This window comes from Calliphora vicina, chromosome 4 (assembly GCF_958450345.1).
Source record: "Calliphora vicina chromosome 4, idCalVici1.1, whole genome shotgun sequence".
NCBI classification, from domain to species: Eukaryota; Metazoa; Arthropoda; class Insecta; order Diptera; family Calliphoridae; genus Calliphora; species Calliphora vicina.
Window position 1 is genome coordinate 14,751,478 of NC_088783.1, and position 116,812 is coordinate 14,868,289.

The 116,812-nt window shown below is 32.1% G+C and overlaps 1 protein-coding gene across 1 annotated transcript; it reads left to right on the forward strand.

The window, feature by feature from the left end:
• The first annotated feature begins 8,932 nt into the window (after positions 1 to 8,932).
• Positions 8,933 to 112,470, forward strand: LOC135956844 (repetin-like). The gene is made up of 6 exons (XM_065507439.1): positions 8,933 to 8,993; positions 44,325 to 44,732; positions 44,829 to 45,116; positions 45,177 to 45,668; positions 45,729 to 45,926; positions 112,196 to 112,470. Exons 1-6 carry the CDS (start codon positions 8,933 to 8,935, stop codon positions 112,468 to 112,470), a joined length of 1,722 nt encoding a protein of 573 aa, XP_065363511.1.
• Positions 112,471 to 116,812: the final 4,342 nt, after the last annotated feature.

Here is a 116,812-nt window from a genome sequence, read left to right on the forward strand (position 1 = left end):
TACTTTTTAAAAGGCAGAGCGTTTTCATGATGGAATGTTATGGTTTCAAGACTTGCCGCATACTCCGATCGTGTTTCGGCCAATGCTCGCTTCGAACGGATCAGTTGCACTCGGTACAGGTAATGTTTTGGCCTGATTTCAGCAACTAATAATAGTTAAAACTCTTTTGTTATATTCTTTAGGCTGGTTTGGGCGTTCTTTGTCGTCCGTATCAAAATCACCACAAACCATCTCTCGCACGTTGAAACGGATGGAACAAATTCACCATAAGCTTCGGTGAGGAATCGGTGTGCTCCAGCGGCACTTTTTTCACATTTAAAATTTTACTGTATATCAACCTTAAGAAAGAACACTTTAGTTGCCGTTTTTATTAATTCATTTGATTTGTGTTGTAATTTCCACAAGTTGATTTTAAGATTACTTTCAGCAGGAGAGAAACTATAACAAAACTGAACAATTTGTCATTAAAATAAAAGGATTCGCTGTAGTTTCTGGGATGTATAAACAAGTATTATCCATAAATCCCACAACATTGATGGCTCTATAGAGAGAAAGAGGTACAAATTAAGCAGCTTAATCTTAGACTATTGATTTAATCGTGTTCTAAAAGTGTTAATCGATTTTCTTAACATAAACACATCTGTATATTTACACACACTTACACATAAACAAACACATACATACATGCAAAGATAACAAACAACTTACTGGAAAATATTTGGTCAATTCACAAGGTCTCCTATCATGTCATAATGTCGTAATATTTCACGACTCGGCGGCTCTGCTTAACCGGCTCAGCTTAGGTGTTCGGAGCAGGTCTCTGTTGGTTGTATACAATAATACAATAAACATAGCATACAGAGTATTATTATTTTAGGAACTTTTTTGCTTGAAAGGCAATAACAACATTTTCAAACCATTGTGACCATTTGACATGATAGGAGACCTTGTGAACTGACCAATTGTTTTGAGATAAATTAATACAATAAAGTAAAGGTGGGAAGTTAACAATAAGTTTCTGGTGGTAGAGGATGAGAATGAGGAGTAGAAGGTAAACGTATGTATAATACAAAGCTAACAATAGAAAAATATGGTTTAAAGCTATAAATAACATTACAACAACAATATTAGCAATACTAATAATAATAATAATAACAACAGAAACCAAAAGCACAACATCAATGAATTGTATAGATACGAAGGAGTAGTGGAATATTGGCCATAAGCTGGTCTGGTTCGATGGCTGACTAGCTTGACTTGTGTTGGCTGGTTCTTTGGTTCACAGGACAAATTACAAATAATAAAGTGTTTTCTTTTTTTTCCTTGTTCTTTTACTCCTCTTAACCTGAGCGTAATGACTAGAAAAACTAGTTACCAAATACAAACAAACAGCAACCAACTAGGAAACAACCTGAATACCAAACTAAATACATACATATGTACATTGCTGGTTGAGTGTTACATTGCTAGGAATGTGGAAAACTATTGTCGCACCAAAAAGGAGCATGAAAACCAAACACGGTAGCTAAATATACAACAATAAGAAGGAGTGAAAGAAAGAAAGAAACGATAAACATTTCACAGCAGGATATTGCTATGAAATGGTTAAAGTTTTACAACACAACACAGCACAACAATACAATACAGCGTGTAACAATACATTTCAACAATATGAAAAATAATAATAACAATAATACGAATAATAACAATACTGTAATAATAATAATGAAAGTAGCTAAAACCACTTTTTAGTCAAAGCCTACACTTTGTTAATGCCGCTGCTGGCCACCGTTTTCTTTTCTCTGGTCTTTTTCTATTGTTGTGTAATTAATGCTATCGAGTTCGAAAAAGTTTCAAATCGTCATAACAAAAAATAAAACTTTTCTCTAGGTTTTTTTTCATATTTTGTTAGTAGTTCACTATATTTGAAGGACTGTTAAACTAGATTCGTTAGTGCAGTGATGGAAATGAATTAAGTAAACAATAAAAATTAGCAAAGAGTAACATTTGATTTCCTGCAGAATCATCATAGATTAACACAACCGTTAAATGCTTCTTTAGCTTCTGAAATTTGGATAGCAAATTGTAAAGAAAATCTAAACAAGTTTTTTTTTAAATTTAAATCATTATTAATCTGCTCTCATAAGGGATAAAAACCATCCACGAGATCTTCGAAATCGAAAGCTTTTATATTGCACAGACTGGTACATTGCGGATTCATTGGCAGAAAGGGGAGCCTTACTGTTGGAAAATATGGTTAATAGATTGGTTTGTGCAACCGTTCTTGGGTCCAGGCGGGACTCTATGATTGAGCGCGATCTATATGTCGCTTGAGCACATAGTAGAGGTGCCAAATTTAACGTTTCAAATTTGAATGCCTCAGATAATGGATGGGGAAAATGTCTACAGAATATTCTGAAATGAGTGCTCCTTTTGTCAATAGTACTTTCCTGCTTTTCCTGTAGCGGTGAGTGCCTCAGCAAAACATTTTTACTCAATAAATAGGCGAGCTCAAATTGGTATTTGTATTTTTAACACAATCGCAAAGAAATTGAATCCGAAAAATAAAACCAAAACAAATGAAAATGACAGTTCATAAAGAAAGAGACAACTATAAAACTAGATTATTTTCTGTCTCGTGACACCTCTGGTCTAATTATTGCTGTCTTCTAACAACGACACTGATGAATGTTTCGGGTAATCAACTAAATAATGTGGTGAAGATCACAATTCATTGCCTGATCGGTGTGCATGCTTGGATATTAAATATCTCATATAATGTCCTCTGTAGGAATTGTCATCAACAAGGAAATTCTCTGTGAATTTATGCTGTTCGATCTGACGGATATTTCGAAGATAAAAGTCAGAAGAATGGATAACGTACAACGGGATATTTGGGAAATCAAATTCCTCAGATATCCAAGTATCTCAATGGGACGCATTGAAGATCAACGTGTATTACTCTTATTAGTTGGTTATCTGTTTACTGGAATTTTACACTTTTTCATAATTCCATCCCTTTCAATCGACATAAATATTGTTTGCGTTACAGAACTCAGTATTCGATATATCCAAAAATCTAAACAGTTGATTTTTGAGACCGATTTTGCTTATTTTCAATGTTTAAATTGTGCAACGTATTTCGATATATTTGTACAAGATATGGTTCCCTAAGGGGTTCGTAGAATTACTTTCATAAGCTCAAACGAACAACGTGAGTAACATCTCGAAATCAATGAAAATATTATCAAACAAATCACTGGTAGATGATGGCATTCTGCAGTGGGTATTTTAAAAAACAAGGTATCCATCATTTGATCGAATCAGGGTAACAAATATTTATATTTCCAAGAATGGCTTAAGAATGTGAAAGACTTCCTCCCAATAAGCCCATCATCTATCCTGTTGAAAACGATGTAAAGATACCTTGACCAAAACCAGAGTGATCCTAGCGAGTAATCAACATGCCTTCCTAAAGAGTCGATCATCGGAGACTACTACATTTGATGTTGTAAGCAGCACTGAGAGGCCATTGATCGCGCATTAACGGGATCTAGAGGATCCATGTCCTCACATATAAATCAGCAACTGGATCATGTTGTAATCGAGAGGTATCACTGCAAATTTTGTAAACAGCGATACGTCAAAACACTTTGGATGTCAACTCGATTCTTGCTGAATTGAAAAGTAAGGAAATTAATGCTGTTGCTTATGCAAACGATGTGGAATTGGAAGGAGAATTTGCCTTTACTGCAAATGTAAGATTTCTACCAGCATCCAAATGTTAGAGCTTCCAAATATTTAAAAAAATACAAATTTTGGGCCACATTACGACCAAAATCATCCTAAGCGAGGAAGCACATTTTCTCTTTGATGACTTCTTTAATCCTCAAAATAGCCGCATTTGGACTTTAGAAAATCCACATGTGATTGTCGAAAAATAATTGAATCCGAAACTGCAGGCCTGATTGGACTATATTTCTTTCAAAATTAAGCTGGTTAACCAGTGACAGTTCCTGGTCCTCTACATCGCGATAACAGAGTTATTTCTGCCTAAATTAGATGATATAAATGTGGTTTCAACAATACGGTGCTACATATTATACATCTCATGACACGATTCAATTATGGATACATTTCTCGTATCAGAATTTTCCCCTATATCGTGTGATTTAACACCAATGGATTTATTTTTATGGAGTTATTAGAAGTCAAAGCTATATGTCCATGAGCACACAGCCAAGCCACAATGAAGTCGATCATAGATGAGGAAAGTTATTTGAGACCTATTCATGGAAAGATATGAAGTATCACCACCTCTGGGTTACAAAACTTTGAATAGCTCGTAACTTGCCTTCTTGCTGCCGGGAATTCATATAGAATGAGAAGAAAAAGTTTTCATATTCGTATACTTTTTTCGATTAAGATGACTTAACTAAAGGTTAAAAGTTTCAGTTTAGCAAGGTGTCATTAATCTTATTAATTAAGTTAATGTTGCCACGAATGGATGATAATGGACAATTATCTATGGTAAATTGATTGAGTTGGGTGTCCGAATAAGCAGTTTTCGTCATTGGAAAGATCCCACTTTGTAAAAGATTCCTCAGTTCCTTGCGAAGATTAAATTCTTTTATCCAGCTTCTGAATACTTTGACTAACCGAGCCTATAACTAGGTTGCATTTCTGTAGTTGTTTCGCTCACAATACTGGGGAGTTTCTGATTTAGGTGTACGATCATATCGTATAAGATCGTATAGGTGTAAGATCAAAGTAAAGAATACGATTTGTTTAATTCTCATGTTTCTTAAAATTCAGGAACATTCAGTGGGAATAACTTTTATATATGTGGCCGTTCTTTAGTAGCAGTAGTTGTGAAATTCGTTGCTTACTTATACTCCCTAAGCTGTCTCCAATTCGTTTAACTCTCTAAGGTATTTCCCTCGTTCCCTATAACAATGTGCTAAATATATAAATATTTATTTTCATTGTTTGTTTTTGGGTGTCTTTGTTTATTTTAACTTTATTTTAACGTATTTTATTACAACGAAATATAAAAAAAGGGCCGTCACATAACAATAGAAAACAACCAAAATGAAAGGCGTTGAAATTTGTTTTATTTTATTGCTCGGTAACACGGTCAACTCAACTCAACTGCAAACAAAATAACACAATACAATTCAACACAACACAAACGATGGCCTAGTATTACAACCTATTATGATTATTAGTTTCAAATTAGTGGTTAAAAACCCTAATCTAACCAGAAAAATGGCACTTTTGTCCCCTACTAAATACTTAAATTTGTTATGGCAGGATGTTTGTATGTTTGTACATACAGTGTGTGTGTGTGATGTGGTGAGGTAACACAAGCAAAAAGGCGAAAAAAAATCTTCTTAAATGCCAAACAAAAAAAATGTGTTTCTAACAATAACAGAAGAATTAACGAAAACAATAGAGCAAAAGTTGTTGAAAGCCTTCTTTTTGTATGAATAACTAAATAGCTTTAGACACGAGTCAAGTTTGCAGTGTTTTTTTTTTGTGCTGCAGGCAGGGAAGTGTAAGCAGTGACATTAAGATGTCTTATAAAGTCACAGATTAAGTCTTTTGAAAAGGAAATTGTTAAGAAATAAAGTCTCTAGATAAATGGTGCTAAGAAACAAAGTGATAAACTTAAGGAAATAATAAAAAAATATATTTAAATATCAACTTCTATTGCTTGGTATACCTTCCCCTGATTAACTACCTAACATTACTACTCACGGTCAGTAGCCCTAAAACTCCTGTAATCATAAGGAGGTGTGTATGTTGAAATCTATTTCTACGCATTACTATTGATTGCATGTGATTAACTTTTAAACAACTCTACCACTACGACCAGGACCAAGACCAAGACGACTCATTGTTAACATTTAACATACCAAAACGTTAAGGGGCCAACACAAAACAAACAAATCAACCCACCATCAAACTGGCACACTCTTACTCCCAGGCCAAATTCCCCAGTAATTATACAATTTGATGTCTTCGACAAAGAATTTCTCAACTTAGTTACGATAATGTGAAACGTGGTAGTTTATTTAACGTACGACTGTGTTACACAAATTCATTCATTCTTCTCGCACTCATAAACCTAATTCGTAGTAAAACTAAAACAAATAAAGAACTGAAAACAACAAAAAAAGTGAAAGGAACAACTAAAAAAGCATTTTTAAATGCCTAATTTTCTATGTCATAAAAACAGCTTTAACTACAAGTCGAGGATACAGTGGTTAGTAGAGCTCCCAAAAACGTATACTTGTGTAATCATGATTTCTCCAATTTAAAAAAATAAAACAATTTGAACTATATGTTCCTGCATGCTTTTTTAGTGGTCTTGGAATTTTATGTCCCCAAATAAGAATGAATTCATGCTAGAATTCGGAACTATCCAAACTACATAGATAATCACGTATTAAGGAGTGGCAACCTTACTACATCAGACGATTGCCTCAAGAAAGCCAGCAAAATTGAAAACACAAATTGGCGGAATTTCTACGAATCTATTGAGAATACCAAGGACTCTATAAAACTTAATAAGGGACATTATAATTTCATCTATGTCAAGAGGATTGTTCGACGATTAGGCCTTCGGGAAGGTACGCACGTTAATCATAGATACTATTGTTTACTTGTGACCATAATCTTTATAGAAATTCCTACTTTTACTTCTATTATCTACTTCGCAGACTGCGCGGACATTTTTGACGGTGAATTTGTATACAGTGGGTCACATTTCAAAGTCAAAGTAATCCAAATATCCCAGGACAGAATTTCTTCTTCCATTGATAGTTTTTATCATTTAAATCATTAGAACCAGATGACATTCTGTCGCGGATGTGGCAGACATCCTTTGCTCCAACTACTCAACTACTATATTCCGTTTGATTGGAAATGGGTAAAATATATTTTTATTTCCATGAAAGAAAAGAACTCACAAGAATGCGAAAGACTTCCGACCAGTAAGCCCATTAAGCAAAAACTGAAGAATTTCACGCGAATCTCGAGCAATCAATATGAGAAACAAAAAAAAATCGACCAAAAATTCTACACAATGTTTTAGAACTGTTTAGAGGGGTCTTGTTTTAAATCAATCAATAGAAGGAGAAACTTAACACCAAAGTGCAGTAAAGACTCTGTATTTCCCTCGCTCCTAAATGAAACATGACTACATTACTCCTTGTAGACTTTGATTGGACATTCGAAGTTCTTATTCCTTCCAGGCGGGACACGGAATATGATAGGACCTGGTTTGTTCTATTGTGAACATGAATTAGGTCACAGAAAGTTCCTACATCGCAGGTATAGTATTAGCTGCAATACCGCAAATCTTCAGATATTATCTTCAGAAGAATGGCAATAGATGGTGCAAAATATAAACATTAAAAATTGGCAGAAAATTTGCTTGTAAACCACTTTTGAATAATTATGAATGGCATCATTCTCACTGGATGACTCTATAAAATTGAAGATTTCTACTGACCACAGTCCTCAATTAGTCACTGCTCTTAAAAATTTAGACATGGTATTTGGAGTTAGGTTTTATTTGCTTCTCTAATGAGATTTTTGAAACATCTTTTCAATAGCATACCTAATTTTTAACTCAGTTAAGAAAGTTTAGAAAATCTTCTTTATTGTATCTGAATAGGACCTGATACTCATTTCACTAACATCTAGTCTTCATTTAGATACTTCCGTACAGCTAGTTAACACCTGAACCTACAAACCAAGTCTTTGAGTATCCGAGGCAACTAACTCCCAATATTCTTGGAATTCTCATAAGCCTCTCTTCAAACCACTGTTTCCATGTGCGCGCTTACACTATGCGTATGCATGTCGCATATGAGATTACGAGTCTATGAGAAGCGGAAAGGTTGTTTATTAGTAGCGTATGTACGAATAAACGAATGAATATGTGAAAACATTTTTATTGTTTAACATTCTTGCGTTAAATGACGCGTGTGTCATCAACATAGAAATAAATTTAAAAAAAAGTGTAAAGTATTTTTATATTCTTAATATTCCAGCCATAATGACAGCAATCGTAGCAACGGTGGCAAATACAGCACCAGCAGCAATAACAGCAACAAACTCGAAAAGAATGGTATTAATAATGGCAACGGCAACAATTAGAGAGAGAACATTGGGAAACATTCATCCTTTCTAATGCATTCAGACGGGAGTTTATTTTTATTCTATTTTGTATAGACAAGTTTTTATTAGGAAATTGTTGAAGTTAGACTCACATATATACATATAAAACGCATTTGTACATGGAGTTTAAATACAAAGTGTTAAAAGGAATTAGTAGCCATTTTAAATTCCAACAATTGCTCCAAAATTATTGCTTATTTTTAGTGTATAGCTACAATGTAATTTTATTTGTATGAAAGTGTTTTCTTAATATCTAGTGAACAAAAAATCTTTAAAGAATTTAAAAAAATCTCACTATGACACACCCTTTAAATGGATATAAAAACAGTTACACACTTTTGCAACAAAAGCCAAATAAAAAAAACCAGGATAATGAAAGGGGTTTGTTATATAAAACAAATTATATAAACTAATGATGCCACTACCACTATTACAGAGAGCTACGCGGTATATGAGTTGGAATATTTGACGCTCTGAAACAACGAGGGTAGAGGAATTTACTGAAATGTTTAAGTGCGTATACTAAAGGAATTCTTCTATGACTGTACAAATAGATTTTAAAAGTTTGCAACAGTAATGAAAATTTGATTCATTAATCTCATTAGAGAATCAAATATAAGCAGTAATTTGACGTGTTGTATTGTTAGGTCAGCAAGTAGTCCCTGGTCCTTAAACTCTGTAGGGTGTATAGCAGGATGCACCCCTGAACCACTATTGATTGATAGACAAAATCCCAAACAATATGTTGGAAATAAATCCAATTTCTCAATTTAGTACGAAGAGTGAATTTGAAGTAAAAAATGGTGAGTAGTAGACTAAAATGAATTCTATATAGTTCCACAATGGCTTAAAATTATATGCATCGGATTTGGATCAATTACACTGCCCAACAGCTTTTTTGTAGAATAAACTTATAGTCCAGCTGTTCTGAATTTTTTTTTACAGTAGGTCAAAGTTTTAATTTTTTGATCGTAGGGATCATTATACTAACTGAATGAAATGTTGTAAGTTAATGTCTAACAGAATTCTTATTGTCAGAGTTATATTGTGCAATTTTATGGGGGTGATTTTCGTGGAAGATCTTAACCCTCTATCTCCTCTCGTTAGGGGTCAATTTGACCCTTTTTTCTAGAAAATCAAACAAATTCCTTTCAAAAAGGATATTTAAGGATTAAAATATTCTACGAACATTTTTGACGGAAAATTTCAGTTGGGGTCACCAAAGATAGCAAAGTTGTAAAGCTCTTTACACTTAATTAACGAAATTACACGCCACAAAATGTGAGACCCAATTTTTTAAAAAATCGCCAAAAATCTATTTATGATCCTAATGAACTGATATTTAAAATATAAATAGTCCCAGAGCACAAACATGCACAAACTTATTTTATAAATACTATCCAAGCTAAGTAGAAATACAACAAACCAGTTAATCGGTTTATATTAAATTTTTATTTAATGGAAATTTAACATTTTTGAATTCTTTATGCAATTGTTTTATATCTTTTAAGAAATGTTGTCAAATGCTACAATTTACTATAAAATAAATCAATATTTTTAAAAATGGTATCAAAGATTTTCATAAATATGTTTGAATGAGCTTTAGAAAATATATTTCATTAAAACCGGTTTGTCAAAAAACTAAAAAGTTAAAAAGGACCGAAACCGGTGGAGTTTACAAAGATGAAAAAACCGGTTGAAGGGTTTTCGGTTTCGGTTTTGAATTCTAATAACTTTGTTTTTTTTACAATACAGTGCCCTTCTCGAAACTGACCAGAAACTTTGACATGGCCATCATTCATAACAAATGTATCTCCACTGTAAGCAATGCAGTCGAAGGACATTAGTTATGTAGTAGTTAACCAACCCACAAGAGTGCCTCAAGGCATGCATTACAAAACACTAATTATCTAAAAAAGTAATTATATTTTTTTTTAAATTTAACAGCGACTTTAGTTACAGATTTGGTAACATTTCTCTCGAAGGTCGAAATGCATTCTGACTTTTAGTTTTTGTTCTGTCAGAACAATATTATAATTTTAGCACGTGAAATTTTGTCTGTGATTTTATTTTTTTTAATCAAAGTTTTACTAACTTTTAGTCGCCGGATCTATTCGAAATATTTTTTATTAGTTTTTCAATAAAATCGTATCATAATTATTGTTTTTTACACCTAAACCGGCAATAATGCCCTGACCTTCTGTCTATACTTGACAAATATTCATCATAACAATAAATGACATTTGTTGTCAAGACAAAATTGTCTAAGCAAAAGCACTAACAATTTTATCATAACGAAACAATAATACTAATAAATGGAGACTAGACCTGATAATTCTTTATCTAGACAACCATTTTGAAGTTTATCATTATAAAAATTTGTCAGGTATAGACAGGGGGTGAGGCAAATTAGTTTCTGAAGGCTTTTCTGAGTTTATTGGGTCATAATTACCCTAAAAAAATTATTCGACAACTTTTTTCTATAATTATAACAACAAATACAAATACATTCCCACAATATTTGGGCATAATTTCCTTTCTTTAATTTAAATTTTGACCTTATAATCAAAGAAAACTGTTCACAACGATCATACAGGTTCGTACAAGAAATGACGATGATATGTTATATAGAGACGTTAGGGAGATATTATTCAAACTTCACCTGGTATTGTCACCACAATCATCTTTATCTTCATAGAACCCTGTAGGTCCCAAAAAGCCTTCTCACAGCTAACAAAAAAAATTTTCCAATGCTATTCCATATCGTTTAAACTTACACAGAAATCGCACAAGTTAATGGCCAGTAGTTGTACGTCTCACTCAAAATTGTCACCAAAGTCTTCGGTGTTGCTCCCAAGTTTAAGTTTTTATTGAGACAGTCTGTAAATATCCACACGATCATACAGGTTTGAGCCATTTTAGAGGGCATTTACGTCAATGTCGTTCAAAATTGTTCACAAATGCAACCCTATTTCAGATCTTTATAATGTAAAATAATTCATAAATACGATTTTCAAATAGATATTGCTAGCATCTGCAAAATCAGAGAATAGGTTTTGAAATTAGACATAGAAGTTTATTTAGAAAGAAAAATTAAACTCATTTGGTGAGATCATATCTACAACATTTAGCGATCTCTTAGAAAGCCAGATTTGAAAATATCTAGGGCCTCTACTACTTTAAGATCGGGCAATAATTTACACATCTCTTTTCTCGATTCGGATTCTCACAGTTACGGAGTGAATATTTTTGCATCTGTGAATGTTAGATTATTGTTTAAAATAAAGAACTTACAGATCAGTAAAAGCTTTGCAGAGTTGATGTTCATTTAGCTCATTTTCGAATGTTAGCACTTCGCGAATTTAAAAAGGTTTTCTCTATGATTTTATTTGAATTTTAGAAAAAAATTCCATGTTTTTGAAGACGTGAATTGCTTGGACATCTCTCAACAGCCTTAAGAACAGTGAAATATAACGGCATCCCTCGAAGCATTTGAACTATAACAAAAAACTCAGATTTTGAATTTGACCAAAAGAAATTCTATATATATGGGGCATTTCATGTCAAGTGAACCAACTTTTGAAATCGATGTCATGCGATCGGGATGAAATTTGCACCAAGGTTAGTTCTATTGGATAGTAACTCAGACAAAAGATCGGTCGAGAACTCTCTGAGTTATAGGGGGTAAAATTTTGACATTTTGGTCAAACAGGGGTTTTTTCTTATCCATGTAACTTATTACCTATTGTTCTTAGCAAAATGTGTCCCAAATAGTTTAGATTGCTCTTTCTTCAATCTTTCGAAAAAAAATATTTAAAAAAAAATAAAAAATTTTTAATATTTTTTTTCCGAAATCAAAAACTTTTTTGACTTTTTTTTAAAATGGGCCCTTTTTTTCTTAAAATAAAGCTTAGATATTTTCCTTGAACACCTATTTGGTCGCTTAGTGGGATGCGAGTGGGATATCTATCAAAATAAATATTTTGTAACTCAAAACATACAATTTTTGACTTTTTTCAACAAGATCCCGATCGGAGAACATTGATTTCAAAAGTTGACATTAAATGCACCATATATATTCTTTATTAATTCTGACACTGGTGGTTAGGAGTGCTGACCTTTGACCAATTCAAATTCAAAGAGTATCCTTTAATTCGAAATTAACATTTCGATTTATAAGAACGCTAAGCAGTAGGATACATTTAAATTTCCTTAAAATTTCTTTCTGTCACTTTCAAAACGACTTGCGTACATAATGGATGAAAGCAAAAAATGTGAAAACAAGTACCAGCAGGAACATCATCAGTGGCAATAGGAATACGCAGCGAGCTATGTTGTAACATGGCAGATAATCATGTTGTAAATGTATAAATTTCTATGAGTTTGTCTGACTGTGTGAATGCGTGTGTCTATTACGTGTTTAGTGTATAAAAATTCCAGCACACACATTAGATGACATCTGTCTTGTGTAAATGTGAGTGTATGTTGGTTTTTTATGAGCTTGTATACATATACATATGTACTTTTTTCTAAAGCAATATGGCCCATCACTCCAACAAACGTCTCCTCTACCCTTTATAAGCCTCCTGGCCTGTTGTCTAAAATATTTCTCTATCACCTTGTTTTTCATTGACATTTTACAGTTGCTTATTAACAGCAATTGTTGCCTGAATTTCTATGCTATGTTTTATACTTTTAGTGTCACTTTTCTGTGTTTTTTAATGAGGCTGATGGAATTTTTCTCATTCCTTCGTTTTTGCTTTTTGTATTTGTTGTCCCTAATTTTTTTTCCATTTCATTCCATTCATTTTACATTTGATACCTTGTTGTGCTTTGTTTTTCGTTGTTTCTGCCCCCATTATCCCCTGGGTAACAAATTGACACGTTTGAAACATGTAATAAAAGTTGTCTTCTTTAATGGATTGTAAAAAAAATTTATGTAAAAAAAAACGCAAAAAAGCTCAAAGAAATATTGTGTAGTTGAGGAAATGAAATTACCTACAGGTTTCTTAATTTCGTTAATGACATTTAAGTGTCTTTAGTCAAGGACTACAACTCAAACTTGTTGGCAATTTTAAAGATATTTTTCTCTTTTTCCTTTTTTACTTTTTGGGGTTTCCTTTTTGTCATTGCAGCCAGTTCAACGTCAATAATCAATCAAATTGTCAATCATTAAATCAGTCGGCTATTAAAAAGTCATGACATTTGTATTATATTATAATTTTTGTTTCCTTTTGAAGAAAGTTTATCTGCTGCAGCAGAAAGGGTAAGGAGTGATGTCTTTTGGAATACAACTATGTAGACGTATTCTTGTTCTTATGGGGAATAAGGAGGACCATCGGTGGTCTTATAATAAGACGGTGGTCTTATACTAAGACGGTGGTCTTATACTAAGACGGTGGTCTTATACTAAGACGGTGGTCTTATACTAAGACGGTGGTCTTATACTAAGACGGTGGTCTTATACTAAGACGGTGGTCTTATACTAAGACGGTGGTCTTATACTAAGACGGTGGTCTTATACTAAGACGGTGGTCTTATACTAAGACGGTGGTCTTATACTAAGACGGTGGTCTTATACTAAGACGGTGGTCTTATACTAAGACGGTGGTCTTATACTAAGACGGTGGTCTTATACTAAGACGGTGGTCTTATACTAAGACGGTGGTCTTATACTAAGACGGTGGTCTTATACTAAGACGGTGGTCTTATACTAAGACGGTGGTCTTATACTAAGACGGTGGTCTTATACTAAGACGGTGGTCTTATACTAAGATGGTGGTCTAATACCAAGACGGTGGTCTTGTACTACGACGGTGGTCTTATACTAAGACGGTGGTCTTATACTAAGACGGTGGTCTTATACTAAGACTGTTGTAGTCTTATACTAAGACTGTTGTAGTCTTATACTAAGACTGTTGTAGTCTTATACTAAGACTGTTGTAGTCTTATACTAAGACTGTTGTAGTCTTATACTAAGACTGTTGTAGTCTTATACTAAGACTGTTGTAGTCTTATACTAAGACTGTTGTAGTATTATACTAAGACTGTTGTAGTCTTATACTAAGACTGTTGTAGTCTTATACTAAGACTATTGTAGTCTTATGCTAAGACTCTTGTAGTCTTATGCTAAGACTCTTGTAGTCTTATACTAAGACTCTTGTAGCCTTATACTAAGACTCTTGTAGTCTTATACTACTTTATAAAATAATTTTAAATTAAAACTCTTAAATTGAACACATTATGGAAAGCTTTGTCTTCAATTAATTACTTTAAATGTCTGCTCTGTTAATTTACAATCGTAATTGTAATTTAATGCTAAATATAAAAAAGGACCTTTTGCTTCAAACGTTTTTGATTTCCTCATTCAATCATCAATTTATTAATTCATCAAAAATAACTTAAATCGCTTTATATAATTTTGTAAACATTCTCCTTTTACTTTGAGGGTTGTCATTAAGTTGTGTATCCCTGGAGTTGGCCAAAAATAATGCACAAGTGTTCAGCTTTAAATAAAAGATATTTAGAATTATTAGGAAAGAAATTGAAAGCAATTAAAAATATAATTAAAGCTTTTTTGTTTAATATATTAGACTAGAAATCGAACCTTCAGTTCAGTTACATCCAAGTGGAACAAACGGATCATAATAATTTATGAGGATTCATTAACACCAGTAACTCAGTAGTGATATAGACTCCCAACAAATTCAGCGTCTTACAGTCTCATCCCTTGATGGTCCCTAAAGCCTAGAATTTGATAATTGCGAAATCATTAACATTCAAGCCCGTGGTCAATTCCAGGACGTAAACAGTTGGGTGTCTACAATGGATAAAGCGACATACAGGGAAATGATGTGGCGGAATAACTTGCGAGTCAATGTTCTGGACTGGACATATAGGTCAAAGAGAAGGGTGTAAAAAATCAGATATGTTACTTTTACAGGGTTATACATATCTGATCATGGTATACACTCCCCTACATAACCTACTTTATTCAATCAATTTGCAAATGTAAACCATTACACAGCTTATTTACGTCGACTACAAATACCAGAATTATTGATATTATTTTCAATTAAATTTCCTTAAATCAACATCATTGAATGACAGCTGTTTCCTAAAATAACTAACTCTCGCAGTTATTAATAAATACACAAAATTTTTGATGAATTGGCACGTTTTGAATCGGGTATCAGTAGCAGCAAAGTAATACAGTTTAAGTAAATTAAATAAATACAACATGAAAAGTTCATTTTTTTCTTTTCTTTTTTTAACTAGCGTGTAAGAGAAAACCTGCTCAAAACAAATGTGTAATAAATACTTAGAAACAACAATCGATATGATTATGTTTTCACAGCAGTTCTAGTAGCGTTTTAACTTGAAACGTTTCAAGCTAAATTAATCTCACCCCAGACTACAACAACACAAACATTAGGTCACCTTTGTGAACTCATACTAACAAAATTACGATACAATTTTATAATAAAAAATAAGACAACAATTACAAACAAAACAATTTTACCAAAAAAAATAAGAAAACTTGGTAATAAGGATAAGGGAGAGAACTGGAGGGGGGAAAAAAGCTAAATAAATACTTTGTAGTTACTTGTTTTTTATTAAAAATTAAAACAAAATTTTTGATAATAAATTGTTTTAACTTTAAAGTTGAGAATACACTCTCTCTCTCTATATTTATTTTTATTTATTTTTATAAACATATCCCAGCAGTTAAGCAAGTAGTCAATGTATTCCTTATAGACAGTAATTGTCATTAATGACTTATCACAAGGCTGACTCAATATATATTTTGGATCAGTTGACACGTATATGCTCTTTGTAGTGCAGAGAGAAGACAATTGGTTACTTATATAACCCAGGTAATCTAGCGTGATGACAATTATCACTTAAGTGCATCTAGATAATATAGAGTGTAGTCACTTTAATCGTTTTTTGAGTAATTCGTACAAACTGGTTTTATACAAATTGTGTTTATATAATTCTCATACTGTTTATTTTTATTTTAGCGTAAGTATACTGATATCACATGTAACATAGCGTGAAGTCAATAGTCACTTTAGTGTCTCTCAGTAATCTATAGTGAAATCACTTTAAACGTTTATTTTGTACAGCACTTTAGAAAGTAGGTATTTCAGCCACCAGAAGCAATCTATTGGAGAGTTGTCGGAGGAAAGTTGGTCTATCTGTGATATGTCATTTTAGATGAGAATTTTTGTGGACAATTATCACTCGTACATGTTAAAATAACTAGTTATGTAGTTTATCAAGTAACTAGTAAAGTAACTGACGCTATGTAACTATCGGACAGTCTCATTGTAATCAAAGAGGGTCAATTGATCCCCTGCTTAGGACATGCACATGTTAGCAAGTCATGTAGCTATTGAAGTAACTAGTTCTCATCCTAAATGATGGGTAAAATCACTAGTTCGGGACCGTCTCCTAGAACTGCTGGGTATATACATGTGTTTGTTTGCATGTGAGAATGTAGCTATTTGTATTGGTGTACGATGATAACAGGGCAGGTCAGGACAGACAGTTAGGCTGGCAGTTCAAACACGTAATAATATTTTTTTAACCAATAAAGTGAAAAATTTTATTTTTAAGGTACGTAACAATTTCCAATTTACAAACAAAGTTTAAACAGCCGCCTTGTTTATTGTTCTTGTTGATATCGTTGGTGTTGTTGCTGTTACTGCCGTTTCCATTATTTGTTTACATAAATACCCTACAGGCAGCAGGCGATGTCTTCCATACTCAAAGTTTCAATTTTATTTACATTATCAACAAATTGCTGTTAATATATTATGACATTTTGTAATTGCGACAAAAAATATTCGTTTGCTTTTTTTGGCATCCTCAACTGAACTTTCGTATTTTGTACCAGTATCAAATTTACTGGTACAAAATACAAAATAAAATAGTAGACTGCTAACATAATCGGTTGATACAACGAATAAGGTTAAGCTTCTCATCAGCTATGTTCCAATTGTCGCGTGATCATCTTGTTACTAGATCACTATTCCTAAGACTAGAAATCTTAATTCAGAAGAAGGATTCAGTAGGATTAAATCCATTAGTCAGTTTTTGACACACAAATAAGTATAAGCCAAGCACGACATTCAGTCTGTCGCGAAATGTTGTTTATTGGATTTTCTGCATGTTAAAGAGTGTGACAAAATTAATCGCCTCGCTATAATAAAATGTATTTTGCACTATTGTCATGGCTTTGTCACAAAGTTCTGTGATATATCAAAAATGCAAAAGGCCTATTAAAACTTGCGACTCTGAAAACTGGAAGTTGAAATCTGAAAAATCAAAAATGGGTAAAATAGCGAAGACAACCGAAACCCTTCTCCTTTCTTTGCTGACCTGTCAACTTCCAGCATGGAACAACAAAAATACAGGATTATCCGCCATAGCTACTCGGAGCTCACGGAGGTTGAACCTGCAGAGGCCTTGTTACTGAAATGCTAGAATATCCTGCTGTACTCAGTATTCTGCAATAAACAAGTGCTTCGGTAAAGATGTTTACTGCACGAAATATGCAGTTATCATCAATCAAGTTTAACAAAACTGTTTAATATTTGGACAAATAAATAAAACTCAACTTAGGCATCGAAAGTTGCAAATTTGTAGGGACTTTTGATAGCTTTTGTGAAAGAAACATTATTAACAACCTACAAAATGTTGAGTCAGTCAATGATCTACCACGCTGTTCCTGTTTGGTCGATTTCGTTTATTGATCGCCAGAGGAAAAGTATGTACTCAAAGATGTGTAAATGCAGCCTAGAGACCGACTACCTTCAAATAATCTCCAAATAATATCTTCATAAGGAAACAACGGTTCTACCCGTCAGGCAATTCAACGCATCAATATGGATAAAGAAACGTTGTTAGCAACCTACAAAATGTTGGATCAGTCAGTGGTCAACTACGCTGCTCGTTGAATAATCGCCAGGGAAGAAGATAGTCTGCCTTCAAATAATCTTCGAACACCATCTCCATTAAGAAACATAGGTTCTACTGGTCAGGAAACACAATACGCATCAGTTCCTTCTGGGATGTAATTGTAGGAAACATCCAGCATTATAGCTTTTATTTTGAAACAATATAATTTTATTCAAAGTATTGGCTATTGTTAGCTATGAACTGCACATCTTTTGAGGACAAGACAGAATCAAGTCACTATAGGACACTCTTTTCCAAAGTGAAGCGTATCCCAGAGAGAGCGTTCTGAAATGATCGAAACAAATCGTAGTCGGACGTGGAAAGGTCTGGACTATAAGGCGGGTGAGGCAAGACTTCCCAACCACATCATTATAAATAGTTTCTACACAGAGAAAACAGATTCGTGATAGCAACCGAATTTGTTGCCAATCGAATGATTCTGTCTTAGTGTCCGAATTTTACAGTTATGGCTACAATATTTTGGAAGGAGTAACAAAAGTTTGATTGCTTCAACTGAAATTCTTCTTTATCAACTGACTTTCTGTGGTGAGAACTGACAAGTTATATGTGTGCAACCGAATTATTCGATTGGCAACAAATTCGGTTGCTATCACGAATCTGTTTTCTTTGTGTATAGTTTTTAAGAGGTACTGCAATATGTGGGTGGGAGTGTTGTCATGATGGATTATTACGATTTCATGTTTGGCCGCATAATCTGTGCAGTTTTCGGCAAATACTCGATTCAAACGAATAAGTTGCTTTTGGTACAGGTTCCCTATGATGCTCTGATCAGATTACAGCAGCTCATAATAGATAGGGCCCTTTTGCTCCCAACAATTACAGTACATTACATTAGCGCCATGAATGTTTGGCTTTGGTGTCGATTCGGTTGGTTTTCCAGACGACTCGGATTATCCTAATGGATCCATTTTCCATCGGTGGAAAAATTATTTTCTTTTACAGCGTTCGGACATCATTTCGGACATGGCAAATCGTATTTCAAGGTCTCTCGGCTTCAGTTCGTATGAAATCCAATTCCCTGCTTTTGGATGAATCCCTCTGCTTGCAAACGTTTTCAAATTGCTACTTGAATAGCTTCCAAGCTCTTGTTGAGTTTTATAACCATCTTTATGAAGTAATGCTTCCAATTCTTATCTTCACATTTTTTTGGCAGGACTGGACGATCTTTGTTGCTTACAATATAATGTGCAATAACCTAGAGAGAATTAATGACAGATATGTAATCCTCATAATGACATATAAGTTATTAAAAACAAAACCCGCGTTCAAAATATATGCAATTTATTAAAAATCTCGATTTTGTAAGTCATACTCCCAATACTATTAAGACTGAAGAACATTCCTAAATGGTGAAACTGTTCGACTTAGTACTAGGAATTATATCAACGAAGGCGAAAACTGTGTCAATTTTAATTTTAATAGAAACAACTAGAGCAACTGGGAGCTCGAAATTAAGGCATTGTTGCTACATCATCCTCCTACTTAAGGATAACCCAATTGGGAAAATCGTTTGACTTCAGATGTATAATTATTTTCTGAATTTATACTGTTCTCTAAACTAAAGCAGGGTATAAACATTATCAAATTGATCCACCACATTTACAAAGTTGCTTCTTTATTATTAATTTTTGTAATATTTTGTAGGTTTTTACAGGCTGTTGAGGTTGCTTTCCTTTTAGTTTTAATATCTCTAACACGGTATAAAAAAAGTTTTTCGTATTTAATGATATTTTCTTTGCGTTATTATTTTTTGTTTTGTGCTAAAGAAGTAATATTCATGCCGGTGAAATTGTTATTGTCATACAATATTATTATTTTTATTATTTTAAACTTTTTCAGTTGAAACAAAAAACAAGCAGTCTGTAAAAAAAACAAAAAAAAAACATATCAGAAACAACTTTTATTATGACATGGAGAAGGTAGATGTTTTACCTGAGTTTCTTCTTCAAGAAAAATAAACAAAAAAAATTATTAATAAAATAAAAACACTCCCAGTAGAAACCAAAAATACAAAAAAAAAACAAGAATACTTTGCGCCCTGACAAAATGCAATAAAGTCTAGAATGTGAGCCATGAAAAGTTAAGGAAGTTGGTTTAATTTATTATTAATATTGAGTTTTTGTTATTTAATTTTGGTACTTTTCAAAGGAACCCAACAAATTTTGTAACTCCTAATACAAGAGCGAAAGAATTGCATTAATGGGAAATATTGCCTCAGAGTCACTGACTAGCTTATTCTTTATTTATTTATTTTTTTTTGTTACTGGTTTATTAGATAGATTTCATTTTACAACCTGGACAATTCCTGTTCTAAATAACAATATAAAAGAATTTATTTTATGGCCAACAGGTAAAATGACAAGACCTAAAGCAGAAAGTGGAAAATGTCGCCATAAATGTGTTTATTTTGTTACTGACACTCTGTTGCTTGTCCATTCATTCATCCATCCACTTACTCCCTGAATCACTAGTTCGATACATTCCTTTCATCCACCCATAATATTCGTATTTGTAAAGTAGATTCTGTCTCTGGCTTTTATTTTTTAATGACTCAATTGTTTTACTTTTAATTCAGAGACACTGTTTCCAAAGGCAATTAATTGTTGTTTAAACTGTGATTAAATATAAAATAAGTTTCGAAATAAAAGTACCACTGTATGTCTGTCATATAGAACTTTATATTCGTCCCTGATCGCCAGCATATCCGACTAAAGGAGGATGAGTCCAAGAACCTTCCAAATTGCTCAGAGAATTCGGCGAGAGAGACTATACCATAGCTCATTTTGGATTCATCAATGAATATCTAATTATCAAATCCATTCATTAAACTACTCTTCGTTCATTATATATTGGAGCAATTAAAATGCCTATTAAATATTATGTGGGGTGGAAGACTGAAGGGTAAAATACGCATGATTCTGACATTACAATATTTTATTTCTATTTGCAGCTAGTTTCAACCCATTGTAAAAACTATAGCAGGTATTGTCATACAATTCCGAAATTTGTTTAACAAAATTTTTAAAAATTTTAAAGTGGAGTTTTGAAACTGCAGTTAAAACGATTCAATTTGTTTGGTCATACGTGCGAATAGGTTATCGTTATTCTAAGAAGACAAAAACTCAGATAGAGCAACTTCGGGTATTATGGACTATGCGTCTAATGTGGACCAGTGTCTTTTTTCAGAAACTATTGAAGGTATGATAAAACTGATTTGTCGTACATTGTACAATTTGTTTGAAACAAAATTTGGTACAGTTACTTGGTAGAATTTAATGTTTGGTTGTTTTATATAGTTAAAGTGGACACGTAGTTTTGCATATATTTGGTAAGAATTTAAGCACATTTAGATTATTAGGTAAAAAAAATTGTTTACCACTGTAACCCAAGTTCGTGGATTAATTTTTTAATCATTCATGATTAGCTGGTTCATGAATTTTATGTATTAAATACTAGTCCACATTACCCTCATATAGTGGTCCACATTACCCTCCAATTTTTTTAATGCTGGTTTTTGGGTTCCTTACAAAATGTTCACATAAATTTTTTATCCTTTGACGGAAAAAATTTTCAACTGCGAAAACAATTAGAGAACACATTAGCCGAAATTACTCTATATTTTAAGTAAAAATAAGATTTTATTTCAATGTTTCTCAAAATATGTTTGAGAAATATTTGTTCCTACATTTCTGGGAAATTTTTAATAATTTTTACATTTTTCAACCAATTTTTGTCTTTTATATCTCATTAGAACGACAATTAAGTATACATTTCGATTCTTTTAATATAAATTGCAAAAATAATTATTTAATGGCAAAATTTTTACAAAAACAGATACGGGTTGCAATCATGATAGAAAGAAAAAATTTCATATTTAACTATAGTTTTATATATATATAAAATAGATGGTATACGTTCCAAAATTCCAAAAAAAAAATGGCTTATACTATTCATGTTAAACATTTATACCCAGTTACACGACCTGTTTCCAAAATGTAAAATTCAAAAAAATCTGATTTTGAACGTACATATTTCATAACGATTTGAAGTGAAAATTAAATGTATCCCATTTAGTTTATTTAACTAAAATAAATGAAAACATTTTACTAAAAAAAATTTTAAGCAAATTTGTCATCACTATTTTCGGACAAATATTTTTTAATGACTTTTTTATTAATTATATTTTAAAAGTAGCCATTAAGGTTTATTAAAGTCTGCTCTTATAATTTGATTTATAATAAGATTTATGGCAGAAAAATTTTAAAAAATATACAAAAAATTCTTACTTTTAAAAATTTGTGAAAAATATTTAAAAAGAAAATGGAACGTATTCTCTATTTAGTTTAATCAACTTAAAAAATTTTTCTATTTAATTACATATTTTAAAAAATTTTCAAATTCCTTTTTAAAGAATTTACTTATTAAGCTAGTAACCCTAAATGTTTACAAATTTTTATTTAAATTTTCATGTTAAATATTTTACTGTTTAATGCAAAAACATTTCAAATAGAGTATCCAAAACCAAAAACCGGTGGACTGGTTTTTTCATCTTTGTAAACTCCACCGATTTCGGTTTTCTTAAGTTTTCGGTTTTTTGACAAACCGGTTTTTGTTAGACGGTTAACCGGTTTTAATGAAATATATTTTCTAAAGCTCATTCAAACATATTTATGAAAAACCTTGATACCAGTTTTAAAAATATTGATTTATTTTATAGAAAATTAGAGCATTTGACAATAGTTCGTAAAAGATATAAAATAATTGCATAAAGATAGAGTCTTAAGAATTCAATAATGCCAAATTTCCGATTAGAGTTTTCATATTAAATAAAAATTTATTATAAACCGGTTTTTTTTGAAGACAAAAACCGAAACCGGTTCACTGGTTATTTTAAAACACACATTTTCGGTTAAACCGGAAACCGGTTTCTTAAATTTTCCGGTTCTTTGGACACTCTAATTTCAAATCAACCTGATATTAACATTAATCATACTACCAGTGCAACCAACATTTTAAAATAATATTCCCAATTTAATTATTGATAAATTCACTGCAATTTATTGTTGTGGAATAAGCTAGTTCCTATGAGCATTTCACTGGTTGCTTAGGACAGATCATCAAGAAATGTTGTCCCAAAAAGGTTTTAGAAAAGGTAAAGATATTATATAAATAAAACTATAGAGTGAATGAGAATTATTGACACTCAAGCTTTAATTAATAAAATATCAAAGCTGAAACAAAACACCAACAATAAACAAAACACAATTCTATATTTTTGTCATATTTGAAAATGATTTAAAATGAAAATGGAATATAATAGTATATTAAACTAAAATAAATAAAAATATGTTGTTAAAATTTTACAAAATTAAATTATTTTCAAACATATTTTTGTTTAAGAAATTTCTTATTAATCATCCTTTTAAAAGTATATTTATAATAGTATTTAATGTTTATTAAAATCAGATATTCAATTTTTAATAATAGCGAGTCTTGTTATTTAATATTAATCATACGACAGCTGTGTTTCAATAATATAAATTCAAAAAATGATTAATTTCTAACATGTTTGAAAATAACTTTAAGTGAAAATTATACCCATTCCATATTAATATTATTATTCTCTTAAAACAAAAACGATTTTTTTTTCAAAAATATTTTTAGACTATTTCTTATTAATAAAATTTTAAAAAAATGTACTTAAGTAGCCTTTAGTGTTTAATAAAGCCAGCTATTATACATTTCTTGACAACTATTAATTTTAAACTTTTTAAAATTCTTACTTTTTAACATGTTTACTATTTTCTTATTTACTATTTTTTATTAAAACAAAAATGTTTTTCAGAATTATCTGCACAATTTTTCTTATGATTTTCTTACCTCTTGTGTGAATTAATAATACATTTAAAACTTACCTGAAAATAAAACAAAAATTAAAACAGTTAACAATAGAAATAAGTTAACAAATAGCAAATAAATTTAAATGATTTGAAATAAAAGTCAATGAAAAAAATTTAGGAAAATGTTTAATTGTACATTGAAACTCTACAGGAAACAGTGTACCACTGCGTATACGTAATATTTGAACAGTAACAGTAACACTAACACCAATAAAACAATGAGCATAGATACAGCAACAACAACAACAGTAAATACCAATACAAATACAAAAAATTATGTGCCACAAAAGACATAAATTTCAATGAAATTTTTATCTGTGTTTCTATGTTTAAATGTGTGAGTGCTTAAGTAATACTACCAGGGCTGCAATGAAAACACGTAAGAGGTCCTACAATAAGTGTGTGTAAGTATATTCTAAGAATCCTGTAGACGTGGGCCATAGAGTATTTTGTTTTTTCGTTAAGTATTAAATTGTTGTTGCTGTTGCTGTTTTTTTATATGTATTTTTGTTTTGTGTAAATAAAAGTCAAATAAACACATTTAAGCTTGAATAGCCTGTACAAATAGCCAGTAACAGCAACAGCAACAACAATGACAGTTAAACACAACAACAACCAACACAGCACTAGCCAGTCAATACATCCATCTTGCCATCCACACAATCAAAATGCCAAAGAAGCAGCCAGTCGTCGTCTTCTACTTGGCCATTAAGTGTAAAAGCATTCATTTCTTATGTCCGTCGTTTTGTCTATCTCAAGCTTATGTTCACGTTTTGTTATTTTATCTGTTTGCTTTATAGAAAGCACAGACACATAGTCCGTCCCGACTTGACGAACTGCCGTTTATTAATACTTCATTCAGCAGCAACAACAAAAACACTTTCAATGTGATGTTTGTTTGTTTATTCGAAAGTCATTTTGTATTTTCAAATTACCGTACTTGAAATTGTTTTTATGACTTTATTTTTTATTTTTTTTTTGTTATTTAGACACTCACTCCAGCTCCTGCATGTCCTTCTTATGTTCTAACTCAAGCTCTTTTCACCTCAGTGGGGGCCGGAATAAATGAATGAATGAATGAAGGTACAAATGACAGACTGAGTACACTGGGCCAGTATATGTAGGTGGGCGCCAATGTGTTTGTGTGTGAGCAATAACTGTTACCGTATTTTCAGCAACACAATGAAATTAAAAGGAAAAAAAACAATTGCACTTGTTGTCAGGGTATTAAAACAGCAACAAATACCAGCCGTGTGGCACCAAAATAGGAAGGTTGTCTGTTAAAACATAATGTTTCTACACATCAATTTTTATACTCTTGACCATTTCATAAAATTTGTTTTTAATTTTTTAAAAAAATAAAAAAAAAATTAGTTTTATAATGAAACTTTTTAAACTTAAACTCAAATGTTTTCTAACAATTTTCTAAATATTTTCTCAAAAATTTTTTTTTTACAAAAATATTTTTTTAAAGACTTTTCTTATTAAACTTATTTGACTTAATAGAATTTTGTGAAGTATATTTTAAGATTATTAAAATGTTTACAAAAACCTGGTATTATAACATATGTACTTGATAACTATTGTAGTTAAATATTTATGGAAGAAATTCTATAAGAATATGATAACTAATATTAATCATACGACCTATGTACAGTGAATTAGAAACGATTTTTTTGTTTCTTGATAATTCGGTATCTCGGGAACTATTGGAGATATTAAAACGAACTAATGTAGACTAAATTGTTATTAAATCAATGGCATTAGAATTTTTAACATTTTTTTATTTTCAAATATCGAAATTCCTAAAACGGGAAAAATGTGTTCCAAAAACTGAGTTTTTTTTAGAAAAGTGCCTACTGTAACGTTATTTACCGTATGATAGTAAAATATAGGGTATTCAATTAATCGAGTTTCTGGTTTAATCGAGCAAATAATTAATCGGGGTTTAGATTTAATCGGTTAATTTTAAATTATTCGATTAACCGAATAATTTCTATTTAAATTTTAAACTGAAAATAAAACCACGAATTTTCTGTACTTATTTAAGTATTTTAATAATAAAAAAGGAACAAAAACATAAAAAATAAACAAAACAATTCAACCAAAAAGTTTAATAAGACTTTAGTTTTAATAAAAAACTCTCTCGCTGATTGTATGTGTTGGAGAAATCGAAAGTAAGGCATGGTAAAGAATATCCAATATCACAGTTTTTTTTTTTTTTTTTCTAAGCATATAAAACCACCATTATACCATTGGAGTGCTTTTTGGATTTTTTTAGATTTTAAATACTTTTAAAAATGTCGATAAGTTCTTGCAATCGTTTCAGTGATGTCTCCAGTTTCGTCTATTATCATGTTTTCATCCGATAAATACAAGTAAATTAAATATGTCAGTTTTTATACTCACTCAACATGTTTCTTGGATGTTCGAAAAAATATATAATTTTATTTTGATATTTGTATTTGAATTAAAACGGATAAATAAATACAAAAAAATATGATAAAGTGCAAAAAAAATTAATTTCGGTTAATCGATACAAATTAATCGATTTATTTGTTATTTGAATATCGGCAATTTTGAATTATTCAAACAGTTAACCGACAAAAATTAATCGGTTAACCGATTAACTTTAATTTTGAATACCCTAGTAAAAGACCTTTGCAAGTATTTGAGAAACATATAGTTACACAAATAAGGAGCTTTTCCGTGGATCGGCGCTTTGTCTTTTTATAATTTTTACTCAAACCATATTTTTTTTAAAAATTGGCCAAGTTCGGATAGGTCGGGGGGTGTTATGTCAGCTTAAGTGAGCCAAGTTTCCGGATCATAAAAAATAAGAAAATTTGTTTATACAAAAGAAAAAATATATCGGCTTTTTTGGGAAAAAACGTAAACTGCCCTTTTTACATGTTGCGTTTTTTTGTAGATCTTCCCAAAAACTATTTATATTTTAAATTTCAGCTCATTCGGATACTAAATGGAATTTTGGCGATTTTTTTTAAAAAATTGAGAAGCGATGTGACAACATTTGAGGGGTTACGCACAGGTCCCTATTAGCGCTAGGAAGCTGAGCAAACGTAATTGAACTCGAAAATACCTCAGCTCCAACCATGTGACATTTCGCAACAATATCTCTAATAGTTACCGAGATTCCGAATTATTTCCATAAAAACTTTTCTAAACCACTGTGCATGGTTAGCTATGACCTTTTCCCATTGTTGTGGCAGCATATGGTTTCCGCGCCCAAATAACTGCTTGTCTTTTGAAGCCAAGAACTAATCAAGCCAATGTCGGATACTCTGTTCCAAAGTGAAGTGAGTCAGGCAAAACTTCCCAACCACTTATTTCTAAATAGTTTTTAACAGGTATTGCTTAATGTGGCCTAGCGTTGTCATGATGGAATATTACTGTTAAAAGTGTGTTCGGAAAATGCTCGCTTCAAAGCAATCAGTTGTGTTCGGTACAGGTCCTATGTGATGGTCTGGTCAGATTTAAGCAGCTCATAATATTGTTACGTTTTAACCTTTTCAAAACGCTGGTTTATTTCCTTTAAATAAACCGGATCCTTTTGATTGCAAATAAAAGCCGTTTAGTAGTTTGAAAATGGTAACAACTCTTTATTTATTCAAATGTACAACAACAACAGAATTAAATAGTCACTCAATGTTTTTTTATACACGTTTGTAAATTCGCAAAAATACAGACACAATTTATAATGTACACGAATTTACTTGAAAAACACAACACACTTTAAGGCACTCAGTTGATGTTTATTCGAAAAGCGTCTCTTATAAACTGACTCACGACTGCAACCTATGCCACTATTTATAACACTGCCATCTGCACTCTAGATTGTTCTTTAACTGTCAAAATTCGAATATTCTAGATCTTACTAATACATACGCCATCTGTGGTGTACTTTCTACAATGTTCTTTAACTGAATATTCGAATTCGAATACAGCGTTGCCAACTTACGATCAAATCAACTGAAAGCTTTTATTTAATAATGCCCACAGATATGTTACAGTTTGCTATTACAGCACTGTTATTTGAAAGCATTATGCTACTTTATATAGGACCTTTTTGCTCCCACCAAATACAAATCATTTGGCTTTGGTGTCGATTCGGCTTGTTGGTCGGGCTTCGCATACGATTCGGGTTATCGTAATGGATCCACTTTTCATCGCAAGTAATTATTCGGTGCAAAAATGATTTTCATTTATAGCCTTTAAGTATCAATTCGGGCATGCAAAATCGTATTTCAATTCGTTGGTTCGTCTTTTCCAAGATTTTGGATAAATCCAGCTGCCCGCAAATGTTTTGAAATTGCTTGTACTTCCCAATGAGGTTACAAACTCTTGTTGAGTTTGAGAACAATCTTCATGGAGTAATGCATCCAATTCTTTCAGCAGAACTTTGAAACCAAAAAAAAAACACCATTTTTAAATCATACACCCATACGACCTGTTTCAAGAATATAAAGTTCTAAACTACTTTTACTATTTAACAACGATGTGAAGTGAAAATGAAATATATTTCCTATTTCTACTTTATTCTACTATATAACAAACAATTTACTAACATTTATCTAAAATATTTTAAGGAAACATAATTTTTTTTTACAAAAATCTCGATTAAAAAGAATTTTTATTAAACTCTGTTGTCTAAACCAAATATGTAAAAGTATATTTAAGTAACCTCATATGTTTATTAAACCCTGCTACTTCAATTTTCTTAATGGCTATTCCACATAATTATTAATGGCAGAAATTTTAAAATAATCCGATAATTAATATTAATCATACGTCATGTGTTTAAAAATTCTAAAATTTAAGAAAATACTTATTTCTGAACGTAGTTATTTAAAAATGATTTGGAGGAAAAATTTATAAAGACTGCATGGAGACTTAGCGGTCACTTGTAGCCACTTTAAACCTATCATCTAGTATTACAGGTTAATGTAATGAGTGTTTTGCATTTTATGGAAACAGATTTATATTCATGAATCATGTAGACGTTATTGGATTTTGTTTCTGCGATTTCCACTAAATTTAGTTTTCATAGGGAGTTAAATTTTCATTTTGCTAACAATTTATTACACAACCCTCTTACAACGTAGGATCAACAACACTGTGACAATATAAATAAAATTAAATTTGATTGAATAAAAACGAAGTAGGCTTATATTTGATGTTGTTGCTATTGCTGATGTAGCCGTATCATTTTAATAGCTAAATTTTCCCTATAAATTTCCAAAAACACAATAACAATAGCTACAACAACAACAATATGTATTAGCAACAAAAACATAAAGCCAGTTTAACAATCAATATTGTTGTTTCTTTTTTTTCGTTTTGTTTTTCTATATAGACAAATTTATTTATTGTTTAATTTTATTTATTCGCTCTCTTTTTTTGTTGGTTTTTGCCACTGAGTCTGGATGGCCAGCAGTGAGATACAAATTAAATTTTAAATAACGAAAATTTGCTTTAAATTTCATTTGAATGCACTTTATTGCGGTACATTTTGTCACAGCAATAAAATAAAATCCATATTGAAATGCCAACGGGCATATTTGCGATTTATGATTTTATATTTAAATATTATTCGACAATTTTATTATGGATGGTGCTAAATTTTGTGGGTATTTTTTGTTTTAAATGGTGCTGTTTGTTTTTTCGTAATTTTTATTTGTTTATTTTTAAATTTACAGAGTGTGAATTTAGATTAAAATGAGGATTTTTGGAAATTTATTTAAATGTTTAGATATAGAGATGATTTTAGTTAGAAAAAATTTGTGATTTCAAAGAAATGTTTGTTAATCTATTGAACCAATTACGCTGATTTTCAATATTAAAGTTGTTTGAAGTATGATAACTAGGTGGAATATGAAATTTTTAAAAAAATATATTTGTTTAGAATTTTTTTCTTAATTACTTTACTATATTTATACCCTACACCACCATAATGGGGAGGGTATATTGCGTCTTTGCAGCTGTTTGTAAATCCCAAAAATATTAGTCTAACCCACCCACATTAAAGTATACCGATCGAAAATCAGTTTAAAGTGCATAAATCGCTTAAAAATGTTGATATACACACAAAATTCAATATAGTTAACTTTAATATAGACATAAATCATACGACCTAATTTCATGGTGATCGGTCCATAATTGGTCACAGCTCCCATATAAGGCCTACTTCCGAAAATCACTCAAAAATATAAATTATTGAAATTTTAAAAAGAAAAATGTTGTTGATCTTTTACTTGGTATACTTTCTTTCTTGTTTGCCTTTCAATTTGTTGGGATTAGAAATTTTTAAACAGTGTATTTAAGTAGCCTTAAATGTTAACTACAGTCTGCTATTATATATTTCTATGTAGCTAATTTACTAAAATGTTTATGCCAAAAATCCTAAAACAACCTGTTAATTAATATCAATCATACGACCTGAGTTACCAATATATAAAATTCAAGAAAATTCTTGCTTCTTAACATTTCTCAAAATATTTTAAAATGGAAATGGAGGTTAATGGAAATCCTTATTTAGTTTAAGCCACTAATATAGAACTAAATTTTATTAAAATGTAAAATTATAGTATTTTCCCGAAATAAATTTTTTGGCAGAAGTATTTTTAAAAAACTTTTCTGACAAATCAAATTTCAAAAGTATGTTTCCAAAGCACTTAATGTTTAATAAAACCAGTAACTATATATTTCACTTGATACCAATTCTACTTGAGCAGTTTGGCAGAAATTCTAAAACAACCTGAGATTTAATATTAATCATGTGTTTCATGTGTTTCAAAAATATTAAATTAAAGAAACTTCATACTTCCTAACACATTTTAATCAATTAGTAATTTTACTAAAATTAATGGAATAATTTTACCCAAATTATTTAAAATATTTTCATAATACATATTAAATAATGTTAAAAAAAATATTTTTTTAAAAATATTTCTGATTAAACTTAGTACGATTAATAAAATTTTTAAAAATATAATTAAGTAGCCTTAAATGTTTACTAAAGCCAGCTATTAAAATTTTCCATATATCTGTTCTACTTAAAAATTTATGGCAGAAATTCTAAAACAGCTCGACAATTAATATTAATCATACGACCTGGGTTTCAAAAATATTATAATTAAGAAAATTCCTAATTTTTAACATATTTTAAAAAAAATTTGCTGTAAAAACTAAATATATTCCTTAAGAAGCATATTATTTAAAAATAAAAATCTAAATTTTTTCAACAAAAATCTTTCTATAAACATTTTTCTTACTAAACTCTGTTGTCTATATACGCATATATTTGAGTAGCCTAAAATATGTAATAAAGCCCATCATTATAATTATCTAGAAATATTTATGGTGGAAATTATAAAACATTTTGATAATTATTGAGTGTATGACTTAAAAATGCATGACTTACTATAGATGGAGTATCTTGTGAAAAACAAAAGTTTTAATAACTTATCTGTCATTAATTCCCATTTAGTTATTAAACATTATAGTGTAAACAACGACGAATTGTATGCCAACAAAGAATCATATACGGGAAGTTTTGCTTTATTTCTTTAGACAAAAGTTTAACTGAAGCACACCGATTTCTAACTGAAGCTTATGGTGAATGAGTTCCGTCCGTTTCAATGTGTGAGAGATGCTTTGTGTGGTTCAGAAGTGGTGGAAGACAAAGATCGCCCAGGCCAGGCAAAAAATTTTGAAGAGCAATTATTGGATGCTATACTCCATGAAGATTGTTGTCAAACTCAACAAGAGCTTGCAAAGTCATTGGGAGCTACTCAATCTGCAATTTTGCAAGCAGCAGGATTCACCCAAAAACACAGAAATTGAGTACCATACAATTTGGCACTTAGAGACCTTGAAAGACGATTTTGTATGGCAGAAATACTGCTTTGAAATCATTACTGGCGATAAAAAAAATGCATCCATTACGATAACCGGAAGCATAAGAGATCGTATGTGAAGCCCGACCAACCAGCCGATTAGACACCAAAGCCAAATATCCATGGCGCTAAGGTAATGCTCTGTACATGGTGGGACCTAAAGGATCCTATCTGTTACGAACTGCTTAAATGTGGACAGACCACCAGTTTTATTTTTAAATACTTTTCTTTTTAATCTCTGTCGTCTCAATACACATTTCAAACATTTCAAACATATATGTATTTGAGTAGACCATAATTTTTCAAAAGCCTACTATTACAATTAACTTGATAACTACACAGAAAAAACTATTTTTTAAACCGTTTCAATTCAAATATTTGTCCCATATTGAACTGGTTTCAATTATTTCATAATTAAATCAAGTATTCATTTGCTCAAAAACAAAATTTCTTGATATTTTCTATTGAATTTTGAGTTTTGAATTTGATTATTTTGACAATTGAATATACAATTTTCGTTATTGGATGAATTTCAAATACAAAAATTATTGAATAGATAATTTTCGTAGTTTTAGCTTTTGAGCAAATGAATACTTGATTTAATTATGAAATAATTGAAACCAGTTCAATATGGGATAAATGTTTGAATTGAAATATAATTTTTCTGTGTATTTTAGTTAAATATTTATGGTAGAAATTCTAAAACATTTTGATAATTAATATTAATCATATGACCTGTGTTTCAAAAAATATAAAATTCAATAAAATTCTTACTTTTTAACATTTTTCAAAATGATTTGACAAGGAATTTAAATGCATTCTCTATTTAGATTATTATAGGAAAATAAAAACAAAAATATGACTAAAATTTTAGCAAATTTTATTAAATGCATTTTCAAAAATTAAATATTTTTTAACATATTTAACACCACAACTATTTTACACCACAACTGCTCAGTAATACAATTTCTAAATATATACTTAAGTAGCCCCACATGTTTACTAAATCCTGTAATAAAAATTTGTTCGATAACTGTTCTTGTTAAAGATTTATGGCCAAAATGCTAAAACAACCAGTTAATTAATATTAATCATACGACCTGTGTTTCAAAATAATAAATTTGAACAAATTCTTATTCAAACATATTTATCTTTTAATATATTTGAAAGATATTTGAAGTTAAAATATCATGTATTCCCTATTTAGTACATATAAACTACTGTAATTGAATTGATGTAAAACTTAAATTTATTTCCTTTCAAATTTATTATAATTTACCTCAAATTATTTTCATAAAACTAAAGAGGCGTTATGTTTTCTTTTAATTTCTTACACTAAACGAAATATTTTTCCTTTACAATCCGTCATATTTAAATAAAAACAATCTTTGGATGATTTTATAATAAATAAAATTTAATATCGCACGTGACAGATTTTTCTCTTATCTTTCTTCTTCTTTTATTTGCAAATCCGTTATTCGGATGTAAGCGATCATACAAATACAAAGTTTTACAGTTTTTTTTAAAAAAACAAACATATTTATATAAATATAAATTAAACTGAATTAAATTAAATGTATCTTTTTTTATTGCAGTTCAGGAATTATTAACTCTCTATTTTTTGCAGCATTTAGTAGATTTAGTTCATCACGATAGCCTGTCCATTGTATTTATCGTTTCTCATTATGTGTCCCAAATACGAGATTTTCCTATTTTTGGCTGTCTTAGTTAATTGTCGTTCCAGGTTCATTCTTCTCAATACTTCATTATTTGGGACGCGGTCAGTCCATGGAATCTTCAATATACGCCTGTATATCCACATTTCAAATGCTTCTAATCTTTTCTCGTCCGTGGCTTTAATTGTCCATACTTCCACCGCATATAATAATACTGACCAAACATAGCATTTAATAAATCGTGACTTTGTTGCTAGACTGATATCATGGCTGCTAAGTACTTTTCTGTATTTATAAAAGGCATCTCTCGCCATTTCTATCCGACATCTTATTTCCTTGGATGAGTCCCATTGATCGTTTATTAAAACTCCCAGATATTTAAAGTTTTTCACTCGTTCGATTTCTGTGTTTCTCACTTTCAGTGTCGTAGTGATTTGTAAATTTTTCCTGCTGACAATCATATATTTTGTCTTCTTAATATTGATTTTAAGGCCATATGATTCACTTACACAGGTAAGTTTGTCCATCAGTTTCTGTAAGCCAGATATAGTACTTGCTAATAATGTTGTGTCGTCAGCATAGCGTATGTTGTTGATAAACATTCCATTTACCCTTATTCCAATTCTTTCCCCTTCAAGCGATTCTTGAAATATTTTTTCGGAATATATATTAAATAATAATGGCGACAATATACAACCCTGTCTTACTCCCTTTGAAATGGCAATTTCCTCAGTGAGTTCGCCATTGATTTCAATTCGCGCTGTCTGGTTCCAGTATAGATTTTTCTCTTATAATAAAACAATATATATTCTGTAAATATATGTATACAAAAACTAAAAGAATTAATAGAAAACATACATACATTCGGTTTCAATAAACAATTTGACAATAGCAAAAAATCTATCAGAATCAAATTCATTTCATACTACAAGCTAATTGGGAGCCTAGTTTTCGCCGGAATTTTAGCCTAAAACTACCTAAAATATTAAAAAATTAAACATAATCAGTTTAAACTATTATTTTTGTCTTTAAAATGTTGTAATATGATCTAAATACTATCACATAGTAACACTTTATTATTTTCTTCTATTCAAATCATCTTAAAAAAATGTTTCAAGGGTTTCTTCAGTCGTAGTAGCGATTCTCGTGGATTTGCCCATATGTATTAAATGCATATTTAAGTAAGTAGACTTATAATTAAGCCAATAAATGTCATTCCCAGGTCCATTTAGGAATAAAAACAAGTAAGAAGCCATATTCGACTGTGCCGAATCTTAAACAAATGTTAAATATTTTTAGATAAACAAAAATTTAAAAAAAAAAAAATTTATTATTGAAAATGAAATTTCAATAATAATTTCAAAATTTTTTTTTGTGAATTTATTAGTGAACAAATTTTATGACAAAAAATTTTTTTGGGTGAAAAAAAAATTCGGGTGATAAAATATTTTTCCCGATTTTGAACCATTGTAGGTCCGACTTAGTGTTTATAAAAACCCGACTTTTCAAAAAAACCAGTTTGTCGGTTAACCGAAAATTGGCCTTTTTTAAAAAACCGGTTTTTCGGTTAACCGACATCGGAAAAACGGTTAAACCGGTAAACCGTCATATATGTGTAGAAAACATAAAATGTCCAATAAAATATATACTGCTTTAAATTTTGTAATTTTTAGTAGTCAGGAATGGTTAATATTAAATAACTAAAAATATACAAAAGTGCTAATTCCATTTATTTTGTAAAAATTTCAAAATTATTATCTCAGTCTAATGGAATTGACTATAAATATGTTACTAACTATATAGTACTTGTTTTAATTATTGGTTTATTCATTAAATTTCAACCAAAACATGTAAATCAATTTTTTAATTAAATACATATCTACTTTCTGAAATGAAACAGAAAATGTTACAAGTCAAAAAAAGGACCTATAAGATGTAAACGCTGTGATTGTATGTCATTATAAAACAAGTAAGAGAGAATCTTATATACCCTTCACCAAATTATACTTAAAAATATTTTTTTTTAAATATTTTTGTTTAAACAAAATCAAAATTTTTTTTTATTGTTTTAAAATTTTTTTAAAAAAATTTTTTTTCCAAATTCTTTTTTAATTTTTTTTAAAAAAAGTTTTTTCAAATTTTTTTTTTTAATTTTCTTTAAATAATTTTTTGGGAAAAGAATTTATGACAAAAAAAACATTGTTGATGAAAAAAAAATTCGGGTTAAAAAATATTTTTTTCCGATTTTGACCCATTGTATGTCCAACTTACTATGGTCTTATATACGTCGTTGCAAAGGTCTTTGAAATATCTATCATTAGATATCCATATTGTCTATATTAATGACTTAGTAATCCAGATATAGGTCAAAAATCGAGGTTGTCCTAGTTTTTTCCTTATATCTCAGCCATTTGTGAACCGATTTTCTCGATTTTAAATAGCGACCGAGCCTGAAGAATTTCGGAGATATTGATGTATGAATCGTGTATGTAAGTTATGTGGGGGTTTCGGAAACCCCCATTTTTGTAATTGAAAACACATTTTTGTTATTTTTTGTGTTTCAATGACGAAAATTATCTATTCAATAATTTTTGTATTTGAAATTCAACCAATAACAAAAATTGTATATTCAATTGTCAAAATAATCAAATTCAAAACTCAAAATTCAATAGAAAATATCAAGAAATTTTGTTTTTGAGCAAATGAATAGATTTCGAAGAAAAACCGGTTTTTCGGTTAACCGGTATAAAGAGATCCACGATTACGGATTATTAACACTATAAAGCGACCAACAATTAAGGAGTATTTTCCAGTATAAATAAATCCTCGATAAAGGAGTATTTTAGAGTATAAAGAGACCGAAAACCCGGTTAACCGGTTTATAAACACTAGTCCGACTTACGTTGTTGCAAAGTTCTCTGAAATATCTATCCTTAGATATTTATATTGTCTATATTAATGACTTAGTAATCCAGATATAGATCAAAACTCGAGGTCATCCTGGTTTTTTCCTTATATCTCAGCCATTTGTGAACCGATTTTCTCGATTTTAAATAGCAATCGAACCGGCTCTATATACTGATATACGGATATACTGATGTATGAATAATGTTTGTTTATTATTCGGGGACTAAGGAAAGTTGATTTCAACATAAAGGCGACTCCGCTATATATATCGATCCAGAATATATATAATTTGTGGGGTTACAAATGAAAAATGTAGCAATCACAAACGGAATCACAAACTTATATATCTCCTTGCCACTCATGTTGAAGGGTATAAAAACTGTAAATTTAATGAAACTGCTTCGTCTCTTGCAGTTTTCCATTGTTTCGGTAAGACGTATTGAACCTAAGGACCTTATTTGCCTTCGGAGTTAATTATTTATTCTCCATGCCCAGTACCAAACCTAACCAATCACTGTCTCCTTTTCATCTCAATATTTTTACCATTATTTATATAAGATATTTTTGAGTTGTTTTTTTATTCAACAGCAAACCACACAGTTATTTCAAAAATGTTGCATGTAAAAAAAAAGTTTCAGCGAAAAATCCACAACAACAGCAGCACACTTACATACTCACGTCTCTTTCATTCCACAAATTCCCTGAAAAATTCTTTGTTAAACATGATTTCAGATATTCGTAATCCAATTAATTTATTTCACTTGAATACACAAAACTTTACGGATTTGTTTTCTTTTACATCAATAGCATGTAGTTTTGCGCAAAAAAAGCATTATTTTTATGTTCGTTGTTTTTTCGCTTTTTTTTTAATAAAATTTCGCAATACAAAATAATCTCTATTTAATTTTGGCATCAGTATGAGTAACAACTCCAGCAGGATATTTGCTTTGCACTATTTCTAAATTGAAAGGTGGAAGTGGCAAAGGTGGATATGGAGAAGAACAGTAACTGTGATTAAACATACAGTACGAATGACCCAGCAAAAATTTTTGTTTCTGTTTAATATATAAAAACGTTTTATATACCTACTATTTAGCTACTGCCTGGTTATATGCTTTAACAACTTCTTGGTAATTCGTTCAGTAATCCAAGTTCTGTGTCAAAACTAATTGTCAAAATGTAACGAATGATGTACTGAGTAAAACGATAAACTAACTTGTACACCTTCAAACCTCCAATAAGAAATCAGTTATTCCCGTATGAAGATCACTTCCCCAATAACTTCTTGGAAGTGATAAACGAATATAGAAATTTTAAACATCTCTTTCATACTTTCCTTCACGAAACTCGCAACAAATACTTATAGTTACAAAATTTTTTGCTGGACAGCATTTCACTGATTGCATCCTCGTCAAACTCTTGGCACGATTTGTTACAGAGTGTGGCTGTGTGTGAAAGAGAATAAATTCCAGTTTGAAAATTAAATTAAATACCAAAGGGCAGGTAAAAACATTGTGCACGTAAACTCAACATAGACAATACTTTTTTTTATATAAATACACGTTCCTATAGCTACCAGAACTCCCTCTCCCCCACAGATACTCAAAATAATAGTTTACTAGCAGTGCATTATAAATTTGTACAGTATGTAGTGGATTTAGTGAAATAAATTAAATCAAACTACATTTTTAACACCATTCAACAGAGTGGTTGGCTGCTAGATTGGTCTCTATATACAAGTGAGATGAATGTTGGATATTGGATGCTACAAAATAACTCATTGACCTTTTCAGTTGATGTGGTTCATGTTTCAGCGTTTATTTATTTTTTTTTTGTTTCTGTTGGTCATCTAAATGTATCTGTTTGAATACAAAATATTTATACGAAACACAAAAAAAAAAAAAAATGGCGACACATATTATGTATAGGATGAAAATGACTATAAAATAAAGTAAATTTAAAATTATTTAAAAAAATAAGTTTAAAGTTGAAAAAGTCGTTCTTTCTAGGAAATTATGTTATTGGTCCTACAAAACTTTAAACGTGGGTATTTCGGAAATCAGCAGTACATTACAGAATCCACCATAGCTTCTGATGATGCTTTAAATATCCCCATTAACCTTATTCAAAAATTATAAGTGTGGAATACATCCAAGGGACATTCCACACTCTCCCAACGCCTAGCCCATTCAACAGTATTTTCATTCTAGATAAGACTTTTCTTATCAGAACAAAGTTAATCATTGGTAATGATGTTCTTGCATCATCTTACTGTCATCTTCACAGCTCTTACGAAAACCAATTCATTCAACATTCCACCAATCAGAAACTGTTGCACACCATTATCCGTACCCAGACTAACCATATCATCCATCCAAGATCTGTATTTCGCCTTAGCAACATGTATATTATGCAATTGGCCCAAATTGTTTTTAATTATTACCCCAATTTTTATAACCACTATCAAAGAAGCTGGATCCTGGCAAGAACAAATATTTTAAATCATTTTGAATGGTACATATCTGTCATTTATTCTCACTTGCACACTGGGGCAGAATCAATTTTTTTTGGAAATAAATCTGTCATTTCTAAACGTCTGGTCCGATCGTATAAAATAAAATTTGACGTGGGCGTAGCCAAGCAGTATTCGAGTTTAAGTTATTAAAATGGCCCAACAAAAGCTCCAGGGGCAGCGCTATGGGGGCTCAATGTAGGGTACCTTCGACATGTAAAATTTTTAAACACGTGCCTTTTTTTGTTTCTCATCCGATTTCAAAGATTTTTATATTTTTGGAAAGCGAAAATGCCAAAGGAAATCCCGCAATTCCTAAAAATTGGAGCGAAAATCCCAAAAAATATATTTTTTACAATTTTGCCCATAGGGCTCACATTTCTTTCGGGGCTGGGAAAATACTTTGGGGATTGATAGGGAACATATCAAGGTTTCCATAGCTGCTTTCCGTTTTCTGATCACAGCTTTGGGATTTTAGAACATGTGGCCCTATGTTGAAATTTTGATGAAAAATAGGTAAATTTCCGAAGGGCGTACGTCGACATATTCGAAAAATATAATATATTTTTTATACCAAAATGTTCTCCGTAAATATACCTTACAGAAAAACATAAAACTAAAAAGTTTTTTTTTAATAAATAAGATTGTTGTCAAACTCAACAAGAGCTTGCCAAATCATTGGGAGCTACTCCAGTAGCAATTTCAAAATGTTTTCGAGCAGCAGCAGGGAAATTGGGTACCACACGAATTGATGACGAGAGTCCTTGAATGATGATTTTGCATGTCCGATATTATACTTCAATGCTATAAAAAGAAATCATTTTTGCGCCCAATAATTACCTGAGATAAAAATGAAAAATGGATTGAAGCATTGTCCGAAAAACGCCCAGAATATGTGGCCAGACATGAAACCGTAATATTCCATCATGACAACGCTCGATGTTGCAATACCGGTTAAGAAGTATTTAGGATGAAGTGGTTTGCCAATTTTACTTCACCCTCTTTATAGTCCAAACCGTACCCCGTCCGAATTTGTTTCGATCGAAACAGAACGGCCTCTCTGGGATATGCTTCACTTTGGAAGAAGGCTTGATTCGTTCTTGGTCTCAAATAAATAATACTTTGAATTAATTTATATTGTACAAATGCTTCAAAATAAAAGCTAACAATTTAAAAAATCCTGCATTTTTATGTTCAGATGTGGTGATTTTGACACGAAAGACAAAGATCTACCAGGCCAGCCAAAAAAGTTTGAAGACCAATAACTGGAGGGATTACTTCATGAAGATTATTGTAAAACTCAAAAACTTCATTCAAATGCAGAAAAATTTGGTGCATTTTGCATGTCCGAAATTAGCTTGAACGCTTTAAAAGGAAATCATTTTTGCACCTAATTATTACCTGCGATAAAAAATGGATTGAAGCGAGCGTTGCCCGAAAAACGCCCAGAATATGCGGACAGGCATGAAACCGTAATATTCCATCATAACAACGCTCGACCACATGTTGCAATACTGGTTAAAAAGTATTTAGAATGAAAATTTATAGTCCAGATCGTGCCTCGTCTGACTACTATTTATTTCGATCGGAGCAGAACGCTTTCTTTGGTATATACTTCACTTTGGAACAGAGTCGTTCTTGCCCTCAAAAGATAAGCAATTCATTTGGGCTCGAAATTCATATGTTGCCAGAAAGATGGGAAAACGTCATAACTAACAATGGACAATACCTTGAATAAATTTATATTGAACAAATGCTTCAAAATAAAAGATAACTATTTTAAAAAAATCCTCAGTTTTTAAGTCATACAGCCAATAGATAACTAGCGTAGTCGATATAGCCATTTCCGCATGTTTGTTAAAATCAACTTTCCGAACGAAGACCCCGAATAACTTACAAACATGATTGATACATCAACACATCGGGTACAGCCCTGGTTCAGTCAGTAGATTTAAGCACCTATTTTTCAAAAAAAATTTGTAATAAAAATTTTATCTTAAAGAATACTTTTGTGAGAGGTTTATAACAGTGATATATCATCGACATTTTTTATTCTTTTAAAAGGCCTATCGATGTCACAATGTATTGATTATAACGCGGCTTCGCTTTATTGCCGCGTCCGAAATGTCCAATTTTCATGGACATGGGTTATGTTGGCTTGAAGGGCCGCTGTGGTTTGTGGTTCCCACAGACCTATATATATATGAAAGGGTCTAACGGGATCAAATCCCACGATCTCGGCATCCAGTTCACATCACCTACACGTGAGATAACCATGCCCTCAAATCATTCTTGCAGAATGTCCAATGTGGCACGTAGTGCCGTCCTGTTGAAGCCACATGTCGTTTGACTCCCTCTCATTCAAATCAGGCTAAATATTTGAGACCTCGCGCTCGCCCTTGATGGTGATGGCCTGGCCAGTGACTTTTTGGGATGCTCCTGGATTTCATGTGTATTAGTATCATCTCAAATTCGACAATTTTGTTGCGTTTATCCAGACATGAGCCTCACCGTATTGATAAAATATTTTTATCATTTGCACGAGTTATTAAATTCTAATACGTTCATGGTGATTTGGCAAAACAAACTGAATAAATGACAGCTAATTCGACAGATGTAGCTTCAATAATATAGCCGCTATCAACTGCCAAAGTATGGAAGTCCCTATTGGAGGACCATTTAGACGTATGCATCCCTCAGTGTTTTGAGAAGAATCAATAACGGACTGATTACTCTAAAGTCATACAGTATTGTTTCCGATCATTTCCTTCCTTTCGAGATAAACACGACATTCCTATATCTCCAACTCTTAGAGGCATACAACATTTAATGCAATTATAGAAGATTATTACGTGCCATGTAAATTCAACTTGTAATCATACAACATCCTCATTATAATCGTTATTATAGCATATTTACAATATCCAATGCAGTACCTGAAATATTGAAGTGCTAATATGATAACACAAAAATCATAACCTAAAAATCATAAAGATATTAAATGACATATTGAAATTATAAATGTATCTACATTATATTCTATGGAAAAACGTAAATTTACCTAAATTTCATTTCAACGCCATTTATTTTGAGCGATTTTTCCAGATTACCTTAAATAGTTCCACATCAAAAACTCATAAAAGCCAAAATAATAGAATTTTAAAAAAATAAATATTCTCGTACAAAAGAATAGTTTATTTGTTCCCCCCAAAACTATATAAATCAACAACAATGAACAGAATAAAAAATATAATTTTATAAACATTTGCACACGTAAAATAGCTGTAGCAGCAACTAAGTATTACATTTAAATCGGGAGTTACAAAAACAGAGTGAAAAGTAAAACTAAAAAAAAATACAATGAAAGCAAACGAAATGGAGAAAAAATCATTTAGTCACTTATTTTGATGGTCAACTTCTGTTATTCCACCAAAAACCCCTGAAAAAAAATAAAGGCAAACAATAAAACCTGCTAAAAAAAATATTTTTATTTGTAAGTGTAAACGTGTGTATGTAAGTTAGTGAGTAAGCAACAATGGCAGTAACAGCATAAATTGCAGTAGTATGTTGATAGTAAGACACTGAGAGAAAATATTTAAAATTACTTTGAATTCTTTCAGGTGTTTTCAAATTTATACATCAACATTTAATACAAGAATTAAATTATACAACCTCCATTTAGGGATAATGTTAATAACGTTCTTTATAAATTATTATTTTTTTTATTTAGTCCCATTAAATTATTAAACTTTTCTTTAAGTGTAAACAAAATTTAACCAAAAAATAGGAAAAAAATTAACAAAAACTATAAACCAAATCCAACACTAAACTAACTTCCGTTATTCAACTGTATTTGGTTGCTTTTGCTGGTGTTTGTTGTTTGTTGTTGCTACCAGTTTTTGTTGCTATTTAAAGTTCAAAAACTGTATAAAATATACTGACTTACTCACTTCATTCATTTGCACTCTTTCACATACAAACACACGCACGTATTTAATCACATTCTCCTTGCAGATCATGGAACTAGCTCACCGTTCCACTATTCACCCATTTGTATCTAAAACCAGTCTTTGGACTGGTGAAATCGGTTAATAAGTTTCAACTTTTTAAGCTTCGCAAAACCATAATTATTTACAATATTGAATATTTTAACATATTCAATATTGTAATTATGTTTTTTTAAACCTTAAACATTGTTAGGGGTATATTGTGGGATTTTTAAAAAATGTTAGCTTTTATTTAGAAAGCTATGACCTTTTCACATCTTTCTGGCAACATATGGAGGCCAAGAACGAATCAAGACAATTTCAGATACTCTGTTCTGAAGAGATAACGTTCTGCATCGATCGAAACAAATAGTAATAGGGCGAGCAAGGTCTGGACTATAAGGCGAGTGAGGCAAAACTTCAAAAATTCGTTTTAACAGATATTGCAACATGTGACCGAGCGTTGTCATGGTGGTATTTTGCCATGACAACTTGTATGTCGCCAATAATCTTGTATATAAACTTGATGTAGCTAATGACTTTCTAAAGAAACTTTGATGGAAGCACTTAATTTCAGTTGAAAAAATTTTGACGGCAATGATTTTCTATGGAAACTTTTTTGTCGCCAATAATTTTATATAGAAATTTTATGTCGCTAATGACTTTTAGCAGATACTTACATATCTGTCGCTAATGATTTTCTATTGGATGTATGACTTAAAAAGGCGGGATTTTCAATAGATGGCGTATCTTTTGAACTTAGTTTTTGTTTTTAATATGTAACTTGTCGCGTCATATGCGGGAAGTTTTGTTTGTTTTACTTCTTTAATTTGTAAAAACTTATGCTGAAGCTCACCAAATGTGTTCCATCGGTTTCATCGTGCGAGAGATGTTTTGTTCGGTTCAGAAGTGGTGATTTTGAGAACTTTAAAGACGATTATATGTGTGAAAAAAATTATTTTTTGCACCGAATCACTATGACAAATGGATCCATTACGATAACCAGAAGCGTAAGCCCGGTCAACCAGCCGAATCGAAAAAAAAATCAAATATTCATGGTGCTAAGGTAAGTTTGACTCAAGGTCAAACTCAGGGTCAAACTCAAGTTCGAACTCAAGGTCAAACTCAGGGTCAAACTCAATGTCAAACTCAAGGTCAATCTCAAGGTCAAACTCAAGGTCAAACTCAAGGTCAAACTCAAGGTCAAACTCAAGGTCAAACTCAGGGTCAAACTCAAGGTCAAACTCAAGGTCAATCTCAAGGTCAAACTCAAGGTCATACTCAAGGTCAAACTCAGGGTCAAACTCAAGGTCAATTTCAAGGTCATACTCAAGGTCAAACTCAGGGTCAAACTCAAGTTCGAACTCAAGGTCAAACTCAGGGTCAAACTCAAGGTCAAACTCAAGGTCAATCTCAAGGTCAAACTCAAGGTCAAACTCAAGGTCAAACTCAAGGTCATACTCAAGGTCAAACTCAAGGTCAATCTCAAGGTCATACTCAAGGTCAAACTCAGGGTCAAACTCAAGTTCGAACTCAAGGTCAAACTCAGGGTCAAACTCAAGGTCAATCTCAAGGTCAAACTCAAGGTCAAACTCAAGGTCAAACTCAAGGTCATACTCAAGGTCAAACTCAAGGTCAAACTCAGGGTCAAATTCAGGGTTAAACTCAAGGTCATAGTCAAGGTCAAACTCAAGGTCGAACTCAAGGTCATACTCAAGGTCAAACTCAAGGACAAACTCAGGGTTAAACTCAAGGTCAAAGTCAAGGTCAAACTCAAGGTCAAACTCAAGATAATACTCAAGGTCAAACTCAGGGTCAAACTCAAGGTCAATCTCAAGGTCATAGTCAAGGTCATAGTCAAGGTCAAACTCAAGGTCATACTCAAGGTCAAACTCAAGGTCAATCTCAAGGTCATAGTCAAGGTCAAACTCAAGGTCATACTCAAGGTCAAACTCAGGGTCAAACTCAAGGTCAATCTCAAGGTCATAGTCAAGGTCAAACTCAAGGTCAAACTCAGGGTCAAACTCAAGGTCAAACTCAAGGTCATAGTCAAGGTCAAACTCAAGGTCAAACTCAAGGTCATACTCAAGGTCAAACTCAAGGTCAAACTCAGGGTCAAACTCAAGGTCGAACTCAAGGTCAAACTCAGGGACAAACTCAGGGTCAAACTCAAGGTCGAACTCAAGGTCGAACTCAAGGTCAAACTCAGGATCAAACTCAAGGTCATAGTCAAGGTCAAACTCAAGGTCAAACTCAAGGTCATAGTCAAGGTCAAACTCAAGGTCAAACTCAAGGTCATACTCAAGGTCATACTCAAGGTCAAACTCAAGGTCAAACTCAAGGTCAAACTCAAGGTCATAGTCAAGGTCAAACTCAAGGTCAAACTCAAGGTCATAGTCAAGGTCAAACTCAAGGTCAAACTCAAGGTCATACTCAAGGTCATACTCAAGGTCAAACTCAAGGTCAAACTCAGGGTCAAACTCAAGGTCATACTCAAGGTCAAACTCAGGGACAAACTCAGGGTCAAACTCAAGGTCGAACTCAAGGTCGAACTCAAGGTCAAACTCAGGATCAAACTCAAGGTCAAACTCAAGGTCATAGTCAAGGTCAAACTCAAGGTCAAACTCAAGGTCATACTCAAGGTCAAACTCAAGGTCAAACTCGAACTCAAGGTCAAACTCAAGGTCAAACTCAGGGTCAAACTCAAGGTCAATCTCAAGATCAAACTCAAGGTCAAACTCAAGGTCAAACTCAAGGTCAAACTCAGGGTCAAACTCAAGGTCGAACTCAAGGTCGAACTCAAGGTCAAACTCAAGGTCAAACTCAGGATCAAACTCAAGGTCAAACTCAAGGTCATAGTCAAGGTCAAACTCAAGGTCAAACTCAAGGTCATACTCAAGGTCAAACTCAAGGTCAAACTCAAGGTCATACTCAAGGTCAAACTCAAGGTGAAACTCAAGGTCAAGTCATATGACTAGCCGTATATTGTGGTCGTTTTTGTCCAATGTTCGCATCAAACGAATCATTTGCGTTCGGTACAGTTTCCCAGATTTAAGCAGCTCACCCCTTTGCTCCCACCTAGTACAGATTATTACCTTAGCGCATAATCACAACTTCTGAACCGCACAAACTATATTTTCCACGTTGCAACCGCTAAAACACATTGGTGAGTAATCGGAGTGCTTCAGAGGCACTTTTTTAAAATTAAAGAAGTATAGCAAATAGCGCTTTAATGGTACAAAATTCGAAATTTTTTAAGCAAAAACAAGTAAAAGAGCTATATTCGGCTGTGCCGAATCTTATATACATACATACCCTTCGCCAAATTATACTCTAAAATAAATACTTAAATATTTTTAGGTAAACAACATTTTTTTAAATTTGTTAGTGAAAAAAATTGTATGGCAAAAAAGTTTTTTTAAAATTTCTTTATTATTTTTTAAAAAAAAATTTTTTTTGTAAGTTTTAAAAAATATTTTCCAATATACGAACAAATATTTTATAAAAAAGTGTAAACACGCGTCCAAGTACTAGTGACTAGTGTACTGTATAAAACTGCAGGGATTTACTTGCAAAAAAACACACACTCATAAAGTCAACTTGCAATAGTGTCAGTTTAAAATTTTGCAGTTATTTCGTGAGATCCAAATAACTATGTCTTAATAAGATGGCTCCAATTTGTACGAACCTAACAAAGGTGGTCGATGTACCCAACTAAAATTAAATTTTTGTTCGATTTAAAAAAGTATTTCATTGAATGCCTTTCCAAGCGTTGGAAAATTATTTGGATTTTTATATAAAAATTAACTAAAACACAAAAGTGGCTATTAAATGGTAAATAGTAGGGTCTTCAATTAATCGGGTTTCTGGTTAAATCGGTTAATGGAGCAATAATTAATCGGGATTTGGATTTAATCGGTTAATTTCAAATTATTCGATTAACCGATTAATTTCTATTTTAATTTTAAATTGAAAAGAAAACACGAATTTTTTGTATTTATATAAGCATTTTATTAATAACAAGAACAAAAAACATAACAAAACAATAAATAAAAATATACACATGTGAGTTTTTTTTCAGGGAATTTAAGGAGATTTTCTGAAATAATCTTTTAAACAAGGAATATAATTAAAATGCTTTCCTTTTAAACGATTTTTTTAGTTTTAATAAAGCTTGACTTGAAAAAACTATCTCACTGCTTATAGATGTTGGAGAAATCGAAAGTAAGGCATGATAAAGAATATCCAATTTCTCACTTCTTTATCTTAGTTTTTCTAAGCATTTAAAATCCTCCATCATACCATTGTAGTCCTTTTTGGATTTTTTTTAGATTTTGAATACTATAATAGTTTCTACCAACTCATTAGGACAAAGTTCATCATAGAACATTCTAGAAAAAAGGTTATTTCCAAATTCCTATTGCAAGAAGGGAATGTTCACGAGTTAAGAAGTAAAATTTGAGTGTTTAAAACGATAATCTATATATGGGGCATTTCACGTCAAGTGAACCAACTTTTGAAATCGATGTCTTCCGATCGCGATGAAATTTGCACCAATGTTAGTTCTATTGGATAGTAATTCGGACACCATTTTTCAACAAGATCGGTCAAGAACTCTCTGAGTTATAGGAGGTCAAAATTTGACATTTTGGCCAAACAGGTGTTTTTTTTTATCCATATAACTTATTACCTATTGTTCTTAGCAAAATGTGTCCCAAATAGTTTAGATAGCTATTTATGCAATCTTTCGAAAAAAAAAAATTAAAAAAATTTAATAAAATATTTTTGATTTTTTTTTTTAAATCAAAAATATTTTTGACTTTTTTTTTCAAAATGGGCCCTTTTTATTATTTTTTTTTATTTTTTTTAAGAAAGCTTAGGTCTTTTCCTAAGCGACCTATATGGTCGCTTAGTGGGATGCGAGTGGGATATCTATCAAAAAAAATATTTTGTAACTCAAGATTTAAAATTTTTGAATTTTTTTGCAAAATCAAAAACTTTGTTGACTTTTTTTAAAAAAATGGACCCATTTTTTAATTTTTTTTTTTTTGCTCAGAAGAAAGCTTATGTGTTTTCCTTTAACACCCTTTTTGTCGCTTAGTGGGATATATATATAAAAAAGTAACGTTACTGGCTGACTGACTCATCATCGCACAGCCCAAATTCGAACGTTTAGGGGGTAGAAAAGGGTAAAAACGGGTAAATTCGGTAACCTTATATCTTCAAAACTAATAAAGATACAAAAAAACTTAAAATTGCATGTTACTCGATTTAAAAAATAAGCTGACAGGTGTTTCGTACTTTTTCGAAATTCGTAAAAACTGTATTTTTGTACTTTTTTGCACCCTATGTATCTTTTAAACTAATAAACATTGAAACAAATTTTAAATCGTATTCTTTACTTGTCAAAAAATAAAAAAACATGAGTTTGGTACTTTTTAGAAATTCGAACCCTTAAGGGATAAAAATTGTGCTTATTTTTGGTACTTTTTCATAAAATATGTTTTACTATAATTTGACATAGACATACGAATATTTTACTATGAGCTCCCACCACGATACAGAAAATTATATGAACAAAATTTTACCACCGCAATGGGGATAAAAAAGGTACCAATAAGGGGATAAAATTGGGAAAATAACATTTTATTGCAAATTATTAAGCAAATTTTGATAATTTTTTTTAACATTGGTTCCTGGAATCTTAGAAAAATTAACTAACAGGTTGTTATTTGGAACTCGAGTACCAAGGTGTATTTTAGGCCAAATCCGGGTAAACAGTTTGGTACTTTTTTTAAAACATATTTATTCTTGGGCACATTAACACAGATTTTAATGGTTTGTAGCATAACATTTTTTTGCAAAAATGGAATATTTTTAAATTTCAAACTTGAGGGGTGTTCATGGAGGAAAAGGGAAATCGGTACTTTTGTCCTAATGGTACTTTTTTAATATTTTAAATTATTTCACTTATCGACATTAAAGGTAACTGATATATATCTGAGTGAAGTTAGTGTTAGAAATAGGGGATTATATTTAGGTACCAAAATGTGGGAACTGAACTATAGGTACTTTTATTCTTCTAATGGGACTTTTTGAAATGGACTTAGAAACATGAAATTAAGCATATATGGTCCTAAGTGAGTGAGAATTTTAGGGGGAGACTTTTTGGTACTTTTTCATTATGCGAATTGTACTTTTTGTAATTTCTTCACCAATGAACCAAGAAACATGAAATAAAGCATACATGGGCCCGAGTGGTTGGAAATCCACATGTGGCTGCTTTTTGGTATTTTTTCTATATTCTAATGGTACTTTTTGATTTTTCTATAGCAATGGACTTAGAAACATGAAATTAAACATATATGGTCCTAAGTGAGTTTGGATTCTAGGTGGAGACTTTTTAACACTTTTTCATTAATCTAATGATACTTTTTGAAATTTCTATAACAATGAACATAGAATCATGATTTCTTCAAAAACCTTAAAATCTCAAATTAGACACACATGATTCTGAATGAATTTGAATTCACAAAAGGTGACTTTAGTGGTAACTTTCTTTAGTATTTTCTATAATAATGGGATACTTAATAGTTCTATTTCTATAGATCTTTCTTCTAATTGGCGTGGCGAAGCGCACCGGGTCAGCTAGTTCTATATAAAGTGCAAAAAAAAAGAAATTTCTGTTAACACGTTAATCGACATAAATTAATCGGTTTATTTGTTATTTGAAAATCGTCAAATTTAAATTATTCGAACAGTTATTTGAACTAAAATTAATCGGTTAACCGATTTACGGTTAATCGATTGAATACCCTAATAAATAGTGGTACAAACAGAAAAAGGGCGATAATCTTATCACTTATTTTTGGGGGCCTCCCTATTCTTCCAATGTATGTGTGAGTATGCGTGCGTGTTTTTTTGCACACTGACAAACTGTATCAAATTGAATTTGAATGTTAATTAAATTTTTGGATTTTGGTGTTATTTAATTTGTTGGTTATTTTATTTTCAGTTGTTGTTGCTGCTGCTAGTGTTGTTGTATTTTAGTTTGGTAGTAGATTTAACAACAAGTATGTGCAACAGTGTGCAAAATACCTTTGTGTGTGTTGTTGTTGTTGGAAGTTGCCACTTTTTTTAATTCTTTAGTTTTTTTTTAGTTTGAAAAAATTTTTACCCCTGTTGGGTTTATTTAGTTGAAAGTTTTGCATGATTATTTGTGTACAGGTGTGTGTGTGAGAGACAGAGAGAGAGTAAATGTGTAAGAGTTTGTGTGTACATTTTCATAGTGTGTAATTGTTATATGCAGCACTAAATAGAAGGTATATTGATTTGAGCATTGCATTTGTTGCCCGAAATTCTAAGATAATATGGCATTCTCCCTCTAAGAATCTGAACAAAAGTTCTAACGATAAATTTAAAAATTAGTCTGTTATTTTGAGGGCGAAACGAAAAGTTTCGATAAAAAAAACAATTTTTGAACATCTATTCTTTTGAATTCGATTATATTTGGTATGTAAAGTTGTCCAGAATTTCCAAATTCGCTTCAGTTTGGTTTTTATATTGGTTTAAAGTTAATAAATATGGAATTGATTCGCTAATTTAAAAAACCAACCAAGCAAGAAAAAATTCAAAATTGAGTTATTGGGTGATTACTGTTTTGTAAACAGTATTTTCTGTTGAAATACATTTATTATCATGTTGGAAGTCGTATGTCATAAGATAAATAAACTATATGGCATATTTTCTGAAGAAAATTTACTTAAAATAACGTACAAAAGATCCTGGTAAATGGACCAACCTGTATATAATAAATTCGATGGCAGGTCATTAAGTCCTTGACTTTTTGAATTTGCCGCCTCTTAACTGCTTCTATCAAGCTGCGTCATTTAGTATGTGTCTGACTGCCATTGATATGATGATTTTCTCCAAAGGTCACGAGGTAGTCTGTCGTGACTTCTTCAAAATTACCAGCCAGACGGACGGACATCGTTTACAACTTCGCAACATGGTTTTGTAACCGTTGACGAGACAATAGGTTTTTTATTGTAAATCGGTAATAAAATGACTATTGTTACGAAATTGTACTTGAATTCAAATATAACGATTGATCGTAAGTATGGCAACGCTGTTTGCTGCGACCGTATATTCGAATTCGAATATTCAGTTAAAGAACATTGTAGAAAGTACACCACAGATGGCGTATGTATTAATAAGATCTAGAATATTCCAGCTTTGACAGTTAAAGTGCAATCTAGAGTGCAGATGGCAGTGTTATAAATAGTGGCAGAGGTTGCAGTCGTTAGTGAGTTTATCAGAGACGCTTTTCGAACAAACATGAACTGAGTGCCGTGTTTTTCAAGTGAATTCGTGTACATTGTAAAGTGTGTCTGTATTTCCGCGAATTTATAAACGTGTATAAAAATCATTGAGTGACTATTCAATTCTGTTGTTGTTGTACACTTTAAATAAATAAAGAGTTGTTACAATTTTTAAACTACTAAACGGCTTTTATTTGCAATCAAACGTATCCGGTTTATTTAAAGGAAATAAACCAACGTTTTGAAAAGGTTAAAAGGTAACACTATTTTGATGACCACAAGATGACCACTATTTTGATGACCACAAGAAATCTTAATTTTTGTAAGGGATAAACTTATTAAGAAACGTTGGACGAAATGTCTTAGCTCAATGAAGACTATTTTGTGAAAATAAAATGATTTTTTTTATCAAAAAAACTGTGTTGCAATCAAAAAGTCACGGACTTATTGACCCTCCCTCGTATGAAGAAAATCCTTAAAAACTGCAAGATACGTTTTTTGAGATATCCTTTGTTCTAGGAAAAAAATTTTGGATTCAATATCCCTTGTTTAAAAGAATATTTTTAGGAAAATATATTGAAACCTAATATTGTTAGCACTGGATGAGCCAATTAATATTAACATGCGATTTTACACCATTCAAGTATAAAATTTGAACTTTGAAGTAATTTTTATCTAAAACATTTTTGAATAGAGCTTTGATTTTGTGTGTATAGGTATAAATGAGTCGTTTCAGCTGAATATTATATTCCATTATTTTCAATTGCATTTAAAACTAAGTGCAAGTTGTTGAATTTTTGGTAATAAAAATTCGTTTTTTTTCTCTCTCTCTCTCTATTGTACAACTTTTCAGTTTTTGCTGTATTGTGTGGATTTACGTCAATTTCAATTTACATAATTTTATGCATTTTACAATTTGCCAAAAGGATTTCTATTCAATATGAATGTATTTCACATTTAATTCTACACAAAAATAACTATTGATTTTAATTAACATAAATATTTATGTTCATATGTATGAGTGAGCAAATACTTATGTGTGTGTATTTGTGTGAGTTCGCATGTGTGTGTATTCATGTGGATATCCATATGTGTGTGTGTGTTGATGGTGAACAACCTGAAGGCGTATTTCAAATTTAATACACATTGCAATTTGTTTTACTACAAGTGGTACTTTATTTCGAGTAAAACCAACAAAAAAAAAACCAAAACATTATTCAATAGCAGTGAAAACAAAATAACAAACTACCAAAATTAAATCAATTGTTTAATAAATTTGTTTGTGTGTTTAGAATTTATAATACCAATTACAATTATTTACGGAAATTAATGGTGTGTTTGAGAAACTAGCTAATAATTACACAGTGCAACAGTGAAAAAAACACACGATCATGACAGTATAGATTCGACTCTACTACCAAAGGGTAGTAAAACCCTATACTCAGTTTGCCCATTTTGGTGACCGATTTTTTTTTATGGGCCCCCAAAGTTTCTGAAAATCAGTGGGGCCTCTAAAAAAGGTGTCATCAGGTTTTGGTTAACAGCTAATTCAGACTTTGTGCTACGGCTTAACTTTATATGGCAATAATATAGCTAAGAGTCCGCCAAATAAATTTTGTTAAAATTTGTTTCCAAAAAATAGCTTTTTCGTGCACTTTTGTTGAAAAAATATAGGAAGAAAATTTTTTTTTTTTACTTTTTTTAGAATAACTTCCAGGGACTCCTAATTTTTCAATAACAATATCCCGCAAAGTTGTAGCTACGGTAAATTTGAATAACTCTCGTGAACATATCAATGCAATCCGAACATACCTAGGTATTCTAAATAGCTGTCAAAAATCACTTTGTAGCTTAAAATTTGTAGTTTTTTACTAATTTTTGACTCTAAAACAATAATTTTTTGTTAAAAATGTATGTTCGAGTGTATACTTCTCTATTGTGCTGGAATAACGAAGAATGGGCAAATCATTATCGGTATGATCCGGGCGCATAACTTTATCCAATCTTGATCATGCAAGACCGGCTTGATGCAAGATATGAAAAAACTTTAAAATTTTTGAAAGTGGGCAAGGTTTGTGGAACTTCTGAAGTGTAAATATAAGCTTTTTATATAAGTTTTTGATATCGGTGGAAACCTTATGACTTAAAGATTGACATTTTAGTGAAATGAATAATTTTGTGACGTCATTTACCTTAAAAACTAATAATATTTTAAAATGGTGATTTTCCATCAAGAAAAATAAAAACTTTGAATTAATGTAAAATTTGAACAGTTACAGACATCACAATAAAATTTGGAAGTAATATAGACCTAAATATTCGTAAGTCAATGGCATCACTAATGTTGCCATTCTTTGTTTTTAAACACCGAAATTCCTGAAACGGCGAAAATTTGTTCCAAAAACGAAGTTTTTTTTAGAAAATAGCCCACTTTGACGTTATTTACAGCATGATAGTAAAAACGTTCTGTATGTATATAAACAACATATGGGGCTATACAAATGTGATGAGCTTTTGAGGGTCGGTGTTTTGCGTTTTTAGAATTTTTTACTCAAACCTAATTTTTTTTTTTCAAAATTGCCCAAGTTTGGATAGGGCTGGGGGGTACAATGTCCGCTTAAGTTAGTCAAATTTTACCTTATATGTTTTTGCATTAAGTTCTCTTTCCAGATCATAAAAAAATTTATATAGTCCCGAAGAAAATTAGTTTTTTATAAAAGAAAAAATATGGGGACTTTTTTGGGAAAAAACTTAAAAAACACACGCATACAAAGTTGAAATATATAAAAAGATGCTTCAACTTTGGATGCGTGTAACTTTTTATAGGGACGAAATAATTGTTATCAGATTTGTTTTATTTTCTTTAGAATTTTATCGCAAATATACGTCATATATAAAAAAACAAATTTCGACCTTTCGTAGGCCCATCAAATTTAAAATACGAAAAAAAGATCGGGCAAAATTTAAAAAAATATTAAACCCAAATATCTCTTGAACTAAAAGAGATAACTACAGATAAAATCATATTTTTTGTAGACCTTCTCAAGGTCTATCTATATTTGAAATTGCAGCTCATTCGGATCATAAATGACTTTTTGGTAATTTTTTTATAAATGTGTGACATTGAAGGTCCACCCACTGATCCCCATTCCGAACACCTCAGCCGAGTAAATAATACAGCACAACATAGAAGTGTGGACTTGATAATACTATTTTTACAAAAAAATCTTTGTTTTAGCGTCAAAAAATAGGAAAAACGAAAATTGTTAAGGTACAAAGTGATCTTTATGTGCTATGTAGAGTGACTAGACACATTCAGAATGCATTGATATGTTCACAAGAGTTATTCAAATTTACCGTAGCTACAACTTTGCGAGATATTGTTATTGAAAAATTAGGAGTCCCTGGAAGTTATTCTAAAAAAAGTAAAAAAAAAAAATTTTCTTCCTATATTTTTTCAACAAAAGTGCACGAAAAAGCTATTTTTTGGAAACAAATTTTAACAAAATTTATTTGGCGGACTCTTAGCTATATTATTGCCATATAAAGTTAAGCCGTAGCACAAAGTCTGAATTAGCTGTTAACCAAAACCTGATGACACCTTTTTTAGAGGCCCCACTGATTTTCAGAAACTTTGGGGGCCCATAAAAAAAAATCGGTCACCAAAATGGGCAAACTGAGTATAGGGTTGTACTACCCTTTGGTAGTAGAGTCGAACCTATACTGTCATGATCTTGTGTTTTTCCAAAAGTCTCCATTTGTTGCATAGTGTTATTAAACAAATTAATAAAAATGTTTATGAACAATAGGGATATAATAAAATTCTAAATATGTATATATAAAATACAGAATCTGTAGTCATGAAATTTGGTGTGTAGGTTCCCCTCTTCCCGTATAGATTAGAGTTGGGCATAATCGTTCTTTTTACTGATTATTCATTTTTGTTCATTACAAATAAATGAACAAGTTTGTTCTTTTTGTTCAGTTGTTCATTTTTATTCTGCGGTGTTTGGCTGAACTAAGTGATTGAACGATTTCTCTGTGAATGTATTTGCAGATGGTGTACAAAACGAACAGGTCACAATTGCTTTTAGAAACAAATTAGGCAGGATTTTTAAAAATGAAGAAAAGAAGAATGTAATCAAATTCAAACAACTTAAATGCAATTTAAAAACGTTTTTCAAAATATAAATTTGAAACCCGTACAGAAATGTCAAACGAACAAAAAGAATAAAGTGAATAAAAAGAACAATAAAGAACAAGAAGGTTGAACAACTTCACATTGTTCACTTGACTGAATTGTTCAATTGAACTTGTTCGTTCATGAATAATTCAATTCTAGTATAGATCCACTAAGCAGGGATGTAATGTTTATGGGGTAAATTTGGTAATATCCTCTTAACTAATACAGATACGAATGTAATAATTTATATAAAATTATTTAAATCGTGGTATAAATTAAAAAAAAAACAAATAGTACCATTAGAATTACAAAAAAGTGCCAATAATTCCCTGATTTAAAAGTACCTAATTGCATGCTTCTAGATTCATAAATATAGAAAATTCACAAATTACTATTAAGTATATTCAGAATCAAATGCGTAAAATCTCATGTTTCTCAGGTTCATCATAATAGAAAATTCAAAAAGTAACTATAAAAAGCACCAGTTAGTCCAGATTTGTGCTTTCTAACTTCATGTGGGTGTAAGTTTGTGTCCCTTGGAGCATTAATGAAGAAAATTCTAAAATTATCATAAGAATAATGAAAAAGTGCAAATAACTCCATTTTGTGAGTTTAGTTTCATGTCATTTAGGACCATTATTATAAAATATTCCACAAATAGGAGGGCAGGTCAATTAGTCCCTGACTTTATAAATTTCCCGACACTTAACTAAAAGGGCAACATTATTCCTATCAACATGCTTGAGGAGAAAATGGAAAAAAGTGAATTTATTTTTTGAGGGAAAATTCAAACTTGATAAACACTATGGAAACTCTGCACCAGCAATTTCAATGGTAAAAAAGTGGTTTACTAAATTTAACACCCGAAACAATTGAAAAATTCACGATATAGTTTTGGCCGATCAGAGATTGAAAGTGCGAAAGATTGTGGAAGCCATAAGCATCTCATATGGCTCAGTGGTTTCAATTTTGAATGATCACTTGGTTATGAGAAAGTTTCCACAAAATGGGTGCTGCATTTAATAACAATCGACCACAAACGCTATCAAGGGACAGCTTTGCAAGAGTGTTTGCATTGTTCAACCTCATTATGGACGAATTCTTGCGCCGTTTCTTAACCGTGGAACCACCACAACACACCTGAGAGCTATTAGCAGTCAAAACAGTGGGTTTGTTGGGGTGTATCGGCACCAAAAGGTTTATCAGCCAGTAAAGTCATGGCGACCGTTTTTTGGGATGCACCACCTTTAAATGGGTAAAACAATTATTATATTGGGTCAATTTAATGAAAATTTGATTTTAAAAAAAAGTCAAAAAAGTTTTTGATTTCGGAAAAAAAATATTAAAAATTTTTTATTTTTTTTTTTAAATATTTTTTTTCGAAAGATCGAAGAAATAGCTATCTATACTATTTGGGACACATTTTGCTAAGAACAATAGGTAATAAGTTACATGGATAAGAAAAAACCCCTGTTTGACCAAATTGTCAAAATTTTACCCCCTATAACTCAGAGAGTTCTCGACCGATGTTGTTGAAAAATTGTGTCTGAGTTACTATCCAATAGAGCTAACCTTGGTGCAAATTTCATCCCGATCGGAAGACATCGATTTCAAAAGTTGGTTCACTTGACATGAAATTCCCCATATATAAAATAAACATTTATGACCGATAAAGTCCAATTTCGGAAGGACATTTGTATGGGGTCTAGGTGAAATAATGAACCGATTGCAGCCAGTTTCAGTAGGCTTCGTCCTTGGGCCAAAACAATAATATGCACCAAATTTTATCGAAATATCTTCAAAATTGCGACCTGTACTCTGCGCACAAGGTTTACATGGACAGCCGACCAGCCAGCCAGCCAGACGGACGGACATCGTTTAATCGACTCAGAAAGTGATTCTGAGTCGATCGGTATACTTTTTGGGCGTTACAAACATCTGCACAAACGCATTATACCCTCCCCACTATGGTGGTGTAGGGTATAAATATATTTTTTACGTGAGAATAACAAACTTTTGTATTTTAAAAAACTCATGAAAAATCGAAAACGGCAGAAATTGTTCAGGTTTATTACTTTGTCGCAAAGCTGTATATAATGCAACAAAATGAGATATCGATCATACAAAAACGATTGATTAATTTCGAATTCATTCACAATTAAGTGAATCCGTTCATTTTCACAAAATTTTACTTTTTTGTTTGATATACGTAAAATTGAGTAGTTAATGTTCTTCTTTCGATTGATTAAATTTTGAAAACATTTTCACATGCTATGTACAAATTTTTATGATCGATATCTCATTTTGTTCCTATTACATGTGGCTTTGCAAAAAAGCAATAAATCTGAATAATTTCTGCGTTTTCGATTTTTCATGAGTTTTTTAAAATATAACATGTTGCAATTTTCACGTAAAAAATATATTTTTTTTGCTTCAATTTGATATTATAACTCCGAAAGTACTGAGCCGATTAAAACGCAATATTAAAGGTTATGTAAATTTGAACTTTTCTAAATTTATTTTAATAATATAGGATTAACCATTTTTGAGTTATCATAAATTATGTGGAGAAATGTCTAAAAAAAATTCACAATTTTAGAAAAAAAAAAAATTTAATAAAACTTTTGCATAGAATTTAAAATTTGGACCATATTTGTACTAATGTAATCACAATACATCAAAATTGTGTAGTGGTTTAAAAAGCCTCTAAAATTTGTTCGATTTTGTTGCCCTGTGTTATAGTTGTTTGGGCTACCAACGGGTTACTATTAACCAACTTAAAGCCTTTTTTATGTAACAGGTCATTTTCATATGAAAAATTAATTTTTGCTTAGAAATATGGCTGATACAGATTATCGTCCTTTTTCCATTTGAACCACTTTTTACTAATTTTATAAAAACAAATATTTTTTGTTGATAACTTATAATCATTTTTGGTTTGGTTATATCTGATCGTCCTTTATCAATTTAGAGCTATATTTACCAACTTATATCCACTTTTTTGCATCACTTAGTTTTAATATAAAAAATATATTTTTGCTTAAAACTATAAGCGAATTTCCATCCAATTGGAAATAATTGAAGTAGCAAAGCGCAACGGTTGAGGTAGTGTTTTCATAATTTAAACAAAAAATATTAAAAAAAAAATCAAATAAATTCTTAAGTGAACTACAGGTGGTATGAGTAATATTTCTCACAGATTCGTTTTTATACCCACCACTAAACAGATTATATATTGATATTATCATTCCATGTATAAGGCTTTGAACTATCGCGCTGGGTCCTTATGAAATTCTAAGACTATTAAGGTTTGTCCGTCCATCCGTCTGTCCGTATAATAATATGTCTCTTGAAATAAAACAAACTAGTTTTCGCTCTTATATTAATGAATTTATATAATTTTATAGTAATTCAAAGACAATAGAAATCGTCAAATCTTTTAAAACATTTCTCCTTATACAACACTAAATCAACAACTACCCAAGGTAACAATAGAATACTTAATAATCCCGACTGGTCCACTAATCCTATACTGCCATTGATAGGCGATAGTAATAATGAAAAATGCATGAATAATTGTTGAATATTTGAAAACAATTGTATGAGAGAAACACAAAAACACACATAAATAACGAGAGCATAGAAATTGAAAATATGGAAATTAGTTTTGAAAATTTACGAAATAAAAACAAACACTTTCGCAAACTTAGATAGTCTGACAATGGGAAATAATAAACAACTAAATACTACTAATACGGGAATTTGCAACTCTGGCTACAATTGATAACAGGCACAAACATGCATAACATACAAGGGCAAACAATACAATTGTAGACAATTCCCGGCCTGTTAAAGTTGGTACAATTGTGAACCATTATGTACAATTGAAAGCTAGAAAAGTACCAAGGTTCTAGAATGTTTTGTATTAATATTTAACTAGATCTGCATTCTTTGAAACTTAACCATTTAACCCGCAAGAGTGCCTCAAGGCATGTATTACAAAACACCATTTATCTCAAAAAATTAATTATAAATTGGTTTTTAAATTTAACTGTGACTTTAGTTACAGATTTGTTAACATTTCCCTTGAAGGTCGAAATGCATTCTGACTTTTAGTTTTTGTTCTCTCAGCTGTTTTGTGAGCGATGTCATAATTTTAGCACGTGAAATTTTGTGTGTCATTTTTTCTAAATCAAAGTTTTACTAACTTTATTAGTTTTTCAATAAAATCGTATCATAATTATTGTTTTTATACCTAAAACGGCAACAATGCCCTGAGGCCCTCTTCACCTTTTTGTACCTGGTTCCTGAACTTAATTTGCAAATAAGTTTCCGATGGCTGTCCTGAGTTTATTGAGTCATAATTACCTTAAAACAAATTATTCGACAACTTTTTTTTAGCTTTAAAGTTTGCGGGTTATAGTGTTAACAAAATCAGCCCTATTCAAGAAATCTATAATTTATTTTTTAATTATTCTAAATTCCCGGTTCTTAACTGAAAGGGGAACACGGCTCCTGTCTACAAGCATCTGTCCGTTGACTAATGTCAAACTTTGAACAAGCTGCGTAATTTAGTTTGTGTTTGACAGTCATTGAGAGCATACTACCTCGCGACAGGAGGAGAAATTGAAAAAAGTGAATTTCTTCTGCCTCCATCCATCACTCAAATAATGGAGATTGAAAGCGCGAGATATTGTGCAAACCGTAATTTACAAAAGCAAAAATGATAAGAAAATTGAGATCAGGATAAACCCTGTCTATGTGTTGGTACAATTAAAATCAAAGGCAAAATATTGTCCCAAACATTTTGGTACAATTTGTAAATTTCACATTTGCATTCCTGGTTAAGCATCCTTGTGCTCGTAACACAAATAGAAAGGATGGCAAGCAACAACAACAGCAAACAAATACCAAAACCGACCGTCAACCAATAACAAAAGAAAATCATAAATAAAAGAACCAAGCAACGAATAAATGTGTAAATGAATGAATGAATAACTGCAGAGGAGATGAGAGCAAACAGAAGAGGAGCAGAAATAAAAATGAATGAATGAATGGCTGAATAAGTGAACTTATGTTGTCGCAAATGAAGCTTAGTCTAATGCTGCGGTAGGGATTAAATGCTCGCTGACACCTGGTGACTAACTGACTTACTGGCACAATGACTGACAGCCACCAAATAAAAGACACAAATATGAATTTCAACTGTGTTGTACAATATTTTGTTTTGGCCATGACAGTGTTTTCAAATTAAAACATATTTTTCGTTGCTGTTTTCTATTTCATTTCATATACCGTGTTTCTAAATGAAATCAATAGATAGAATAGAATGGAATGAAGGAGGCAGGGAAAGAGAGGTTGTTCAGTTCAGATGAGTAGAAACATAAATGTTTAAATTCTACCTGAAACTTAAATAACCTCAAAGCATAAATGTTTGGATTTTTATGTTAGACACTCTACGTAAGGCAACATAAATGGAATTAAAATCATATTAGTTTTGTGTAACACAAAATAAACTTAGCAAAAATGGTGATATCAGGCGAATTTTTACCACCCTCCCCACTAGAATTGTTATTTGTATTGTAGAAACACGATGTGAAAAATATTAAGATGATAGCGTAACATTAACTGGTGACGCAGCAGTTTTGAGGTGCATTTACAAGAGGAAAAAATGCAATTTTTCAGTTTTTATAATAATTTTGCCTTTAAAAAATTACTTTTGCAATTTTTGCAAAATAATTACACACAATTGTCTTTCAAATGATATAAAATCCAAAAATTGGTTAAAAAATGTTAAACTTACTAAAAATTCCTCAGGCCATTATCGTGCCTCAGGCCACTAGAACAAGAAATGTAGGAACAAAATTAACATATTTTGTGAAATATTAAAATAATAGCTAATTTTTACTTAAAATATATCCGTATTTACTTGTATACGAGTTTTTGTCTTCGTAGGATACCGCTAACCTATTAGCAGGTATAGCCAAAAAAAATAATTTTTTTAACGGCCATTTTAAATTTTTTAAAAATTTTGTTTAACAAATTTCATAATTTGTTGATCATCACATTGGGATTTATTGAAAATATAATAGGGAATAAAAATATGAAAAAATTATGAAAATATCTCCTATCGTTTTTCCGTACCTTCGATTTAAATTTTGCGATTTTTGAAAAAAAAATGAGCCCAATTATCTTACTGTTATGAATTTTAAGTAAAACCTGTTCAAAATATTATAGTTCACATAATTCTAAAGACACTGTGAAAGTTTTACGTTCACCCTTAAATCGTGAAGGTCAAAGGTGAAATTTTTCAATATTTGGAAATTCTAATGGAAAGATAGCAAATGTTATATATTTTTGGAAAAATTTTAATGAAACTTAAGAAAAATCCAGCATAACAATACAAAAATGGAAATTAACCCTTAATAGCACTTGAGGTTTAAATTACCCTCAACTTTTAAATTTATTCAATATCTGGTATTTGGTAATTTTTAAAATTTTAGGAAATATTTGTCTCTTTAAATTGGCATAGACATATTAATTTTTTATTATGAGCTCCCACTATGTTATTGAAATTTATTTAAGTAAAACTTCCTAAATATTGGATCATCCAGTCACACAAAAATTAACTACTATGTCTCCCATAACAAAAAGGATTTGAATAAATTTTTTATTTTACTTCAATAGGGGGAAAAGTACCAAATTGGAGAATAACATTAAATGTGTTTTATTAAAAATATTAAGAAAACTTTGATGAAATCTTAAACATTCGCTCCTCTAATTACATAAAACATAAACCAATAAAATATTATTTGCAACTCGAGTACGAAGGTGTGGCAAAATTCAAGTAGAAACTTTGGTACTTTTTTAAAACATAATTTTTCTTGAGCCAATAAACGCATATTTACATCGTTTGAATCATAGCTGCATCACACAAACTTTAGCCAAAATGGAACATTTTTAAAATTTAAGCTTGACGTGCAAGAAGGAAAATGTGGTACATTTTGTTCTGGTACTTTTCTACTAATTGTTAATTAATCACCATAAAAACTTAAAATGTCATTGACATGCTTGACAACAATAACGTATGGCCGCCTACATAATTATTTTTCGTTCTTCTAATGGTAATTTTCTTTAATAATGAACCTATAAACATGAAATGGTCCTGAGTAAGTAAGAATAATAACACAGGGCAACAAAATCGAAAAACATTTTAGAGGCTTTTTAAACCACTACACAATTTTGATATATTGTGGTTCCAGTAGTACAAATATGGTCTAAATTTTAAATTCTATGGAGAAGTTTTTATACCCTACACCACCATAGTGGGGAGGGTATTATGCGTTTGTGCAGATGTTTGTAACGCCCAAAAATATTAGTCTAACACCCACCTTAAAGTATACCGATCGACTTAGAATCAATTTCTGAGTCGATTAAACGATGCCCGTCCGTCTGGTTGGCTGGCTGGCTGTCCATGTAAACCTTGTGCGCAGAGTACAGGTCGCAATTTTGAAGATATTTCGATCAAATTTGGTACATATTACTTTTTCGGCACAAGGACCAAGCCTATTGAAACTGGCTGAAATCGGTCCATTATTTCACCTAGCCCCCATACAAATGTCCCCTCGAAATTGGACTTTATCGGTCATAAATGTTTAATTTATCTATGTATCTACACAAATTTCGCTCCAAATAAGTTTTATATATACAAAATTCATGTCACCAAATTTTGTTACGATCGGTCCATAATTTGTCATAGCTCCCATATAGACCCGCTTCCGAAAATCACTTTAACGTGCATAAATCGCTTAAAAATGTTGGTATACACACAAAATTCAACATAGTTAACTTTAATATAGACATAAATCACACGACCTAATTTTATGGTGATCGGTCCATAATTGGTTATAGCCCCCATATAAGGCCCACTTCCGAAAATCACTCAAAAATAAAAATTATTAAAATTTTAAAAGAAAAATATTTTTACTCATTTACTTGGTGTAGGGTATTATATGGTCGGGCTTGACCGACCATACTTTCTTACTTGTTTTTAAAAATTGTTTTTGTAAAATTGTGAACTTTTTAAACGTTTCTCCACATAATTTATAATAACTCAGAAGGGGTTAGTTCGATATTACTCAAATAAACTTAGAAAAGTTTAGATTTACATAGCCTTTAATCCGCTTATATATTGCGTTTCAATCGGTTCAATCGTTTCGGAGATAATAACAAATTGAAGAAAAAAAAATATTTTTTTTTGACGTGAAAATAGCAAATTTTTTTGTTTTAAAAATCACGAAAAATCGAAAACGGTAGAAATTGTTCAGGTTTATTGATTTATCACAAAGCCGCATGTAATAAAAACAAAATGAGATATTGATCATAAAACTGGATTGATTACTTTCGAATTTATTGACAATTAAGTGAATTCGATCATTTTCACAAAATTTTAGTTTTTTTGTTTGATATACATAAAATTGAGTAGTTAATGTTCTTCTTTCGATTGATTGAATTTTGAAAACATTTTTCCCATGCTTTCTAATTTCCACATATATATTGCATTACAATCGTCTCAGTAGTTTAGAAGTTATAATAACAAATTCAAGCAAAAAAATATATTTTATGTGAAAATAGCTATTTTTTGTTTTCAAAAAATCATTAAAAATCGAAAACGTAAGAAATTGTCCGGGTTTATCACAAAGCATCATGTAATAGAAACAAAATGAGATATCGATCATAAAACTCGATTGATTCCTTTCGATTTTCTTCACAATTACTTAAGTGAATTCGCTCATTTTCACAAAATGTTTTTTTTTTGTTTGATATGCATACAATTAAGTAGTTAATGTTCTTCTTTCGAATGATTGAATTTTTAAAACATAAATTTTGTATAAATTTTCTTGTATATATTGCGTTTCAATCGGCTCAGTAGTTTAGCAGTTATAATAACAAATTGAAGCAAAAAAATATATTTTTTTATGTGAAAATAAAATTGCAAATTGTTTTGTTTTAAAAAATCATGAAAAATCGACAACGGTAGAAATAGTTCAGATAATAGGAACAAAATAAGATATCGATCATAAAAATCGATTGATTATTTTCGAATTTATTCACAATTAAATTTATGTAAATTCCAATTTTTATACCCTTCACCTTCGTGAGAAGGGAATGTATAAGTTTATCATTCCGTTTGTAATTTCCACAACATAATTTTCCGACCCTATAAAGTTTATATATTCTGGATCCTTATAGATAGCGGAGTCGATTAAGCCATGTCTGTCTGTTAAAATCAATTTTCTGAAGACCCCAGATATCTTCGGAAGCCAAATCATCAATAATTCTGTCAGACATGCTTTCGAGAAGTTTCCTATTTAAAATCAGCAAAATCGGTCCTCAAATGGCTTATTTTTGACCTATTTTTAACCTATATCTGGATTACTAAGTCATTAATATAGACAATATGGATATCTAATGATAGATATTTCAAAGACCTTTGCAACGACGTAAAGACCATAGTAAGTTGGATCTACAATGGGTCAAAATCGGAAAAAATATTTTTTAACCCGAATTTTTTTTTCACCAAAATAAATTTTAAAAACTAAAATTTTTTTTTTAAATTTAATTCGAACAAATTTTTTTTCCAAAAAATTAAAAAAACAACTTTGGAAAAAAATAAATCTTGTTTAACTAAAAATATTTAAAATTAGTATTTTGAAGTATAATTTGGTGAAGGGTATATAAGATTCGGTACAGCCGAATATAGCTCTCTTAGTTGTTTAAGTTTACTTTAATAATATCGGACTAACCGTTTTTGAGTAATCATAAATTATGTGGAGAAACTTATAAAAAATTTACCTAAACATTTTTTTTTAAAAAAACCTCTCCATAGAATTTAAAATTTGGATCATGTTTGTACTACTGGAACCATAATACATCAAAATTGTGTAGTGGTTTAAAAAGCCTCTAAATTATTTTCGATTTTGTTGCCCTCTGTAATTAATTGAGAATAAATGACAGATATTTCCCTTCAAAATGACATATAAGCTATTAAAAACAAAAAACAAATAATATCTTCTAAAATAATACACGAAATTATATGTATAAGTAAGTAAGGGCTTTTGGTACTTTTTGAATCGACTGCTACTTTTTATTTTTTCTAAGGGAATATTTGATTTTTTCTATAATATCATTAAATTAGATAGATCTGATCTTGAGTGAGTGCGAATCCAATCAATGGTACATTCTATTGTACATTCAAGGGACTAAGTGGACTAATGAATCGAAAAGCATTACGTTAAACACATTTGAATGATTCTAAGAGAATGCGAATCCCCTAAGGATTATGAATGAAATTTCTTGAATTTTATAAATTAACGAACTTTTGAAACATACAATTAGACCCATTTGATCCTGACTAAAGTAGGTTTATGTTATGATCAATTTTATGCGATCTAATATAACTAGTCTTTGTAAAGATACACATCTACATAGGAGATATAACAAAAACTATTATTTAAAAACAACCAACAAAACTCTAGCATATTTAACTGGATCAAATGTATATTTATAGCCGACCATACTTCCTTAGTTGTTTGTTTGTGTAAGTATTAACAGGTAAAAATGTATGTGTGTGTATTGGAGTGTGTCCTTGGGTTTGTGTGTAGACAAACAGATGTTTACCTTTAAAACTGGAACAAAATTCATAAACGAGAAATAAAAACAAGATAAAAAAAGTATATTTTGATTAAATATATGAGAGAGTTGGCTGCTGGCTGGAATGGGTGTTGCAGGCGTTGCAATCTTCAGCTAAAGCATTTTGAGTTAATGTATTTAGAGTGTTTGTGAATGTATGTGTGTCTTTTAGCTGTAGTACAGATGTTTTTTGCTTTTCATTTTCATATCATATTTTTTGTTGTTTTTATTATTTTTTTAGAAAAAAAAGCATCAAAAACAAAAATATAAATGACAACAACTTTTCAATTTAGTTTATGGAAAATCCTGGAAAAGTAAGCGAATCTACTGCTAAACCCAGCTACGGTATGCTTGACTTAAAATGGTTTAGCTTGTTTTTCTTTTGGTTTTTTATATGAATTTAAAGGAATGAGGTCTTAGCTGGATTATGACATTCGAAAATAATTGCAACAATAGAAATTAAAATGTCTCTCAGTTGTATAGAAGACGGGCTGGCTGCTAGAAGCTAAGCGTGTGGGTTTTAGGGTAAATTAGGAATTAGAAAAAGTACATTTTTTATCGAATGGAAGAGCCAGAGAAAAAATATAGTTGTACCTGATCGCAGCAAGCATTTTAACATGATTACAAGTTATTTAACAATGTTATGGTTACTGCAATTATTAATATTGTTGCCGTAACCATAATACAATTCACATGATTGCAGCAAACATTATTGCAGTAATTAAGTATAAGTTTGACGCAATCATATTTATCTTCACAATCATAAATATCATTGCTAAATCATGTGAATCGTAACTGTAATATGTTATCGCAACTATATCTAATTACAGTAACCATAATATGCTTGAAACATGCTAAACTATATATTTATCTGGGTAACATCTTTTGTTTGAGATTCTGTGAAAGCATGTTATAGAAGAAAATGATTCCATTCTTTTGTAAGAATGTTGTGCAAAGCCGGCTGGCTGTCTGTCTTCCTGCTTGTTACCTTATGTACTCGTACAGTCGTATTACTTTTCGTTTGATTGCGCAATTTCAATATAAAGCGCGCATTATGTAGCGCCTGATGCTGATTAGAAATCGATGAGCAGCAATTGATATTTTCCTCTTACTCCTGCTGCAGCTGCTGGTGCTGCCGCTGTTGTTAACGTTGGCATTAGTGTTGTTTGTTTGGTTAGTGATGTGAGTGAGTGAGTTTAGCGTTTTGTTTTGGTGTTGGTGTGTTGTTTTGTTACCAATTCCGAGCAGCAATGGCAATAATATTGTTGTTGATGAGTTGTAGAAGATGAAGAGTGGTGGAGGTATTATAATGAAACTCCGGCGTTCGAATAACAAACAGGCACAGTATGGTGCAATAAATGACTGAACAAACGAACGAATGAATGAACGAATGTATTGCATAAATCAAAATGATTTCGAAATCAATTTTGAAGCGCTAAACGAAAATATCATTGGAATATTATGATGGCAAAACAGCTAAACAAAATGAGCAAAACTAAAAGAATAAACAAATGGCTGTTGGCTGTGGATAGAAAGATGGATAGTCGGACGCATAGATATAGGTGAATGGATTGGTTAGATATGGCTGGTTTATGATGGTTGTACAGATAGATGAATGAATGGATGGATGGATGATAGAATGAATAGTTGCCAGTTTGGCTATCTACATGTACGTAATATATATGCAAATATGTATGTGTATGAACATTTTGAAAACGGATGCAAAATATGGCACGTAAATGTTATTAATAGAAAAACTGTAGCAGCAACAGCAACTGCTGTACCAACAATAACGATAACAACAGCGATGTCAACACAGCCACCAACAACGTCAACATAACAACGTGTTATTTGAATTTGCCTTATCAATTTGAAGAGGGTGTGTTAAAAAGATGTGTTACTAAATGTGTGTTAACAGTGAGTCAGAAAAAACTTATACTTGTTTTAGTTATACTTGTTAAAGTTAAATAAAACTTAAACCATTCAATATAAAATTCCTCAAAAATACTTAAATTTATTCAAATATTAAACAAATTCATTAAACATTAAAATATTCCTGACATCCTCCCATTAAATATTTTATAGTTGCTTCCGTTACCTTTTTGGGCGAGGCCTCGGACATGTCCTGGGATACCTTTCCTGTGTTGTTTAATTCTTATTTTACAAGAGGCCAATACCTTTCCACTGCACTATAGACAATTTTACCCATTTTTGTGGCCAAAACTATAAGGAAACACTGAACAAGATGAAAATCGGTATACGGGGGTTTTCAAGGTTTCTGATTTCGAATCTGAGGTAAAATTTTTGATATTAAAAATGGCGGATCCAATATGGCGGCTTAATAATTGAAAATTTCTGAATTACAATTAGAAACATTTGAAACACAATTGGAAATGGTTATACTAAAATAAACATAAATACCAGCACTTTTATTATTATCCTCTATATACATACGTATATTTTTTTAATTTTCTTTGCTGAATTACAAGAAAATTTATAATAGAATTTGCTTGTTTTTATACCCACCAACAAAATAGATGGAGGTTATATTGATTTTGTCATTCAGTTTATAGCACATCGAAATGTTTATCGCAGATCCTCAATATTATGGGTCCATATACAATTCTAAGACGATATAGCTATGTCCGTCCGTCTGTCTGTTTGTCGAAAGCATCAGAAATGTTTGGTATTAATATTAGGCTAAATCGGCCAAGTATAACCAGAGTTGTGGAATAAAATGTGAGACAACCTTGATATTTTTTTCAAATCATTTTTTACACACTTTATTCCTATGATAAAAGGACTAGCTCACAAAACGATAGTTTCTTTGTATGGGTTCATATTTCACCAAATCCCCTATATAAAGTCCACATCCGGAAATCTCTTAAATACGCATAAATCTCTTTTAAATAGCACTATTAGGTTACAATTCAACAAAAGTAATCGTCGCGACACACTGAATTTTATGAATATCGGCCCCTAATTGGTCATAGCTCTCATATAAAGTCCACTTCCATATTATATTGGTGGTGGGTATTGATTCGTCACAGCCTAATATAACAGTATTACTTGTTGCTTTTAACTTATTTTGTTTATATTTAATTTTAAATTAAATTGATTGTTTATTTAATACTTTTTTACAACAATGACTCTGCATGCAATGCTATTTGTTTTTAATAATTTTCTAAATATTCCAATACAAATAATAAATAATTTTGTTTATTATTTTACTATTATTTCAAACTTAGTATGTTGTTGTTACAAATATTACCAATAATCCTGATAAATTTTAAGTTATAAAAAAAAAAATAAAAAATAAAATTGAAGTTGTCTGTCACAACAAAACCAAAACCACATCTGTAGTGTGATTTGATATATAGACGAAATCCTAAAGTCTATTATTACCATTCTGTGAATTTTATTTCTATCTTATTTTATTTTTTTGATTTATATTGTACGTTTGAGTAGCACTTGAATCCTTTTCTATGTACTCTTTTTTCTCTTACTTTTCTGTTGATGTCTATGTCTGTAAGTCACTTTCTTTTTTAGGAAGGGGACATTTTTGTAGTAAAATTGTCAAGTTAGCTTCCAAAATGGATAGATACATATATGTTTGAATAAATTGTATTGAGGATTTTGTTGGTAATAAGAGAGCATTTCAATGTATGATGATGAGTCTTAACCATATGCTCTGTAGTGTCTTTGTGTTTGCCTGAGAGTGTGGATTATCCTTAAGTTTTTATAGCCAATTGGCTTTTCGATTATTGCACGTATTGACACTTCTTTTAAATTATATTATTTGTATTAAATTATACACAAATTATTCCAGAGAGCTATTCAGGCTTAAAAAGATTCTTTAAAATCTTGAATAATTTACAAAGAAAATATGTAACATATTTGTTACGTAGAGTAAAAATATTTTAAATTTATTGTTACAGTAAAAAATATCAGTATATTTGAGACCCAAGTTTAAAGGACTATAACAGGAAAATGGAGAGGCCCATAAATAAAAGCTATACACTTAATAAAGGCTTATATCAATGTTTATATATGTTTTGAAGTATGAATTTCTATATGCTAAAACAATTGAGACATATGTAATTTAGTAAAGCAGTAAAATATTAAAAAAAGTTAACAAAAATATGATTAAACATTTTTTGAACTTCTGGCGCTTCCCTCGAGAAAACGAAATGTCCAATTGAAAATCCCATTTGTATTGGAGGAGAGCAGATTGTCAGCTTCCGAAAAAACTTCGTTTTTCCAAATTTTGAAGATACCGATTTTTATAATTTTGTCCACCTAACCGACTTTTTTGGCCTCCAATTTACGAGGTGAATTGGCCACCAAGATCATGCGATTTGACGCCGTTAGACTTTTTCAATGTACAATTGTACAATATAAATTTATTCATTGTTAACTAGGATTCCGAATCAAGCCAATTTCGGATACACTGTTCTAAGGTGAACGTATGACAGAAAGAGAGTTCTGCATCCATCGAAACAAATAGTAGACGGCCGGGGCACGGTCTGGACAAAAAAAACGGTGAAGCAAAACTTCCCAACAACTTCATCCCAAATAGTTTTTAACAAGTATTGGAACATGTGGCCGAGCGTTGTCATGATGGAATATTACCGTTGAGTGTCTGGCCTCATATTTTGGGCGTTTTTCGGTCAATGCTCTTAACGAGTTTATCTCACACTCGTATTGTGTAAATCAAAAGAGTCGATAGCGTTCAGCCTCTAGTATCCATGAATACCGAGCACTGATTTAAAAACATTTAAAATTATATCTAAAATATACACTTGCTTTTAATTGATACAAATGTTACCCGCTAGAAGATACCTTTTAAAATATTTTACCTCAAGTTTCCCTAAGCCTAATGTCAAATCTACTTTAGAACAAATTCATACACCATTAAGATAAATTAATTAATAAAACGTTGCTCTAGCTTTTGTTTTAATGAATTTTAGGAAATTCATAAATTATACTAGAGTATTAAGTGAAACTTTTTTGCCAAAGATGATGCCAGGCAATTACGCATTATGGTAACTATAAACACAACATTAATAATACCCAGAAATAAATATTTATAACGAAACCATATTTTTCCAACCGAAAAGGGAACAAAACAACCAAAAATATAAACACCTTAAATTAGTACATTTGAGACATTCAAAGAAAGCTCTTGGAAATTTGTTCACAAGTTCTACGACGTCTAAGTCTAAGTGTGTGTGTGGTAAGAAGTGTCTGGTGTTTTGATACATGTGTCTGGATGCCTGGATACGTAATTCAGTGTTCGTTCCTTCATGATGCCTATAAAATAGTGAGTAGTCTACACATAGACACTTCAAACACTTGCCATATTTTATACTTACACGATTAAATTTACATGTGTCTACCCACCAACCCACCATTATACAGGAATAAGGAATAAGTATGTGTGAATGGGTGAGATGAGATGTGTAAGGATACATAAATTTGTATCCTCAAACCTTTAGCATGGTAAAAATATACCTTGTGTTTAAGTGTGTGGAGTTTATGGAGGTAGAGGTTTATTTGACTATCTATCTGTCTGTCTGCCTGTTCGTTCATTTATCATTGTCGCTTTTGACTTGGGCTTAACAAGAATCTGTTGTTAGTTGTTGCTGGTTGCTGCTGCTGTTGTTGGTAGTGCTAGTACTTGTACTGCGCCATCATGTTGCTGGTTATTGAAACAAATCGCAAATTCATACATTAATTCATTAATTCATTCATCCAACCATCCATCTATCCATTCTTCCAATCGTTTGCTTGTTTTTTCTTTTTTTATCTACAAAAACTTCAACATTTACACTCTTACAAGTATGAGTTTTGAGGACATTCATACATCTCTCTGGCATCACTTCATCACTTCATTCATTCATTTATTTCACTTAATGCCACACTCTACAGCCTTCTTGTTTATTTTTAGCTTTTAGTGGTGGCAATGAAATTTAAAAGAATATAATCATGTCTTCAGACAAATGTGGGGGCTTTTATTGATCTAAAAACTCCCTTATCTTGTAAGAAAGCTGCAGCTAATGTGTAGTAAACTAAGCTATGAGTTTCATCAACATTTCGAGTAAAAACTTGATATGACTACCACCAACTTTTCTAGTCTCATTAATGTTTCAGTTTTATTGGTTGGGTATATAGCTTCCTAATAAGGTACTCGTATCATTGAAGTATGTACCATAATAACAGACAGAGATAAATTTTAAATTAAAACAATTTCCAACACCTTGTAAAGCGCAATTCCAAAGACTCTAACGTATCCAGGAAACTAGATTTTATACCGTAGTATATAGCTTTCTAATAAGGTATGTACTGTCAGAGATTCACTCAATGTAACAATAATTTTCAGTAATTTATGAATAATTAAATGGGAATTTAGCATATTAAAACTATGTATATCTTACTAAAAAATTGAGAGACAATTTGGCAGGGATCTTTATCAAAACCGAGCCAAAAGAACGGCTTATCCTTTGAGGCCAAGAACGAATCAAGCCTATATAAAATACTCTGTTCCAAAGTGAAGCGTATACCAGAGAGAGAGCACTGCTCTCGGACGGGCAATGTCTTGACTACGGCACAAGGTTTGAACTATAAAGCAGGTAAGGAAAAACTTAACAGGAATTGCAACATGTGGCCTAGCGTTGTCATGATGGGATGTTACATTTTAATGTCTGGCGCAATATGCTGGAAATTTTTCTGTCAATGCTCGCTTAAAACGAATCAGTTGCGTTCCGTACAGATTCCCTGTGATGGTCTTAGACCCACCTAATCAGACCAGAGCATTACCTTAGCGCCGTGGATATTTGGCTATGGTATCGATTCGGCTGGTTGGTCAGGCTTCACATAGGATATCTTACGCTTTGGGTTATCGTAATGAAGAATCCATTTTTCATCGCAAGTATTGATTCGGTTCAAAAATTATTTTCTTCTATACGTTCAAGCATTATTTCAGAGATGCAAAATCGTCTTTCAAGGTCCCTCAGCTTCTATTCGTATGGTAACGTTTTGAAATTGCTGATTGAGTGCCTCCCAATGATTTTGCAATTTCTAGTTGAGTTTTACAACAACCTTCATGGAGTAATGCCTCCAATTCTTGGTCTTCAAAAAATTTTGGCTGGCCTGGACGATCTTTGTCTTCCGTGTCAAAATCACCACTTCTGAACCGCACAAACATACGTAACAGATCGTATGTAAACCCGGCCAACAAGCCAAATCGACACCAAAGCCAAATATCCATGGCGATAAGGTAATGTGATGTATTTGGTGGGACCTAAAGAGTCCTATCTATTATAAGCTTCTGGCCAGACCATCACAGGGAACGTGTAGTGAATGAGTGCTTTGAAGCGAGCATTGACCTAAAAATGCCCAGAATATGTGGCCAGACATGAAAACATCATGACAACACTCGGCCACATGTAGCAATACCCGTTAAAAAAGTATTTAACTTTTCTCACTGAAGGCCTACACAACTTAATCTTCACTAGTCAGGCAATGTATGAATTCTCTGTCAAGGCTAGGTCGTCTATTTGACATTACTTTGGTTTGGGTCCCTGTGCACAGGAACCACAACGGTAATGAACAAAGAGAAGAACTTGCCAAAATTGGATCTGCCTTAGATATCTTCAATGCGGTCTCAGTAGCAATTCCACTGGGGACTATTAAAGGTATTATCTTAAGACACTTTCTTAAGCCGTGTGTCCACTACCAAGTTTTCTTGTGGAAGTAGCTTCCAGAAGTGACTTTGAGAAGTTTTTGTCGTGTAAACACGTCTTAGAAGTCGACTTCCAGAAGTCACTGCTTGTAGAAGTTACTTGCAGAAATTATGTGGAAACATATGTTTGTTGCTTGCTGGAAGTAACTTAAATGACTTGCTGTGAACTGCAAGTGTTTTGAAGACTTCCAGAAGAAGTCGGGTATACGTAGGGTAAACGATTTGTGATATTGTGTTCTGTTTTCAGTTTGGTTTTCAGTTTTTTTTTTAGTTCTTTTCAAAATTTGTAAAAATGGACAAAAATTAATTCGTTTTGAGTAGTGCAAAAAACACATTTGGTAATTGAAAACCAAGAAAGTTTTCCTGAATTATGGCACATGTCCTCAAAAGGCTATATGAATAAAATTAAAATAAAGAAACTTAAGTCTACGCGCCGCAGCACCCAATTTCTCAACTAAACACTTGAAAATGGGCAATATCTGCCCACGATTTCAGCTAGCCCCCATACAAATGTCCCTCAGGAATACTGTTTGAACAGTCATAAATATGTTCAAATTAGTTCCAAGTGTCTCTGAAATTATACTGTACAGTATGGCGAACAGCGGCCAACATTAGCACATAGTCCCCAAACAAGGTCCCCCTTTAGAAAATGATTTGAACATTCATAATTGCCTTATTACTCTTCTTTTTGTTTCTTTTTTTTTAATTGGCAGCTGCCAATCTTATTTTGCCACAAGATATTTTTATACTGTCATTCGTAAAAAAAGCAAAGTCTACTGCAAGCTGTACTCGCATTGTGTGGAAACACGTCTGCAATTTCTTGCAGCAAGTTCGTCGTAATAACTTCTAAAAATTACATCTGGAAGCAGACTTCCGCAGGTTTCGGTTTGAGTGGAAACACTTCAGCAAATACTTGCAGAAGTTCTTCCGCAAGTGACTTGCTAGTGGACACACGGCATTACAAAGGCTGAGAATAGCTGGCGTAAAAGAGGAAACGATGTCCAGCACTGTGTTTCAAGAGACATAAATTCATGGGTAGCCGGGTCTAAACTCAATGACCTACTGAGATATCTCACAGCTAAAGGTTGGGTCTAGGAAGCTCGACTTTTTATGCACATTTTTAAATACATTACGATGTAAACGACATTATATCTGACGAGTGGTGTGGTCTTCTCAAAACGGGGTCCCTTCGACTCTACTTGTTCGCACATAGTGAACTACCACGAAAACCAACCAACCAATAAAATATTAGGTTGAGGTGAAATTTCAACCATCTGGGACTAATGTTCAGTCGGCATCTATGCAAAATGGTCATTTTAAATTTCTACAAAAGAGCATGTATCAGCAAGGCCGCGAGGGGCACTTTCCTATCATATTATATAATTTAATTCATATCTAGAGTTGGGAGACATCGAAAAATAAAAAGCTTGAGCACTTACAGAAGATCTTGTTTTTGTATGGTTAGTTTCCACGTGGAAGTGTGGTTTTTCCTGTGTTAATCACAGCTTTTGTTTTCTAACTTTCAATAGATCACTTATTCCTTTAAGCCTTCTTAAATTTTTCACTGGAAAATCAATCACAATGTTTGCTACTATACCTTACATTACCCACTTTCCATCAACCAGCAAATACCTTTAAATAACTGCTCTACAAAAGTGAGCTTTTCATATTTTTTGAAGTTTTTATGTTGATGATGAGCCGAAATGCCTGATTGTTGTAGCTATTCCTGATGAGGCTAACAAGCAACGCGGCAGAGGGAGACGTGGATGGTGATGATGTTGCTGGTGATTATAGTGACGATACCAAACAAAAAAATTGCAGATGTTATAAATGCTTTTGTAAGCTGTGTGTTGAGGTTGTGACCCATACGCTAATTTAAGATTCACTAATTGTTCATCACTCCTTTCTCGCTGAATGAATATTGTAGTAAATATTTGTGTCTCTATCAGTGAAAGGGTTTGAGGATGTTGGGTAGTGGAAATTCGCTGTTTATATTTTAGACAATTGAGTGTGGGATGCTTTTTGTGTAGCAACGGGGACCACCAACTGCTAGAGTTACTTGTAAATGTTTTGCCTTTTAAAATGTTAATGTAAATGTGGGGTAAAGCTATTTTTCCAGTTCTCATTTGATATTGTAAATTGGGTCGTAATACTTGTAATAATGATGAGGATATAGCCGGGATATTGTACCAGGCTACTTACTCAGTGGTGGGAGAAGGCATAATTGTAAAGTGGAAGTCTAACAGAAGGCGCGGAGCACAATAGCTCAGTGATGTTGATGGTGATGCGTGATGATGTCGTGGATGTCATTAAAGTCGAAAAATTTTTGTTGCTGTCGTTGGTGTTGTTGTAATGTATTGTTTGTTTTACTAGTTGTTTTTATGTAGGTGTTGTTGCTGTTGCTTTTGTTGTTTTTGGGGGTAAATTAATTAACACAAGAGCAAAAGTATCATCCCAATGGGGCGTAAAGGTAAATGAAGCGTCATAAATTTTAACAAAAAAACAAACAACTACAACCAGGAAAATAAAATAAAAACAATAGCAACAGCATTGGGGCATATTTAAGCTGTACTAACTTTTGGAAATATTTACCCACCAGTCGAAACACTGTACACGTGTGTGTGTTTGTGTGTGAATGAATATATTGTTCTTTCTCCGTGTACAAATACAGGATGTATCGTTTCTCTCCACACCATTAGCGTTACATGAAAGCAAGAGTAAAAATTTACTTGCCTCAACCAATGTTTCCACATGTAGCAACATGTACGTACTCGTACGAGTACAACAGTTGATGTGGGTTTTGGCAATGTGTAAGAGTATGTAAATGTTTTCCACTCAATATTTATATTTTAAAAGACATGTTAAAGTTTTGTCCTGCCAAATCTTAACAGGAGGCGGGTAAATGTTGTTTATCACTATTCTGTCCGTGACCGTTTTTTTTTCTTTTTTCTTGTTGTTTGTCTCTTTAATTCAATTCATTGTGTGTCTCTACAGATTTTATATCGATACACAAGCCCTTGTTTTTCTTTCGCTTTATTATTTTGTTATTTATTTACGTTTTTTTGCCCAGTTTTCTTTTATTTTTGTATGCCCGTATTAACATCACAAGTGGCCACTTTCCGGCAAAAATATCCATAAATCATTTTAAGCCAAACTTTTACTGCAGCATCCCATCAAAGCAAATTATTTTTCAACACACCGAGCCTTCTATGCCAGAGAAACACAAGTAGTGACAGGAGTTGTTATCACAGCTAAAGAATACTGGCTTTTATGCATTGCAAACGTAAAGGAAGAAACATTCTTCCGAGAATCAAAGGCTAACGAACAACTCTCCACTACCTCCCTCTGGGTGAAAAAGTTCATTCATTCTAAAAACTGACACTTGAACAAATTGCCCTCCCATTTAGCTAGACAAAGATAGGATTGCACGTATGCGTCTGTGTGTTTGTATGGGAGTTCTCAAAAAGAATAGAAAATATTGTTTGTTTAAAAGAAGTCGGTAGGAAATTTTGAGGATTGATTTTAATTCAAAACTTGAATCTATTAGTAAAGTTTCACTTCAAACACTTTCTGATATCCGCAAATTACTTTAAATAGGAAAATAGGAAAAAGCTTTTCATATTTAAATGTTCCGAAATCATTAAAGGATCAACTCGAGATCTAAGAGATCCTTCATCACTAAACATTCTGTCTTCAGAACTATACACCGGCTTGGTTTCAAAGAGTATTGGCCACAACTTCAGATAGTGTGGCTCTTAATACGATTTTTATACCCAAAACCACAATAGTTTATAACTCCCGAAAATATTAGTCCAAAGAATCACTTTCTGAGTCGATTTAACGATGTACATCCGTCCGTCTGGCTGTACGTAGTGCACAGGTTGTATTTTTTAAGATATTTTTATAAAATTCGTCACATATATTTTTATAGACCCATGGACCTTGGTCCCTATTGAAACTGGTTGAATTCGGCTTTCGGTCTATAGGACCTTTTATTAATAAGCAAATTCATCCACGAATAAGTTTTATATAATAATAAATCGCATTTGAAAATATTAAGCTCCCATATAAGACCCATTTCCGAAAATCACTTTAAGGAGCATAAATCTCTTAAAAATGTTGATATCCACATAAAATACAGCTGAAATAAGATTCATATAGACATGATTTGATGACAAAGCTGATAAAATGTTGGAATCGAAATAAAATTTTTCGGAAAGAAGGTTCATAAATGGTCATAGCTCACATATATGTCTCATTTCCGGAAAGTAAGGTATTATATGTTTTTAATTCCTTCGGTGTAATCCAAGACATGTGTAATAATATTGTCCATATTGAGAGTTTGCAACAATGATCGATACACACATTGAATTTTTAAAATCGAGTTCTCCATTGCTAACGCAGCCACGACCCACAGCCATCGCGGTATAACCTTTAAATAGTTCCTCCTAGGAGAGATTGTAACTCCCTGGAGCTAGTTGGTTAACATTTTAGTTAGCTGCTCATTTCAAGTATAATTGATATGATTCTGTTTAGACAAGACCACACAACTAAATAAAATCGATGAAATAGATCAAGACTTCATGTTAGTGAAATGAGTACTTGATCCAACCAATAAGGTCATACATTCTGGTTCCTGGTACCTCATACTGCTAGAGCTTTCAGAAACCTATGTCCTGACAAATGAATAGTAAGTCATTCTACGAGAATGTTGAAAACAGTTTCCTCATTTCCGCAGTCTGCCTAGATTGCCACAGAAACTGTTAAAACCGATCACACTGTGACTCGTTAACACTGCTATTAGCCTCGAAATGTCCTTTCGATTTACATTCAAGAGATTTATAGAGCATTTCTTATCGAATACTGGCCCCAAACTAGCTTATTTCCATTTGCTCCATTATTTGTCAGCCTTCTGAAGATAGTGTCTGAAGATTTTTCATTTATTAGTTCTAAGTGATACTTTAAAAAGGATACTCTTGCTAGCTCATTATCGTAGTACCACAACTATGGTCACGCCAGATACAGATACTAGACTAGAGAAAGAAAGAAATCGTGGTAAAAGATTTAAATAACGATTGACTGTAAGCAACCGTAGCCTTCATAGCTCTGTGTTCTACTTATGTTCAGTTTTCAGAATAATTTCGAATCTAGAATAGGAGAAGTTCTAGATAATGTGACTTTTATCTGAAGCATAGTAGCTTGGAATTTGTTGCCAATAGAAGCAATATATTTTTCCTTTAGTAAATGCATTCGAAAGGCATTGCTAAGCATTCGCAAGGCATTGGTCATGCTATCGCCTTGGTTTTCAATTCAATAAAAATCGAGTTAAAACAATCAGACATAGTAGAGACTTCCAGGATTTACTTCAAGAGCAGCAGGGAAAGTCATTGTGACATTGGCATCAACTTCATACATACTGTAGGATTTCAACATCATGTGACAAGGAGACTGGCAGTTCTGTCGTTAATGGAGACCTAATAGCTTCGAGGAGTAGGGAGTGCAATTTTTAAAAGACAGGTGAAGCTGTAGATGAGAAACGCAAGATTGACAAGAAAGACACATCGAGGAAGACGTTAAGGATTACATAAATTTATATGAGCAGGACAACTGAATCAATATTGTGGTGGTAATCAATATTGATTCAGTTGTCCTGCTCATACGATTGCATTCATCCACAAAGCATGCATCTAAATCATTGATATGCAACTAAACCATAGCCCTCAGGGGCCGATTTTTTCAAAGTTTTAGCTCTAATTTTGAAACATTTCTGGCAACATATGGATTCCACTCCAAAAACAATGATCGTCTTTTGAGGTCAAGAACGATCAGGCCAATATCGGTTACTCTGTTCCAAAGTGAAGCGTTCTGCATTGATCGAAACAAATAGTAGTTGGACGGGGCAAGGTCTGGACTATAAGGCAAAACTTCCCAACCACTTCTTTCCAAAATAGTTTTTAACAGGTTTAGCAACATGTGGCCTAGGATTGTCATGATGGAATATTAAGGTTTCATGTCTGGCCGAATATTCTTGGCATTTCCCGGCCAATGCTCGCTTCAAACGAATCCGCTGTATTCGGTACAGGTTCTCTGGCCAAATTCAGCAGCTCATAATAGATAGAACCCTTTTGGTCCCACCAATTACAGAGCATTACCTTAGCACCATGGATATTCCGATTTGCTGTCGATTCGGCTGGTTGACCGAGCTTTACATACGATGTGTTACGCTTCGGGTTATTGTAATGAATCCATTTTTCATCGCAAGTAATGCTTCAGTGCAAAATGATTTTCTTTTAAAGAATTGAAGCATCATTTCAAAATCGTCTTTCTATGTCACTCAACTTCAACACGTATGGTACCCAATTTCCTTGGTTTTGGATGAATCATGCTGGAATTGATTAGATCTCAAAGATTTTGCAAACTCTTATTGAGTTTAACAACAATCTTCGTGGAGTAATGCCTCCAAGTCTAGGTCTTCAAACTTTTTTGACTGGCCTAGGCGATCTTTTCCTTCCGTGTCAAAATTATCACTTTTGAACTGCACAAACCATCTCTCGCGCATTGAAACCGATGGAACACATTCACCATAAAGAAGTAAAGCAAAACTTCCCGCATATGACTCTTTGTTGGCACAAAATTCCACATTTTCGAAGCAAACAAAACAAAACTATTGATAGTAGTAGATTTTAATCAACTACATTTAAATATAACCCCTTTTTCCTACTTGGTCTTTCGTCCAGCAAAAAATAAACAAAACATATAAATCAATATTTGCTTTAATGTCATTTTATTTCCAAACATTTAACAGCAAAACCCTAAAACCAGGACATTTAGTTGCAGCCTCCTCCTCTCTTCTTATAGAGATTACAATACTTTGCGAAATAGTTCAAATACACTGGCTGGACTACTAATACTCCTCTTATGATATAAAAGCAAAATAAAATAAAAATAAAAAAACAACCAACAACTAAAACAATATTTCAAAAAGTGTTGTTTTGTAACATACAAACATTTGACGAGTTTTTGTCATAATTTGAATACAATTTGAAATTAAATAAGATTAATAGCACTTGGACATGTTAACAAACATTGGGGGGGAAAAGGGAAGAGCATCATAATAGTCAACAATGTCAAAAATCTTAACAGGACTAACGATGATGGTGATCATCATCGTCATCATTGTCAACGAACAGCACCACACCCTATTGGTTGTAGTGTCTGATATAGTATGACATGTTTGGTTAGCAACAATACAATTTTGAAATTAATGTTTGTTTTGCGAAAAGATATTTAAACTATTTTTTCTACGGTTTATTAAAATTGCATGCTCAAAGCAAAGTATTGAAAAATTCTGAGTTAAATTTCAGATTCAATTTTAGAAGCCCAACTTTTAGCATTATTGTTTAAACAACCTTAAACATGCTTATTTTGCTTCGAGTTTAAATTAAGACACCATTACGAAAACTGTAATAAAAATCCTAGTATTTATGTTCTCTAAATGTCAACTTTCACAAATGACAAATGACTTGCCATACCATTCCCCAGCACTTATGGAAATTCTCATTCTCAAATAACTATTCTCGAATGCTTAGTTGTTTAATGGTTGTTATTTTTAGCATTGTTACCCCAAGTGCTGCATAATTTTTGTTATTCCAAAAAAAAAAAAAAAGAACAAAAATTTTGTAAAATACATGCCAAAATTGGTGTTGGTCAAGTGTTAGATTTGTGGTATTTTTGCAAACAAATTTCCCTTTAGATTTTTTTAGTTACTGTTGCAATTTCTGTTGCCTGTCTTTCTTTAGCTACGAGTGAGTAGTCGTGCTAATGCAGAAAGTTTTATCGTTTGCCAGTAATTGAATCAGCAATTCTCTTTTGACTGCTTTATTTATTAGTGACAAAACTATCACCACCACCAACAGCAACAATAATAATTGTTTTAGAAAAAGTTAATATTTCAAAAATGACGACAAAAGTTTTTCTCCTTTGGGCTTAATTATGATTTCGATGATTTTAACACGATTTTTTTTATTTTTCATTTATCGTTTTGGGCTGTCGTTTTTAGTGGGAATGGAAGATGAACGATGGAAGCGAAATGAAGAGTATTAAAGGTGTATGGCAAATTACAAAGTTTTTTGTAAAAGAAAAAGCACAATTGAAAACGCAAATGATGCTTTAAATTGCTAGTGCAATATTTCAAGAACAAAAAACTTGGTCATTAATCAAACAGGAAATGGCAATAAAGTGAAAATCGTTAAAGCGAATAAGAAAGTATAGCGGTATTAATACCTTTTGCATATTAAGAGTAAAGAATTTCTAAAAATTAAAAATCTCCAAAAGTTTTTTTTGGATTGCCGGACATCGAGCGAATTCAAAGGTTTTCTCATCTAGGATGTATCAGAAAGCAGCTTCGTTCTGTAAAGATATTTTGCAGTGCGCAAAGCTTAGAACACCTAGAACAAAATTCACTATCTCTCCTCAGAGAAGGGTTCTAGAACCAACGCTATATCTATTATACACCTCTGATTTGCCCGTGATTGAAGAATTAAATATTTCGACCTTTACATATGACACTTCAATTCTTAGTTCTCATGTGGAATCAAATGTAGCATCTAGAAACCTAGATAATTATCTCTGACGTGTGAAATGTTATTAAAAATATGGAGAATACAAGTAAATGAAATCAAAAGTGAACAACTTCCTCTCCTATTGTTTTCACTTAGGAGAGGAAGTTCTCCACCAGTGACACTAACCAGTGTGAACATCCCACAGTCTGATAACGTTACGATCATCGGCACATAGAAGTCAAGTAGTGCCACATGAAACTAAAAGATTCTAATTTACACTGGCTAATCCACCATCAATCGAAATTAAACCTTAACTGCAAAGTCATCCTCAATCAGACAAACTTAAAACCAATTTGGACTTACAGAATCCAATTATGGGGAACAGCAAGCAATAGCAGTATAGATCTCATACAAAGGGCACAATCCAAAACTCTTAGAACCATGATGGGTGCTTCATTTTACATAAGAAAGGAAAATATCCACAATAGATGTGCCTTTGTTCCTGGATGGAGCTTATTTGCCAAAATTACATCATCATCTTTGCTCGCAAGGTCATTTGCAGTAAGTCAAAACAGATAAAGGCTACGTAGAGTTGATTTACCACTCATCTGATTTGACAGAACTATAATTGTTTTAGTTATGAGATTTAATTATTGTAAGACCTAGACATTAAACAAACAATATCATAATTAAAGTTGAACAAAAATCGATTTTGGTGATGTTGTTTCTTTGCTTCGCGTAACCTGCAGTAAATTTCAATATTGACGACGATGTAAGTAAGTGAACAATTTGGGGTTCATCTTTGAGAGTCTCTATACTTTATCAGCTCATCCTAGCTGTCTGAAGGCTATACTTTGGACATGGATAATATAATCTCATTGAATAGGATTCATCGGTTACCGATAAATTACGCTATTGTATGAAGTCTCTCGAAAGACAAGTTCTAAAAGACCTTCTTATGTTATACGAAGATAACTTAGGGAATTTTAAGTGACATAGATGAAGTTAATTGGTATCGAACTCGACGAGATTAAAATTCTGACTGAGAATCACGTGAACTACTTGTGGTTACCTTTAAGAGCCTGGTGTGCTATCCGGCTGCACATGGTTATATCTCGCTGAATACCTAGAATAAGATTGATCTGAAATGTGCCAAAATGCAACCTTAAGAACAGTCACTGGCTTTAAACAAATCAATTGCGAACAGCATCTATTACAGGAAAAAATGAACCCCAGCACAACATGGTCTTCATCCTATGATGTCATCGTATAAGCCTTCTAATCTACAACATCATATAGTTGGATTCACTCTTTAGGCTAGTCGGAAAATACCTTCATAAGTATAAGAAGATTAAAAGGAGTTATAAGCGAAGTCGACGATGTTAATTGGCATCGAAGTCTAAAAGGTTTATGTTCTGTTTGGGGGTCACCTTTGAGAGTCTCTCTGCTTTCTGAATTCATGCTGTAGGTATTGGGTTTATGGGTGAACTTGGAATATGGCTACTGAAATCTTATTGGTTACTTCCAAGATGATTGAGTGTATTCAAATGCACCAAAACGCAACATTAAGGACAGCCACAGTCTTCGTACAATTCAACTCCGAAGACTACCTGTACGAGAAAACAAAGAATCTCCTGGTCATCGTAGGAGTCTTCTAGACTACAAATTAGATAACAGGGAAGTCGAAGCAAAGTCGACAAAGTTAATTGGCATCGAATTCAAAAAGGTTCATGTTCTGTTTGGAGGTCATCGACAGTCTATCAGCTGTTTCAGTGAAATCTTGTTGTTACTTCCAAGATGATTGTGTGATAGCCTCTGGGAATGTATTCAAATGTGTCAAAATTTAAGGACAACCACAGTTTTCGTACAAGTCAGCTCAGAACACTATATGTACGAGAAAATAAAGGATCTCCCGCTAATCGTAGGAGTCTTCTAGATCACAAGACAAGACCAGATAAAACCATGTAATGGAAAATAAAGGTAGTTCTCACAAAAATGAGACTGAGATGGAACAACAGGTTTAATGCATACTGGTCTTTATTGAGAGCGCAAACCCCAACTTATGCCCAGGTCAAAATACTCATGAAACTCCCTCATATTAAACTTGCAATACCAACAGTACTTCACTTTGTCCAATGGCTTTGTTACTCTTTTGGGTTGAACCAGCACTCTGGGGATTATTGCTACTCATGCCTTAGGAAATTAGTTTGTGAGAATGATGATAAAGGAAGTTGTGTTTGTGAACATATTCATACATTGCAATGGTTAGGAAAGACTTCAACGAGGCGTATATTCCACAAAATAATATAACGGCTAAAAAACGAGCTTTCCTAATTTAAAACACTACCAAAACTGTGATCATGCTCCAATGAATCAATCATGTCTACTGTCACTAATAAGAATCTTCGCCCTCTCCTGTGCGAGCTCGAGTTTGAAACATCGGCCGATATATGAGAGTTTCATTTTAGATCAGATATAGGTAAGAATATCAGATAACCACTTATTGCTTTTGGCTTACATCTTTCTTAGAACTCGCTCTATAAGAGTTGTTGTAGGTGGAATCTCCTCAAACGAGTTCAAGAACAATTCAGGGGTACCGCAATACTCACGCAAGACTTAATGTTGTAAATATTAAAAAATCAGAAGCTCTTGATGTTCTAAGCATAAGTGTTCTGTACGATGTCCTCTGGACAAAACGCATTCAAAATCCTTGGATTTGTACAACGGTGTAGGAAATACTTCACTCCATCTGATCTCCTTACTATTTACACCACTTATAACCGACCTAAAATGGAATACAACTCTCAGTTATAGGCCCGTGCTTCGAAGTCTATTTTGGAATTACTCGACCACTGGAACATCGTCACAATGTGGGTTGCGTTTCACGGTTCTACCTATACTACAATCGAATGTGCTCTGCAGAAATTAGGTAACTTGTTCCCAAAACCCGTAGTTTTTTACGCAATAAACGTTCTTCTGGATAGTGGATCGCACAACAAATTAGAGGTAAAATTGTTCTTCATCTGTACAGTTCGTATGTGGAATAAGCTTCGTACTGAAGTCTTTCCTGTCACTTTGAATATAGGAAAATTCCACAAATGTCCACAAACACTATTCCCTCTACCGTTTTTCCCATAATTTATTTTCCTAGTTCCAACACAATGCAATGAATAAGTATGGGTCATTCCCTGATTGTGTTTACCGACATTGAAAAAAAATGCTCTTAAAGTTTTGCCATTTTGGAACAATTTAACTCTAAAGAAAGTAATCGGATCTTTTAGTATCATGATGATTATTCTATCTGAGTCTAAATTGAGTTCTAAGTCCATATTCTTTGATGTAAAGATCCAATAAGCAAGATACTTAACTTCATTATAAGTCATATATTGATCTTGTCATATATTGACGTAGCAGCTATATTTTGGGGTACAACAACTGATTTTTAATCATTCCTACTACATTATGTGACCGGAAACAATGTTGATTTTAATTCTTGGCCAACATACAATTTTCAATTTCACAAAAATTATCTAATTTCTCTAAACTACACAACAACAATCTTAATGCATGTGAGCATACAACACCTTTTCTACGATTAATATTGCATACAATATCAAGCCTCATTAAAAATAATTATTTCTTCCTTTAAACACCGGAACACACAGATACTCACACACACACTCCTAAACAAAGTTTAAAAACGTGCCTGATTTAACATGACACCAACACAGTAGAATTATTTTCTATGCTTCCATTTTCAGATCCTGCTTTTTTTTTCTTTTGTACTTTACTCTTTTGTTTTTTGTCGAAAAACAAACCAAAGGAAAATGCAATTTTCTAAGCATTTTGTAGGAAGAAATAAACATAAGAAAATTTTTGCAATCTAAGAAAAACACAACAAAATCCTAACCACTCTTTCTATTTAATTATATTCCTTAAAATAGACCACAGAAACCAAAAAAACTTGCAACTAAAGGAAAAAACACAATGAAGTATATGTAGTAGTAGTAGTAGTCTTCGTAGCTTAGTAAAAAACAAAGATAAATAAATTTCTCGAGACCAGGAAACAAATAAAACAAAAAGTATTGGCAGAGAAAAAGAAAACAAGTAATGCATTTGTATAGAGTTGGAAAACCATGGTTTTTCTATATAAAACACACGAATAGTAGGACATAACAAGATAAAATTTTCCAAAAAAAAAATAAAAAATTAAAAAAACAACAATATTAACACCATTACCGGGAGGATTTCTTACACCCTCAACCAACAGCATCATCATCACTAGCACGTTCACCAAGAACATCATCCATCATGCATCTCTATGGCTGCTGATTATTGTCTTCTGCCATTTTCATTGACCAACTAAGCAAAGATTTCCTGAAACAATAGCACAGCTACGAGGCTGGTTTAGTAAGTTTTGCTAAAAACACTATTATTTATGATGAAAAACAAAACTGAACCTAAAATGAAAAAAATCAGTTCTAAAAATCTGCTGACAATTGCCACATTTATCAAGCTTTTTGCCCTGCTAGGGCGCCATTTGAGAAGCAGTTTACATTTCCAATATGGGTTTGCTTAGTCTGTCCGGGTTTTTCTGAGTTCTGCTTCCTTTAAAATCTTCTTAATAACAGATCAGTTTTGTATCTGATTGGGTTGTCAATGGACGAAACTTCAAATAGAGGCTTTGACGAGATAAATGCTTCGGCTAACGACTTATTATGAAGATAAATTCGTCGTCTAATGGTTTATTATTTAAGACTGGCTAATGAATACAATACGACAAGATAATTCCTTCGACTCTCGGTCGGTTAACGACTAATTATGTGTAAATATAGCTATGAAATCCGAGGAGATAAATATTTCAGCTCTCGTCGGCTAACTACAACTTATTGGCTATGACTAGCCAATTAATACAATCCGACGAGATACGGATATTAGCTACAGCTTTAGTATGAAGTAAGAATTCAGATCAGTACTTTGAAGAATGATGAGTTTAGGGAGTGACTATCAAAACGGAATCATATGGATTCTACCACGTAAACCAATCAGGATGTGTCAGCAGGATTTTAATCAATACTGATCTCTAGTTGCAAATTTTTTTTTTAGATATCTGCCGTAAATACTTTGTGTCGTGTCAGATTCAATGCTGACTTTATCTTTTGCCCTTCTTATGACATTTTTATATACATGTTTGATCAGTGTTCCAGAAGACAAAATCAAATAGTTGAGGTTGATTAGCTAAGAAGTCAACTAATTTTCCTAAATAACACTTCATTATAACTATATCTTTTAATTTAATTTTCTTTTTAAACATAATTTCTCACCCTACCCTCGTTCATCAATAAACCCATTCAAACATTTTTTCCAAACGTAAGACGAATGCCAAGATGAAGTTGTCTAAAGAAGAAAACGAAGTATTTTAAACTGTAGTTGCTTGATTATGTACCCATACCAATGCACTCTAGGTCAAGATGTTGATTTGTTTGGTCTAAAGTAATATTTAGATTTCAAATATTTCATCTGTATACATCTCCAGGAATTATATCCTGATAACTGCTGACTGCAGCAAGATCCGCTCTGGTCTATACTAATTCATCCATAGTTTCACTACCTCCAATATTATTCAATACATGCATTTGACTTTATGTCAGAAGGACTCTCGGGGAATATGGTGAGATCACTTGAAGATATTGAACTATCAGCTTGGCTGCTTTGGTTACGGCATTATAATATCTAACTACTCAAAGATAACATCACTTTTATGGTCATTTTCTTAATTTAAACTGCGAGTAAATACCTCAATAGCTTTAAGAGCCACTATGACCCATGCTAATGCATTCGCAGTTTCATTACCTGCAATATCATTGTGACCTGTTTTAATACCTATATGACAGCCTGACTATGGTGATATCGCTTCAATATATCGGCATCATATATATGCAACATATAGATTGCCAGTATACTTTCGAGACTCTTCTGTGCCGATATTCTATTGACTGGTTCTGCGAATAAAGCCAGTGCAATATAGCTAAGTGCAATGTTGTCCTCATTATCACCGTATATATCCAATTAATTATTTGGTTTCTCATTTTAGCTTATGAATTCCAGGAATAAAGGCAGGAATACATTTTTAAACGTCGAACTAATTACTTCCTTGAAATTAGGAGTTCATTTAAGTTTACAGACGAAAATCACATCTAGAATCGTTGCATGTTTTTAGAGAATTATAGATTTAACCCCAAGTTTAGGGGCTCTGAATATTGATATTCTTTTGGAGAGTTGAATAATTTTCTGAAGATTTATACCCAAGCCACAACTAATGATCCACTGTCTTAATTGTCTAAGAGCATTTTCCAGGAGGAAAGGAGGATTTAATTTAATACCAAAATTCACAATATTGCTGACATTATGCTGCACTGAAAGTTCTTTCAAATGATTCCACCGATATAATTGTCTAATAGCATATTCCAATACTAAAGTGGCAGCATCCGGAAACTCGAAATTAACAAAAAAAAAGACATCAGCAAAGACATATCCAGCAATTTCAGCGTGCTGGGATGTATCCTATCACCGCTGTTAATCAATATTATATTGGACTTAATTATGTTGTAATCAACCCGCATTAGAATAGGCATACATTACATGGGGTATGAATGGTCGATTGGAGGATCTTGACTACGCTGATGATATTTTCCTGCTCGCACATAACTTTACCATAATATATATGCCATCTGGTCTTCATATTAACTTCGACAAACTAAGGTTCTACGTATCAATACAATTAATCTCTCCATGTTCAGAGTCAACAGCATAGAGAACGAGGATGTGCAATCGTTCCGCTACTTAGGATGTGAGTCCTGGAACTCTACTGCAAGTGACATACAATCGCTGCAAGAATTTATTAACCGACGTTTGCGAAAAATATTGCGAATACACAGAGACCTCTGGTAATGAACATGCGAAACACCAATCTGCATAGAAATTGCAAAGAGGAAATGATATATCAAAGATGACAATTGACTGGAACCCTCAAGGCTGCAGAAAAAGAGGTAGACCCTTGGAGAATGTAACTAGAATCTCAAGCACTTGAAATTTTTGTTGGAATTTTACTTGAATAATTATTACTATTATAATTATTGAAAAATATTTGAAAAAAAAAAACAAATGGCTTGAATTTATGTTTCCTTTTTACTGGAGAACGCTAGTGATATAAAGTTGAATACAATTATAATTCAATTGCTTGACACTGGACGCAAGGCTTGAACTACACTTTAATTCCAGTAAAAATGCTTATTGGGTACATTCAGGAAACATTCCAATACGTATTATACTACATTACGCCTCATCTTGACTAGCCATAAATTTATTCTCTCGGCGAACAATTGTTCTCATATGAATTTGTCTCGTGCGGACCACTCTTGCAGTGTTCCTGATCGAACAACGTTTTCAGAACATTTATTCGCATTTGTCTGCAATGAAATATCAGTGGAACAAAACAGACGAACATGAAATTCTGCGTGCGTACTTCTTATGTGCACAAAACGATAGATAATCTGGATACTCTGAATCAAAATTATATATATATTTAAAACAATTAAGAGAGAAACCTTCACTAAAGTTTAAATATAAGGAGTGAGATCGAAAAATTCTTAACATACATATATGTTTATAAAAAAGAAACCACTAAACTTACAGCTTTAATTTTTTTTTTATTTGATTGAAATTATTATTACAATTTACAAAAAAAATTATTTTTATAGTTTTAATCACTAGTGATGAAATTTTGAACCTTTTTCGGAAACCCTTCCATTAACGTTTTTATAGTGCTTTCTGTCACTTTGCTCGAACATGTAGTCCATCTCCGTTTAAAATCTACCACACTTTTGGACACCTTTTTTGTACTCTTCAATTCTCTTTTAACAAGAGCCCAATATCTCTCCACTGGCCTTAGCTCCGGGCAGTTTGGAGGATTTGCCTCTCTTGGTACAAATACCACATTATTGTTCTTGTACCACTCAAGGGCTTGTTTGCCATAGTGACAGGATGCCAAGTCAGGCCAAAAATAAGTGGACACATTATGAAGTCTTATGAATGGAAGCAGCCTTTTTTGTAAACATTCCTTGATGTAAATTTCGGTATTTATAGAGCCCGTTGTAACAAATGAGTGGCTTCTTTTGCCGCAACTGCATATTGCTTGCCATACCAAGAACTTTCTGGGAAATTTTGTCTGCTTTTGGGTCCTAAACTTTTCTTCAACATTCCCTCGAGCATCAGCAACATAAAATTTTTGACCTGGAAGTTGCGAAAAATCTGCCAGAACATACGTTTCGTCATCCATTATGCAGCAAGAATATTTTTTTATAAAACTTGACTTCAATTTCCGTGCTCTGTTTTTGGCCTCTAAATTTTTAGTAGCGTTCCTGTCAGGAACTTTTTGAGCCTTGTATGTTTTTAAACCTGCATTAGCTTTAACTTTTCGTACCAAATAGTCCGAGCACTGAGCTAACCGGGCTGCTTTCCTACCGGATGTGTTGGGAGCTCTTTTGAAAATGCGTTCTATTTTTTTGGCTTTAGAAACATCATGTGGACCATTCCTTCTACCTGAACCAGGTTTTCTATCAACTGACAAGTTCTCCCGGTACTGTTTAATAACATTGGAAACAGTTTGACGGCAGACCTTTGTATGCTTGGCCAACTTTTTGTAAGACCAAGTTGGGTTTTGTTGAAAATATTTAATAATTTCAGTACGCACTTTTTTCTGGTCACTCATTTTAATCAGATTAACAAAAAAATTAATATAATTGACATTACACATAATAACTGACATGTTTTTCAAAGGTAACTTGATCAAAAAAAAATTCAAATAATACTTGGGTTAAAAAATGTAATGAAAAACGTGTGTTAAGAATTTTTCGATCTCACTCCTTAATTGTTTTAATAAATTTTTTTTAAATTTATAGATATTATTTTGAAACATTTGTACAATATAAATGTATTAAAAGTATTGGCCATTGTTAGCCATGACCTTTTCCCATCTTTCCGAATCATTAGTTGCGATGTAAAATGGATCCATTGCAATAACACGAAGAGTAAGATCGACACCAAATATACATGGCACTAAAGTAGTGCTCTGATCTGGTGAGAGCAAAAGTGTTCTATCCATTATGAACTGATGAAATCTGACCAGTCCATAACAAGAAACCTGTACCGAAAGCAACTGATTCGTTTGAAGCGATTAGTGGTCTAAAACTGCCCATAATATGCGGCCAGACATGAAACCGTAATATTCCATCATGACAATGCTCGCCCACATGTTGCAATACCTGTTAAAAAGTATTAAGAATGAAGTGGTTGGGAAGTTTTTCCTCATCCGCTTTATAGTCCAGACCGTGTCCCGTCCGACTACTATTTGTTTCGACCGATGCGGAACGCTCTCTCTGGGATATGCTTTACTTTGGAACAGAGTATCCGATATTGGCTTGATTCGTTCTTGGCCTCAAAAAAGATTCTTTTGCCTCGGAATCCATGAAGGTTATACAAAAAAAAAATCACTTCTAACATCATCAATTTTTTATTTCTGACTTAAACGCCTCAAACTAAACTATGCTGACCCAAAGTGCAAAGGCTGTGCTGTATGAATACATGGAATTTGTTAAAAATTTAACACAAAATAAAACCAACATCAGCATAAAAACCACGATTCTTTTCATTTCATCATTTTGGTTCTATCTCTCTCTCTCTCTTTACTTTTACGAGTATTTTTCATTTATGGCAAAATGAAGAAAAAAAAATTGTTTATTGTTTCTAACAAGTTGTATGAAATTGTTCCTAGAAAATTGGTTAAATTGTGTGGTTTTTATTTTATTATTTTTGGTATTTTCGTAAAAGTATTAGACAGCAAATAAAAAACGATTAGCAAAAGGATGCAAAAATAAACCAAAGAAAAAGTTTGCATTTTCTAGGCATCTTATAAATAATAATAATAATATGATAAATAGATATTGGGGAAGGAAATTAAGAATTGTTCATAACGATAATATAGAAAAAAATATATAATTTTGAGAAAACGATCCATCATATTTCTATATAAATATAGTTGTTATAACAAAACCTTAATAATTATTAAATCTGTTATTAGAATTAATAAGCCGCAAAAAGGGTGCATTTTTATATGATCGTTTAATTTCTCCCAGCTCGATCCTCAAATGAAACCAGTTCAAACCGTACAATCTACCCCAAATATCCTGTTGCTTTTCTTAATAACAAACTAATTACAACAAATGAAACCCTTAGCAAGTCTATGCAAGTTTATGTAGATTATTGTTAACAGATTTTTCATATCCTCTTCTTCAGGTCCGTTTAGAAAAATGGCCATAATTGTTGCATTATTTGTGCTTTCTACTCTTACTTAATGCCCTTGCTGTTAGTGTTGTTTGTTGTTTATAGGTAATATGCAAAGATTATTGTAAAATGTTAAAAAAAAAATAATATTGGTAAAAAAAATCCTTTAGCCTCAGGCATAGAAAGTATTTCTTCTGCCTTTTAAAAAAGAAAGTAAAATCATACGTTTTACATATTATTGCTTACCTCAATTATAAAACGTAAGTGCACAAGTGATGATGATGTTGGTATTTCTATAGATGAGTTTTTTTTTGCTCTTTGCAGTTGGAGTACTCTACAGAAGGTTTGATTTTTTAATAATAATCATAACTGACAAAATCTTTTCTTCTAATTGAGAAAATAGAAATGATCTTGATCAGTGATCAGTGATCAGCCCTGAGTTTAATAAAAAATACCTTTTAAATACATACCTTTTATAAATCTGTAATCAATCTGGAATCATCTCTAATTCTCAATCAAGTGTTTGCGACGCTCATGCCTCAGTTCGAATCGAATTTTAATTGAAAATATAAGTGATCACAGATTTTCATTATTTTCGCTCTAGGTCCTTTAGTTTACGAATTATAAGCAATTTTAGATATTTTGGAATTTCCTTTATAAAAATCACTTTTTGGTGGGAAATATGAGTGATCACAGATTTTCTTTATTTTCGCTCTAGGGCCTTTAGTTTACGAATTATAAGCAATTTTAGATATTTTGGAATTTCCTTCATGAAAATCAATTTTTGGTGGGAAATATGAGTGATCACAGATTTTCTTTATTTTCGCTCTAGGCCCTTTAGTTTACGAATTATAAGCAATTTTAGATATTTTGGAATTTCCTTTAGAAAAATCGAATTTTGGTGGGAAATATGAGTGATCACAGATTTTCATTATTTTCGCTCTAGGCCCTTTAGTTTACGAATTATAAGCAATTTTAGATATTTTGGAATTTCCTTTAGAAAAATCGAATTTTGAAGGGAAATATGAGTGATCACAGATTTTCATTATTTTCGCTCTAGGCCCCTTAGTTTACGAATTATAAGCAATTTTAGATATTTTGGAATTTCCTTTAGAAAAATCGAATTTTGGTGGGAAATATGAGTGATCACAGATTTTCTTTATTTTCGCTCTAGGCCCTTTAGTTTACGAATTATAAGCAATTTTAGATATTTTAGAATTTCCTTTATAAAAATCAATTTTTGATGGGAAATATGAGTGATCACAGATTTTCTTTATTTTCGCTCTAGGCCCTTTAGTTTACGAATTATAAGCAATTTTAGATATTTTGGAATTTTCGTTATAAAAATCAATTTTTGGTGGGAAATATGAGTGATCACAGATTTTCTTTATTTTCGCTCTAGGCCCTTTAGTTTAAGAATTATAAGCAATTTTAGATATTTTGGAATTTCCTTCATGAAAATCAATTTTTGGTGGGAAATATGAGTGATCACAGATTTTCTTTATTTTCGCTCTAGGCCCTTTAGTTTACGAATTATAAGCAATTTTAGATATTTTGGAATTTCCTTTAGAAAAATCGAATTTTGGTGGGAAATATGAGTGATCACAGATTTTCATTATTTTCGCTCTAGGCCCTTTAGTTTACGAATTATAAGCAATTTTAGATATTTTGGAATTTCCTTCATGAAAATCAATTTTTGGTGGGAAATATGAGTGATCACAGATTTTCTTTATTTTCGCTCTAGGCCCTTTAGTTTACGAATTATAAGCAATTTTAGATATTTTGGAATTTCCTTTAGAAAAATCAATTTTTGATGGGAAATATGAGTGATCACAGATTTTCTTTATATTCGCTCTAGGCCCTTTAGTTTACGAATTATAAGCAATTTTAGATATTTTGGAATTTCCTTTAGAAAAATCGAATTTTGAAGGGAAATATGAGTGATCACAGATTTTCATTATTTTCGCTCTAGGCCCCTTAGTTTACGAATTATAAGCAATTTTAGATATTTTGGAATTTCCTTTAGAAAAATCGAATTTTGGTGGGAAATATGAGTGATCACAGATTTTCATTATTTTCGCTCTAGGCCCTTTAGTTTACGAATTATAAGCAATTTTAGATATTTTGGAATTTCCTTTAGAAAAATCGAATTTTGGTGGGAAATATGAGTGATCACAGATTTTCATTATTTTCGCTCTAGGCCCTTTAGTTTACGAATTATAAGCAATTTTAGATATTTTGGAATTTCCTTCATGAAAATCAATTTTTGGTGGGAAATATGAGTGATCACAGATTTTCTTTATTTTCGCTCTAGGCCCTTTAGTTTACGAATTATAAGCAATTTTAGATATTTTGGAATTTCCTTTAGAAAAATCGAATTTTGAAGGGAAATATGAGTGATCACAGATTTTCATTATTTTCGCTCTAGGCCCTTTAGTTTACGAATTATAAGCAATTTTAGATATTTTGGAATTTCCTTTAGAAAAATCGAATTTTGGTGGGAAATATGAGTGATCACAGATTTTCATTATTTTCGCTCTAGGCCCTTTAGTTTACGAATTATAAGCAATTTTAGATATTTTGGAATTTCCTTCATGAAAATCAATTTTTGGTGGGAAATATGAGTGATCACAGATTTTCTTTATTTTCGCTCTAGGCCCTTTAGTTTACGAATTATAAGCAATTTTAGATATTTTGGAATTTCCTTTAGAAAAATCGAATTTTGAAGGGAAATATGAGTGATCACAGATTTTCATTATTTTCGCTCTAGGCCCCTTAGTTTACGAATTATAAGCAATTTTAGATATTTTGGAATTTCCTTTAGAAAAATCGAATTTTGGTGGGAAATATGAGTGATCACAGATTTTCATTATTTTCGCTCTAGGCCCTTTAGTTTACGAATTATAAGCAATTTTAGATATTTTGGAATTTCCTTTAGAAAAATCGAATTTTGAAGGGAAATATGAGTGATCACAGATTTTCATTATTTTTGCTCTAGGCCCTTTAGTTTACGAATTATAAGCAATTTTAGATATTTTGGAATTTCCTTCATGAAAATCAATTTTTGATGGGAAATATGAGTGATCACAGATTTTCTTTATTTTCGCTCTAGGCCCTTTAGTTTACGAATTATAAGCAATTTTAGATATTTTGGAATTTCCCTTATAAAAATCAATTTTTGATGGGAAATATGAGTGATCACAGATTTTCTTTATTTTCGCTCTAGGCCCTTTAGTTTACGAATTATAAGCAATTTTAGATATTTTGGAATTTCCTTCATGAAAATCAATTTTTGGTGGGAAATATGAGTGATCACAGATTTTCTTTATTTTCGCTCTAGGCCCTTTAGTTTACGAATTATAAGCAATTTTAGATATTTTGGAATTTTCGTTATAAAAATCAATTTTTGATGGGAAATATGAGTGATCACAGATTTTCTTTATTTTCGCTCTAGGCCCCTTAGTTTACGAATTATAAGCAATTTTAGATATTTTGGAATTTCCTTTAGAAAAATCGAATTTTGATGGGAAATATGAGTGATCACAGATTTTCATTATTTTTGCTCTAGGCCCTTTAGTTTACGAATTATAAGCAATTTTAGATATTTTGGAATTTCCTTCATGAAAATCAATTTTTGATGGGAAATATGAGTGATCACAGATTTTCTTTATTTTCGCTCTAGGCCCTTTAGTTTACGAATTATAAGCAATTTTAGATATTTTGGAATTTCCTTTAGAAAAATCGAATTTTGGTGGGAAATATGAGTGATCACAGATTTTCTTTATTTTCGCTCTAGGCCCTTTAGTTTACGAATTATAAGCAATTTTAGATATTTTAGAATTTCCTTTATAAAAATCAATTTTTGATGGGAAATATGAGTGATCACAGATTTTCTTTATTTTCGCTCTAGGCCCTTTAGTTTACGAATTATAAGCAATTTTAGATATTTTGGAATTTTCGTTATAAAAATCAATTTTTGGTGGGAAATATGAGTGATCACAGATTTTCTTTATTTTCGCTCTAGGCCCTTTAGTTTAAGAATTATAAGCAATTTTAGATATTTTGGAATTTCCTTCATGAAAATCAATTTTTGGTGGGAAATATGAGTGATCACAGATTTTCTTTATTTTCGCTCTAGGCCCTTTAGTTTACGAATTATAAGCAATTTTAGATATTTTGGAATTTCCTTTAGAAAAATCGAATTTTGGTGGGAAATATGAGTGATCACAGATTTTCTTTATTTTCGCTCTAGGCCCTTTAGTTTACGAATTATAAGCAATTTTAGATATTTTGGAATTTCCTTTATAAAAATCAGTTTTTGATGGGAAATATGAGTGATCACAGATTTTCTTTATTTTCGCTCTAGGCCCTTTAGTTTACGAATTATAAGCAATTTTAGATATTTTGGAATTTTCGTTATAAAAATCGAATTTTGATGGGAAATATGAGTGATCACAGATTTTCTTTATTTTCGCTTAGACCCTTTAGTTTACGAATTATAAGAAATTTTAGATATTTTGGAATTTCCTTTATAAAAATCAATTTTTGATGGGAAATATGAGTGATCACAGATTTTCTTTATTTTCGCTATAGGCCCTTTAGTTTACGAATTATAAGCAATTTTAGATATTTTGGAATTTCCTTCATGAAAATCAATTTTTGATGGGAAATATGAGTGATCACAGATTTTCTTTATTTTCGCTCTAGGCCCTTTAGTTTACGAATTATAAGCAATTTTAGATATTTTAGAATTTCCTTGATGAAAATCAATTTTTGGTGGGAAATATGAGTGATCACAGATTTTCTTTATTTTCGCTCTAGGCCCTTTAGTTTACGAATTATAAGCAATTTTAGATATTTTGGAATTTCCCTTATAAAAATCAATTTTTGATGGGAAATATGGGTGATCACAGATGTTCTTTATTTTCGCTCTACGCCCTTTAGTTTACGAATTATAAGCAATTTTAGATATTTTGGAATTTCCTTTATAAAAATCAATTTTTGATGGGAAATATGAGTGATCACAGATTTTCTTTATTTTCGCTCTAGGCCCTTTAGTTTACGAATTATAAGCAATTTTAGATATTTTGGAATTTCCTTTAGAAAAATCGAATTTTTGATGCGAATTATGAGTGATCACAGATTTTCTTTATTTTCGCGCTAGGGCCTTTAGTTTACGAATTATAAGCAATTTTAGATATTTTGGAATTTCCTTCATGAAAATCAATTTTTGGTGAGAAATATGAGTGATCACAGATTTTCTTTATTTTCGCTCTAGGCCCTTTAGTTTACGAATTATAAGCAATTTTAGATATTTTGGAATTTCCTTGATGAAAATCAATTTTCGGTGGGAAATATGAGTGATCACAGATTTTCTTTATTTTCGCTCTAGGCCCTTTAGTTTGCGAATTATAAGCAATTTTAGATATTTTGGAATTTCCTTTAGAAAAATCGAATTTTGGTGGGAAATATGAGTGATCACAGATTTTCTTTATTTTCGCTCTAGGCCCTTTAGTTTACGAATTATAAGCAATTTTAGATATTTTAGAATTTCCTTGATGAAAATCAATTTTTGGTGAGAAATATGAGTGATCACAGATTTTCTTAATTTTCGCTCTAGGCCCTTTAGTTTACGAATTATAAGCAATTTTAGATATTTTGGAATTTCCTTGATGAAAATCAATTTTCGGTGGGAAATATGAGTGATCACAGATTTTCTTTATTTTCGCTCTAGGCCCTTTAGTTTACGAATTATAAGCAATTTTAGATATTTTGGAATTTCCTTTATAAAAATCAATATATATGGTAAAGTAAATCTTACATATTAAGATAGTTGTTATTATTCGGCTCTCATGGCTAAAACTGATCTAAAATTGTTGCATTTTCTCAGCTTCATAGATGTTATATACCTTTTTGTCATATAAAGTAACTGCTTGACTATTCTATAAGAAACCCAACTCTTCATTCCTGTCTATTTATACCCTACTGATTCATTAGTTCCCCGTCGTAAATGAGTTGTCTTTCACTGAAATTGAATGTGTTATCGTTCCGATACAATGAAGTTTACATGCAACTCTCGATACCCAAAAATAGTCCATATATTTGTGGTTGACTGACCAGTCAATCGCCTAATGATCTATAAAGAAATTTCCTTCCTGAACTGGACAGAAACCATTCACACCTCAAAAACTAGTTTCTCTACAGCACCATACCAAAACCTATTCACTAAGTACCATTTTAAATTAAAACAAAATCTCACGGGGTCCATTAATAAATGACCGTCCTTAAAGTAGTGCTAAATCAAGCACCTTAGCCTTTTAATTTGTTTCTATTTTCCCCCCTTGTTCCTTTTTAAAATTGTAACAAATGACTCATAACACTCAACTGTTCACTTTTGGACCACTACTCATTTAATTCCATTTAATTCTAGTTTTCTTACCTGAATAGAAGAATATTTAATGTATTTTTCCTCCCCTAGTAATATAAAAATTGTAGTCACTATATGTATGGATGTATGAACAAATAGTCCTAATGGAGGGTATAATAACTTCGAGTAGAACCTCTTGAGCAACACTCACTTTAATTGTAGAGTTTTGTTACATTTCATATGGTTTTTTGTATATTTTTTTCCTTTTTTTTATTATAATTTTCTTATTTACTTGCTTTTCCAGGAAAAAAATGAAAGAACAAATGCACAAGAGTAAAAAAGGAAATTTTGTGGTGGATTTTGTTTAACGTTTGTTTAGATTTAATTTTCACTCTTGTTAGAGTTGGGCTGTTAAAAGGAGGAAAATACTGATAAAAGGAAAATTGTGTTTAGCTCATCATTAGATTCACCAAGTCAGCCAGCCTGGCAGCCTGGCAGCCAGTCAGCCATCTAGTCAACGATCCAAGTAAGTTTCCAGCAAACCAACCAACCAACCAGCCAGCTAAACATCTTTAAACAAGAAAGAAAGTGGATAAAATAAGAAACAAACTTAATTAAAAATTACTAAACGCCAGATAATAGCAACAATACAACAACAGCAACAAACCAAAAAAACAACAACGAAGAAAAAACGCCAAATGAAGGAAAGAAATGAATGGATGGATGTCTGAAGGAAGAAAATATTCTTAAGATTAAAAGTAATATGCAGTGAATTACACCGATAACGATGGTAACTGTAACATGTAGAGATGAAGCTCTAAACTCCTTGCACCACCAAACCCCTAAAACTTACACAAGAACTTGCACATACCTCTAACGAGTATCGTATCAAGTTAAAACAACAACTTGATACAAACGTATGAACAATGAACCAAGTCTTTATACCCTACAGCACCACGAAAGCGGGGAGGGTATTATGCGTTTGAGCTGATGTTTGTAACGCCCAAAAATTGTAGTCTAACAGATCGACTCAGAATCTCCAAGTGAACCATTTCTTATTCACCAACTCTCCACTCCTTATTATTTATACCTTATTAATTCAATGAAACTCCTTTGAAAATGGCTTGCATTTCATTGCAATGGACAGTATTCTAATTTGCGAAATAAGAAAGTTTTAAAAGAAAAATTTTTTTTCTCATTTCTTCAGTGTAGGGTATTATATGTTCAGGCTTGACCGAGTCTCCCTTCTTACTTGTTTTAGCTTCAAATAAAATACATGGTTGGATTGTTTGTTCCAAGAAGATGAAAATGAAAACTTCAAAAAAAAAATACAACTAGTACACAAAAGATGTTATAACAAATACTCCTACAAATTATGCAAATTAAATAAGCTCTTTTTTTGTTGCCTCGTCTTAAAGTAGTGAGAGTGGAGCAGCCCCATCACTCCAGAGTGTGTGCGTTTAAGGCCACCAGTGTGTTTTATTTAACAAAGATGATTTCTTTCATCTTTCTTCTTTTTTTTGTTGGTATCGTGGCGTATATTTCTTTATTGTGTTTATACGAAGCAATACATTTCTTATTCTTGGCATAGCAATCAGTGGTTCTTAATAATTCAGAATAGAGGATGTTATCTTCAAACATCCTCTATTCTGAATTATCAAATTATGACTTTTTTTAGCTTGGACCAGCGCTCTGTGGATTACCCCTACTCATGCAATGCATTGTGTTGGAACTAGGAAAATAGGTTATGGGAAGGAGGATAGAGGGAGTAGTGTTTGTGGACATTTGATTTGAATTTTCCTACATTGAATGGAAATACTTCGACAGGAAGTTAATTCCACATACGGACGGTACGGCTGAAAAACGAATTTTCTCTGTAGTGTGTTGCGCTATCCATTGACCAAGCGACCACGAATGGATGAGCCCTCGCTGATGAACGCGTATTTCGTGAGAAATTACGGGTATCGGGAACACATTCCATTGTAGATCAGAACACATTCCATTGTAGTATCGGTAGAACAGTGACCCACATTGCGACGATGCTCAAGAGAATCAATAGAGTTGTATACCCTACTGTCACCGATAAGCACCTTCGTCCTCTCCTGCACGCGGTCGAGTAACTCCAAAATAGACTTCGAAGCACCGGCTCATACATGAGAATTGTATTCCATTTTAGGTCGGATATAAGTGGTGTAAATAGTAAGGAGATCAGATGAAGTGAAGTAATTCTTACACCGCCTTAGAAAACCGAGGCACTTGAATGCTTCTTTCGACACTTGAAAAATGTGCTTTGTCCAACGAACATCACACTGAATTCTCATGCCTAGAACATCGAGAGCTTCTGATTCCTTAATATTTACACCACCCATAGAAACAGATGAAGCAACATGATCTGTCATGCGTTTGTGTGTTAACATACAACATTGAGTCTTATGTGCATTAAAATCAACTCTGTTCGCATAACCCCACTCACAGATTGTCACAAGATCTTGGTTAAGTGTATCAGTCATGTTTTGCCTCATTGCCCCAATCTCAGAAAGGCTTGGCCTACAGCTGAATGAATATGAATGGCAAATGTTGCTGTCATGCAAAAGAATATATAGGTTTGGAAGTTTGACTTAGAAGGTCATTTAGAAAAATAAGGAATAGAGTAGGAGAAAGAACGGAGCCTTGCGGTACCCCTGAATTAATCTTGAACTCATTTGATGAGATCCCATCTACAACAACTCGTAGATCTCTGAGAAAGCTGGATATAAATCGAGAGAAGTCGTTACCGACACCAAATGATCGCATGATAAAATCCTCCTGCTTAAGTTCTGTTTTAAATACCCGCTGAGTTTACCATTTCACTCCTCGTTCCCATATTCGCAACTCTGTTCAACATCCTGACGATTTTGAGGATGAGGATGTTTGCGCTATATTTAGCTGTGTCCATAATTGTCGGACCATTTGGCAAGCATTCCAGATGACCCATTTCATATTCGCCAACTCTTCATTCCTTCTTATTTATACCCTATTGATTCATTGGAACACCTCCGAAAATGTATTTCACTACAATGGAAAGTGTTCTAATTCAGAAAACAGTCCATATATTTCCGATTGCTTCTCAAATCTTAGCAAAAGCTTCGGAAAGCATTACATTCAACATCCAGTCTCTGTTGATTCTGCTCAATTGGGATTGGGATCACAGACACCAGCATAGATATATGCTCCTAGTCACCAGTTGTCTGGTCAATCATTTCCATATTCCAATATGAGATTAACACCGGAGGCTGCAAATTGTTACTATAACTTATATTATTATTTAAGGCTATGAGAATACGACTTATGGCTTAAGATAATATATGAGGAAATTTGTACTTGAGATTGAACACTCTCCGCCTCGTTCTCATATTCGCAGCAGCGTCAGAAAGCATTGCACACAACAACAAGTAGCTGCGAATTCCACTCATAAATATATTACCCATTCATCAAAGACAACTATTGGTTGTACGCCCTATATCCATTTTTGTTCTTAGTTGCCCGGCTATCCTGCAGCCATTACTTTCCACAAATTCCTAGATTTTCCATATAATGAGATTAGGATCAGAAAGTAGGATCTGAGATGAAGATCTCGAACGAAAAACAAAGCGCACGAAAGTTACTCACTCGTAGGCAATTGAAATTGGATTCCTCTAAATTGAAAAAAAAATCTTTCGACTGAGAAAGAGTTGAAGATAGAGAAACTGAGTTTTTGTCTGTTCCCTGATCTCAAAACAAAATTATCGGCTTTCCTTCAACTGAGAAAGAGTTGAACCTAATTTTGTCCTGTTCCTCGATCTCGAACGAAAATTAGTCGCTGAAAGTAGATTCAAATTGGAATCCTCTATATTGAAATCCTTCCTTCGACTGATCAGATCACCAACCAATGTTACTACCTCGAAGACGATTCAAATTAGATACCCCTATATCGAAAACTTTCCTTCAACTGAGAAAGAGTTGAAGATAGAAAAAGCGGAATTTTGGCCGGTTCCTTGATCTCGAATGAAAAACAAAGCGAACAAAAGTTAATCACTTGAATCCGATTGAAATGGGATTCCTCCATATCGAAAACCTTTGTTCTTTAGAGAAACTGAATTTTGTTCTGTTCCTTGAACTCGAACCAAAGTTATCCACTTTCCTTCAACTGAGAAAGAGTTGGAGACAGGGAAAGATAATTTTGGACTGTTCCTCGATCTTTATCTCGAAGAGGTTTAAAATTGGATTCCTTTATATCGAAATCCTTCCTTCGACTAAGAAAGAGTTAATGGAAGAGAATTTTGTTGTGTACCTAGATCGCCAACTAAAGTTAGTGATCGATCTCGAACAAAAGTTATCCACATTCCTTCAACTGAGAAAGAGTTGAAGACAGGGAAACATAATTTTGTCCTGTTCCTCGATTTTGAACTAAAATTAGTCACTCAAATTGGATTCCTATACATTGAAATGCTTCCTTCAACTAAGAAAGAGTTAATGGCGGAGAATTTTGATGTGTTCCTAGATCACCAACGTAAGTTAATCCCTCGAAGACGATTGAAATTGGATTCCTCTATATGGAAAATAGTCCTTCAATTGAGAAAGAGTTAAAGATAGAAAAAGCGAAATTTTGGTCTGTTCCTCAATCTTGGGACTGTAATCCTTGAAACTGTAATCCTCTATATCTGCGTGATTTTATAGGACTTAAAGGACTTTAAATAACATTTGCGATTAGTACTTTGCCTTAAGAATACCATTAAAAACTTCAACTTGATTTTCAACTATGACCTGGAACTTTAACTTGAGGTTATCACTTCAGATTTTGTTTTGAGAATATGACTTTAGGACTATCACTTGAAGCTTTGATTTCAGATTATGATCTGCGACTATTATTTCTCTAATAATAGTCTACTTAAGTCTGTGACATCTTGCTGTAGCTCCAGTAATCACAGATATCAGTACAGTTATATGACTGTTAGAAATTAATGAAGTAGTATTTCCCATATTTAGTAATAAGGATTTCAGAACATTCACTGCAGCTTCGCTACCAACATATCTAAAAAACACACAGTGATCTGATAGACCTCTTGATATAGAAACATATTTACCTCACAGTTTAAACGAATTTTCATTCCCTGAGGTTATGATTTCAGATTAAGATTTAGACCCATAGTAGGCGTTCCTATTGTTCAGGTTACGATGATTTTCGTCAAACAACCCGATTGTAAATAAAATACCGTAATAGAGCGTAAAAATACACACATTTTATTCAGTTGCTTGATGTTGTTGTGGATATTTTATTTTTTACCCAAATAAGAACACAAATGAAATGCCTCTAATTGCCTACCAATGCTTTAGACTAAAAATTGATACTGGAATTTATGTCTATGATTTGCGGTTAATACTTTGACCATTTGCAAGCTATTAATTGGGACTTTGACCCGGGACTTTATTGAAATGGCCACAAAACTATATAATATCCAAGTTGCAGGAATATAAAACCATTGAGAGCTTCTCCGTCCACTGCCATTAGATTCAATTTGAAGTTTAACTTACAATCCAGAATGACGTCTTTTACTTCCCTGGAAAGAGGACAAGTTTATTTTTGCTGGGATAGCAGAATTTTCACTGGAGAAATTAAATTTAGCTTTCACTAAGATTTCGGTGGTACGTTAGATTGCCACAAAACTATTTAAGAATCCCTGTTAATATCCAACATTAATTCAGCCAGTTATAACAATAATATTATGGCGTTTTTCTTATTTTAATTTTTTCTGCAATCTTTTCTTTTCTTACTTGTATTTTTTTTTTTGCTCTTGGTTTTGGTTTGTTTTATTGTGTGTGAGGAAGATTTGTAAATGTTGCTTTATTTTCCTCACATTTTTGTTGTTTGCCCGAGTATATTCATGATGATGAACGTGTATGAGGAGAGTGTAACAAGGATTTCCTTATGGATTTCAAATAAATTGATGGTAAGGGAGTTCATTTATCTTCTTTGACTCATAAAAATCATGAATATTAAATTTACGCCAACACCACTAAACTGAATTTTGAAGCTCATCTTTAGAGGAAACGTGTAACGAAATGAGGGGAAACAACAGCCTGCCAACAGCACCAGCTCCACAATAAACAACTAATGTGCGTAAGTGAGTGAACATTTCCTTTTGCCTCCTGCCACAAAACGCATACTTACACACATACATCATCTGCATTATCAAGGATGAAAGATGAATGAGAGGTACGACGAGTATTATTGTATTAATATCACATGCATATTTTATGTTTATATTAAAAATTAATATTAAACAACTAAATTTAATATTTTCAGTCATATTTGGTTATTTTTTCTCTCTTTTGTATTACACGTGTGTGTGTGTGAGTGTGTTTATCATTAATAATTTCGTTAACATTTTGGAAAATTACTTTATTCATAACTTGTATTTTTTCGATGTTATCTGCTTTAATATCATTATCCCTGAACATTGCAATTGTCTTTATCATAATCATCAGCAACATCAACATCATGTGATAAACCACATGAAACGTACAACATTCCAAACTAGTGGTGGGGGTATAAGTGGAGTGATAACAATAAAAAAAAACCATACGGAAACGGAAGAGTGTTCAACTAAATTGCCTTTTTTAACTAAAAGTTTTTACGCGTATGCTTCTATGTGTGCTTCAGTTACCTACAAATACAAAGTTTCTTTTCCCAATTGAGCTATAAATTCCATTTCATTTTTATTTTTTTTCTGTTTGCTTTATTTTCTTCTTTTACTTTTTGTTTTTTCTTAACGCAACGCCAATCTTTACGCCAGAACCACCTGGTGTCACATACTTACATCTACATACGAGTTCATGTACAAAATACTATTCATACTCGTATAATCGTATGTAGCAGCAGTTCTTCTCAACAATATTCAATATCGTTTATCGTTAAATGTGTAATGCACATTTTTATCGTATTTATATAATGCGAGGCATGTATGGAAGGCATAAACCATATTAGAGTCAAACCGAACAATTCATCGTGGTGAGGTTTCCGGTTCTTGAACTAGATAGACTTTTTAATCATAGATATCGCTTGTGTGATACCATTTCAAACTAGGTCCAAGTCTGAGACTTGATCTTGAGACTATGTGTTGAGACTGTGATTGGTGATTTTAGAATCCATTCCTTGTGGATATGATGTAAGATTTTGATCAGAATACGTTTGCAAGCTTTAAATTTAGACAATGACTTGAGACTATTCTCTGATTCCTGGGACTGTAACTGGGCATTTAAGGCAAGGGACTTTACTATGAACATTTTTCAACTCCTAGGACATTCCTTTAACCAACACTATGACAAAAAACCTCCAATTAAAGACATGTTTTTTCGTCTTTTGGCCGCACTGTGCGACCTCATATTGTTTTAGACTTATCACACAACCCCTACACTCATTGTACATACACACTCGTGTATGCGTCTGTAACGACAATTGTTTTAAAATGCTTCCAATAACAATAAATTTGTAAATTCAAGTTAAATTCTGTTGCATCACCATTCCACCTCACACGGTACCAATGAAATGAATTAAAAGAAATTAATCTAAAACCTGATAGTGAACACAGGCAAAATGCTAGTTTTTTTTATTCACAGATGCACAATTTTGTGTCGATATAATCGATACAAATAAAAAGGAATAAAATAAAAAAGGATTTATATTACTTATATTCATTCGCGGAACAAAGATACAAGTAATTTGGATTTTATTGCAGTAATTGTTGAAATAAAATTTTATTGCTTTAATGTTTCTATACATGAAAAGTTTTCAATGATGAATGTCGATGCTAAGGAGAACTAATATTTTAATTAGTTGGATAAATTAAAGGAAAACGGTAACCACGAAATATGCAGAAGACTATGACTAAGACTAAGACTAAGACTAAGACTAAGACTAAGACTAAGACTAAGACTAAGACTAAGACTAAGACTAAGACTAAGACTAAGACTAAGACTAAGACTAAGACTAAGACTAAGACTAAGACTAAGACTAAGACTAAGACTAAGACTAAGACTAAGACTAAGACTAAGACTAAGACTAAGACTAAGACTAAGACTAAGACTAAGACTAAGACTAAGACTAAGACTAAGACTAAGACTAAGACTAAGACTAAGACTAAGACTAAGACTAAGACTAAGACTAAGACTAAGACTAAGACTAAGACTAAGACTAAGACTAAGACTAAGACTAAGACTAAGACTAAGACTAAGACTAAGACTAAGACTAAGACTAAGACTAAGACTAAGACTAAGACTAAGACTAAGACTAAGACTAAGACTAAGACTAAGACTAAGACTAAGACTAAGACTAAGACTAAGACTAAGACTAAGACTAAGACTAAGACTAAGACTAAGACTAAGACTAAGACTAAGACTAAGACTAAGACTAAGACTAAGACTAAGACTAAGACTAAGACTAAGACTAAGACTAAGACTAAGACTAAGACTAAGACTAAGACTAAGACTAAGACTAAGACTAAGACTAAGACTAAGACTAAGACTAAGACTAAGACTAAGACTAAGACTAAGACTAAGACTAAGACTAAGACTAAGACTAAGACTAAGACTAAGACTAAGACTAAGACTAAGACTAAGACTAAGACTAAGACTAAGACTAAGACTAAGACTAAGACTAAGACTAAGACTAAGACTAAGACTAAGACTAAGACTAAGACTAAGACTAAGACTAAGACTAAGACTAAGACTAAGACTAAGACTAAGACTAAGACTAAGACTAAGACTAAGACTAAGACTAAGACTAAGACTAAGACTAAGACTAAGACTAAGACTAAGACTAAGACTAAGACTAAGACTAAGACTAAGACTAAGACTAAGACTAAGACTAAGACTAAGACTAAGACTAAGACTAAGACTAAGACTAAGACTAAGACTAAGACTAAGACTAAGACTAAGACTAAGACTAAGACTAAGACTAAGACTAAGACTAAGACTAAGACTAAGACTAAGACTAAGACTAAGACTAAGACTAAGACTAAGACTAAGACTAAGACTAAGACTAAGACTAAGACTAAGACTAAGACTAAGACTAAGACTAAGACTAAGACTGAAATGTTCAGCATTTGCTGTTAGACCTTGGGAGCATTGAAAATCGAAAAAAAGTGATATCCTACTTTATTCTCCTTTAAAAACATGTGACAACTTAACATTATGGTCAACAATACTTGTATTTTCTTCTAAAACTTTTCATTACTTTTACCTTTTTTTCGAAAAACACGAATGCTTGTATATCTGTCAACCTAAAACGTCCGTTTAACCATATTATAGTTGCATAAAATAAATCTTAAATTTGTGTAACTTAAGTAAATCACTACGTATCCTTGAAATGGCAGGGAAGGGGAAAATAATATTCGTACATATTCCCTGACAGGTGCTACAAACAAACAAACTAACAAACATCTAATCAAAACTTAACAATGATTACAAAACTACTCGTATATCCGTTCGTACAACATTTATAAGCAGAATTACGCGCTTTAACAATAGTTTCACTTACTTACGGGAACAAATATGTTTGTAGGTATGAATGTACTTGGCATTTGGAAGTGTGTGGAGAAGGAGGAGCAGTATGAAGAGAAGTATTTACAAGTAGCACCACTGGTGTAAATATAAGCATAGAATTAGTTACAATAACTATTATGCGAGTGTAACAAACAAACCATATTAGTACATGTTACACACAAAAGTAACTGGCAACAATTTTCCAAACAGGCAAACACAACCAACCATCCATCTAACAAGCCTGGCAGCCAACAAACCAGCCTGCTAACTTAACAACCGTCCGCCCGCCCGCCTCACCGTCCGTCAGTCATTCACTCATTCACAGCCAGTTTTAGTTTTCTTTTAGTTGTACACCACTTCTACATCAGTTCTAGTTCTACACCAAATAACAAACCATTAACACTTGTTTCTGTCATATTACATGAAAGCGGAAATGCTATTTTAATTTTTTTGTTGTTGCTTTTCTTACTTTTCTCACTCTCATCGTCGATTTTTTCGTTTATTGTTGCCATTGCCTGCTTGGAAATGCTGCCCCACAATTGCAGCTTTTTTAGCTGCTACTTCTGCTGCTTCTGATGTTTCGTTTGAACAACAAACAATTTAGCTTTAGGCGGCGTACGCCTAGAGAAACTTTTTGACGTGGGTACTTTTTTTTAACAAGTACTATTCTTATACATATATAGGTATTTTTTTGTTTTATTTTCTACTGCTAATGTTTATGATTTGGTCGGTATAAACGAGACGTTAAAGGAGTAAAAAACTATAAAGTAGTAGTGAACAGTGGCTAGAGTTTGAAAGAAACTTTTCAATTGCTTCAACTATTGTTTCATACTATTTTTTAGATGTTGCAAATGCTCAAGATTTATTGAGATAATAGAATATGTTGTTGTCCGAAAATAAGATCCATGATAATTTTAAAACAGTGGTCTGCACTCATAGCTCACATTAGCCGAATAACACCCATCATTCACATGCTTACAACACGAATGTGAGCGAAGCTCATTAAGATTTCAAAAGGGGGAAACAAATTATAGATTTTGCAGCAGAAAATTCGTTTTGTGCAACATTACAATACATTTACCAATGTGGCATGTTCTGTTAAAAGCGGGCATGTAAAAACCTTTCAGTATCTTTTGCTCTATCCTCTTTTGTAGGTTGTTTTTGTAACACTATTGTCGAGTCTCCTTATCTGGGGAAAACGGTCGCTTTGTACAAATGTCCTTGAGTTTGCAATCTTCGGCCAAGTGACACCGCTGTTGTTGCGGATCGTACATCCAATTGTCATAGGAACGTCACTTGTCAGTGTGTGATGATGGTTCCTTGTATTGCGTTGTATCGAAGGGTCCTCTATACAATTTAAAGATAATGCATCTTGAGGTATTACTACTTTCATATCCACCGTCCTGCTGTTTTAAGCAACCATCTGCTTTCATAATACTTGTATCTACAAGAGTTGTTTCCGTTCAAGGAAGCAGCTAAGGATACTTCGTCTTTGCTTGGTAAATTCCCTCTCACTATCCGAGATCCAGGGGGATATTTATTCAGAACTCTGTTGCTTCTATAGCCATTTATGACTTCAGTTAACGCTATTTAATTCAATAATTTCTGCGTATTCCATAAGGATAATCGACAGACGAAAGATGAGATGATGTTCTGGAAGTACTCGCGCTAGCATTGGCAGTCCATCAGGATGTTTTGGAGACAACAGTCCTGCTGATGACGAGAGGTCAATACAGAGGCTATATAGTTGAGAAGAAAGCGACCGATTGCCTTGTATGCCTCTCTTTACTCATGCCCTAAGAGGTACCAGAGAGAGCCTTCAGCACCTTATTTATATTTTTCAAAAACCTTCCTATATTCCTTGGGTATCTTGTAGGAGGTCTTTGTTGAGACAACAGTCCCATGTTATTTGCAATCTAAGATACTCATACTTTCAAACAAGATATCCATAAATTCTTCCTAGAGAATCGTGTAGGAGGTATTTGTTGAAGCCATTATCCTATGTTACTTGAAACCCAACTGTTAGTGGTTTCACAGCTACGTATTCTGAACAGATAGCTTCCAGAAGTGCCTGTAGCTTATGTTTCAGCATGGTATTGCGAGCACCTTTAGAGAGTGTATTGATATTTAAACTTTATGGAGTCGATTATGAGCGGTTGGCACCACCATTCATTGAATGTCATGATGATATTGGCATTAGATATTGGCATCAAGATATTTTGGCATTAGAAGAAACACTACCAAGTCAAATGTTTCTATTATAGAAAATAGTTAATCCAAAATTTGGGGTTTCCGAATTAATGTCGAACATTTTTTTCTTCTCCAGTACCCCTCTTGGGAGCATTTGGATTCCACAAAGCATCTCCATCTTATACGATTTGTTGCAATTGTTTTCGTAAAGTTAGAGTGCGCTGCCCTAGTTATTGGAGTATCGTGCGTCTCCACTTTCGATGTTGCCATAAGATCCGGTATATTGTTACTTTTGCCTTGTATCAGTTTCGTTAATCGGTTATTGTTCCAGCTAAGTAGATGGTCTGCTGTAGCGGGTCCAAGTGGTGGAGAATCTTGTTAATCTTTGATTCCTTTCTCCCAGTGGTTGGCAGCTGCCTGACCTTTGCCATGATGTTATCCGCTTTTCTAAGGGTAGGGATAGTCATGGGGCTTCTTGGATTGATTGTTTAGAGGGGGGATGAAGCTACTTAATTTTAACACGTTGACGTAAATGACGTCTGTAGACGTTGTGTCCGAATGCAAATAAATACAAACGACGTCTATAACCGTCATAAATATTTAAAGTTATAAAACAATATTTTAAAAACTCGAAAACCATGATGAAAATTGTTTGTCCTCTATCATTGATCGAACATGGGGTTCACTGAACATTATTGTAATTAAATCGAGAAATCCTCAAAGAGATCACACTGCTTTTTAACCGTTCCTCCTTAATGCCGAGGAATTAATCTTAAAAAATATAGAAAACTTCATATGAGTATGAGTATAAAGAAGCTTGCAGCTTTTCCAAAAACCACCCTTTACCAATCTGGATATATTTTGGTAAATTATAATTTTTAGTTCAAGACACCCACTAGATGTCTCAGCCCCTTCCAGCCTTAATGCATCCGTGATGCCTATGATATTGTAAGCGTTCCACTGTGCAATGTATTTGTGTTGTTTGTAATGATGACTGGTTGCTAAAACTAAATTGGTAACTCAGCAGCAGAAATAACTAAAACTATAAGTATGTGTGTGTGTATTCATGAATTTGTTTGTTGGTAAGTTGAGTTTTTAGTTTTTGGGTGTTTGGCAACAAAAACAAAACCCAGAATCTGAATATTCACAAATGCACACACACAGAGAGAGAAACACATATAAAAGTTTTCGAAATACGCCTGTCACCGTCATTGCAACAGACAAGACGTCATAATGTGGAACATACAACTAGCAACAACACCAACAACAACAACTATAAACGTAATAATAACGAATGTAACAACAACTGCAATAAAACGCAAGCAACAAAAAAAAAACATAAAAAGTTTCAGGAAATACATCATCATCAACAGCAAAACACAAGCAGCAGCAGCAACAGCAACATTATTGTCTTAAACTCCAACATGAACAATAGTTAGGAATAAAATTGTTAGAAAAAAAGACTTTATTATTTATTTAAATCAAGGAGCTGACAATGAAATTAAGAGCCATTTAGAATGATACAAATGATGATGATGAAATACGTTTTTTAAATTTTATGTATTTAAACAATTTAATAGAGTTTAAATGCGGGCAGCAACAATAATTATTAAACAATAATAATAATTATAATAAAAGGCAACAATATTGCTTTAAATGGGTTTTGTAAGTATTTGTTTTGTGTGTTGAAATGTCACAGTGGGTATTTTAAGCGGGTTGTATGAAAAGTTCTTTATTCTATGTAAAATTGAGTAAATTTAAAGATTTGAAACTGTCGCCATTTGTGCAGTAAAGTTGTTCACCAAAAAAGAAAAACGATTTGACAGCTTACAACTTATGGTTAGTAAAAATGGAGTTCAAAAAAGGCATTCAAAACATGCCATCCTTTTGTCAGGATTTTGGTCTGATGATATCATTGGACCACACTTCTTCAAAAATGAGACTGGTCAAGCAGTGGCTGATATTGGTACTTGATATCGCTATACATATGCAACCCTACTCCAGCTTTGTCATTATTTATTTACAGATACTAATTTAAAATTAAATCTTTAAAGTGTTAAATTTTCAATTGATCCTTAATAAAATAATATATTGGGTGTCTGACATAAAAAATGCTTTATTTATTTAAATTTTTAGATTTTTTTTTAAACATTTTTTTACTCAAAGTATTGGCCATTGTAAGTTATGACCTTTTCCCAACTTACTGGCAACATATGGATTCCAAGCCAAAAGAACAGCTCATATTTTGAGGCCAAGAACGAATCAAGCCAATTTTGGATATTCTGAAGTAAAAAATAGCAGTAGTACTTTAGAAAGTATTTATTTTACTCAACAGAAGTAATATATTGGCTAGTTTTCGGAGGAAGGTTTGTTTACAAGCAATTGGTTATTGGACTGTCTGTGAGATGTCTTTTTAACTGACTAAGGTCAATTGGATAACGTACTCAGCGGTAAACATACCTACACTCATAAAAAAAATTGAGTAAACCGTACTTAAATCAATCCGGAGCGGTGTCAATAGTAGGGTAAGTACGGATTTTCTTATACCGAGTACAAAATACTTAATTCAAGTATGGATTCATCAAGCCCAAAAATCTTAATTTTAGCTCTCCCTAAGTACGGCCGAGATTGAATTAAACTTAAAATGAGCTTGTTTCAAGAATTCTAAACTTGATTTAAGCATACTTCATACTTGATATAATCCAATAATCGGATTGATTTAAGAATGTACGAGATAGAATTAATCCCAAAATGAGCTTGTTTGAAGAATTTTGAACTAGATTTAAGCACGAATTCGTACTTGATATAATCCAAAAATAGGATTGATTTAAGAATGCCCGAGATGGAATTAATCCCAAAATGAGCTTGTTTCAAGAATTTTTAACTAGATTTAAGTACGAATTCGTACTTGATATAATCCAAAAATAGGATTGATTTGAGAATGCCCGAGATAGAATTAATCCCAAAATGAGCTTGTTTCAAGAATTTTGAACTAGATTTAAGCTCGAATTCGTACTTGATGTAATACTGATTTAAGAAAAACACAAATTGTTTTCATATACATATAATAAATTTTTATTATTTATTAAACCAGTTCAATATGTGATAAATTTATATAAAATTGTTAAAATTTATTTTTTATTCTAATAAAAGTCTTTCCGTTATTAAGAGGTTACAAATGTAAAGGAGGAGTATTAAATTCATTGATATTTTTTATGTGTGTGTTCTTTGTTACAGTACCAATTTGATATGCTCTAAAATGGCTATCAAAATTTTTAATATTTATTTGTCTGCATATGACAAAAATTTCATTATTATTACTTATAAGTAAATGTAATATTTTATACAATTCGAATTCTTTTGAGTCAATTCCTAAATATTACGCTGATTTATAATAAGTACCCTTGAATGTCAAATCGTTACATAAATCGTAACCTTCGGGACATATGTTTTTTATTTCATCAATAATAGCAGAAGGCAGTGGCGTAATAGATGTTTTAGCATTAGAGGAATGACGCGTAAAAATCGGTCTTAAGCCTGTTTTGTGCTCAAGTAAGAACTTAGAAAATTTAAAACCATTTTTAATTGCTATTGAATATGAAGGATTTCTACGAGATGTTATGCTATTAAAATAAATCTTTGCATCTTTATGCTTTGCTTCAAAGCGCATGCACCATAAGTATTTTAAAGGACCACATAGAAACTTATATATACCAGTTTTATCTAATGAATTCACATACTGCTTAATAGGGCAAAATGATATCTGGAAACATTTTATTTTCCAACCGTTTTTTTTTCAATTCATTTTTTTAATATTATTTAACAACACAAAAATAGCAATCATCAATGTGGTTTTTCGGTTCTGTCTAAATAATAGGTATATCATACACGCAGAGAAAAAATATAATTGGACATGGTTACTGTAACCATTTCAATATTGTTACAAGTTTTTTAACTATATTATAGTCACAGTAACCATTTACATGATTGTGGTAACCATAATATGATTAATTTACGATTCACATGATTGTAGCAACCATATATATGGTTACAGTAAACAAATATATGTTTGTACAACCATTCATATGATGAAGGACTTATCATATTATGTTGCTCTCGGCTTAAGGCTTATCATAATCCGAGAACAACATATTATGATAAAATTATTCATCATAAATATGGTTGCCACAAATATATATTTGTTTACTGTAACCATATATATGGTTGATACAATCATGTGAATCATAAATTAACAATATTATGGTTACCACAATCATATAAATAGTTACTGTGACTATAATATTGTTAAAAATCTTGTAACACTATTTAAATGGTTACAGTAACCATGTTAACAGAACCGAAAAACCACATTGATGATTGCTATTTTTGTGTTGTTAAATAACATTAAAAAAATTAATTGAAAAAAATTCGGTTGGAAAATAAAATGTTTCCAGATATCATTTTGCCCTATTAAGCAGTATGTGAATTCATTAGATAAAACTGGTATATATAAGTTTGTAATATCCATATTTTTCATTTTCATTTTTCGAAATAAACTTTCCGAAGTCCCCAAATAACTTACATACCAAAAACAGCCACTACACGCAGAGAAAAAATATAATTGGGCATGGTTACTGTTACCATTTAAATAGTGTTACAAGATTTTTAACAATATTATAGTCACAGTAACTATTTTCATGATTGTGGGAACCATAATATGGTTAATTTATGATCCACATGATTGTATTAACCATATAAATGGTTACAGTAAACAAATATATGTTTGTGGCAACCATATTTATGATGACATAATATGATAAGTCCTTCATCATATGAATGGTTGTCACAAACATATATTTTTTTAATGTAACCATATACATATATGGTTGATATAATCATGTGAATCGTAAATTAACCATACTATGATTACCACAATCATGTAAATGGTTACTGTGACTATAATATAGTTAAAAAACTTGTAACAATATTGAAATGATTACAGTAAGCATGCCCAAATATATTTTTTCTCTGCGTGTACCTTTGACCCTAAACTCGAAATTTCAAATAAAATGTGCAATCTCCAAACGTTATGAGATTTGGCTCAAATTTTCAGGATATATTTTTTAGATGGTGGAGAATAATTTTAGATGTTGGGAGTATTGAAATTCGAAAAAAATTATCTCCCTAATAGGCAAACTTTAAGTCATGACCGCTGTCAAATCATAAAATAATGATTATGCTTTTTACATTTAAACAACTTTTCAGTCTGCCTTTATTCGAATATTCAAATGTGTACATATATTGTTTATTTACATGTATGTATGTATATTTATATTTATTTAATTTTTTAAGCTCAAACAAATACCAACAAAGCGAATTTAACAAAAAACAAACACAAATAGACACACATGTAGTCACTCACACAAAAGCAAATGATAAACAAATAAGCTTTTACACTTAAATGCTTTTAAAGTTTCTTTAAAACGCACAAACGCCAACACACACTCACAGCCATATAAATGCTGTCAAAAGGACTTGACGTGAGTGAATGTGTGAGTAAGCGAGTGAGTGAGTGTATGTGTTAAAAACCGCAAAATGGCAAATAATAATAAAGACTACACCACTTAACCACCAATAACCATCACTATTAACTATTTCAAAGTTATGGTGGTTGGCCGACCACTCAATGGATTTGTCTATCGGTCTGCCTATCTGTCTGTCTATCTGTCCGTCCATTGGGCTGGCTGTGTGTTTGACCCTGCGGCTCTATATGCATTCGCT

Bases quoted from the DNA above. Each gene is read 5' to 3' on its own strand.
- LOC135956844 (XM_065507439.1), top strand. From the start codon at position 8,933: ATGTTGGAAATAAATCCAATTTCTCAATTTAGTACGAAGAGTGAATTT. The intron at 44,733-44,828 runs GTTAAACTCAAG...GTTAAACTCAAG, and splicing joins AACTCAGGGTCAAATTCAGG to GTCAAAGTCAAGGTCAAACT. The intron at 45,117-45,176 runs GTCATAGTCAAG...GTCAAACTCAAG, and splicing joins AACTCAAGGTCAAACTCAAG to GTCAAACTCAGGGTCAAACT.